Raw genomic sequence first — 144,179 nt, forward strand, 5'->3', positions numbered from 1 at the left:
GTAGAGTGACCCCAAGCACGCCAACGTGAGTGGTTTGTATCAGTGTAATAAATAAAGTATATGAAATCTGTCCATAAATAAATTATTCCAAAATAAATAAAGTACACTCCTTCCTCTCTGAAGTAGCTGAACACAACTGAGTCCTTTTCCTGTCATTTTTACCCCAGGCCGCCGTGGGACGACATCTCCCTGTGGTGACAGTGCTGTGTACTAGGTCAGTTCGACTCTGGACCTCATGGTGAACACACTGGACGGAGCTACTGCTTCAAATTGTTTAAATACAGACTGCCTGCAAAATAAAGACTTAAATCTATCCTCTCCTGCAACTGGACACAGGCTGAGTCATTTTCAAAAAAATGGCTCTGAACACTATGGGACTTAACTAATGAGGTCATCAGTCCCCTAGAACTTAAAACTACTTAAACTTAACTAACCAAAGGACATCACACACAGACATGCCTGAGGCAGGACTCGAACCTGCGACCTTAGCGGTCGCGCGGTTCAAGACTGAAGCGCCTAGAACCGCTCGGCCACTTCGGCCGGTTGAGTCATTTTCCCTCAAATTCTAAGGAAGAGGTGGTTTTCGGATGACTTAGGTCAGTAGAGGTAGCCCGAGTGATCTATTTTCCCACCGTTTCTTGAGTTAGTGGAGGTCGCAAAAAAGACCTTTTTTCTGCCAACATTTGAACTCCCCACTATTTTCTGAGGGTGGGGAGGGGGGAGGGTAAGGGGAGGGGATGGGAGGGGTGGGGAGGAGGTAGGGTTAGTGGAGGTAGCCCAATTGACGTATCTTCCAGCCAAAATTTGAACTTCCCTCCATGGGGTCATTGCCATCATGAATAAAGTTGGCAACAATGCAACCTGGGGTGGTGCTGCCCTTGTCCTGCTCCTCTCATCAATTGCACGAAGAATTAATTCCTCCCACTGCGATATTTTCGTTCTTCTAAGCTTGCCGGTCGCTGTCTCAGGCTTAAATGCCCCATGTTCCCTAAGGTGACGATCAATTTCTTCAAATGTTTTCCTGTCAGGGCACCTTCGCCCTGTAAATCTCTGCCGGTACAAACGCCGAGCGTGGGCGCCATTGTCGTCAGCTAACCCATTCATCAATTGGCCATCTGCTACCTCTGCATTGCACAAGCCAGATCTGTGATTAACACTACATTGTAGCATGTGTGCTTGCAACGATCGTACTGATCGCTGGAACAGTTGATTTTACTAGTAAACGAATTATGACGTATATAGCATGTTAACAGGTACATTAAAAAAAAAAAAACACTGGCAGTGAACAACTTAACCGTAATTCACTAACAGTGCACACTTACACGATTCTACCGTTCTGTTCTTGTGTGTTTCATATGTTTAATGAGTCGGAGAAAATGAATTATAGCATGAAATCAAAGCGTTTCCAGGCACATGTCCATGTCACATAATTTTTTCATCTATGTGTGAGGAATGTATCTTGCAATCTGTGCGTTGCTGTTTTGTTACACCCCATATATACAGCAATCCTTTAGGGCCCCCCATAATGTACTGAGTTCTATCTATTAGAATGTTTTGAACTCTTCCAGAAGTCAAGAAAAGCGGTATCAAATGGGCGCCTTTATAACATCACCGCTTGTAGTTACGTTAAATTAATTTTATATTCTGAATCTGGCAATCTAGAGTATTTAATATTTCGTGAAGTTATTTATCGGAACTTGTTTTTGGTTGTAAAGTTATAAGAAAAATGGGGCCTATTTTTATCTTTGGTTTAATCTCACTCATGATCGTGAAAATCATGAATGATAATAATACTGTTAATTTTCACTTACTTTAAAACTTCAAAATAGCTATGACGCAGAGCTTCGAAACAATCTAATTGGCATTTTACTGACCGTGAAAATAAATGAAGTTTACTTTCGTAATAATCGCACACGCACAAATTATCGGACTCTGAGAAAAATAAATGACTGCAGGTTGTAAAGAATGCAATATACAAACAATAATTACAAAAAAAAAAAATTGCTTCTGAAATAATCGCGAACCAAACGAAAAGCTTCCGCATTTAATTTCCTTACATTGTATGAATGAATTTTTTTTTATCCAAAACGAAAGAGGATCTTCAAATAACATAGTTGTAACAGGCAGTTTATTTATTTATTTTTTGCGTTAAGAGCATGTAAATATAACTCACATTTAGTAATACAGCTTAGCGACAGCGGTGAAAAAGGTCCTAATCCCCAGCAAGACCTAATCGCAAGAGAACAAAAGCGCAACAGAGAGCTAAAGAACAAGATAAGTTTTCACATTTGTACATGCACTTGTACAATGTTCCAATAGTGTTAACTTTGTGCAGTTTTTATCTCAGTACTAGTTACATGGTTCAGCATCGCTACCTTACATAGATGTTTTAAGTAATAAAATTAAATATTGTTTCACTTAAGCATACTAGAAGCTGTCATTTAGTAATTATTTCTCTTGATATGGGGGAGAGTTTGTTAAAGTATGGCTGTGACGCAAGCAACACCTTTGTCTACGGCGCTCTGGACTTCGTGGACGAACACAGGGAGATGTGTTTCGCAATGTCTCTGGTTACGGAATCCATGTTGGTTTCGAAAGAAGAAGTTTTCGTTCTCCAGACACGCCATAATACATGAGCACAGAACGTGTTCCATAATTCTACAACAGACTGGTTTTAGCGATATAGAACTAAATGTTCAACTTTTCAACGATCCCTCTTGGAAACGGGAATGATCTGTGTCTAAAAAAACCGTTGGTTCTAACAATCTTTTTCACTTCTACCATAAGACTGGTTGTTAGAATTTTAACTTAGAGGCTAACTGTAGTCGTATGCTACTGGAATCACTGTTCACTTCTAGTTAGAAGTCTACCATCGCATGTAAAAGGCATCCTACTCGGACTATTATTTTGTCAGTCAGAAGCTGTGTGCACAGGACATTTCGCTGTGCTCCATATCCATGAAAACATTGAAATTTAGGCCCTTCAGAGATAAATGCGCCGATCTGGAGAGACACAATGTACCTCGTGCCCCAGTGACAATAGTGGAATGTCATGATTTACGACTTCATTCAGGAGTTAGAAGTTGCTCAGAAACGAGCCCGTCTTGCCACGATCAGATAGCAGCCAGAAAGAACTTTAAGCCGGCCAGGGACAGAATATCTTTCGTTCCAAAGATATTCAACTTAAGAACCGTAAAATATGCATTTTCACTGACGGCCGTTTGGGAACATTGAGTTCCGCATCCCGTTAACTCTGGCAACGGCGCTGAGGCAATGCTGAACAGCCTAGAAGACTCTGAGGTCGTGTCTAAGTCAGCTACGGATCGTGAGCGATGAATAAACAGACCGCGGAGTCAGGGACGGAGAATATGGAAGACTCAGAGAGCGAGTCGTAAAAGTAAATACTCGTGTGACAAGATGACGCCACGTTGTGCACCTTCGTTGACATTGCCGTCTAAGGTTGTACTTAACATGATGCTGTGTCAGGGTTTCTAGCAAATTCTGGATAGTTCCTACAACACGCCTTCCTTCTGCATTTTTCTTCGATTGTACTCCGTCTCGGAAAATCCCAGTGTTAACTGAAAGTTATACCAACTTGCCGACCTGCCATCCTCGCATTAATCCGTAAGTACGATCTCTGAAGAATGTTTCAGTAAACAGTTTATCTCGAAATTCGATACAGGGCAAAGAATTTGTCGGAAAAAACGGACCTTCTTCGTAAACCAGTTTGAAATTCAACAGTGATTATTAGAACTTTTCGTTTTTCACGGCCCACCTTTCTTTTACGCCCAGGTACAAAGTAGGACAAGCAAGAAAAGGGGAAAAAGGGCTAGTACAGACCCTGTCCTCTGCAGTGTGAGCAATTTAAACACATCAAGAAAAGTTTTGCATCACTTGGGTTCCTAGAGTTCCGGAATCTGTACAGAAAATTGGTATAGAGATCAACATAAATATCATTTCCGTCCTTTTTATTGCTCAATGAAACCACACATTGCATGTTATACCACCACACAGCGAGACCTTAAGAGGTGGAGGTCCAGTTTGCTGTTCATACAGGTACCTCTTGCGATGATGCATGGTTGTATTCGTCGTGTCATCAAAGCACTGTTGTTCCAGATTGTCTCACTCCTCAACACCGATTTGCCGTAGATCTCTCAGCGTGGTTGGTGGGTCACGTCGTCCATAAACAGCCCTCTTTAGTCTATTCCAGGCATGTTCGATAGGGTTCGTGTCTGGAGAACATGCTGGCCACTCTAGTCGAGAGATGTCGTTACCCTGAAGAAAGTCATTGACAAGATTTGCACAATGGGAGGCGCGAATTGTCGTCTATGAAGACGAATGCCTTGCCAATATTCTGCCAATATTGTTGCACTACCGGTCGGATGATGGCATTCGCGTATCGTACAGCCGTTACGGCGCCTTCCATGACCAACAGAGGCCTACGTCTGCCTCACATAATGCCATCCCACAACAGCAGCGAAACTCCACCTTGCTGCACTCGATGGACAGTGTGCCTAATGCGTTGAGCCTGGCCGGGTTGCCTCCAAACACGTCTCCTACGATTGTCTGGTCAGAGGCATATGCAACACTCATCGGTGAAGAGAACGTGATGCCAATCCTGAGCGGTCCATTCGGCATGTTGTTGGGCCGTTCTGTACCGCGCTGCATGGTGTCGTGTTGCAAGGATGGACCTCGCCATCGACGTAGGAAGTGAAGTTTTGCATCATGCGGCCAATTGTGCACAGTTTGAGACGTAACATGACGTCCTAAGGCTGCTCAAAAAGCATTATTCAACATGATGGCGTTGTTGCCAAGGTTCCTCCGAGCCATAATCCGTAGGCAGCGGTCATCTACTGCAGAAGTAGCCCTTGGGTGGCCTGAGCGAGGCATGTAAGCGACAGTTCCTGTATCTTTGTATCTCCTCCATGTTCGAACAACATCGCTTTAGTCCACTCCAAGACGCCTGGACACTTCCCTCGTTGAGAGCCCTTCCTGGCACAAAGTAACAGTGTGGACGTGATCGAACCGCGGTATTGACCGTCTAGGCATGGCTGAACTACAGACAAAACGCGCCGTGTACCTCCTTCCTCGTGGAATGACTGTAACTGATCGGCTGTCGTACCCCCTCCGTCTAATAGGCACTGCTCATGCACTGTTGTTTACGTCTTTGGGCGGGTTTAGTGGCATCTCTGAATAAGCAAAGGGATTGTGTCTGTGACACGATATCCACAGTCAACGTCTACATTCAGGAGATCTGGGAACCGGGCTGATGCAAACTTTCTTTGATGTGTGTATATTAATAACATTTCGCAACCGCTGAGACTTAACGTGATTTTTTCTGTTAAGTCTGGTTTACATGGGACGAAAGTAAGAGAACGAGCATTAGAAAATGCACATTAAGAAGGCTTCCGTGCATAAACATTCGAAGCATATGCTTACACAAGAATGTGTTTGATTACAGGGATGTACTATGTCAGCAACTGAAACCAGTTTTGTCTTAGCAGTCATCTTTGGAACATAAACTACCGTTTGTGAAAGAGAGCAGAGATAGTGTTGTGTTTGTTCTTGTACTCTGAGTACCAGGTAAGGATATACTTAACAAAACCGGAATAATTTCGGCACGTAATCTCTCTGGTCTGTCATTTAATATCCATAGTCAACGTCAGACCTCATCACACTCCAAAGGAACCTACAACCGAAAATTAGCATAAATTTAGCTTTAAAGCACATGATGATGGCAGCATGTGTATGGAAAGAGACACTTGCCGACTGAACGCGGGCCAGGGAAGACCTGACGAGCTGCGCTCCAAGCTGTGTGTGGCAAAATCTCCACTATTCTTACACATGTTTCGCGAAGGGCTTTTTAACTTTCGTTTTTCTTAATAGCTTCTAGGCGCTACAGTCTGGTACGGCGCGTCCGCTACGGTCGCAGGTTCGAATCCTGCCTCGGGCATGGATGTGTGTGATGTCCTTAGGTTAGCTAGGTTTAAGTAGTTCTAAGTTCAAGGGGCTTATGACCTCAGAACTTAAGTCCCATAGTGCTCAGAGCCATTTGCACCATTTTTAACTACTTAAACTAACTTATGCTAGGAACAAAACACACACCGATGCCAGAGGGAGGACTCGGACCTCTGGCGGAAGGGGCCGCGCAGTCCGTTACATGACGCCTCAAACCGCGCCGTCCGATTTAGCCACCTGATCTTCAGCATTCTTCGGTAGCACCACAATTCAAAAGTTTACATCCTCGTATTGTGTGAACTGTTTACCGTCCACACTTCACTTCCTCCAAGCCTACACCCCAGAAAATACTTCCGTAGCAGACTTCTTATTATTGAAATTTATGCCGGCCGCGGCGGTCTAGCGGTTGTAGGCGCGCAGTCTGGAACCGCGCGACTGCTACGGTCGCAGGTTCGAATCCTGCCTCGGGCATGGATGTGTGTGATGTCCTTAGGTTAGTTAGGTTTAAGTAGTTCTAAGTTCTAGGGGACTGATGACCACAGTAGTTAAGTCCCATAGTGCTCAGAGCCATTTGAACCATTTTGAAATTTATATTCGATGTTATCAAATTTCTGTTCTTCAGAAAATCCGTTTTGCTATTGTCAGTCTGCATTTTAAATCCTCTCTACTCCAGCCATCGTCACCACTTTTCCTTCCAAATAGTAAAACTCATCTACTACTCTAGTGTTTCATTTCCCTAGTACTGCCTGATTTAATTCAATTACATTCTATTACTTTCGTTTTACGTTCGTTGATGTTGGTCTAATCACCTCTTCTCAAGAAGCTGTTCATATTTTTTAACTACTCTTCCCAATTGTTTTTCGTAGCCGACAGATGTATAATGCCATCGGCAGACCTCGAAGATTTAATTTCTTCTCCCTGAAATTTAATTCCCTTTACAAAATTTCTTCTTCGGTTCCTTCACACCTTGCTAGAAAACGAATAACTTGTAATAGATATACAGGGTGTTTCAAAAATGACCGGTATATTTGAAACGGCAACACAAACTAAACGAGCAGCGATAGAAATACACCGTTTGTTGCAATATGCTTGGGACAACTGTACATTTTCAGGCAGACAAACTTTCGAAATTATAGTAGTTACAATTGTCAACAACAGATGGCGCTGCGGTCTGGGAAACTCTATAGTACGATATTTTCCACATATCCACCATGCGTAGCAATAATATGGCGTAGTCTCTGAATGAAATTACCCGAAACCTTTGACAACGTGTCTGGCGGAATGGCTTCACATGCAGATGAGATGTACTGCTTCAGCTGTTTAATTGTTTTTGGATTCTGGCGGTACACCTGGTCTTTCAAGTGTCCCCACAGAAAGAAGTCACAGGGGCTCATGTCTGGCGAATAGGGAGGCCAATCCACGCCACCTCCTGTATGTTTCGGATAGCCCAAAGCAATCACACGATAATCGAAATATTCATTCAGGAAATTAAAGACGTCGGCCGTGCGATGTGGCCGGGCACCATCTTGCATAAACCACGAGGTGTTCGCAGTGTCGTCTAAGGCAGTTTGTACCGCCACAAATTCACGAAGAATGTCCAGATAGCGTGATGCAGTAATCGTTTCTGATCTGAAAAATGGGCCAGTGATTCCTTTGGAAGAAATGGCGGCCCAGACCAGTACTTTTTGAGGATGCAGGGACGATGGGACTGCAACATGGGGCTTTTCGGTTCGCCATATGCGCCAGTTCTGTTTATTGACGAAGCCGTCCAGGTAAAAATAAGCTTCGTCAGTAAACCAAATGCTGCCAACATGCATATCGCCGTCATCAATCCTGTGCACTATATCGTTAGCGAATGTCTCTCGTGCAGCCATGGTAGCGGCGCTGAGGGGTTGCCGCGTTTGAATTTTGTATGGATAGAGGTGTAAACTCTGGCGCATGAGATGATACGTGGACATTGCCGTCATTTGGACCGTAGCTGCAACACGGCGGACGGAAACCCAAGGCCGCTGTTGGATCACGTGCTGCACTAGCTGCGTGTTGCCCTGTGTGGTTGCCGTACGCGGTCGCCCTACCTTTCCAGCACGTTCATCCGTCACGTTCCCAGTCCGTTGAAATTTTTCAAACAGATCCTTTATTGTATCGCTTTTCGGTCCTTTGGTTACATTAAACGTCCGTTGAAAACTTCGTCTTGTTGCAACAACACTGTGTTCTAGGCGGTGGAATTTCAACACCAGAAAACTCCTCTGTTCTAAGGAATAAACCATGTTGTCCACAGCACACTTGCACGTTGTGAACAGCACACGCTTACAACAGAAAGACGACGTACAGAATGGCGCACCCACAGACTGCGTTGTCTTCTATATCTTTCACATCACTTGCAGCGCCATCTGTTGTTGACAATTGTAACTACTGTAATTTCGAAAGTTTGTCCGCCTGAAAATGTACTGTTGTCCCAAGCATATTGCAACAAACGGTGTATTTCTATCGCTGCTCGTTTAGTTTTTATTGCCGTTTCAAATATACCGGTCATTTTTGAAACACCCTGTATCTGAGACAATACAGCTAAATTTTAAGCCCCGTCGTGATGCATGCCTTGAGACTGGTAGCCGTCATTTTCAACAGGGGCTGGGAACTTGAGCTGCTGTTGTAAGGCGCACTTCTATGAAAAGTAACGCTAGTGTGTGACCCTTTGTTCCTCACATCTAGGCACTAGATTTCGGATACTCTTCCATTAGGGTAATTTTGATTTTAAAAATTGTGGGCATCACATCTTTCATAAGAATTTTTTGTATTACTGAAGCCTCGTAAAATCACAATACGATCTCTTCGGTAATAATTTAACATTCTGTACTTCAATAGATTTTAATTTACTTTCTAAAGAGCAGCGAACATCCTAATTACATCTTTCATAGCGCCAAAAATCGTCCTGCAGCTACACGTGAGTTTGGTAAATCGTACAAACACTCCAGGTTCAAAGTGTATTAAGGGATTTTTTTAAGGAAAAAAAGGAAACCACGAGCGGGGGCATTGTTACGTGGACGTAACAGACAACTCGACGACAGGAGAGGCAAGACGGGAGTGGTGTGGCCATACGAGGCAGCTACGAAGGGCAACATCCTGTCGAGCATCAGGTAAAATGAGTCACGCAATGGAGCGGCTACAACGAGCGTCGCATGCTGGTAGGGGGCTCTAAAAAGGAACAGGCCAAATGGGACAATACGAGTAGAGCAGAACTGGTGAAGCAACATCTGAAGACCAGATGGTACAAGCTGCCGCATCTAACAAGAAATGAGAAAGTAGCGAACAGCAAGGGAAGGAAACGAGACACGTAAGCAGCATTGAGACGTAGATCGTGTCGGAGGCGAGTCATATGTCAAAGCTAGCCACAGATTTGAATAAAAGCAGACACCAGTTTTTTTTAAGATAACGTTGCGGCCACTTAAACTTGTTCAAAAAAATGATTCAAATGACTCTGAGCACTATGGAACTTAACTTCTGAGGTCATCAGTCTCCTAGAACTTAGAGCTACTTAAACCTAACTAACCCAAGGACATCACACACTTCCATGCCCGAGGCAGGACTCGAACCTGCGGCCGTGGCGGTCGCGCGGTTCCAGACTGTAGCGCCTAGAACCGCTCGGCCACCCTGGCCGGCTCACTTGTTCAGTATGAGCTTTACGGTTTGCCTCTTGCTGTCACTTCCACATAACGTGTGCTGATGTAAGCAAAGCGTGATGTAAGAAGAGTGTGTTACGAGTGTAATCGTCAGAAATTAGGGCCGAGACAGTCTTTGGTGACAGAGCAACTGAAACAGACAACAACGAAATAACTGTCTACATGTTCCTTTTTACAGGAAACCAGCGATGTACTGCCAGTATTAACTGTTGTACTATTCCAGACATGAACGCTGTAGATATGATAATAACAGCTTTCAGAACCAGCCGAACCGGCTACAAATCTGCAAGTCAATTAGACGTGGTGCGGTCGCCTTAAACTGTAAACAGGTGAACTACCTCTAGGAGTAACTATAACTTATCGGAGAATTCTTCGGAAAAAAATAGTCTCCATGTACTATTATCACTAGTTCCTTCTTACGTGGCTAATACGGATTGGTTAAGGATTCGAGTAAAAGCTTTTCAGCTTAATCATGATAGATTCAAAACTTATCAGCCATATGAAACCTATTAACGAATTCGCAGCGAACGCTTCGGAAATGAGTCAGTTGAATAATAACTTGACTTATCCGAAGAAAACGGCAACCATACCCGATTTAACCCCAGCAACATTTTAGGTTACTGGGCAGCCTGGCATCTTCCAGTGAACGTAATGAAATATAACATCGTTAATTCAATAAGAAAGAACTGTCGCTTGGTCATCACAGATATATCTGGAAGTATCAATATAGTAGGAGGGAATTAAGCTTGAAAAAGAAATGCATCTACAACGTAAGTTGCGTGGTGGTTTCTGTAATCGTTGTCGTTGTTGTTTTAATTTGGAGATCACGACAACGCTGTCACTAGCACCTGAGCTAAAATAACAGATCATCAGAGTAAAATATCGCCGAAAAGAGCAACAAATCACACGAGCTACCACAAGGACGACCTATCTTGTTGGGATGATAGCATACTGACTGGCACGTACGCATCGCTGCACAGTCATTCCTTACGTCACGTATGGGTGGCACATGGCCGCCTAACACCAGTTCTAAACCATCTGCATCTTTTAAGCAGGTCACTAATATTTGCTCCAGTGAACTTGTATGCAATATTTTCTGACACCGAGATGACGCATTTGTAAGGAACCAAAGACTTTTTACCCGATAGACACCAATAAGCCATGGCGTAACATTTCTGTTCACGAGGATGGAAGAGCCCTGCAGATACTAAAAGGTATCAGATAGATTATATAATGGCAAGACAGAGATTTAGGAACCAGGTATTAAATTGTACAACATTTACAGGGGTAGATGTGGACTCTGACCACGATCTATTGGTTATGACCTGTGGATTAAAACTGAAGAAACTGCAAAAAGTTGGAAATTTAAGGAGATGGGATCTGGATAAACCGAAAGAACCAGAGGTTGTACAGAGTTTCAGGGAGAGCATAAGGGAAAAACTGACAGGAATTGGGGAAAGAAATACAGTAGAAGAAGAATGGATAGCTTTGAGGGATGAAGTAGTGAAGGCAGCAGAGGATCAAGTAGGTAAAAAGACGAGGGCTAGTAGAAATCCTTGGGTAAAAGACGAAATATTGAATTTAATTGATGAAAGGAGAAAATATAAAAATGCAGTAAATGAAACAGGCAACAAGGAATACAAACGTCTCAAAAATGAGATCGACAGGAAATGCAAATTGGCTAAGCAGGGATGGCTAGAGGAGAAATGTAAGGATGTAGAGGCTTATCTCACTAGGGGTAAGATAGATACTGCCTACAGGAAAATTAAAGAGACCTTTGGAGAAAAGTGAACCACTTGCATGAACATCAAGAGCTCAGATGGAAACCCACTTCTAAGCAAAGAAGGAAAAGCAGAAAGGTGAAAGGAGTATATAGAGGGTCTACACAAGGGCGATGTACTTGAGGACAATATTATGGAAATGGAAGAGGATGTAGATGAAGATGAAATGGGAGATACGATACTGCGTGAAGAATTTGACAGAGCACTGAAAGACCTGAGTCGAAACAAGGCCCCCGGTGTAGACAACATTCCATTAGAACCACTGACGGCCTTGGGAGAGCCAGTCCTGACAAAACTCTACCATCTGGTGAGCAAGATGTATGAAATAGGCGAAACACCCTCAGACTTCAAGAAGACTATAATATGTCGAATCCCAAAGGAACCAGGTGTTGACAGATGTTCAAATGGTTCAAATGGCTCTGAGCACTATGGGACTCAACTGCTGTGGTCATCAGTCCCCTAGAACTTAGAACTACTTAAACCTAACTAACCTAAGGACATCACACACATCCATGCCCGAGGCAGGATTCGAACCTGCGACTGTAGAAGTCGCACGGCTCCGGACTGCGCGCCTAGAACCGCGAGACCACCGCGGCCGGCGACAGATGTGAAAATTACCGAACAATCAGTTTAATAAGCCACAGCTGCAAAATACTAACACTAATTCTTTACAGACGAATGGAAAAAGTAGTAGAAGCCAACCTCGGGGAGGATCAGTTTCGATTCCGTAGAAATACTGGAACACGTGAGGCAATACTGACCTTACGACTTATCTTAGAAGAAAGATTAAAGAAAAGCAAACCTACGTTTCTAGCATTTGTAGACTTACAGAAAGCTTTTGACAATGTTGACTGAAGCTTTTGACTCTTTCAAATTCTAAAGGTGGCAGGGGTAAAATACAGGGAGCGAAAGGCTACTTATAATTTGTACAGAAAGCAGTTGGCAGTTATAAGAGTCGAGGGACATGAAAGGGAAGCAGTGGTTAGGAAGGGAGTGAGACAGGGTTGTAGCCTATCCCCGATGTTATTCAATCTGTATATTCAACAAGCAATAAAGGAAACAAAAGAAAAATTTGGAGTAGGTATTAAAATCCATGGAGAAGAAATAAAAACTTTGAGGTTCGCCGATGACATTGTAATACTGTCAGAGACAGCAAAGGACTTGGAAGAGCAGTTGAACGAAATGGACAGTGTCTTGAAAGGAGGATATAAGATGAACATCAACAAAAGCGAAACGAGGATAATGGAATGTAGTCGCATTAAGTCGGGTGATGCTGAGGAAATTAGATTAGGAAATGAGACACTTAAAGTAGTAAATCAGTTTTGCTATTTGGGGAGCAAAATAACTGATGATGGTCAAAGTAGAGAGGATATAAAATGTAGACTGGCAATGGCAAAGAAAGCGTTTCTGAAGAAGAGAAATTTGTTATCATCGAGTATTGATTTAAGTGTGATGAAGTCATTTCTGAAAGTATTTGTATGGAGTGTAGCCATGTATGGAACTAAAAAATAGATGATTAATAGTTTGGACAAGAAGAGAATAGAAGCTTTCGAAATGTGGTGCTACAGAAGAATGCTGAAGATCAGATGGGTAGCTCACATAACTACTGAGGAAGTATTGAACAGGATTGGGGAGAAGAGAAGTTTGTGGCACAACTTGACCAGAAGAAGGGATCGGTTGGTAGGACATGTTCTGAGGCATCAAGGGATTACCAATTTAGTATTGGACGGCAGCGTGGAGGGTGAAAATCGTAGAGGGAGACCAAGAGATGAATACACTAAGCAGATTCAGAAGTATGTAGGTTGCAGTAGGTACTGGGAGATGAAGAAGCTTGCACAGGATAGAGTAGCATGGAGAGCTGCATCAAACCAGTCTCAGGACTGAAGACCACAACAACAACAGGTTGCGAAGAATGTCTTGTGTTAAAATCTTTTCGGCCCCGTTTTTCTATTTCGTGATAATCATGCTGTGTGTCGGCACTAAGTTTCAATTTCTCTCTTTATTTACTTTCATACTCACCGTAGCAACACAGGTGCTCAGATATCCGTCACAGCTGTCCCTTTGATACAGATTCGTTTGTCGCCATAAAGAGCGAAATGTCATTTCTGTAGACAACAACACATAGGCTCGGTCTAACTAACAGTGGTAAGCAAGGAAAGGGACCCTTTCTGCAGAGATCTCAGTGTCAAAGAGGGAAGAGGGTACAGGACCCACTAGCAAGACGGACGAAGGAAGGACGTCGAAGGACTGTGGCTGTTGTTGTTGTTGTGGTCTTCAGTCCTGAGACTGGTTTGATGCAGTTCTCCACGCGACTCTATCCTGCGAAAGTTTCTTCATCTCCCAGTACCTACTGCAAACCTACATCCCTCTGAATCTGCTTAGTGTTTTCATCTCTTGTTCTCCCTCTACAGTTTTTACCCTACATGCTACCCTCCAATACTAAATTGGTGATCCCTTGATGCCTCAGAACATGTCCTACCAACCGATCCCTTCTTCTGGTCAAGTTGTGCCACAAACTTCTCTTCTCCCCAATCCTATTCAATACTTCCTCATTAGTTATGTGATCTACCCATCTAATCTTCAGCATTCTTCTGTAGCACCACATTTCGAAAGCTTCTATTCTCTTCTTGTCGAAACTATTTATCGTCCATGTTTCACTTCCATACATATCTATACTGGATACAAATACTTTCAGAAATGACTTCCCAACACTTAAATCTATACTCGATGTTAACAAATTTCTCTTCTTCAGAAACGCTTTCCTTGCCATTGCCAGTCTACATTTTATATCCTCTCTACTTCGACCATCATCAGTTATTTTGCTCCCCAAATAGCAAAATTCCTTTACTACTTTAATTGTCTCATTTCATAATCTAATTCCCTCAGCATCACCCAACTTAATTCGTCTACATTCCATTATCCTCGTTTTGCTTTTGTTGATGTTCTTCTTATATCCTCCTTTCAAGACACTGTCCATTTCGTTCAACTGCTCTTCCAAGTCCTTCGCTGTCTCTGACAGTATTACAATGTCATCGGCGAACCTCAAAGTTTTTATTTCTTCTCCATGAATTTTAATACGTACTCCGAATTTTTCTGTTGTTTCCTTTATTGCTTGCTCAATATACAGATTGAATAACATCGGTGAGAGGCTGCAACCCTGTCTTACTCCCTTCCCAACCACTGCTTCCCTTTCATGACCCTCGACTCTTATAACTGCCATCTGGCTTCTGTACAAATTGTAAATAGCCTTCCGCTCCCTGTATTTTACCCCTGTCCTCTTTAGAATTTGAAAGAGAGTATTCCAGTCAACATTTTCAAAAGCTTGGACTGTGGTTAATGAGCGTGAAATATAAGTTGTATACGGAAACCTTTGAAAAAACTTCAGCATGTCTCCACAAAAAATTACCCTAATCAGTGCAGCAGATTAATGGCAACAGCAGGAATGACAAACAAAAAAGTAAAAAGAGCACACGGTATCTAAAGAATTCAAAATAAACACAAAAGCTATATGTGGAATCTGATGAACTCTTCAGTAGAAACTGCAAAACGAAAGATGAAATCGACTTAGGACAGGGGACCTGACACTACTTTGTACTGATTTCAGCGAGCTTCAACTTATTAGAAAGGATAACTACAACTCGGCTGAAGCAGTGTAGCTTATTAGGTTTTCGTGTTAGAAATAATCGAGGTTCAACTTCATACCAGAAAAACTATTTCGAATCAAGCGAAAATGACAGAATATTTAAAAATAAATTTTACTTACGCAAGCGAGTTCCGAGAAATCTAAGCGTCCATGCTTATCATCCCCCGCCAAGAGTTTATATTGACAATCATTTTTATTGTCTCGGTCCGGTCTGTATATCATTGGGTGTGTGTTTGTATGTATGTGTGTGTGTGTGTGTGTGTGTGTGTGTGTGTGTGTGTGTGCATTCGTGTCTTTTCTTCTTCTCTTTCTGATTACAGTCCGTTGTTCTATCAGGAAATATTAAAAAAGCGATCAAAAGCTGCAGCATTAGTTCTGGTATCTGTCTCTCTCTTTCTGTTTCTCACAGATTCACTTACTCGTATTTCCTTCTTATCGTGGTTCGTTTTCACATTAGACTGAATGGTATCTATCATAGATGAGAAGAAATCCGAGAACTTCTCTTCACAGTATGAAATGAATGCCACATTACTGCAACTGTGAGTTTCTTGTACAACTTTCATTATGAAGCAAACTTAGTTGACGTTCATTAAGCCATTTCCTCCCGCAGTTAATACCGACATGTAGCACGCTAAGGATTACATTACATGAAATGCTGGAGCACACAACAGATTATACTCAGACTTATGGATAATTATGGAGATAGTTCGATGATGCAGTTCTCTCTGTGTTTCAAGAAGTGTGTGACAGTTCTGCAGCTTCTCAATAATGTTATTCATTTTTTGACAGAAAGAAATATTTCACTGTTGGCGGGGGGGGGGGGGGGGGGGGTAAACCTTGGCTGGCTGGCTGCTTTCGTCTATAAACGTGGAATCACGAATAGTTATGAATCTGGTGGTATAATATATATATTATCTCTAGGGTTCCGAGGTAAAATTTGTAAATGCCAGTTATTAATTTGCTGTGTTTTGTTCATGTAATACCCACGTTTTTACATATCTGAGGCGGCTTACTTCTTGTAACATTATTGTGAAATAAACAAAACTCATACAATCTGCTCACAGAATTCTAAGGTGATAACTGTACCAGCGGCCACTTTATTTTTTTTTGTCATCATCACTGTTCTGGCTCGTGTGATTCGGCCCGCCACCAATTCCTCCCCTGTGCCAACCTCTTCATCCCAGAGTAGCAATTGCAATATACGTCGTCAATTATTTGCTCGATGTACTCCAATCTCTGTCCTCCTTTACACTTTTTACCCTCTACATCTCCTCTACTATGGAAGTTATTCCCTGAAGTCTTAACAGGTGTCAATCATCCTGTCTCTTCTTCTTTCCGGTACTATTCCTTTCTCGCCGATTCTGCAGAAAATCACCTCATTCCTTACCTTACCAGTTCGCCTAATTTTCAATATTCTTCTGTAGCAACCACATCCCTAATGCTTCGCTTCTCTTCTGCTCCAGTTTTCCCACAGTCCACGTTTCACTTCCAAACAAAGCTGTGCTCCGGCCTATATTTGACAGTAAGAGAATTCCCTTGGTAAGGAATGCCCTTTTTGTCAGTGCTCGCTGCTTAGATAGCAGAATTCCTTGACTTCTTCTACTTCGTGGTCCCCAATTCTGATCTTAAGCTTCTCACTGTTCTCATTTCTGTTACTTCTCATTACTTTCGTTTTCCTTCGATTTATTCTCAATTTATATTCTGTACTCATTAGACCATTCCATTCAGCAGAACCTCTAATTATACTTGACCGAGCGAGGTGGCGCAGTGGTTAGCACACTGGACTCGCATTCGGGAGGACGACGGTTCAATCCCGTCTCCGGCCATCCTGATTTAGGTTTTCCGTGATTTCCCTAAATCGCTTCAGGCAAATGCCGGGATGGTTCCTTTGAAAGGGCACGGCCGATTTCCTTCCCCATCCTTCCCTCACCCGAGCTTGCGCTCCGTCTCTAATGACCTCGTTGTCGACGGGACGTTAAACACTAATCTCCTCCTCCTCTAATTATACTTCGCTTCCGACGCTTAAAGACGGTGTAATTCTCCAGACACGGTATCTTCACTGTAGAAATCACTAGTACTTAGATTTCTCGGGAACTATTTATATACGGTCTTGACTCCTATTTTTCGTTAACGAAAACGTGGTAGCCTGTATATACTCGTACGCTTACGTATAAAAGCTACCTCCGACTCCCCCCACAAGTACGTAGAAGCAAGATGAGACCAATGAGCCGCAATGTCTATTTTCCATATCCCCACCCCCTCTCCCTACCATCCCCCCTCGTAGGACATCTCCCCCTCTCCCCCACCCCTTTTGAGCAAATAGGAGCGTCACAAAGCTGGTAAGAATGCAAATGAGCTTCTACGGACGTTGTTCCGCGGAAAATACGACAAAAGAGCACGTCGTAATTGACTCGGCCGCACGAAGATACATCTGAAACCAGAACTATCCGTTAGTCTTCCATGTTAACTTTCCGGACCAACAAGAAATGACACGTCCCCAGGGCTTTATCTTGCATCAGATATGGATAGAAGCGTGACATTCGTATGTACATGCGGCACGCACAGGTAATATCTGGAACGGCTTCTGGAAACGATCACGAAATGCACCTGATAGGGGTGATGCGGAAACGTTTAATTTCCCCGGACAGTTGGTAATCACGAGCCATTAACAAATTGGACCAGTGGCTGCCGTCACAGAGTAGTGGGCACCGCTGACGCTCGACGCTTCTATGACGTCAGCGATGGCTGCGATAACAGCATCGTAGGTGTTGACACTACCATTAAGGCGTTATAAGGTGTTAGAGAAAATACGGTAAATATTTCACGATGCGAGTTCGATTTTCAGTAGCTGCAGAGCCAAAAATGTTTGAATGTGAAGCATGAAGAAAATCTCGAAATAATTATAGGCAGCACACAAATGATTTACTGAAACAGCTTATTGACCCACGTAAATACTGTAGAAGGTTTTAAATTAAATTTTCTGGGCTCGCAGCTGTATTGAGGACGTCTACTTTTTGAGGGTAATACTGTGCACAATAGAAGCGAATAATTGGTCTCCTTGTCTCTCAGAGGTTTGTGTTTCATCCATCCGCACAGAAAGGAGTCTAATGGTCCGGTGGCCTCAGTGGCAAATGAACGTACCGGTAGTAGACGATATAGTGACAAGGGAATGTTCGATTTAGATGTTGTACTAGGTGACCCCTATGCTGAAAGAGTGTGCTCTGTATTACACACTAATAGAGCTCTTCCTGTAACGACAGCTGTTTTTCGCAGGAATTGAGATGTATTGGTAAGACTGTAGGCCCAATTAGTAGATTGTCGATCAAAGTACACCACATATATACGACGTTGAAATTCGGAGTATATTGCAGTACGTAGACCGTCGTCACTCCATTGATAGAAGCTACGGATGTACATGTCGTACATGCAAATAGCTTCATTATTGAACAGTATGAATGGAATTAAGCCACGACCAACAGTTATTACCAAATGGAAAAGTTGCGATTCGTGACCTGTGTGACATTTTCTAGCTGGCGATTATGGAAACCATGCAGTCCTTGTCTGCATTATGTCCGCCATGCTCTATGTGAGAAACACTGGTACATGTTGAAATCCTAAGTTTACTTTTTGTAGAGACGAATTTAACCGAGTGTATAAAGCTTTCCACTTCGCTCGTATTTTGTTCGACGACTAGAAGAGATGTATGTACTGGGTACCGTAAAGGTATCTCGAAGATTATTGAAAAATAATGAAAACTTTTTAAAAAAAGAAATAAGAGTGGATTGCGTTAATTGATCCAGGGAAACCACGGTAAACCAAAGTCTAAGTGGCCTGACGTCGTTCTGAACCGGCGTTCTCCCGATTGCGAGTTCAGCTGAAACGTAGCGAAGCTGGACACTTGGACGCGAGGCGCCTCTCCCTATTGCATTTGTACTCATTTTTGGAGTGATTCGTTCGTGACGTTACAGACTTCCAGGGATAATGGAGAAGGATAAATGTACCAGTCTGAGGTAAGGGGCCCTTGTCTGGAAACGAACGAGTCGCAATTTATAAGCGAAAATCGTTATTATATCTCTGACAGGGGACATCTTCTACTGTATGCTCTTTGCCTTTGGTGTTTTGGGAGGAAGAAAAAGTAAATGCCCAGTAAACGTGGGCCCTATGGTGCATACCTTAAGAGATACGAGGGCTTGTCCACTGAAGAAGGGCTCATAGCTCTTAACGTACGCTTTCTAAAGCCCAAGTTTACTGGATTTTTTTCTTGTTTTGGCCCAGACTAACTTCTCACGAAATATGATGGATAAGGAACTTACAGTAGAAGAGTTCCACTACCAGAACGATTTTCGCTTATAACTTTCGACTCGATCTTTTCCGGACCAACGTCCCTTACCTCAAGGTGACACAGTTATCCTCCGTCATCATCCAGGAAAATTTATAAGATCATCACAAAATCATCCTATATATTTATTTTTCATTTTTTTCAGATAAGACACACTATTGGAATTTACGAGATGCATATAAAATGAAGCACTCCATCTACACTGATACTTGCTTTGATTGTACTCTGCCGGCCGCTGTGACCGAGCGGTTCTAGGTGCTTCAGTCTGGAACTACGCGGCTGCTACGGTCGCAGGTTCGAATCCTGCCTCGGGGATGGATGTGTGTGGTGTCCTTAGGTTAGTTAGGTTTAAGTAGTTCCAAGTCTAGGGGACTGATGACCTCAGACGTTAAGTCCCATAGTGCTTAGAGCCATTTGAACCATTTGATTGTATACTGTTTATTCTTTGTAATATTTCACCTGTTTCAAGAATATTGTGAAGATCTGTAAATGTTATAGAGAGTATTCTACGCATCGTTCTGAATCTTAAATACTACATGTACTAGAAAATATGAGTAGCAAGAGTAGTTGTACTGTAAACTGTTAACATACAGCTCCAAAGCGTGTGATTTGTTTTGTCCGCCTCAAGTATGCCAATTATTTTGTGAACAGAAATTTTTATAAAATTTAATCCATAGTCACCGTTTAGAGAAACACGGTGCTTAACAAAAGGAAAGAAAGACGAAACACAGAACGACGAACATTCGAACAATTAATGCAAAATTTGTCAATGTTCTCCGTAAGACCTTTTGTATCTCCGTGTTCGCGTGGCCGCCGATTTACACACTAACTGAAATGGGAAGTTCGATAGCTATCAAGCTTCGTAGACATTTTCGTTACATTAGGGGTGTAAAACGATTAAACTTTCATTAAAGTCGGAACCTGTCATCCGTCATCATCAGTATGAGGTGTGATCTTGATCTCCCCCCCCCCCCCCCCCAAAACCGACCACCAGTTGAAAGCCGTTACGTTTAGGAGTATGGACTGACCTCCGCGTGAATTTAGGTCAGTGGAAAGGGCAGGCTATGCTAGAGATAATCCAGACGTACGGTCACGGTCAAGAGATTCTCTTTTGTGTTCGTTGGAAGGAAACAACCGGCCAATGTCATGTGGAAGAGTTTCTTGACGTGCCTGAAGCATATGCTGTGTCAGGTCAAGAAGACTGCTGACTATCGGCCGGTACGAAGGTATACATCTCTCCATCGCATCCCAGATGCACAGGTCAGAGGACACAGAAGGCCAGTCAAGGGTCCATACATTCCGCAAGGCATGTGGTGTGAACTACAGTGCGGCGCCTAGCATTATTCTCGTGTAAGATATCGCTTGGTATTCTGACCATTATTGCCGCTCATTGTTCTTACAGCACTTTCGAAAGCTTGCTATCTGTAGTGTCCTGCGGTCGCTAGAAAAGAACTAACAATCAAGTTTGAACACACTTTATTATAATAATAAAAACGCCTCTTTGGCATACACTAATTTCCAGATGCAAGAACAGCAAGAAACGCAACAGTTCTTGTGGTAGCAAAGTCAAATGAGAAGACAAGCATACAAGACAATGAAAAGAAAATAATGGCCAAAGTACTACTCTGCCAACTACAAAGACACAACGTTCTACTGGATGCTACGGCGAGTGTCTACTATGCTAGAGCCAGCGTAACTATTGGCTAGAGCTCTCCTATCTGTAGGTACACACTTCCGATCTGAATCTCCTGGTGTGCGTATAACGCCGATTTGGCGGAGAGCTACACGTGGTCACATGAGTTCCAATTGGTGGATCACTGTCACATGGCTTTTCACGAAGTAGTTCGGTATTTATTCAGTAATCCTATTATTGTTCACTGGTGATGTATCGATCTGAGCTCTTGAAGGGAGGTCGGCAGGGTTCGTGGCCAGCAGGGAAGAGAGGCGGCGATGCAGCAGGGGCAGCTAGCTGGCGGCGGAGACAGCGGCTGAGGCGGAGCCGGAAGCGGAGGTTCCTTCACAGGGCGGCTGGCGATAGACACTGGATATTCCCCCGGTGCATCGTGGTCCACCAGGGGGGCGGAGATGGTTGAGGTGCCTGCGGGTGGTGGAACCATCGGTCCACCAGAGAGACGCCATCGCCCGGCCGCAGAGTTTGGGAATGCCTGCAAGCGCCCAGTGTGCCCGTGGAGGAGAGAAGAACCGAGCCCAGACCGCCTGTCCGACGTGGAGGGAGTGCACTGGAGTGAGCACGGCCTCCTCCAGCGGATGATGGCTCAGCAGCTTATCGAGTTGGGTCTTGAAGGTCCACACAAAACCTTCTGCCTGGCCGTTTGATGCAGGGTGAAATGGGGCAGTATGGATGAGGGAAATTCCATTGACAGTACAGAATTGCTTAAACTTGGTCTAAGTCAACTGTGCACTGTTATCCGTAACGACAGCAAAGAGGCGTTGGAGAATTTTGATAGCCTCAGCAGTAGTGGTGTTCATCCTGCAAGACACATAATGGTAGCTTGAGCCACTGGAAACCATGAAACAGCCCTGTGAAATCCATATGGAGACATAAAAGATACTGGGGTGGGGGTGCTGCCTGACGTGTTTGGTACGTGGTGCAAGCTGACACGAGGGAGGCAATGACTTTATCCAAACCGCACCAATTAAGGTGTCAGCAGGTCAACTGTTTGGCGACGACGACGCCCCAATGGCCATTGTGGAGGAGATCGAGGGCATGGCGACGCAATGCATGCGGTATGCCAACCTGGGAAACGTCTGAATCACTTTGCAAAAGGATGACGCCACTGCGGAAGAAGGGACTGTACCAATCATCCCAAAAATGCTGGACCTCTGCATCACGGATGCTACGACGACTGGTCGGCCAACCCGCGGTGATTTGGCGTTGGAGAGCTTGCAATGTCTGGTCCTGAACGGTGGCCTGCCGGATCGCATCGGCATCCAATGGAAGCGCGTGCAGAGCTGCATCCACGTCCGATTCCACATGGAAACAAACCAAGGGAGAGGCGTCACGGTCCGCCCTGGCAGTCAGCAGGGACAGAAAATCGGCGTTTGCGTGCCGTTCAGAGGTGCGACAGACAATATCATAGTCGAATGTCGCCAGGTAGAGCGCCAAACGCTGGAGGCAGTGCGCTCTCCGGGTGGGCACTATGGTACCCGGGTGAAACAAAGAAGCCAAAGGTTTGTGGTCGGTCTGCAGAGTGAAATGACGACCATACACGAAATCGTAGAATTTCGATAGGGCGAAAGCCAGAGCCAGAGCTTCCTTTTCAATTTGACTATATTTGGTTTGAGCGTTGGTCAATTTTGTCAATTTTTTGGATGCAAAAGCCGCCGAATTCTCAACACCGTCGACCACTTGCGAAAGGACCGCACCCAGATATCAGTGGCGACGATGAGGGGCAGGGAAGTACCGTAAGCGGCCAGACAAGGAGGGCGGGAGAGAGCTGACTTGAGACGTGTGAAAGCCTCACACTTTTCTTTCCCCCAACGCAGGTTAGCCATCAGAAAAAACCTGAAACAGCCTATCCAGCTTGTCCGTGAGGTCCACCATGGACATCGTCCACATAATTGCTCGCACCAGGCACCTGGATTGTGAGGCGTTGCAAATAACGTTAGAAAATGGCAGGGGTGCTGGCAATGCCAAACGGAAGGCGTTTGTACCGGAAAAGACCACATAGGGTATTGATGACTAGGATCTGCTGCGATGCCTTGTCCAATGGCAGTTGCAAATAAGCGTCGTGTTAATCAATTTTGGCCTCCGAGGAGGCCATTTCGTTTGAAAATGAAAATCCCATCCTCGTCGCCAATAACTGTAGTGTCCTGCGGTCAGCAGGAAAGAACTAACAATAAAGTTTGAACATACTTTACTATAATAAAGACGTCTTCTTGGCGTGTACTAATTCGCAAACGCAAGAACAACAACAAAAAAACACCAATTCTTGTGGTGGCAAAACCAGATAAGACTACAAGACAATGAAAAGAAAGTAATGGCCAAAATACTACTCTACTAATTACGAAGATACAACGTTCTACTGAATGCTACGGAGAGTGTCTACTATGCTACAGCCGGAACTGTCCAATCTGTAGGTACACACTGCCGGTCTGACTCTCCTGGCGTCCTTACAACGCCGATTCGGTGAAGTGCTACACGTAGTCTCATGAATTCCAATTGGTGTATCACTGTCAAATGGCTTTCCGCGAAATAGTTCCGTGTTTATACGGAAAACCTGTTATTGTTTACATCCACTGGCTATGTTTCGATGTTAGCTCTTGAATGGTGGTCGGCAGCTCACCTTGCTTGTCTATTGTGCAGGCCCTTTAGGTGATAAGGGGTCCCCACGACACTGTAAAATAAGACAGAAGGCATAGTTAAGATTCTTTTGAATTTCGAAAATAATTGTGAAAGTGATAACAAAAAGAGTATTCCAGTTGACGTGTAGAATCTAAGAAGCTTGAGTCATGCAATCAGGCCTTCGGAAAAACACACACATCTAAAAAAGTTTTGCATCACCCCAGTTCCAAGAACTGGTGACTGTGGATATTACATCACAGACATAGTCCCTTTGACTTTTCAGAGATGTCACTAAACCCATCCAAAGATTTTTTTTTTTTTTTTTTTTTTGTATCAGTCTACTGACTGGTTTGGTGCGGCCCGCCACGAATTCCTTTCCTGTGCTAACCTCTTCATCTCAGAGTAGCACTTGCAACTTACGTCCTCAATTATTTGCTTGACGTATTCCAATCTCTGTCTTCCTCTACAGTTTTTGCCCTCTACAGCTCCCTCTAGTACCATGGAAGTCATTCCCTCATGTCTTAGCAGATGCCCTACCATCCTGCCCCTTCTCCTTATCAGTGTTTTCCACATATTCCTTTATTCTCCGATTCTACGTAGAACCTACTCATTCCTTACCTTATCAGTCCACATAATTTTCAACATTCGTCTATAGCACCACATCTCAAATCCTTCGATTCTCTTCTGTTCCGGTATTCCCACAGTCCATGTTTCACTACCATACAATGCTGTACTCCAGACGTACATCCTCAGAAATTTCTTCCTCAAATTAAGGCCGGTATTTGATATTAGTAGACTTCTCTTGGCCAGAAATGCCTTTTTTGCCATAGCGAGTCTGCTTTTGATGTCCTCCTTGCTACGTCCGTCATTGGTTATTTTACTGCTTAGGTAGAAGAATTCCTTAACTTCATTGACTTCGTACCCATCAATCCTGATGTTAAGTTTCTCGCTGTTCTCATTTCTACTGCTTCTCATTACCATCGTCTTTCTCCGATTTACTCTCAAACCATACTGTGTACTCATTAGACTGTTCATTCCGTTCAGCAGATTTAATTCTTCTTCACTTTCACTCAGGATAGCAATGTTATCAGCGAATCGTATCATTGATATCCTTTCACCTTGTATTTTAATTCCACTCCTGAATCTTTCTTTTATTTCCATCATTGCTTCCTCGATGTACAGATTGAAGAGTAGGGGCGAAAGGCTACAGCCTTGTCTTACTACCTTCTTAATACAAGCACTTCGTTCTTGATCGTCCACTCTTATTATTCCCTCTTGGTTGTTGTACATATTGTATATGACCCGTCTCTCCCTATAGCTTACCCCTACTTTTTTCAGTATCTCGAACAGCTTGCACCATTTTATATTGTCGAACGCTTTTTCCAGGTCGACAAATCCTATGAACGTGTCTTGATTTTTCTTCAGCCTTGCTTCCATTATTAGCCGTAACGTCAGAATTGCCTCTCTCGTGCCTTTACTTTTCCTAAAGCCAAACTGATCGTCACCTAGCGCATTCTCAATTTTCTTTTCCATTCTTCTGTATATTATTCTTGTAAGCAGCTTCGATGCATGAGCTGTTAAGCTGATTGTGCGATAATTCTCGCACTTGTCAGCTCTTGCCGTCTTCGGAATTGTGTGGGTGATGCTTTTGCAAAAGTCACATGGTATGTCGCAAGACTCATATATTCTACACATTAACGTGAAGAGTCGTTTTGTTGCCATTTCCCCTAATGAGTTTAAAAATTCTGATGGAATGTTATCTATCCCTTCTGCCTTATTTGACCGTAAGTCCTCCAAAGCTCTTTTAAATTCCGATTCTAATACTGGATCCCCTATCTCTTCTAAATCGACTCCTGTTTCTTCTCCTATCACATCAGACAAATCTTCACCCTCATAGAGGCTTTCAATGTATTCTTTCCACCTATCTGCTCTCTCCTCTGCATTTAACAGTGGAATTCCCGTTGCACTCTTAATGTTACCACCGTTGCTTTTAATGTCACCAAAGGTTGTTTTGACTTTCCTGTATGCTGAATCTGTCCTTCCGACAATCATATCTTTTTCTATGTCTTCACATTCTTCCTGCAGCCATTTCGTCTTAGCTTCCCTGCACTTCCTATTTATTTCATTCCTCAGCGACTTGTATTTCTGTATTTCTGATTTTCGTGGAACGTGTTTGTACTTCCTCCTTTCATCAATCAACTGAAGTATTTCTTCTGTTACCCATGGTTACTTCGCAGCTACCTTCTTTGTACCTATGTTTTCCTTCCTAACTTCTGTGATGGCCCTTTTTAGAGATGTACATTCCTCTTCAACTGTACTGCCTACTGCGCTATTCCCTATTGCTGTATCTATAGAGTTAGAGAACTTCAAACGTATCTCGTCTATCCTTAGAACTTCCGTATCCCACTTCTTTGCGTACTGATTCTTCCTGACTAATGTCTTGAACTTCAACCTACTCTTCATCACTACTATATTGTGATCTGAGTCTATATCTGCTCCTGGGTACGCCTTACAATCCAGTATCTAATTTCGGAATCTCTGTCTGACCATGATGTAATCTAATTGAAGTCTTCCCGTATGTCCCGGCCTTTTCCAACTATACCTCCTCCTCTTGTGATTCTTGAACAGGGTATTCGCTATTACTAGCTGAAACTTGTTACAGAACTCAATTAGTCTTTCTCCTCTTTCATTCCTTGTCCCAAGCCCATATTCTCCTTTAACCTTTTCTTCTACTCCTTCCCCTACAACTGCATTCCAGTCGCCCATGACTATTAGATTTTCGTCCCCCTTTACATACTGCATTTCCCTTTCAATATCCTCATACACTTTCTCTATCTGTTCATCTTGAGCTTGCGACGTCGGCATGTATACCTGAACTATCGTTGTCGGTGTTGGTCTGCTGTCGATTCTGATTAGAACAATCCGGTCACTGAATTGTTCACAGTAACACACCCTCTGCCCTACCTTCCTATTCATAACGAATCCTACACCTGTTATACCATTTTCTGCTGCTGTTGATATTACCCGATACTCATCTGACCAGAAATCCTTGTCTTCCATCCACTTCACTTCACTGACCCCTACTATATCTAGATTGAGACTTTGCATTTCCCTTTTCAGATTTTCTAGTTTCCCTACCACGTTCAAGCCTCTGAAATTCCACGCCCCGACTAGTAGAACATTATTCTTTCGTTGATTGTTCAATCTTTTTCTCATTGTAACCTCCCCCCTTGGCAGTCCCCTCCTGGAGATCGGAATGGGGGACTATTCCGGAATCTTTTGCCAATGGAGAGATCATCATGACACTTCTTCAACTGCAGGCCACATGTCCTGTGGATACGCGTTACGTGTCTTTAATGCAGTGGTTTCCATTGCCTTCTGCATCCTCATGTCGTTGATCATTGCTGATTCTTCCGCCTTTAGGGGCAATTGCCCACCCCTAGGACAAGAGAGTGCCCTGAACCTCTATCCGCTCCTCCGCCCTCTTTGACAAGGCCGTTGGCAGAATGAGGCTGACTTCTTATGCCGGAAGTCTTCGGCCGCCAATGCTGACTACTTATCAAAATTTAGGCAGTGGCGGGGATCGAACCCAGGACCGAAGACGCTACCCACCCCTTTTTTTTAAAATCTCATTTTGTTCACTTTTGTTCGTTGCATCTGCTCGGGGCGGACGTCGTAAGACATCCGTTTAAGTTCTTTGTTGATTCATTAACTCAGTTTTTTATTACAGAGGGTAGCTAAACCCTCTGACCGAACACGCTGAGCTACCGTGTCGGCTACCCCTAGACCACGGGTGCATGGTGGTGGTGCCACTCAAATTTGAAATTAGTGACTTACCGGTTTCGGCTATACGCAGTAGAATACCGTGTGTAAGATCAGGTCGGTTCTGCAACAGAAACAGAACTTGCTTGACTGTAAGAGTCACACACGACTGATTTGACGGAAGGTATTTATAAGCCGTCTCACTATCTCTGCACATGCGCAACCGTTTTGTTTCTCAGCAGCTATTACAGCACCGACGCAATGCAGAGTCTAGTGTGCACAGTACGTACTCACAAATAAAGTAAATTGACTTGCAAATACGCGACTCGTATGATTCCGGCTTGGGCGGACCAGCGAGTATGTAAATAGGAAAGCGCCAGAAAAATGTGGCACGCTGCATAAAGTGGTGTGTATTTTCAGCAGGCAGGTACTGGCTTTACTCCAAGGAGCGACATATGCTCGGTGGTAGACAAGTCGTAAAGCGTCCTGCGAGATAAACGTGGTGTCGTTAATCGAACACGTAATACCCCACGAGCGGCGGAGGTCGCCGACCTCAGGAGGCGCCATCAATGAGCATAACCGTGTGTCGGTGCCTCGGCACGTCTTTCGAAGCACCCTGAGGCTACTACGAAATATAGCCACTGCGCTAGCCACACTTGTGACGTTTCCATCAGAGTCGCTGTTTCTGGTATGCGTAAACATCTTTCATATTGTTTTTCTTATTTACACTCCTGGCTGTTAAAATTGCTACACTACGAAGATAACGCGCTACAGACGCGAAATTTAACCGACAGGAGGAAGATGCTGTGATATGCAAAGATTGGCTTTTCAGAGCATTCACACAAGGTTGGCGCCGGTGGCGACACCTACAACGTGCAGACATGAGGAAAGTTTCCAACCGATTTATCGTACACAAACAGCAGTTGACCGGCGTTGCCTGGTGAAATGTTGTTGTGATGCCTCGTGTAAGGAGGAGAAATGCGTACCACCACGTTACCGACTTTGATAAAGATCGGATGGAAGCCTATCGCGATTGCGGTTTAACGTATCGCGACATTGCTGCTCGCGTTGGTCGAGATCCAATGACTGTTAGCAGAATATGGAATCGATGGGTACAGGAGGGTAATACGGAACGCCGTGCTGGATCCCAACGGCCTCGTATCACTAGCAGTCGGGATGGCAGGCATCTTATCCGCATGGCTGTAACGGATCGTGCAGCCACGTCTCGATCCCTGAGTCAACAGGTGGGGACGTTTGCAAGACAACAACCAGCTGCACGAACAGTTCGACGACGTTTGCAGCAGCATGGACTATTAGTTCGGAGACCATGGCTGCGGTTACTCTCGACACTGCATCACGGAAAGGAGCGCCTGCGACGGTGTACTCGACGACGAACCTGGGTGCACGAATGGCAAAACGTCATTTTTTGGATGAATCCAGGTTCTGTTTACAGCATCATGATGGTCGCATCCATTTTTGCCGACATCACGGTGGACGACCACTGGAAGCGTGTATTCGTCATAAAAAAAAAGGTTCAAATGGCGCTGAGCACTATGGGACTTAACGTCTGACGTCATCAGTCCCCTAGATCTTACAACTACGTAAACCTAACTAACCTATGGACATCACACACATCCATGCCCGAGGCAGGATTCGAACCTGCGACCGTAACGGTCGCGCGGTTCCAGACTGGAGCACCTAGAACCGCACGTCCATTCGGGCCGGCTATTCGTCATCGCCACACTGGCGTATTACCTGGCGTGATAGTATGGGGTGCCATTGCTTACACGTCTCGGTCAACTCTTGATCGCATTGACGGCACTTTGAACAGTGGCCGTTACATTTCAGATGTGTTACAATCCGTGGTTCTACCCTTCATTCGATTCCTCTGAAACCTTACATTTCAGCAGGATAATGCACGACCGCATGTTGCAGGTCTTTTACGGGCCTTTGTGGATACAGAAAATGTTCGACCGCTGTCCTGGCCAGCACGTTCTCCAGATTTCTCACCCATTGAAAACGTGTGGTCAATGGTGGCCGAGCTACTGGCTCGTCACAATACGCCAGTCACTACTCTTGATGAACTGTGGTATCGTGTAGAAGCTGCATGGGCAGCTGTACCTGTACAAGCCATCCAAGCTCTGTTTGACTCATTTCCCAGGTATCAAGGCCGTTATTACGGCCAGAGGTTGTTGTTCTGGGTACTGATTTCTCAGGATCTATGCACCCAAATTGCGTGAAAATCTAATCACATGTCAGTTCTCGTATAATATATTTGTCCAACGAATACCTGTTTATCATCTTCATTTCTTCTTGGTGTAGCAATTTTAATGGCCAGTAGTGTGTGTACCTCTTATTCAATTTATTAATCCACCCCGTCATTAAAGACTCTGGGAATTATTGTTCGGTGCTGGTTGGAGTAGGGATTTATGATTGGTTCGTAAGTGGGATCACAGTGGTTTTGTTTTCCTGTATTACGTTTCTTTTTCATGCACAAAATGTGTGTCGTAGTACAGTAAGAAGAGCACATCTACATCTAGAACTACATAGATTCTTCGCAAGTGACCGTAAGGTGCATGGCGGAGGCTACCCTGTACCACTACTTGTCATTTGCTCTCCTGCTGCACTCGCAAACAGAGTGAGGGAAAAACGACTGTATGTACGCCTCCGTATGAGCCCTAATTTCTCGTATTTTCCTAGGTCCTTGCGCACGATGTATGTTGGCGGGAGCAGAAACTTTCGGCAGTCAGCTTCAAGTGCCGCTTCTCTAAATTTTCTCATAGCGTTACCTGAAAAGAAACCGCCTTCCCACCACGGATTCCCATTTGAGTTCCCGGAACATTTCCGTAACACTTAAGTTTTGTTCGAACCTATCGGTAACAAATCTAGCAGCTCTTCTCTGAAGTGCTTCGATGTCTTCCTTCAATCCGACCTGGTACAGATCCCAAACTTTCGAGCAGTACTCAAGAATAGGTCGCCCAATAAACCTAAGTCGACCATTTGCCTTCACTAACGCAGTTTTCACATGCCCGTTCCACCTCATACCACTGTGCAACGTCACGCCCAGATATTTAAATGACTTGGCTTTGTCAAACGTTCAAATGTGTGTGTATGATTTCCTAAGGGACCAAACTACTGAGGTCATCGGTCCCTAGTCTTACACTACTTAAACTAACTTGTACTAAGAAAAGTGTCGTCGAAACTGCCGCCTGCTTCACGTCTGCTGTGCAGCGAGCTACCTTAATTTAAGTATTAACTGTATTTTTCTCATTTGTCACTTCTTCTTCCGCGTGTTTTTGCTTTTAGGAAGCTTTAATTGTCGAGTGCTACTAATAGTGTTCTATAGATTTCGTGTTTGTTTTGAATACAGTCAGAGAGAGTCCCTTTAGTCAACCATAGTGCCAGCAGTGCTAGTGTTTGTTCTGAAAACAGTCCAGAGACAGGTTGTGCTATTTTCATTGTTTTCTACAAGAAGTCTCTAGTAACCACAGTTCAATAAACTATCAGCCGCCTTTAGTGATTTAGCAGTCTAGTTAAAAGTTCATTAATTCTCTACAGTAAATTGATTTCTTAGGATGGATAGGATGTGTGACTGCTGTGTACGGACGCAGGAGGAGCTGGCCACTGTTCGCGAACAGCTGAACTTGATGATGGCAAGTGGTCAGCCCTCTTCAGGCTGCTACCTCTGAGTGTAGCGGCAGTGGGGAGTCTGGTGCGTTGCACGGTACACCCCAGGTGTTACATGCTTCACCCACTGTCCCTGCTGTCGAGACATCTTCGCAGGTATCGGGCGCGGTTGGGCCACCCTCTCCCCAAGAGGAGTGGCGGGTTCAGCGGCGTTCGCGGCGCACGAGGCGGAGGGTAAATGTGGAGTCTGGCCGTGTGGCATCGCCCGCTCTGCCTGTGAGTGGACATGTTGCCGCTCGTTCAGCAATGTCCGAGCAGGCACACGGGGGGAGAGGTTTATTAGTGATTGGGAGATCCAACGTTAGGCGGGTGATGGAGCCCCTTAGGGGAATAGCGGAAAGGTCGGGGAAGAAAGCCAGTGTTCACTCTGTCTGCTTGCCAGGGTGTCTCATCCGAGATGTGGAGGAGGCCCTGCCGGCGGCGATAGAGAGCACTGGGTGCACCCGACTGCAAATTGTTGCTCATGTCGGCACCAATGACTCTTGCCGTCTTGGTTCAGAGGTCATCCTCAGTTCGTACAGGCGGTTGGCGGAATTGGTGAAGGCGGAAAGCCCGCTCGCGGGTTGGAATCTGAGCTAACTATTTGTAGTATCGTTCCCAGAACCGATCGCGGTCCTCTGGTTTGGAGCCGAGTGGAAGGGTTAAACCAGAGGCTCAGACGATTCCGCGGAGATCTGGGGTGCAAATTTCTCGACCTCCGCTATCGGGTGGAGAAATGAAGGGTCACCCTGAATAGGTCAGGTGTGAACTACACGCAGGAAGCGGCTACAAGGGTAGCGGAATACGTGTGGAGTGCACATGTGGGATTTTTAGGTTAGAGAATTCCCTCCCTAGGCCCGAAAAGACGCCTCCTGCGACGCGACAAGGTAGGAGTAGGCAAAATGCAACAGGGAATAACAATATTAATGTGGTAATAGTAAACTGCAGGAGCGTCTATAGAAAGGTCCCAGGACTGCTCTCATTAATAAACGGTCACAATGCCCACGTAGTACTAGGGACAGAAAGTTGGCTGAAACCAGATGTAATCAGTAATGAAATTCTTAACTCAGTTTGGAATGTATACCGCAGAGGCAGGTTGGACAGCGAAGGGGAAGGCGTGTTTATACCGATAAGAAGTGCAATAGTATCGAAGGAAATTGACGGAGATCCGAAATGTGAAATAATTTGGGAGAAGGTCACGGTTAAAGCAGGCTCAGACATGGTAATTGGATGTCTCTATAGGCCCCCAGGCTGTTGTGGCTGAGCACCTGAAGGATAATTTGGAAAATATTTCGAGTAGATTTCCCGACCATGTTATAGTTTTGGGTGGAGATTTTAATTTGCCAGATATAGACTGGGAGACTCAAACGTTCATAACGGGTGGCAGGGACAAAGAATCCAGTGAAATTTTTTTAAGTGCTTCATCTGAAAGCTACCTTGAGCAGTTAAACAGAGAACCGATTCGTAGCGATAACATATTAGACCTTCTGGTGACAAACAGACCCGAACTATTTGAAACAGTTAACGCAGAACAGGGAATCAGCGATCATAAAGCGGTTACTGCATCGATGATTTCAGCCGTAAATAGAAATATTAAAGAAGGTAGGAAGATTTTTCTGTTTAGCAAAAGTAACAAAAAGCAGATTTCAGAGTACCTGACGGCTCAACACAAAAGTTTTGTTTCAAGTACAGATGGTGTTGAGGATCAGTGGACGAAGTTCAAAACCATCGTACAATATGCGTTCGATGAGTGTGTGCCAAGCAAGATCGTAAGAGATGAAAAAGAGCCACCTTGGTACAACAACCGAGTTAGAAAACTGCTGCGGTAGAAAAGGGAACTTCACAGCAAACATAAACATAACCAAAGCCTTGCATACAAACAAAAATTACGCGAAGCGAAATGTAGTGTGACGAGGGCTATGCAAGAGGCGTTCAATGAATTCGAAGGAAAGGTTCTATGTACTGTCTTGGCAGAAAATCCTAAGAAATTTTGGTCTTATGTCAAAGCGGTAGGTAGATTAAAAAAATGTCCAGACACTCTGTGTCCAAAATGGTACTGAAACAGAGGATGACAGACTACAGGCCGAAATACTAAATGTCTTTTTCTAAAGTTGTGTCACAGAGAAAGACTGCACTGTAGTCCCTTCTCTAGATTGTCGCACAGATGACAAAATGGTAGATATCGAAATACACGACAGAGGGATAGAGTAACATTTAAAATCGCTCAAAAGAGGAAAGTCTGCAGGACCTGATGGGATACCAGTTCGATTTTACACAGAGTCCGCGAAGGAACTCGCCCCCCTTCTTGCAGCGGTGTATCGTAAGTCTCTAGAAGAGCGTAGCGTTCCAAAGGATTGGAAAAGGGCACAGGTCATCCCCGTTTTCAAGAAGGGACGTCGAACAGATGCGCAGAACTATAGACCTATATCTCTAACGTCGATCAGTTGTAGAATTTTGGAACACGTATTATGTTCGAGTATAGTGACTTTTCTGGAGACTAGAAATCTACTCCGTATGAATCAGCATGGGTTTCGAAAAAGACGATAGTGTGAAACCCAGCACGCGCTATTCGTCCACGAGACTGAGAGGGCCATAGACACTGGTTCACAGGTAGATGCCGTGTTTCTTGAGTTACGCAAGGCGTTCGATACAGTTCCCCACAGTCGTTTAATGAACAAAGTAAGAGCATATGGACTATCAGACCAATTGTGTGATTGGATTGAAGAGTTCCTAGATAACAGAACGCAGCATGTCATTCTCAATGGATAGAAGTCTTCCCAAGTAAGAGTGATTTCAGGTGTGCTGCAGGGTAGTGACCTAGGACCGTTGCTATTCGCAATATACATAAATGACCTTGTGGATGACATCGGAAGTTCACTGAGGCTTTTTGCAGATGATGCTGTGGTGTAGAGTTTGTAACAATGGAAAACTGTACTGAAATGCAGGAGAATCTGCAGCGAATTGACGCATGCTGCAACGAATGGCAATTGAATCTCAATGTAGAAAAGTGTAATGTGGTGCGAATACATAGAAAGATAGATCCCTTATCATCTAGCTACACAATAGCAGGTCAGCAACTGGAAGCATTTAATTCCATAAATTATCTTTGAGTATGCATTACGTGTGATTTAAAATGGAATGATCATATAAAGTTGATCGTCGGTAAAGCAGATGCCAGACTGAGATTCATTGGAAGAATCCTAAGGAAATTCAATCCGAAAACAAAGGAAGTAGGTTACAGTACGCTTGTTCGCCCACTGCTTGAATACTGCTCAACAGTGTGGGATCGGTACCAGATAGGGTTGATAGAAGAGATAGAGAAGATCGAAAGGAGAGCAGCGCGCTTCGTTACAGGCTCATTTAGTAATCGCGAAAGCGTTACGGAGATGATAGATAAACTCCAGTGGAAGACTTTGCAGGAGAGACGCTCAGTAGCTCGGTACGGGCTTTTGTTGAAGTTTCGAGGACATACCTTCACCGAGGAGTCAAGCAGTATAATGCTCCCTCCTACGTATATCTCGCGAAGAGACTGTGCGGATAAAATCAGAGAGATTAGAGCCCACACAAGACATACCGACAATCCTTCTTTCCACGAACAATACGAGACTATAATAGAATGGAGGACCGATAGAGGTATTCAAAGTACCCTCCGCCACACACAGGCAGGTGGCTTGCGGAGTGTAGATGTAGACACTCACGCCCGAGGGAGGACTCGAACCTCCGGCGGGAGGGGCCGCGCAGTCTGTGGCATGGCGCCTCAAACCTCGCGGCCACTAGACTGTGTCAAGCTGGACACTACTAATACTGAATCCGAACATTGCAGGTTTGTTCGTCCTACTCATCCACCATAAGATACATTTTTACACATTTGGGGCTGGCTGCCATTCATCACACCAACTGGAAATTTTGCCTAAGTAGTCTCGTATCTTCCTACAGTCACTCATCTTCGACATCTCACCGTACACCACGGCATCATCAGCGAACAACCGCAGATTGCTGACCACCCTGTCCGCCGAATCATTTATGTACATAGAGAAGAACAACGGTCCTCTCACGCTTCCCTGAAGCACTCCAGACTGTAGCCTTGTCTGTGAAGAGCACTCACCGTCGAGGACATACTGGGTTCGATTATTTAAGAAGTCTTCGAGCCTGACATATATCTGTGAACTAGTCCACAGGTAATACAGCATGTTTGGAACAGAAAAGTGACGCAGCGAGACAAAACCATTGTGATCCCACTTGGAAACCAACTGTAAATGAATCATATAATGTCACAAGTACGTTACACAAGGAACAAATTTCTAAATATGAAAATGTGTAAATAGCCAATAGCAGCATATAAACTAATAATCATGTCACTGCTTATGACCTTACAGGTACATTTCTGTCACGGACATTCATGCACCAATATACTGTAACTCACAGTATTACACTAAGTTGGTCTAATTTTTCTTTTGTATGTTTAATAGCACTGTGCTCTACACGTATAATGTTGAGTTTCTGCAGAGATGCAGTAGTCTATATTACAGTACACTGTAAAGAGAGATGCCACGTTCGCTTTTCTCAAGCAAACTCTAGGTCTCTGGGTGGATTCATATCATCATAGAGGGCAGTTAGTGTGTGGTTTACAAAACGAGTTCCTCACATCTTCATGTTCAGATGGGCGCAGTTGTACTAATTGCAGTTCAGGTCATATGCTCAGAAGACTCTATACAGTACAAGCACAGGCGTTGGATGAAGCAAGCGACGAAGCGGAACCTGGCGTGGAGGCCGAGAGATCGGTGAGCAAAGAGTAGTGCTCCTCGAGTGGAACATATGAAGGACATTCAACAAGAAATGTAACACTTTTTTTTTCTCTCTAAATGGGGAATTTGTTAGGGGACATCATGGAATATTCCCTATAATTTCGTGAAGTTCTGGTTGGTGGCAGTGCGTCTGTAACGGAGGTTCCAAACAGAGCTGTCAACGAGTTTCTTTTGGCGGAAAACCAGGACAACGGAAATATTCATAGGCGGTTGCGAAGATTTTTGTGAGGTAAGTGATCTGTGAAACGTATAGGTTAATGATAATCAGGGCCATTCTTTCGTAGGGATTTTTGGAAGTCAGATTGCGTTGCGCTAAAGATATTGTGTGTCAGTTTAAGCACAGTCGTGTATATTTTTTCTAAGGGGACGTTTCATATGTCGACCCTTAGCCGAGGATACCTCACTGGAATCTTCTGATTTTTTCCTTGTAGTTTGTGTAATTAGTGTAGCTTTTGTTTATTGCTAGCGCGTAATCATAGAGAGAATTTCCTTTGTAGTTGCAGTCTTTCATTGTTGTACAGTAAAATAGTTGTGGAATGCATGTAGTTTTGCACGAAGTATTTCGCAGCTGCGCTTGCAATTAACTACATATTATTTTCAGTGCTATATTAATGTGTTCTCTTATTTTTGTTCTTCAAATTGTGTTTTTATGTGTTGTCGTGTGAAAAATTGTGACAATAATGGCGTGTGAAAAACGTAATACTAGGCTCCAAAGTAAACTGAGAAATGACAGTGAAGACGAAAGCAGTGTGTTAGCGCCACCATGTAATGAATTAACTAATGTTCAAAGTAGTAATTTGGTAAGTGTGTGTAGGGAAATGGAGCCGGTTGCAAATAATGGTGTAGGCAGTGAAACAAAGTGAACAGGGAAGCGTTATCGATCGATCGGTCGGCAACAGCTCGCCTCAGGATTCCGAAATGACAGGACACAATCTTGCAAATACTGTAGATTCAGATTTTGCGTCCTCACCGTTTTCTCAAATAAATCAAGACACATTTTCTGCTTTTCAAAATGCGAATATTGCCGGTTCAAATGCACTGCCGAAAAGCACTGAGGAACATGTTTCAGACACCAGTGCACTGTTATTTCAGTTAATGCAACAAATGGGACAAAGGCTACAAAAGTTAGACACAACGCTTGAACAAAATCAGAAACAAATGGAACAAAATCAGAAACAAATGGGACAAAAGCTTCAAAAGTTAGACACAATGGAACAAAATCTTCAAAAGTTAGACACAATGGAACAAAATTAGAGACAAACACAGCAAAAGTTAGACACAATGGAACAAAATCAGAGACAAACAGAGCAAAAGTTAGACGCAATGGAGCAAAAGCTTCAAAAGTTAGACTCAGTGGAACATACGCTTGAACAAACACGTGAAGATTTAACTACTGAATTACATAAAATCGAATCGAAATGTCAAAAAGTCTGTAATGACGTAAAAACACAAATTTTTGAGGATTTCCAACCTATTTTTTCGCGGCATGAAAATGCATTACAGAATCACGAAGCAGCCATAAAAGAACTGCAAACAATTGTTCATGAAAATCATGAGACCTTGCAAGCTAAAACTGACTCAGTTGCATCTACCGATTCGGTTACGCAACTTGCAAAAACTCAAGAAAACTTAAAGGACACAGTAGATACTCTGAAAATTGGTTCAGAAAGACACATGGAGGACATTAGTTCATTATCAGAGAAAGTAGTTGAACTTTCGGATCAGCTAAATAATTTATCTACGAAGGTAGATGATAATTTGAATGACACAAAACCGGTAGTCTTTAATGACACAGAAGAGTGCGAACAAATTAGGAAATTCAAACAAAGTCTGAATCAAATTAGTACGCAACACCAAAGAGAAATCCGGGAAGTACAAGATCAGCTGACACAGGTAATACAACAATTACGTATTTCAGAGGACACTCGCGCTCCAATACGGGAAGAGGGACATAAAAATACATAAGCAGCCTACTTACAAGGTGTCGGATGAAGCAAGCGACGAAGCGGAACCTGGCGTGGAGGCCGAGAGATCGGTGAGCAAAGAGGAATGTCTACGAAGACCTAAAGGCAACAAAAGTACGGTGGGTTGTTGTCTGAGATGCCTTAGCATTGCCAAAAGGTCCCAGAAACCTGTCCAACCTGTCACCTGTCGGCCCCACCGCAATGACTCCTGCAATGTGGCAACGTGCGGCCACTCTCATTCAAGGTGACCGACGGATCACAACCCAACACCTGGCTGCATAACTGGACTTCTCTGCTGGTAGTGCTGACACGCCCGTAGAACAATGGGGTATTCAAAGGTATGTGGCCGCTGGCTTTCCTTGTCCCTAACGAAAGCCCATAAAGAGCAACGAAGGACTATCTGTACGGCATTGCTTACGCGTTACGAGGCTGATCCTGACAAGTTTCTGTCTAATATCATCACAAGTTATGAAACACGGCTTCATCACTTCGAATCGGAACAATAACGACTATACGAGGATTGGAACTTAAATAGTGGCAACCGATACAAAAGGGTTACGTGCTTGCAACTGTTACTGTCCTTCAAAGTAGTCACCAGCGTCGTGTAGAACCCGTTGACAGCGATGTGGATGGCGTAGTACACCGTTAGCAGAGCCTGTTCTGTTGATGGTGCGAATGGAGCGGTCTACTGCCTGTCGAATCTCTGGAACAGTTATGAAGCGAATGCCACGAAGTGGTTCCTTCATATTCGGAATCAAATCAAAGTCACAAGGACTTAAGTCCGGAGAGAGTAGTGGATGGTACAGTACTTCCCTGTCCCATCGACAGAACAGAGCAGCCACAGCTTGCGCTGTATGCGCCCGCGCATTGTCGTGCGAAATGATGCGTGGGTTGAGCAGAAAGTGTCGACGCTTCTTTCTCAAAGCTGGTCGCGGGTGATGCTCCAAAAAATGAACAGAAATACTGTGCATTGACGGTCTGCCGTGAAGGAACGTAATGCGTTCGGATAACATCATCACAGTCGTACACGAGAACCATCATAACTTTAGCCCGCTCCATTCGCACCATCAACAGAATAGGCTATGCTAACGGTATACGAGGGCAGCTATATATATTTCTGGCCTAGGCAACACTAAGTGTTGCCAGGTGCAATCTGACATTTCCATTGGAAAGTTTGACATTTTTTAGCATAAATGTACTCAGAACTTTTTGACTTACGACAATTTTTTTTTCTTTTACAGGGACTTGAAGAAATCAATTTGGCACAAAAATGGAATTAACTCGTGAACATTTTCGTGCGATCATTTTTCACAACTTTCGACGTGGATTATCACGACAAGAGTGCATCGATGAACTTAAATCTTTGTATGGTGACGAAGCACCATCCTATAGCACTGTGAAAAACTGGTAGAACGAATTCAATCGTGGCCGACGCTCGCTCAAAGACGAATTCCGTGAAGGTCGTCCAAAAACAGCCGTTGTGCCAGAAAACATCGATGCCGTACGTGAACTGATAATGCAAGACCGTCATGTGACATACCGTGAGATAGAGGCATGCCTAGGCATTTCTCCCACCAGCATACATTCGATATTGCATGAACACCTGGCCGTAAAAAGGTTTGTTCTCGTTGGATCCCGCACAATTTGACAATCGCTCAAAAGAAAGCTCGTGTGGATTGGTGTAAAGAAATGCTGAAAAAATACGATCGCGGCGCTTCAAAAGACGTTTATAAGATCGTCACAGGTGACGAATCATGGATCTATGCGTATGAGCCCGAAACGAAACAGCAATCGACCGTGTGGGTCTTCCAAGACGAGTCAAATCCAACGAAAGTTGTTCGTGGAAGAAGCACTTCGAAGCAAATGGTCGCCTGTTTCTTCGGCAAAACTGGTCATGTGGCGACTGTTCCGCTTGAGCAACGTAGGACGGTCAATTCTGAGTGGTACACCACCATTTGTTTGCCTGAAGTCTTCGGAGAAATTCGAAAAATGAACAAGAGAAGACGAATCATTGTGCACCATGACAATGCGAGCTGTCACACATCGGCTCAAACCAGCGCCTTTTTGACCGGCCAAAACGTCGAAGTGATGGGTCATCCGCCGTACAGCTCTGACTTGGCACCCAATGACTTCTTTTTATTCCCACACATCAAGAAAAAAATGCGTGGTCAACGATTTTCGTCGCCAGAAGATGCTGTTGCAGCATTCAAAAACCATGTTTTGGAGGTGTCTCAATCGGAGTGGAGAAAGTGCTTCGAAAATTGGTTTGAGCGCATGCAAAAGTGTATAAATCTTGATGGAGAATATTTTGAAAAACAATAAACCATTTTCGTTGATAAATATTCGTATTTTCATTATTAGGCCAGAAATATATATAGCAGCCCTCGTATAACGCCTTCCACATCGCTGGCGATCGGTTCTACACAAAGCCGATGACTACTCTGAATGACAATAACAGGTGCAAAAATGTAAACCTTTTGTATCGGTTGTGAGTAAATAGTTGCCACTATTTAAGTTCCAACCCTCGTACATGGAATGACGCCACACCAAATCTCCTCCGAAGAAAAAGTTCAAAGCCGGAAAAGACGTGGAAACGGGACTGTGAGGGGGTTATTGTGTTTGATATCCTTCCTCACGGTGCAACGCTCAACTATGAAGGGTACTGTGCTACTCTCAGAAAAATGAAGAAACGACTCCACCGTCGGAAAAAAAATGAGCTCCATCTCCATGAGAGTGCTAAAGCCTTGCACAAGTTTGGCACCCTAGGGGAGCTCACGAAACTCATCCACGCTACACCTCGAACCCCACTTGTACTTCCGATTTCCACTTGTTTGGCCCAATGAATGATGGACTCCACGGGAAACAGTATCTGGTTGATCGGTAAGTTGTTGATGCAGCAAGGCGTTGGTTCCGACGTCGACCAGTAGGATGGACATACAGGCCCTGCTAGTAAGGAGGCTAAAGGCGTCGCATTGGACGGAGATTATGTTGACAAACAGGGTTTTTGTCGTCAGAAGAGTGGGGAATAATATGGTGTACTGGAATCCTGAACAAAAACCAACCTGCTTCTTGGAAAATTCGTTGCATTAGTTCGTCAACGCCTCTCATAAATCGATATGTGGCCTCAGGTATACGGTCCGTATGGGGTCTCAGAACACATGATATGACGGATATGAGCGCGATGAACACCCAGTGAGAAGGCTTGCAGTTAAGAACCTCGAACGGCCTGTAGGCAGTGACCCACCGCACCTGATATTGCCTCACCCGATCGACCCATATCGTCGCATATTCGTAACACGGAACTCCCTTGATAGCTTCATCCGTGATACATAAAAGGTACATGTGTTTTACTTTACCTGAATGACAGAAAACAATCACTTATCGAACTGCTTAGTAGTAGGTTCTCGAAATTTCAAGCTTACACGTGTGGTGTAGCACGATGAACTATTTTGGGAATTCTGATGTTGCTGATAAACATAAATAATCTTCCTTTTACATTGTTAGAAGACACAAATACAAGGGCATGCTGAAAAGTAATGCCTCCGAATTTTTTTGCGAAAACTCCTAAAGTTTTTTAAGTAAAACTTTATTAACATTCTGCATCTTTATTCTTCATGTCTATACATTTATTTCTCAACATAGTCAACCTGGCAACGAACACATTTATTTCACCGAGAGACCAGTTTGTTCATACCTCCAGTGTAGAATGTTGACACTTTTGACAGAGCCAGAACCACATCTCTGCTTGAACCACTTCAGCACTTTCAAAGTGAGGTCCTAGAAGGTGTTCTTGAAGTTTTAGAAACAGATGAAAATCGGATGGAGCGAAGTAGGGACTGTGGTTCAAGGCAAACAGATTAATTATACCTCGACAAGACTCCTCCTTACCTACTTCTCGTAGAGCTCCACAAGTTATCAAAATAGTCTATTCACTAGAACAGAAGAAGGAGACAGTGGTCTGCTTTGGGGGCTACAGATAGATCACGACCTTAACTGGAAAACCCACACCTTAGAATTAATGAAACACTTAAAATTCAGGTACAGTTGCAGGGCGCATAATTGCAGCTACACATGATTTAAAATAAAGAAATCTGTCTCTTCTATGCATTTTGATATATAGATATCTTTAAACAAGAAGAGAATAGAAGCTTTCGAAATGTTGTGCTGCAGAAGAATGCTGAAGATTAGATGGGTAGATCACGTAACTAATGAGGAGTTACTGAATAGAATTGGAGAGAAGAAGAATTTATGGCACAGCTTGACTAGAAGAAGGGATCGGTTGGTAGAGCATGTTCTGAGGCATCAAGGGTTCTCCAATTTAGTATTGGAGGGCAGCGTGGAGGGTAAAAACCGCAGCGAGAGACCAAGAGATGAATACAGTTAGCAGATTCAGAAGGATGTACGTTGCAGTACTTACTCTAAATGAAGAGGCTTGCATAGGATAAAGTACCATGGAGAGCTACATCAAACCAGTCTCAGGACTGAAGACCACAACAATATCATATTTTCATTCAGTAATGAGACAAGGAATCGTTTTTTGGGAAACTAAATTTACAAGGATTTCAGAACACATAACCGCGTCGACGGTGTGAGTTCTAGAATATCGTACTGGGACCTCTTCAAAAGGCTTGCTTATTAGTTTAAATTTTTAACAACTGTTTTCTAATATATATATGTTCCTTAATGTCCTTCGTCTTTCTCAAGACTCGTCTTTCTCAAAAGTAGTATAAAGCATGAATATAATGTTAGGACGAGAAACAACATCTACAAAGACTTCAGGAATTTAAATTAATTACAAAGAAGTGAGACACAAGGTATTCAACAAACTGCCTGAGCCAGGGGTAACGGTGATTAAAGACTGAGTTACAGAACTTCTACTAGAACTGTATCGCTATTTAACTTCATGAAATTATATTATGTCACGGTATTGCACTGAAATAAGATTCTGCATCCTTCACTTTTTTACGCATGCGAAAGACGCCATTCCTCGGGATTCACGGATCATGTAACGATTCATGTGATGTAACACGCTGCAGCAATGGGATTTAGTCTGAAACGTCTCCTTCTTAGAAACAGTAAGACGTTCGTTTATTATTCAATTTGCGATGCAGTACGACGGTCAGGTGGAAAAAATACGCTGCGGCGACAAGGCACGGCACTGAAATGGAGGTATGCAGTCAAGAACTGAAAAGAGATTTGATTATGTAATCTGAGACGCAAATTGGAGTTCTGTTTCTTGAGTTCCTTTGTAAAGCGACGACGGATACCCAGCGGTACTGCAGTACACGGAAAATTTAAACCTCAATAAATCTCTCTTACAACTGTTTTATCAGAGCACGTTCTAGATAAAAGAGTTGTAAGACAAATTTTAACAAGGCTATCACTTCAGTGATAAGTGCTAACGTGATCACACGTAACAGATGGGGAAAAAAGGAATTGCTTAAGTTCGAATAAACGGCTTGGCCCTTCAGAAACCGAAACTTTTTAACTAAGTTTTTCTTATTTAAATGTACACCTTCATCTACATCTACATCTACATCCATACTCCGCAAGCCACCTGACGCTGTGTGGCGGAGGGTACTTTGAATACCTCTATCGGTTCTCCCTTCTATTCCAGTCTCGTATTGTTCGTGGAAAGAAGGACTGTCGGTATGCTTCTATGTGGGCTCTAATCTCTCTGATTTTATCCTCTTGGTCACTTAGCGAGATATACGTAGGAGGGAGCAATATACTGCTTGACTCTTCGGTGAAGGTATGTTCTCGAAACTTTAACAGCAGTCCGTACCGAGCTACGGAGCGTCTCTCCTGCAGAGTCTTCCACTGGAGTTTATCTATCATCTCCGTAACGCTTTCGCGATTACTAAATGAACCTGTAACGAAGCGCGCTGCTCTCCTTTCGATCTTCTCTATCTCTTCTATCAACCCTATCTGGTACCGATCCCACCCTGTTGAGCAGTATTCAAGCAGTGGGCGAACAAGCGTACTGTAACCTACTTCCTTTGTTTTCGGATTGCATTTCCTTAGGATTCTTCCAATGAATCTCAGTCTGGCATCTGCTTTACCGACGATCAACTTTATATGATCATTCCATTTTAAATCACTCCTAATGCATACTACCAGATAATTTTTGGAATTAACTGCTTCCAGTTGCTGACCTGCTATTTTGTAGCTAAATGATAAGGGACCTATCTTTCTATGTATTCGCATCACATTACGCTTGTCTACATTGAGATTCAATTGCCATTCCCTTCACCACGCGTCAATTCGCTGCAGATGCTCCTGCATTTCAGTACAATTTTTCATTGTTGCAACCTCTCGATACACCACAGTATCATCTGCAAAAAGTCTCAGTGAACTTCCGATGTCATCCACCAGGTCATTTATGTGTATTGTGAATAGCAACGGTCCCATGACACTCCCCTGCGGCACACCTGAAATCACTCTTACTTCGGAAGACTTCTCTCCATTGAGAATGACATGCTGCGTTCTGTTATCTAGGAACTCTTCAATCCAATCACACAATTGGTCTGATAGTCCATATGCTCTTACTTTGTTCATTAAACGACTGTGGGGAACTGTGTCAAACGCCTTGCGGAAGTCAAGAAACACGGCATCTACCTGTGAACCCGTGTCTATGGCCCGATGGGTTGACTGTGATCCTTGTCCTATGTCTTAGATCACCAGCACTGACACATCTGAATGTATCTACCTTTCGACAAGTACGACTGTTTCACTGTGCGAACTTGGAAGCAGTAATTTCATTCCGTGCTATCCAAGTCAAGGGACGCCAGTGAGATTCGTTCTTAGAGTGCACGTGGGAATCCTCTAGCAATTAACAGAGGCTTACCGTACCACAATGTGGTGGTAGATAGGGGGTGTACTATTGTGCCTACATATAGGAAGAGGCACCGTTAACAGGTTCCGAAGAGTACAAATAGACAGAGATGATGACAACTGAAGAAGTATTTCGTACAGGGAATAATTAAGCAAAGGACTAGACAGAACTGACGCAATTCTGAGAAGATGGAAGAATATTGAAACTCGGTTGCAACTGCTCATTACAGAAGTATACAAGAATAGGCTAGAGCCGTCGTTCCCAACCTGCGGGGTAAAGAAATTACCGCCTAATTGGTAGAAAAGAAGTATACAAGAACAGGCTAGAGCCGTCGTCCCAACTTGGGGGGTAAAGAAATTACCGCCTGATTGGTAGAAAAGAAGTATACAAGAACAGGCTAGAGCCGTCGTCCCAACTTGGGGGGTAAAGAAATTACCGCCTGATTGGTAGAAAAGAAGAGTTCAGCTGTAGTTCGGCTACAAAACTAAATTACATTTAAAAAGTCATTACTATCTACCACTACTTTGTGAGAGCGTAACACTTATTACATAAGTTACGAAAACGTTTTTTTGATAACCTAACAACCTAGTGCGTCACACGACATGGCCCAAGCCACTTTGTACCATTTACCTATGATAGGAAAAGTGAGACATATACTTCATCTATACTTAAATATCTCACTCCAAGTTGTAAGGTGCTGCTCACTATTACTTCGTTATTTACTTCACAAAAATATACTAACTAAATGACAGCACGCCACAATAGTAACTGTGAAATGGCTGCAGCACTGCTGCTTGGTCTATTTCGTTGATTTGAAAGGTGTGTGTGCAGTGTGACTGTGGCAAGTCTCGCTAGGGAGAGTAATGTTGCAGAGGCGTGTCTTGAGGAAATAGTTATTCTCAGTCAGAATAATTAGTTTTCTTTTCTGAGGAATTGTACGCAGCACGCGTGATGCACTTAAAATTGATTCATCATTTTATAAAAAAAAGTTGTTAAAAATAAGTAGTACCAATCGTCCCATTGATTCATTAGTTCGTGATTTAACGAAACACCTACAGAAACTAAATGACATTCGTCTTTCGTCACTTCAAAATAGAGGTGTTCAAGGAAACTTTTTTAATTCTAAAGTTTAGTTAAACGTTACTGTTGGTGCTGATGAGTGGAAGGAAGTGGGTACTAGCTAATATCTGATTACACACAGGGATGATGGTCTCAGACGGGTTGGGATCCATTGGGTTGGACTCCACTGTACAGATGCCCGACTGAATAAAAGTAAAAGGGGCCTCCATTAAAATACAACGAAACCTTTAGGTCATTCCTCCCTTGTTTCATTCTGGATTAGTCATTCACCCTCGCCAAGCAAACTGAGAAGGTGCTCGAATTAATGAAAAAAGTCAGTGATACGGTAGTCTCTCAAATGATACAGTCGTTCCTCAGATTAAAACCGTTACGACAACGTTGTTACTACCAATCTTACAGTAACTGAAAGCGGGGACTTATACAACTGCACACTAAATGACAGTATTTGTATTTATGAAGCATTGGTCTTCTGTCAAGCAAAAACAAATGTTTTCCATGGGGCTGTAAAAGGAACGTGTTACCGTTGGGTCTACCCTAAATACAGCGGAACCTCGGTAATCCGGCAAGCTCGGGGATCTGTCAGTGCCCATTTATCAGATTTGCCGGATCAACAGCGTCATTTTTAAAAACCTGGTTTAAGAAAAACGGATATAATTAAAACCCATAGTTTTGACGTACAAAAACAACTAACTCCCATTTATGGAACACAGCAGGAGAGATTACAATATAAAAGTTTAAAAACATCTGTTACTTCTCCGTAAAAGCAAAATTTAATTACTTCGAATACTGAACTGCACTACTACATGAGTTTATCTCTCGAGGTTTTAGAAACGTTCAGTACACATAAATAATTTTTGTAGCTCAGTTGCGAAATAAATAAGGACGATTGACTTGAAAAGATCAAGAAGTAACTGATTAATAAAAACTGTTACCAAGAATCTGCTGCAGTGCGATTGGAATCACCATCTTTAGGATAGCACAGATATTTGACGTTGTCGAGGGCGTGAAATATATTCAATTCGTATCTAACACTGATGGTTTAGCTGAAATTTTGTTCTGAGCCGTCTGAAACATTGCAGAATACTAACTCGTTTCTTGATTGAGATCTTTTATGACTAAAATTATTTTTATGGCGTGCTGATTCGCAACTGTGAAGTCGTTGTATTGTTCGTTACTCCAAGCGAACTGCACAGAAGTGTATTTAGCTTCTCAAGCCTCAGCCCAAGAGATGTGAGCCGTAGGCGCTTCTGCGTTGTCACTCTCAGTTTCTGGTGCCTATTGTGGGTTGAAAACACTTTGTAAGACCTCATCATCAGTGGGCTCTTCTTTGACAGCTAAATGTCTTTCAATTTCGATCCACTCGTCAATTTCTCAAGTGTCATCAATAAAGGGGAAGCACAGGAAAAATCGACTGGAGATAATGAAGCTTCAACAAAGATTTCAGTGTCATAAAATAAGATCGTGGCTCTATTTCTGACTGCTCAGGCAGGTCTGAACATTAATTCGATAGTCAATCGCGTGAGCGAAACTAATAGTCTTCATATTATTCACGGATTCCTTTCCAGCTGATACATTAACGGAACAGGGAAATAAGTGAAACTCGAAGAACAACTCTCTATGGTAGCAGTTGGGGTCGTAAGACCGTGTTCTGTGGAAGCACGTGACTCATGAGGATGCGATCAGGATGAAAATAGGATGTTAATAGCCTGACTGGTCGTGTCGCAGCTTACATGACTTCGCCATAAACGAACCGTAAAAATACTATAAATGTAAAACCCCATGCTGTTCACTGTTAGGTCAAAATTGTAGTAAATGCGTTTAAGCAAAACCACGAAATCCGCCTTGACTGACGCCCAAAAAATTCACTTAGTAAGTTCTCCCACTTGCCAAATCACTAGACGAGATATGCCTTGCAGCGAAGAGAATCGTCCACGAAACTTGTTCCTCTAACCGATGAGAGTTCTTACCATTGAAAAGAGTCTTCATATCAAGACATTTAGAACTCAGCTACTGGCGAAACGACACAAAGACTATTCAGACTTCAATGGGAGGAACTGCTAGCAAGCGTTCCAAGTAAGCTGCCTCTGGTCTCCTCAGACCACCAGTCAAGTTCCCTTCCCTGCCAACCGCCACCGCTCACACATGGGTACAAATTCCAGTTTCGGCCTAGGATTGCCCTCGGCGAGTAAACAAAACACTTTGGAGAATTTCGACATTGCTCTGCAGAAGCTGATAGCCAAAAACACAAAATGGGTTCTTCAAGAAACGAAGGCACCAGAGATAGTTAAGACGACATGAAGACTCTCGTGATGCAAGGATTTGAACTAATTGTAGTGAAGCGAGTCTTAGTGGCACAGGTGGTGGTTTTTTAGAAGACCGTGGTGTGAAACAGTGTGAGCTTACTTCAGCTGGAAACTTGGAAATTTGTGGGAAGGTCTTATGGGACCAAACTCCTGAGGGCATCGGTCTCTAAGCTTACGTACTACTTAATCTAACTTAACTAACTTCTGCTAAGGACAACACACACACCCATGCCGGAGGGAGGACTCGAACCTCCGACGGGGGGAGCCGCCCGGACCGCTACAAGACGCCTCAGATCGCGCGGCTACCCCTCGCTCTTACTTCAGTTATTCTTGTCTCTGAGATGAGGAGGGAGTTCGTGCTTCTGCAGTCATTCTGGATTGTTGCTGTACTCGCAGACAAATTTTATTCTAATAGGAATGTAGGTTTGTACTTGGCCACTCACGTTTCATCACATCTGCGCCGTCATCGGTGGACATTTGTTTATCTCCTTTGAAAAAGGAACGGTAAAACATACGTGAGTTTGAATTCTTGGTTAATAAATTAACACTAATGTTAATTTTATTAGCACACCGGACAAACAGTTTTGTCTGTACATGGAGATGCTATCTGTTCTTTCGGACATGTCAGCATACAGCTCTCTAGAATGAAATGATAATTAAATCAAGACCCTAAGCTGTCGACAGGCGTTGATATATTCAACAGGGACAGTTGAAAATGTGTGCCCCGACCGGGACTCGAACACGGGATCTCCTGCTTACATGGCAGACGCTCTATCCATCTGAGCCACCGAAGGCCCAGAGGATAGTGCGACTGCAGGGATTTATCCCTTGCACGCTCCCCATGAGACCAACATTCCCAAAGTAATGTCCATACACTGCATCGTAGTGCCTCTCCCTGCCCACTATGCTCATTAGTCGCGGCAGACAATATGACGGAGTCCCGTAAGAGTTCGGGCAATGCGTGAGCATCCGCACAGAAGGTCAAGGCTCGGTTAGCCTTAAATATATATGGAGATGGTAAGAGCAGATACTATCTCCATATATAGTTAAGGCTGGACGACTGAACAGTGGGAAAACGTTGTGTGGAGTGACGAATGACGCTACACAATGTGGCGTTCAGATGCCAGGGTATCGGTATGACGAATGCTCGGTGAACCTCATGTGCCAGCGTGTGTAGTGCCCACAGTAAAATTCGGAGTTGGTGGTGTTATGGTGTGGTCGGGTCTTTCATGGAGGGGCTTGTACCCCTTGTTGTTTTGCGTGGCACTATCACAGCACGGGCCTACATTGATGTTTCTAGCACCTTCTTGATTCCCACTGTTGAAGAGTAAGTCAGGGATGGCAATTGCATCTTTCAATACGATTGAGCACCTGTTCATAATGCACAGCCTGTGGAGGAGTCGTTACATGACAATAACATCCCTGTAATAGAACGGCCTGCACAGAGTCCTGACCTGAATCCTATAGTACACATTTGGGATAATTTGCAACGCCGACTTCGTGCCAGGCCTCACCGAACGACATCGATATCTCTCCTCAGTGCAGCATTCCGCGAAGAATCGGTTGCCATTCCCCAAGAAACCTTCCAGCACCTGGCTGAACGTATGCCTGCGAGATTGGACCTTTCATCAAGGCTATATGGTGGGTCAACACCATATTGAATTCCAGCATTACCGATGGAGGGCGCCACGAACTTCTAAGTCATTTTCAGCCAGGTGTCCGGATACTTTTGATCACATAGTGTATAAGGGGCGTGAACCTAGTCAGATGTAGAGTGATCACTGCGAAGGACATGAAGATGTAAGACAGCATTATCAACATCTGGCAGAGTTTGAAAGGGTTCTCATTGTCGCTCTCCATATGGCCTACTGGTCGAATCGTGCAAATATCCAGATTTGTGGGACTTAAGGATGTGGAGATTACACTGGCGAAAAGGGCATGCCTGGAGAAGAGAAGCCACGAGAAAAACTAATAGAAAACCGAATGTGACAGTGGCTCTACGTAGAACTGCATGGAAACGTGAGGGCAGGCGTGCTCGTCACCAAGATACGGCCGATCGCAAGTGAGGATCGCCATATTCTGACCAATAAATGTGAATGAAATTGTATTTTAAACAGGTATTTGTCAATTATTTTTTATCACAGACTTTCTTACAATCTTTTAAAATGTAATTAAGTTAACACAGATTTATTACACCCAACAATTCGGTCTGCTAAGTAATTGATTAAAATGATTTACTTTTGTTGAAGTTACGTTATCCTGCAGATACGTTATGGTCTACCAAAGCAAAAACAACATATCACCTCATTTGGTCTCAGGGGTTGAAACTTTAGGGTTCGTATATAAGCATATTTATTAGTAGCACACTGGTTTGTTAATTTTAATTCCACGAAGTGTATTTAGTTATGGATTTCTCTGTAATGGCGCCTAAGTGAAAAATAACGTACTCGACATTTGTGGCCCAGTGTGGCAAAATTTGCATCAGAAAATGATGTTCAAATGTGTGTGAAATCTTATGGGACTTAACTGCTAAGGTCATCATTCCCTAAACTTACACACTACTTAACCTAAATTATCCTAAGGAAAAACACACACACACCCATGCCCGAGGGAGGACTTGAGCCTCCGCCGGGACCAGCCGCACAGTCCATGACTGCAGCGCCCGAGACCGCTCGGCTAATCTCGCGCGGCTCAGAAAATGAAAATAACGACTGAGGTATTTTAATAATTTCATATATGCATAAAATGAATAAATTAACTGAGCAATGTGTGGACTAGAAGAGTCATAATTACAGAAAATAGGTGTGCCGACTATGATGGCGGACAACAGACTTTTAATAACTGCAGGAAGCGACACAATTCTTCTATAAATGAAAGATAGTTTCAATAGTAACAAACAACAGTTTGTATTCTGAAAAACGAATTAGAAAAATTAACAATTATTGCACGTATTACAGGCCTCTTCATTTAGGACGTAGGGAGAGTGCGTCTTGCTAGGTCAGCTGTACTACTCGACAAGGGCACAATGTCTTCTTTTTCTGTAGACAAATGAAAAGTAATAGAGTATTTATTGTCTTCTTTATTCAGTGCCTACATAAATAATAAATCGTGCTGATTGTCTTTGTCCTTTTCACTCGAAGCACTTCACATCACGTATTACAGAAAAACATTAAGCCATTTTTCAAGACAACAGGAAAGTATACGCCAGTAAACGGCACAATCGCAACGCCTTCGCATGTGCACCTGCCATCCATGTCTCCCTGCGACATCCCGTGTCATTCCGCACTATTGTTCAGTGACTAACAGCGGCCAGGCTAAGAAATTACCGTACCATGATGCCCTTGGCACCACACCGCAAGTGACTGCGTTTGAAGCTTTGCCATGATCGAAAAACACGTACATTGTATTCGCCGATGAATCTCCATGTGTTACCTCTCATACGACACTATCGTGGTACAGTTTTTCGGCGGGGTAATGCTCGTCCACAAACCATCACTGATTGGAAATGGTTGTCAGACCATTTTGACTCTTTCATCGATTTAATGTTGCCAAACAACAACTGAATTTTTATGGACGACAATGGCCGTGTTACCGGGCACAACTGTTGGCTATTGGTTTCAAGAACATTCTGGACAGTGTGAGCGAATGATCTCCTGACATGAATCCCACCGAACATTAATGGGATATAATCGAGAAGTCAGTTCTTGCACAAAATCCTTCACCGGCAACACTTTTGCATATAAGGACGGTTATAGACGCAGTATGGCTCAATATTTCTGCAGGGAGATTTCCAACGACTTATTGAGTCCATGTCAGGTCGAGTTTTTCACTACACCGGGCAAAAGGAGGTCCGACAGGATATAAGAAGATATCCAATGACTTTTGCCACGCCTATCTTGTATCTTTAATTCTACTCGCCAATAAAAATGTATTTTCCAAAACAGACCACTTGCTCCAGTTCGACAACGCCCAGTTTGAATATAATAGTTGTACTGTCAAGGCGGAGACGTCACAGTAGTTGATAATGTATGTGAGTAAACGCCACGCTAGCAGTTCACCACAGCCCACTAAAGGTATCTAGGGACGTCTCGCCGCCACCGTGGTACCTCGCCAGCCATCATCGGCGGAGTAGAAACAGAGACCGGCCTCGCGTGAGTGCCAGCCAGTCAACAGAAAAGAGCGGGCGACAACACTGCTACTCCGTCCGGCCTGTATCCCTATTCTCGAAGAGCTGGTGGCAGCCTCCGCGTAGGCCACAGTCCTCGCCACTGCCAGACAGCTGCTGGTTCTATTCTTCTTTCGCCCCTGGCACGCTTTCAAACATTTTCAGAGACATAATGGCATATTATTACTCTTGCATGCTCGGTGGACATTCATGTCTTCTTGTTACAAAAGAAAGTGACTCTGCTACAGGAGCATATTAAATACTGTGTGACACGGAAACAGGTCTACGAGCCTAAGAAACGAGAAAAGAGAAAAACTTGAGGTTAATGTGCCAAAGTCAAATGCAGATTCTTTGGCATTGCTCATGAAAGCATACATATGATAAAAATGTATGTATGTTTGTGTGTGTGCGTGTGTGTGTTTGTGTGCGTGTGTGTACGCTTCACATCTCCTCCTAAACCACTTAATCAATTTCAACCAAAATTGCTACACTTATCTCTTACTGCCATCTAACAGTCGCTATGGGAGTAAGAACCACCTATTAATCATATTACAGGAGATATGATATCATAAACAATGAGATGTGTGAAAAACTGCCGTATCATGCATGAGCCGGCCGCTGTGACCGAGCGGTTCTAGGCGCTTCACTCCGGAACCGCGCTGCTGCTACGGTCGCAGGTTCGAATCCTGCATCGGGCACTGATGTGTGTGATGTCCTTATGTTAGTTAGGTTTAAGTAGTTCTATGTGTAGGGGATTGATGACCGCAGATGTTAAGCGCTATAGTGCTTAGAACCATTTGAACCATGCATCAGGGTGAAGTTTATTACTTCTTTTCTACTAACTCTACTCGCAACACATTTCGTGGACAGTATCCACATATGCCGCTGGATGTACCTACACAACTACATCATTGTACGACACAAATCGTGAGATATAACGTCTTAAGCACTGAGATGTTGAGACCTGGCAGCGCTGTTGACAGCAGTCAACTGCAAACGCCTGTTGGCTAAAACAATAACCGTCTATAGAGCTATGAAGAGGCGTTGCCATAGACACGTTTACAAAATCGCATTGTAGACAGGCGAAGGAGCTGTACTCAAACATTTCTACATTACGCGTACTTCTTTGTACAGCTTTTCATAATTTCATAGATGTATTCAAGAATACATGGAAATGAAATTTTTCCGACATGAATCTACGAACATATTTGATTTTTCCGTTTCTAATAGAAAATTCCCAAAATGATTACCAGGCAGTTTCGGGTTTGGCAGCTAGCAAATAGATAAAATTGAATGTACTGCATCCCGAAATCGCCTTATAATCAGTGCAAAACTAAGGAACCTTTTCGAGGGGCGATTGACATTATATCTCACTATAATTTGTAACAAATCTTCAGTCAGAAGCAATATTCTTCCAAGTGTGTCATTCGTTGACGGAGAGCGCTGGTTATGACAACTTGATAGGCACTGGAGTCCTTTAACATATACGAATACGCTGCTCAGCAGGCCGCACTGCAGACAAATTCAATCGTTGAGTGGTGGCGATGGTGAAGGAGGTAGTGGTCTATTAGTCAGCCTTAGCTGTAATGCATGTGAGACTTAATGTATCTGTCATATGTATACAGACTGTAAGTAAATTCCGTTAACAGACGTTGAGGACTTGGTTCAAAAATGGTTCAAATGGTTCTGAGCACTATGGGACTTCACTGCTGAGGTCATCAGTCCCCTAGAACTTAGAACTACTTAAACCTAACTAATCTAAGGACATCACACACATCCATGCCCGAGGCAGGATTCGAACCTGCGACCGTAGCGGTCGCGCGGTTCCAGACTGTAGCGACTAGAACCTCTTGGCCACTCCGGCCGGCGAAAATTTAGTAATTGGAGCTTATATGATGGCTTGCTAGCAATCATTCTGCCCGCGCACCATTTGCGACTGGAAAGGATAGAGGTAAGTGGCTCTTGTACCCCGGGTACCCTTCATTACACATTGTAAAGTTACCTGTATATTGAGGTGAGAGAAGTCGTGGAATACCTCCTAATATCGCGCCGAGCCTTTTTTTGCCGGCGTAGTGCATCAATTCGACGGTACATGGACGCAAAGAGTCGTTGGAAGTCCCCTGCAGAAATATTGAACCATGCTGTCTCTATAGCCGTAAACACAGCCCATATCATTACGGAGCCACCACCAGCTTGTATCGTGCCTTGTCGACAACTAGCGCCAAACTTAGTTCTGTCTGTCTTAGTTCTGTCTGCGCTATACTCAACTGAAGTCGGGACTCATCTCACCAGGCCATGGTGCTCCAGTAGTATAGGATCCAACCGATGTGATCACGAGACCAAGAGACACGCTACAGGCGATGTCGTGCTGTTAGCAAAGGCAGTCGCATCGGTCGACTGCTGCCATAGCCCATTAAAGCAAAATTTCGTCATACTGTCCTAACGAATATGTTCGTCATGCGTCCAACACTGATTTCAGAGGTTATTTCACTCCATCGGCAACGGTGTAGACCGTGGTGAGAGGTAACGCCTGAAATTCGGTATTCTCGGCACATTCTTGACACTGTGGATCGCGAAATAGTTAATTACCTAACCAAATGGAATGTCCAATTCGTCTATTTCCATCTACCATTCCGCGTTCAAATCTGTTAATTCCCGTCGTGCGACCATAATCACGCCAGAAGCCTTTCCACATGAATGACGTGGGTAGAAATGATAACTTCGCCAATGCTCTGCCCTTTTATATCTTGTGTACGCATTACTACCGCCCTCTGTGTATATGTGCATATCGCTAATCTAAGGCTTTTGTCACCTATGAGTATATGTAATGAATGCCCAGATGTCTGTAAAGCTTGATAGTAATTTTCTTTTGACGAGAACGGAGTGCATTTCAATCAACCATTACGTTACCGGAAACTGCTTTACTCGAAACTTCCTGGAAGATTAAAACTGTGTGCCGGACCGAGACTCGGACTCGGGTAAAGCTGAGAGGACGAGGTGTTAGTCGTGCTTGGGTAGCTCAGTTGGTAGAGCACTTGCCCGCGAAAGGCAAAGGTCCCGAGTTCGATTCTCGGTCCGGCTCACAGTTTTAATCTGCCAGGAAGTTTCATATCAGCGCACACTCCGCTGCAGAGTGAAAATCTCACTCTGCTGTACTCGGTTGGCCGTCCGCGCAGCAACGTAATTAGGCAGTCATCCGTGTGGTCCTCACTATTGGTGCAGACTAGTTCATCGGCCTTTCCTTCGATACGGGTCGGCAGTCCATCAGGGAGCAGCGCTGCTCTGCGTTTCCATAAAAAATAAAAAATGAATAAAAACTGCCGCATCCTGCGTCCTCGCCTTCGGCTTATTGCCGCCTCGTCGTCCTGTGAACAGAGCCGTGCCCTGACACATCGTCTTCGTTATGCTGAAATTACAGCTTATACGCGCTAACAACGTGCACATTACGTGACCTTCTGCAAAAGCATTTCGATTTTCTTGTCCCGCTTTCGTGCAAATGATGTCTGACTCTTTCGAGCTGTCCAGGGCATAATAGATTACAGCCTTGTGCGAGATGTCCTTCAGCTGGTGTCTCTTCTTCGGCTTACTCTGCGCAGAATCCGTTTGCAGCAGCTTACGTACATTGACCTTGCACGCCACTCTCAAAAAGCTCTTGTACAGCCGTCTCCTCTGCTGTTCCCTACTTTGAATATTTCTTGAATTTCTATGTTTGTTTATAATTTTCAAGAAACCGCTTGAAGGTTTTACTTTCTCTTTTGTGTTCATGTCTCAATCATGATTGTGTATTTTTATTACGAAATACTCTGATAGTTGTATCAAATCTCGGAAATCGCCGACTGACTGATAGCGGTAAAGTTTTTTAATCCGTAGGAAAGTCCCAAGACTAACCTGACGCATTTATAATGAAGAAGCTGAGAGAAAAAGCCTTTTGTTAAGACCAAATTGATACGACATCTTGATGTGTGAACCTACATTCCAAAATTTGAATGAGTGTTTGTGTTCTCCTCATCATTTCATCATCATTCATGAAAGTGGCGCGTCCGGCCATACTGATCAGGTTCTCCGTGATTTCCCTAAATCGCTTAAGGCAAATGCCGCGATGGTTCCTCCGAAGGGGCTAGACCGCCGTCATTCTCCATCCTTCCCTATCCCCTAGTTTGTGCTCCGTCTGTAATGATTTCGTAGTCAAAAAAATGGCTCTGGGCACTATGGGACTTCACATCTGAGGTCATCAGTCCCCTAGAACTTAGAACTACTTAAACCTAACTAACCTAAAGACAGCACACACATCCATGCCCGAGGCATGATTCGAACCTGCGACCGTAGCGGTCACGCGGTTTCAGACTGTAGCTCCTAGAACCTCTTGGCCACTCCGGCCGGCGTCAGCTACCTGCTTCGTGGGTGGACCGCATTGCTCAAACCTTCTTCTAATGTGTTTTATTCGGTATATGCCTTTCCTACTATTAGTTTAACGTGGTAGTTAGACTCTAATTCGTTGCGAGCTCATATTTAATGAATGTGACTATTTTATTGTATTCATACAATAATGAGTATTTCCACCTACTTTTAAGCAATGCGTTACAGTTGTACATGCCAAGAGTTAACTAAAAATTCCTGCATCAAGTGTTGATGCTCTGTAAATCTTGCTGGCATTTTCTAGCGTTATGGCTTCTCTAAGACGACAGCATCATACGTGGTCAGCTTCGTGGATCTTTCGACGCTGTCCTCTAGGTCAGTTATAGACATTGGGGAAAAAAATGTGGGAACACGACCAGAAATGTAGATTCCTGTGCAAGCCCGCAGATCGGGCAGCTGTATTTTACCTGAACGACACCTGTGAAACGTCTTCAATGCGTTGAAAGTGCCAGTAATTGAGGGACAAGAATTTTATGCAGTTTTGAGTGCATTACGTCGGAGCTAAGGGAACTCGAAAGTAGGCAAATTGTTGGTGCTCGTATGGTGGGTGATTTCTTAACCAAGTTACCTGAAGTGTTAGGGTTTTCTAGAGACAACGTATGAAGTTTTATACCGCGTACAGAGTTAGAAGAAAACCGTCCTCTGCTAAATCACAACAAGGACAAAAGGCCTATATTTAATACCAGTACACTTTTTTTCACCAATAATGCCCTTTATTCAATGTTATTATGCTTTTTGCGTTGTTCTTGCTCCGTCCGTCATGGATTATTTTGCTGCCTAGGTAGCAGAATTCCCGAACTTCCTCCGTGATTCCTAATTCTAACGTTAAGTTTCTCACTGCTCTAATTTCTGCTGCTTCTCATTACTTTCGTCTTTTTTCGATTTACTCTAAAACCGTATTCTGCTAGACTGTTCATTCAGTTACGCAGAACGTGTAATTCTGCTTCACTCTCAGTCAGGATAGCCACGTCACCAGCGAATGGTATCACTGATATCCTTTCAACTTGATTTTTAATACCACTCTTGAACCTATCTTTTATTTCCGTCATTGCTGTTTTTCTCAGGATTTCGAACGTTTTGCGCCATTTTACATTGTCGAATACTTTCTCTAGATCGACAAATCCTATGAACTTTCTTAATTGTTTTTCAGTCTTGCTTTCTTTATCCACTCAAACGTAGGAATTGCCTCTCCGGAGCCTTCATCATTCCTGAAGCCACACTGATCTACAGCGAACAGATCATCTGTTTTTCTTTCCGTTGTTCGGTACATATTTTTTTTAATCCGTAACATGGATGCATGAACATGAATCTTAACATTCATCTATCTATATTTTAAATGTTAAGTAGTCTACTTATATTTACGGCTACTAGACAGTTGCCCACAGTTGCTAACACGGGCGCCTCAGTCTGTTGCTACCTGTGGCTTTATATGATTGAGCAGCCCATATTGGCTCGCCTTCCATGTATTCTTTTTTAAATTTTTTGACTAAAGCTTTAACGCTTGATATTTAGCTTATACGTGACGTGTAAGTACTGTTTCTTTCTTGTACTATTATTTAGTACTTGCACTTCTATATAAAACATTTCCCATAATTTTGTACTTATGTTATAGGCTAATCTGAATATTTAATTTTTGATGAAGGCACAGATAGAAGTGTCAAATGGTTCAAATGGCTCTGAGCACTATGGGACTTAACACCTGAGGTCATCAGTCCCCTAGAACGTAGAACTACTTAAACCTAACTAACCTAAGGACATCACACACAACCATGCCCGAGGCAGTATTCGAACCTGCGACCATAGCGGTCGCACGGTTCCGAAATGAAGCGCCTAGAAACGCTCGGTCACACAGGTCGGCTTAGGAGTGTCGAAACCAGGTCGAAAGACATAAATTTTGTGACCGATGGCTTTAATTGCCTTAACTTTAATTTGTAAACGGCCACTGACTACGCAGCCATGTTTAAAACTTTTACGCAGCCATGTTTAAAACTTTAAGTTCTTGACAAAGGTCGTGCGGTAAAGTGTCTACACTATCGAAAGTGTCGTCCAAATATTCAAAAGATCTATTTTATATGTTCCAGAAAATATGTATATACAAATCAATCAAACAATATTTAGAAGATAGAAAATAGGGAATTTTTGGTTTATTCTTTGTATCTTGTTTTCTTTCCAAGTGTCAAATAATATCGAATACTATTTCCCTCGTTAAGCAGATCTGACCTTTTGTGTTGAAACAATTTTGATTAAAAATAATTATCCATTTGCGAAACCCCGCTCTGTAGACTTTCCCTGAACCCTCCAAAACAAATTCCCTCCGACAGAAAGTCCTGCCCAAACTAGCGCGTCCTTTCCAGCCTCCAATAACAACGTTAAACTCTTCCCTAGTACCAGCGATGAGATTTTGTGCCAAACATGTTTATGCCAACTGCACGTTCTCCTGTCAATGACCATTGCCTCGCAACAGGGTTCAAAACATTTACAGGACCGCTACGAGGCTAGAGTTTGTTCCTGTGGCCCTTGCTTTCTGAAACCACTGCCCGCCATCATTGCTGAGTGGCTCGCCGGCACGGTGGCTCACCGTATTCGGTCAGACGGCTAACTGCCTCTGTAACAAAAACACTGAGTAACTGGATCAACAATGAACTTGAACAGGTGTCACGTGACGTCCGCCTCGAACACATGCAACGACTTTCAACGATCAAAATGAGATAAAAAATAATTGTGATCAGCGCGACTAACTACCACGCAGTGGGCCCGTGTTCGATCCCCGATCTAGTCGGAGATTTTCTTAGCTCTGGTCTGAGTGCTGTGTTGTTCTCATCATCATCACCGAACGTGGCGTCAACTCAAAATACATGCACCACAGTGGCCCAACCTCCCCCGGTGGGGGCAGATGCTCACCTTCCGTTCCTTTATCTTTTTTGAGTCTTCCGACTGGTTTGGTGTGGCCCGCTACGAATTGCTCTCCTCTGCCAACCTTTTCTTCCCAGAGGCGGACAGCGACTGTTCGCGACCTTCAATACCGTAAGCCACACGTGTCCTCTGGGTGGTGGTAAAGAGCAGTCACTTCAAAGCAAATAGCTAAAGCCAAGAAGCAGAGGCAGCTAGATAATCTCAAAGATCTCCTGGCTAAAGTGAATTTGTCACAAGACACGGATTCACACGGTTCTTCTCGGGACGCTCTAGCTATAAACTCTGGATCTGTCGTCAAGATATGTCAAATCAACATTGGAGGCAAAAGTAAATCAAAATATTACATCACTGTTGTTGTTGTTCAGGAAAAGCATACTGAAAATGGATAGCAAATGAACCAGGGGAAAGATTCCTGGTCTTCTGGTCCAGACTGTATACCAATTAGGTTCCTTTCAGAGAATGCTGATGCGTTAGCTCCATACTTAACAATCATATACAACCGTTCTCTCGAAGAAAGATCCGTACATAAAGACTAGAAAGTTGCACAGGTCACACCAATATTCAAGAAAGATGCTAAGAGTAATCCACTAAATTACAGGCCCGTATCGTTAACGTCGATATGCAGCAGGATTTTAGAACATATATTGTGTTCGAACGTAACGAATTACCTCCAAGGAAACGGTCTACTGACACACAGTCAACATGGGTTCTGAAAACATCGTTCCTGTGAAACACAACTAGCTCTTTATGCACATGAAGTGCTAAGTGGTGTTGACAAGGGAGTTCAGATCGATTCCGTATTCCTGGATTTCCTGAAGGCTTTTGACACTGAACCACACAAGCGGCTCGTAGTAAAATTGCGTGCTTATGGAATATCGTCTCAGTTATGTGACTGGATTTGCGATTTCCTGTCAGAGAGGTCACAGTTCGTAGTAATTAACGGAAAGTCACCGAGTAAAACTAAAGTGATTTCAGGCGTTCCCCAAGGTAGTGTTATAGGCCCTTTGCTGTTCCTTATCTATATAAACGATTTGGGAGACAATCTGAGCAGCCGTCTTCGGTTGTTGGCAGATGACACTGTCGTTTATCGACTAAGAAAATCATCAGAAGATCAAAACAAACTGCTAAACGACATAGAAAAAATAATTGAATGGTGCGAAAAGTGGCAGTTGACCCTAAATAACTAAAAGGAACTCAAACTTCGGTTACACGATAAATCAGTCTAATCTAAAAGCCATAAATTCAACTAAATACCTAGGTTTTACAATTACGAACAACTTAAATTGGAAAGAACACACAGAAAATGTGTGGGAAGGCTAACAAAAGGCTGCGTTTTACAGGCAGGACACTTAGGAAAGGTAACAGACCTTCTAAGGAGAATGCCTACACTACGCTTGCCCGTCCTCTTTTAGAATACTGCTGCGCGGTATTGGATCCTTACCAGGTAGGACTGACGGAGTACATCGAAAAAGTTCAAATAAAGGCAGCACGTTTTGTATTATCGCGAAATACAGGAGAGAGTGTCACAGAAATGATACAGGATTTGGGCTGGACATCATTGAAAGAAAGGCGTTTTTCTTTGCTACGGAATCTTCACACGAAATTCCAATCACCAACTTTCTCCTCCGAATGCGAAAACATTTTGTTGACACCGACCTACAGAGGGAGGAACGATCACCACGATAAAATAAGGGAAATCAGAGCACGTACGGAAAGATATAGGTGTTCATTCTTCCCGCGCGCTATACGAGATTGGAATATTGGAGAATTGTAAAGGTGGTTCGATGAACGCTCTGCCAGGCACATAAATGTGATTTGCAGAGTGTCCATTTAGATGTAGATGGAGTCTAGGAGCAACGTACCACTGTGCTACAGATTGGTAACATACGTACGATCGCCAATCAACAATGAACAGCTATGCTCTGCGTCTGATCTCAGTGACGAAGTTACAATAAAAAGCAGGAGAAGTAACATTAATAAATTTATATAAACCCTTAGCTATCTCCCGGCCTCCACAGGTTATCCCGGTATCACAACAGCCCGCTATATGCCTCGAAGATTTTAACAGCCACCATACTCAGTGAAAGTATAAGGAAAGTGATGGAAATTGTGAAGCTGTGGTTAATTAGGCAGAAGACAATAACTTACATTTGGTGTTTGATGCAGAGGATAAAGGAACGTTCGTATCAGCAGGTTGAAGACAGGAGTATAATCCCTATCTATGCTTTGTAGCAACTAATGAAAATAAATAACCTGTCCGACGTTCGAGGTTCATATTACAATACTTCTCACACAGCCATAACCGTCCAAACTTAATTGAAATAGGGACAAATATCTCACTCATTTCATCCTTTCCATTACCTAGATGGAACTTCAGAAAAGCAAAGTGGGATGTATACGTCATAAATCTGGACAAATGTCTTGGCTGGATTCCTTCGAAAGGAAAAATAGTGCTGCAAAGAAGGCAATCCCTAAGCGCTGCCGGAAACAATATATTCTAGCTTGGAATGAAACTACTGATGAATTTCTAAAAAGCGGGGGCCCGGAAATACATTTCATAATAGCGATACAGCCAGACGAATTAGGTGGACAGAGACTGTTGAGTCAGTCAATTTTCAAACGTCAAATAGAAAAAGATGGTCATTACTGAGGAAGGTGAATGGAAACAAAGTTAAAGGAAGGAGAAACACTCATATATCAGCTAATAGGATTATGTCACATTTACTGTCCGCATCAAGAGCATCAAGGTATAAAACTAATACAGGATAATCAGATGAATACTTAAATTGCTAAAAAAGAACTCGAATGAACAATCTGACTTCTCAAGAACTTTTTCTATACATGGAATTTCTGTTGTTCTTAAAACTCTGAAACCCGGAAAGTGACGGAGTCCACCCAGACTTTCTTCTGCATAGTGGAAACTACGCAAAAAGATGGCTGGCAGATTTCTTTTCTGACATTGTGATGTCTGGTTCAGATCCACAAGAAATGAAGTAATCAAAAATATTAGCAATATTAAAGTCCGGCAAGGCACCAACCCAACAGTACTACTGGGCATTATTTATAAGTTCCTTGAAGAAGTAATCTTTCAGAACCTTCCTACTGGGATAGCTGGATACCAACCAGAATGTAGCTGCGCTGATCAAGTCTTATGTTTAACAACAGTTATTGAAGCACAATACCAAATGAAGCACAAAACATCAGTTTCTCTCGTTGATCTAAGCGCAGCGTGTTACACAGTCTGGAAGCATGGACTGCTTTATTAATTACTGCACCTTGTCCCATGCGAGCGGACAACAGAACCAATTGACAACATATTAACTGGAAGGACAATAACTACAAAAAAAGACACTAGCTGCCCAAAAGTAATGAATAATGGCTCACCACACGGAGCCGAACAAGCTACTCTCTTCTTTTATTTATATACAGAAAATCTGATATCCCTCCAACATAGTCCAGAAAGTTTGGCTATGCGGTCGTCTGGGCGACAGCTACCCAACAAAAAACTTTTGAAAGAACTGAAGAAATCCTAGCTTCTGATCTACAGGTAGCCACTATTGCTGCAAATGGAAGTTACAACCAAAGTAAAATAAAACAGAAATGTCATGCTTTCATCTGTATAGTAGACTGGCGCACAGAGCTTTCGATATCTATTTTGCAGGAGACAAAATTCGTCATAATATGCATCCAAAATACCTTGTGATCACATTAGATAGGACACTTTCTTTTAAGGAGTACTTGACACGAACATCTGCTAAGCTCAAAACCAGAAACAACATTCTCCGTAAACTCTGCGGCTATCATTGGGGATCATCATCAGACACTCTCCGGATATTAGCACTGTGTTTGGTACACTCAGCAGCAGAGTAGTGTGCGCCTGTCTGGCTTAACAGTCCACACGTAAAAGAGATAGATGAATAGCTTAACGAGGCCATGCGCATTGTTAGAGGCTCATTACGATCTACTCCCACATACTGCCTACCTACCTTGAGCCACAGTCCACCTTCTGGTATCAGACGGAAGAGCGCGCAACTGCTTGAATATCAGAGGATTGCTAATTACAATGACCATTCCAATAATGGTGAACGCAATACCTGCGGAGCGAAAAAGACTAGGATCAAGACATCACACTTTCATTACAGCCAGGGCTCTCATGGAAAATGAATTCAATACCACTGCTGGCCACAAAACTATTCCCCACAATGCCTGAAGTTGCCTTGAATCCAGAAGAAACCCCTGGATTCGACTAGCCTCGGGCAATATGGACTATGTTGAACCGCATCGGAATGTATCATGGACGATATACACACACTCTCTACAAGTGGGGCAAATCTTCATCACCATCGTGAGACTGTAGTGTGGAAGAACAGACAGTTGCTCATGTTGTATCGACGTGTCCCGCACGTGCCTACAAGGGCCCTTTCGAAGATTTCCTCATAACGACGAGTGATGTTATAAAATACATAAAAGACCTTGACATAGCTGTTGTTATTTGTGTTATTTTATGCTGGAGAGTTGTGCTTAAATGTTGACATGTAGCAGTTTTGTAATTGTTGTGTATGTAATGCCATCCGATAAAAAAATAAAATTCATCTCAGAGTAGCACTTGCCACCTATGTCCTCAATTATTTGCTGGATGTATTTCAATTTCTGTCTTTCTCTACAGGTTTTACCCTCTACAGCTCCCTCTAATACCGTGGACTTTATCCCGTCTCGTTTTAACAGATGTCGTATCATCCCGTCCCGTGTTGTTTTCAGTGTTTATCAGGCCACCTAATTTTCTATGTATGTCTCTAGCCCCGCATTTCAGGTTCTTCGATTCTCTTCTGTTCCGGTTTTCTCACAGTGAGAAATTTGTTAACATCGAGTATAGATTTAAGTGTCATAAAGTCGTTTCTGAAAGTATTTGTATGGGGTGTAGCAGTGTATGGAAGTGAAACGTGGAGGATAAATAGTTTAGACAAGAAGAGAATAGACGCTTTCGAAATGTGGCGCTACAGAAGAATGATGAAGATTAGATGGGTAGATCACATAACTAATGAGGAGGTATTGAACAGAACTGGGGAGAAGAGAAATTTGTGGCACAACTTGACTAGAAGAAGGTGCTATTGGTAGGTCATGTTCTGAGGCATCAAGGAATCACCAATTTAGTATTGGAGGGCAGCCTGGAGGGTAAAAATTGTAGAGGGAGGCCAGGAAATGATTACACTAAGCAGATTCAGAAGGATGTAGGTTGCAGTAGGTACTGGGAGATGAAGAAGCTTGCACAGGATAGAGTAGCATGGAGAGATGCATCAAATCAGTCTCTGGACTGAAGACCACAACAACAACATTTTCATACTAATCTTCCCTATTGTCAAAATGATAAATAGATTCTAATTTTTGATGAAACTGGCATACAAAATTCTTTCCGCACTTCACGTTTACTTTCTAACTTACGCATAGTGTAGGCTTTTCTTTGTGCAGTTCTAGTGAAACTCTCAATGCATCACGAAGTAAAGTAAAAAATTAAAAATACACAAACTCCATTACTATGTTAGCAGACAAAACCAAAATCTCTCTATTTTTGCGCAGGTTGCGCAAGAATTCAGAACGTAACATTCGACACAGTGAGATGATCATTGACATCACTGATCCACTCACACTGTGGTTGCCAGCTGATTTACGCGCAAGGAGTGAGTATCAATAGTCAATTTTTACTAGAAAGTCATTCGTATAAAATGCGCTTGATGGAGAATGGTTCAAATGGCTCTGAGCACTATGGGACTTAACTACTGAGGTCATCAGTCCCTTAGAATTTAGAACTACTTAAACCTAACTAACCTAAGAACATCACACACATCCATGTCCGAGGTAGGATTCGAACCTGCGACCGTATCGGTCACGCACTTCCAAACTCTAGCGCCTAGAACCGCGCGGCCACTACGGCCGGCGCTTGATGGAGAACTACGATGTTTGTGTTAAACAGGACTGTAAGGAATGACGCAGTAATGGAGAAGAAAAACTACTGCAAACCAATCTTCGCACTGAATTCAGGAGAAGAAACGTATTCCATTTCTAGAATCCAAGTTTTGTTAACTTAGCTGAACGTATCTCCTAGTTTTTAGCAAACAGAACACAGCATGTTGTTCTCAATGGAGAGACGGCTACAGACGTTAAAGTAACCTCTGGTGTGCCACAGGGGAGTGTTATGGAACCATTGCTTTTCACTATATATATAAATGACCTAGTAGATAGCGTCGGAAGTTCCATGTGGCTTTTCGCGGATGTTGCTCTAGTATACAGAGAAGTTGCAGCATTAGAAAATTGCAGCGAAATGCATCGGATAGCCACTTGGTGCAGAGTTTGGCAACTGGCCCTAAACATAGACAAATGGAATGTATTGCGAATACATAGAAAGAAGGATCCATTATTGTATGATTATATGATAGGGCAACAAACACTGGTAGCAGTTACTTCTGTAAAAGATCTGGGAGTATGCGTGCGGAACGATTTGAAGTGGAATGATCATATAAAATTAATTGTTGGTAAGGCGGGTGTCAGGTCTAGATTCATTGGGAGAGTCCTTAGGAAATGTAGTCCATCAACAAAGGAGGTGGCTTACAAAACACTCGTTCGACCTGTACTTGAGTATTGCTCATCAGTGTGGGAATTCGTGCCAGATCGGGTTGACGAAGAAAATAGAGAAGATCCAAAGAAGAGCGGGGCGTTTCGTCACAGAGTTATTTGGTAAGCGTGATAGCGTTACGGAGATGTTTAGCAAACTGAAGTGGCAGACTCTGCAAGAGAGGCGCTCTGCATCGTGTAGCTTGCTGTCCAGGTTTCGAGAGGGTGTGTTTCTGGATGAGGTATCGAATATATTGCTTCCCCCTCCTTATACCTCCCGAGGAGATCACGAATGTAAAATTAGAGAGACTCGAGCGTGCACGAAGGCTTTCCGGCAGTCGTTCTTCCCGCGAACCATACGCGACTGGAACAGGAAAGGGAGGTAATGACAGTGTCACGTAAAGTGCCCTCCGCCACACACCGTTGTGTGGCTTGCGGAGTATAAATGTAGATGTAGATGTAGATCGTAGCAGCGTGCCAGACTGCAAGAACTGATGTGCACGGGTTTCAGGCAGACACATCGCTCCCACGCTGGGACAGGTTCCCCTGGGAGCCGCACCCAGCTGGCCTGTCCGCCTTAACAGCACAGCCAGAGCCGCAGGCAGCCGTCCTGGGGCGCTCCTTATCGCACGGGCCCCGCCCTGCAGCCGGGCTATTCTATTAGTCCCCACCTCCAACCCCTCCCGTGAAACCCCTATATACCGTGCCTCTTCCCGAATTACACCGCCGCGGCACTTAATCCAATCAGCACGCTCCTTTGTCAGGGAGGCGCGGAGCGGAGGGAACCGACGTCAGCCCACAAAGGAAACCCGTTGCTGGACGAGGAAAGTCCCCTGCGACACCAAACCAATGCTTCGAGTTGAAAGTCAGCCTCGGGATAAGCCCAGTGGCCATGCAAACCGTCACTGTGTTTTTTACAGCAGCCTTCAGAGCAGCTACCTATTAACCTATTTGATCAGACACAACTGTGACCTTATGATGTCTCATTCCTTTCCGTGGACCCCCTCGCACTGTACTCCACGTAAAGAAATTAGCCTAGTGTCTCGTTATGAAAGCACTAGATTTATTTTCAGATGATTATCGATTGGGTTGGTCAAGTGTTTTCTGAAATAATAAAGTAGCTTGATACTTAACAATTAGTGTTTTTGTTGTTTTTGCAGTTGTAGATGTTCCTACCTTCTGTTTAAAAACTGCTTAAATGCATCACACCATGCTAATCGTTCCTGGGCAAGCCTCTGCATCACTACTGCAGTCAACATCCACTTCAAACTGCTTACTGTATTCAAGCTTTGGTCTCCCTCTAGAATTTTTAACTCCCCCCCACCTACAGAAATATTACCGTTAACTAATCGACAATTTTTTGGGGCCTCCGGATGAGTCTTATCAACTGTTTCCTTGAAACTTCCTGGCAGATTAAAACTGTTTGCAGGACCGAGACTCGAACTCGGGACCTTTGCCTTTCGCGGGCAAGTGTTCTACCAACTGAGCTACCCAAGCACGACTCCCGCCCCATTTTCATATCTGCGCACACTCCGCTGCAGAGTGAAAATCTCATTCTGGAAACATCCGCCAGGCTGTGGCTAAGCCAGGTCACCACAATATCCTTTCTTTCGGGAGTGCTAGTTCTGCAAGGTTCGCAGGAGAGCTTCTGTAAAGTTTGGAAGGTAGGAGACCAGGTGCTGGCAGATGTAAGGCTGTGAGTAAGGGGCGTGAGTCGTGCTTGGTAACTCAGTTGTTAGAGCACTTGCCAGTTCGAGTCTCGGTCCGGCAAACAGTTTTAATCTGCCAGGAGTTTCATATCTGCGCACACTCCGCTGCAGAGTGAAAAGCTCATTCTGGGAACTGTTTCCTTTTTTAACTAAAGATATGCCATCAATTTCTTTCCTTCTTAATCTAATTCAGTAATTTTACAATCCAGCTTAGCCACGAAATCTTCAGCATTCTTCTGTGGAACCATCTTACAAAAGGTATTCGGTTCTTATCCAAACAGTTTAACGCCTATGTTTCACTTCTGCCCAAGCCTGCACTCCAGACAAGTATCTTCAGAATAGACACCCTGACAAATTTATATTCAATGTCCAAAAATTTCTCTCTCGAAACACTTTTGTTGATGTTGCTAGTCTTCCTTTTGTGTCCTCTTCACTCCGACGAGTTATGTGCTGTCAAATACCGAGATGCATCTGCTACTTTTAGTATCTCATTTTCTGACCCAATTCCATCACAATCACCTTTTTTGATTAAATTGTATTCCACTCCCATTGTTTTACGTTTATTGACAATCATCTTATAACCTCTTTCCAAGACACTATTTATTTCGTTCCGCTGATCTTTGCCTCCTCTGACACAATTCCAGTGCCATCGACAAATTTCAAAGTTTTAATTTGTTCTCCCTGAACCTTAATTGCCACTCCAAATTTCTTCTTGTTTGCGTTTACTGCATGCTCGATGAATAACATGAAATATAATCTACAACTATGTCTCCTTCCCTTCTCAACTGTTGCTTCCTTTTCATGTCCTTCGACACTTCTGGCAGAAAACTGGTTCCTGTACAAGTTACACATAACCTTTCCGTCTCTGTTTTCTTTCTTTCTTGTTTTCTTTTCTTGTGATCCCTGTTTTTTTCGAAATTTCAAAGATTCTAGTCCAGCCCACTGTATCAAGAGCTTTCTTTAAAACTAGAAATGTTAAGTGTGCCTTCCTTCAGTCTATTTAATGAAGTATGGCGTAGGGTAAGTATTGTCTATTTTGTTCCTACGTTCCTCATACCAACTTTTCTTCATCTTTCCCTTCTTCTGTAAATAATTCGTATCAGTATTTTGCATCCATAACTTGTTAAACTGATGGCTCGGTACTAGTCGCACCTGTCGGCACTTTTCTGGTTTGGAGTTATAGTCACTGCATTATTCTTGAAGTCTTAAGGTATGTCGCCTGTTTTATAGCTATGATATCGGGTAGAACTGTTCTGTCACATTATGTTCCCCAAAGAATCTCAATAATTCTGAGTGAATGTCCTTTACTACAAACGCCTAATTATTATTAAATGAAACAATAAGTTTACTGTTACCAGTCACTGTTTATTTGTTTCCACGACGCGTTTCGAAGGTTTAAACCTCCATCATCAGGTGGATATACACCAGTTAATATGGCATTTGTGTGTTTGTGTTGTGTTACGATTTCTTTGGAGGAAGTTGTGACACTGTCTAGTGGAGAAAACAAAACAGTATTTCAGAACTTGGTCTGTTTTGACAAAAATTGAAATTGTATCTAGCAGTAAACATAAATTAAGTAAGATAAAGTACCTCCAGTGGTCACAGGATCCTTTCACAGTCGTAACACATCACATGAACACTATCATATTGTATAAACAAATATGGCGTCGTAATCTATTAGGTGCATGGATCGTACAGCAAAAGAGAAAACGTTCTCACAAAGTCCAGAGAATATACGTCCTAACAACATTATTACAGAAAACTTTTTGAAGGATTTGGAGGTGTTGAATACATTTGTTGGAGTAAATACTTCAGGCAGTATGTAAATACGATTTTGACAGCTTAAAATAGCATAAAGTTCATACTCATTTATACAATCAGGTGAGGTGTTAGAAACTTTAAGTACAATAATCATATTGGCTACAGTGATAAAATAAAATAAAAATAATACACAATTGACAATTCTTATAGGGGTTCATAGGTAGATATGAAAGGCTGGAGGCAGAGGGGGAAGGAATATAAAGAGAACATGAGAGGGAGGGAGAGGGTGGAGAGAGATTGTATGACAGCAAACTTTACAAGGCAAAGGATCTTAAGATTATATCTGTTGCATGTATTAACTGTCTAAAGGTTGTGGTAATACATTGGTAAATGCTTAAAAAGTGCACATGGATGTGCATTTGTATCAGCAGTTGTATACATAGTTTCAAGCTGACAAGGGGTACAAGCTGTTGGTGTGATTGTATATCTGTAAATGAAGTCAATCTCCTGTACACTCAGGGCTGTTATGGTAACATAAATAAATATTAGTGGTAAATCTTAGGGTCTGTGTGTGTGTGTGTGTGTGTGTGTGTGTGTGTGTGCCATCTTAAATGACAAAATCCATGCACCTAATAGATTACGACACCATATTTGTTTATACAATATGATAGTGTTCATGTGATGTGTTACGACTGTGAAAGGATCCTGTGACCACTGGAGGTACTTTATCTTACTTAATTTATGTTTACTGCTAGATACAATTTCAATTTTTGTCAAAACAGACCAAGTTCTGAAATACTGTTTTGTTTTCTCCACTAGACAGTGTCACAACTTCCTCCAAAGAAATCGTAACACAACACAAACACACAAATGCCATATTAACTGATGTATATCCACCTGATGATGGAGGTTTAAACCTTCGAAACGCGTCGTGGAAACAAATAAACAGTGACTGGTAACAGTGAACTTATTGTTTCATTTAATGTCAATAACAGCCACGGTAAAGCCTAACCTAAAAATGTTCGCATTTAAAGCCTAATTATTAATTAGATCTTTCTGTGCTTTAAGTTCTTCTCACAGTATAACGTCTCCCATCTTATCTTCGCCGGCTGCGGTGGTCTCGCGGTTCTAGGCGCGCAGTTCGGAACCGTGCGACTGCTACGGTCGCAGGTTCGAATCCTGCCTAGGGCATGGATGTGTGTGATGTCCTTAGGTTAGTTAGGTTTAAGTAGTTCTAAGTTCTAGGGGACTGATGACCACAGCAGTTGAGTCCCTTAGTGCTCAGAGCCATTTGAACCATTTGAACCATCTTATGTTCGTCTACCTCCTGTTCTCTTTCGTTAATATTGTCTTGAACTCCTTTTCCTTTTGATTTTGTTTCTGAACATCAAATTTTTATGCCATTCCTTCTTTTTTTCAGTATATAAAAAAACCATCAATTTAGCAATACCCTATTTCTGCCATTCCCATAATTATGCATGCCTCTACATCTTTATGCTTCAGGTATAGTCATCTTTATGCTTGCCGTTTTGAACCTCTTGCACCTTCATTTATATAGTCTACAATTCCTTTTCCCTGCTTGGTGTGTGTTTTTTTGTCCTATCCAAGAATTTCTATTGGGAGTTGTCTACTTGTTAGGTGTTTTCATCTGCTTCCTTCACTACGCGATTTCCCAAAGATACTATTATGTTTTTTCCCGACTATTTTACCTAAGGGGGTGTCAGTGCGAGGGAAAAGAGGGGTATCGCCGCACATTGTGCTTTTCGTACATTCAGAGGCAAGCATACGTACAGGGACAAACCTATTGCTCCCTTTGTTATACTAAGGGGGTTCTTTCCGAGAAACCCCCCTCCCCGCCCCTCTAGGAACACCACTTCCCAATACGCGTACACTATCGATATAAATTTCATTGATTAATTAATTAAATCGATGAATTACTTTACCTCCCTCTGGAAAACCGCCACCCTCCCCTCCCCTCCCCCACCTAGAAATTGACGGGAAAAACTCAGTTGACTGGCCATTTGGCGGGAAATCGATTGTACTGTATGGAGTGTTGTTTAAAGAGTTTCTGGTAGACAAAGCAATATGTGGAATATTGTTTATTTAAACAATTGTTTTGATAAAAGCGGTATAAGGAAGATACTTTATTTGTTTATTTATTTAAAGAATTTGGTGGAAAATCGATTGTATTGTATGGAATATTGTTTAAACAATTTCTGGTAGGCAAGACAATATTTGGTATATTGTTTATTTAGACAGTTTATGGGATTCAAGGTAGTGTTTTAAACTTAGTTTATTTATATAAAGAATTTTTCAGGAAACTGACTGCATTCCACGGAATACCGTTTATTTTAACAGTTTGTGGATAACAAGACAGTATGGTATTGTCTAATCATAGACAGGAAAATCAGAACAATTACGTATCTAACAGTTCATGATGTATTTCGAATCCCACAACAGATCGTGAAAAAGGAAAACACGAACAGAATTCGAAGCACTATCCTAGAGAAGAGAAAAATGGCTGTAATTTTTGGTGAATTTTCGATGTCCTACGAAATCCAGTCTGAAGATGCTCTAAAGCTACAGTGGCGGTTGGAGGGACAGCAGTTCACCTGTCCAAACCAGAGAAGGCTAGTCAGCTTCGACCTGTCTCTGAATTTGACTGCAGAGTACGAAATACTGATTACTTAAGCACTTTGTGAGTGACAAGGCATATGGAATATTTAAACAATTTCGAAGCTTTTATATTCTATTGTGCATGGAAATGATTAGTGGGCTTAGTTTATGTTTGCTGCTGCAGTCAAAGATGCTAAGGCTAATATTTATTTATTTTTATTTTTCCCCACCTTTCGAAGCACATTGGTGCCCAAGCAAAGACAGGAAAATCAGAAAAATTACATAGCTAAAAGTTCATGATATATTTCCGATCCCACAACAGATTGTGAGAAAAGAAAACACATACAGAATTCGAAGCACTGTCCTACAGAAGAGAAAAATGGCTGGAATTTTTGGTGAATTTTCGATGTACTACGAATTCCAGTCTGAAGATGCTCTAAAGCCACAGTGGTGGTTGGAGGGACAGCATTTCACCTGTCCAAACCAGAGGAGGCTGGTCTGCTTGGATTTGTCTCTGAACACTCGAACAAAGAAGACATCACGTGATTCTCTGATGTCACAGAACTTTCTGTAGATACATTGCTCTGTCTCCGTCTTGTTCGAACCGGTCTGTCGAGACTGCTATAACCTCCTCCTCCCCCCCCCCCCTCCCCCTCTCTCCCAACACCACCACAAAGGATATCTTGTTACTTTCTGACGTCATGGAACTTCCTGAGAATGGAGCATTCTGATTAATTCTTACTGAATTTACCCGCCAAGTTGCTGTTGCTCGTGTGGGAGCACTGTTCTCCACTTTCTGCAGGCGCACAAATTGCAAGAATTTCAGCATCGAACGATTTTGTACAGATCGAGGAACATACAGCAATCATATTCCACTGACAGTTAACCTCTGCAAAAATGGTCTGCAGGTCATGAATGGAATCAAGTGCGGCATAGTAGTCACCTTTTGTAGTCTCCGGCGTGTGTGTATCGTCAGGGCGACGCCACGAAGATCGAAACCATACAGTGTCCTAACTACAGACCATATTACTAAATACCACCGAACACGGTTTAGATATCGGCCACCTTTAATCTCGTAGCCCCGAAACAAAGCATCAAGTGGCGGCATTCTGTTGGTCAGGAAATACCAAACTCTTTCCCTGTCTCTGTCTCTCTAACGAGACAACTCCCTTTATGTCTGTGTGAACCAACGTCTCGAAATACGCAGACGGTAGTTTTCATCTGTCCTCAGAATACTGTGTTCGTGTTGGTCACAAAGGGAGAGCTGACGCAATTTAAATATTAAAAATACAATGAAATAATCTATTTGCACTACCCTACCAAATTAACTCAAACAATTTACAGGATCGCTTAAAACACTCACCTCCACCTTATGGTTTTCCTTCTTCGCAATAAAACATGTTTTCAACGTTTGAGTATCACACGCATTATCTAAATCAATTTCCGCCAAAAATAGATCGTAGCGCTAAATACATCCCACGCCTTGTATGCGTTTAGTTAGTTTCCACTAAACACATCAGGTGAAAAAATCCAGCCGATTACATAAACTCGCGAACGTGAAGAGCGCGCCATCCCCGCCGACTGCCAGGACCGCTGGTGGCGCCATCCACCGCCTGCAAGGACGTCGCACCGCCTCGCGAGCGCCCATGTGGAGAGACCCGCAAACGTATCGGCTATGCCGGCAGCCACCCGCCCACACACCCACCGTACCGAACACTGAGAGGTCAGAGGGAGACTGTCACGAAGCAGACAGTCGATCAATTTACTTGGGTGGGATAATCGACCACCGCAAACACCCATCATTTTGAATCGTCTCACGGAACATTCACGTCTGCTTCCGTCCCCTCTCACCCAGCACACTGAATACATCGCTAGCACCCGTTGCCACAGGCGAGAGCAGACAGAACGGCGCATTCTTTGTACATAACCGCCCGTCACAGGCTGAGCTAATCCACCACTTCCAGTCGCCGAATCCTCCTGATGACCCCTGCCGCCAGCCAAGATAGTAGTAGTAGTGGTAGCAGTAGTAGTAGATCTCTTTCTACAAGGATACAAGACATGTCAAAGTATATACAAATTTAGATCAATTTAAAATAAACTAACTCGTATACACATATATTTACAGACTTCTAGTTAGTGACCATCATTAGATTTACTCCTGGTATACAGTACTTTTTTTACAAATAACTTATTAAATAATGTAATGCCACATTGTTCACTCATATCTCACTATCAGTCACTGCTCACACTATACACACAGTGTTTCATAACACTTGACTCACTACACGCACACACAAACACACACACACACACACACACACACACACACACACACACACTGGTGATCTCTGTGCCATTTTCTGTACCGCAACTTCCCATTTGCTATCCTGAAAAACTGAGTCAGCATCCCTCCATAATGAGTAAGATGTTGACTCAGAAAGAGGAAGTTGTGTTAGTATTGTGCTATGCATAGCTTGGGAGTAAATATTTCTAGAAAGAAAAAAACGAAGGAAAAAAAGTAAAGTGAAGGAGTTATGTGGAATGCTCGATGTTTTATAATCATTATTATTATTATTTATTTGTATAACATTCTTTATCAAACCCCTAGTCTGTTTTAGCTAAGTAATCCTTCAATGTATAAAATGTATTGCATAACAGGTACTTTTTAGCTACTTTTTAAATAAGTGTATTTTGGCAATTTCTTTAATCTCTTTTGGTAAATTATTTTTCAATTTTTTTCCTTGGTAGAAAATTCTGTTTTGTGTTTTATGTTTATTTTTTCTTGGTAAATGTAAGTTGAGTCTATGTCTTCTTATACGGTCATGGACAGAGCTGTTTGTGCAGTAATTACCAATGTTACTTTTGATGTGTACAACTGACTGGTAAATGTATTCACATGGAGCAGTTAAAATTACAGTGTTCCGAACGGATCTTTACAGTGAGATCGACTAGTGTTTTTGGTTATTATTCTTATGGCTCTTTTCTGGAGTCTGAAAATTGTGTTCATATTTTGTGCATTTGTTCCCCAAAAAAGAGTTCCATAGCTAAGAACAGAGTGTACATATGAATAATATGTAACTAAAAGACACTGCATGTTACACACTGATGCACAGATTCTAGCCGGCCGCGGTAGCCGCGCGGTTCTGGCGCTGCAGTCCGGAACCGGGGGTCTGCTACGGTCGCAGGTTCGAATCCTGCCTCGGGCATGGAGGTGTGTGATGTCCTTAGGTTAGTTAGGTTTAAATAGTTCTAAGTTCTAGGGGACTGATGACCTAAGATGTTGAGTCCCATAGTGCTCAGAGCCATTTGAACCATTTTTTTAACAGATTCTAAGGGCATAACATGTTGATGACATTCTGTTTGCAAATACCTTTGTGTGTTCACACCACATCAACTGAGAATCAATATTCATTCATAGAAATTTTGCGTTTGTTACACAGTCCATAGAGGTGCCATCTACATTTAATTTAACATTGTCATTTTTCCTCTTCAAACTGAAATTCATGGCATTAGTTTTCTTTATGTTCAATGTCACTTTATTACTTATTGACCAATCATATACTTCCTTGAGAGTTTCATTTGCTTTCTCGGCAAGGAGTTCTCTTGTTTTCTCAGTGACTATAATACTGCTGTCATCAGCGAAGAGGATTTTTTTTACCATGCACTGCGAAACAAACAGCTGCGTCTTGAATGTATACCACAGCCCTAACCAATGTCGGTATGGGACAATGCACTGCAATAAGCATTACAGTCGATGGAGGGATCAGTTTTAGCAATTATACCAATTTTCTGTAATTTCATCGCCGACCAGAGACACGGCAGCAAGCTACGCAATTCCTGTATCATCGCTAAAGAACCCCTCCACTAATTTGTGAGTACCGCATAGCAGATTTAAAATATAAATAAATTACTGTGCAGTACGTTCATTCGTGGCTAATTCTCGAACATACATACCAAAGTATACCAGACGGCGTCCTGTATCGATCTACATATTTCTAGCACTTCGATAGTAGTACGTAATTTACCATCACGGTTGCCCATCCTTCCCTATGAATATTTCTAGCACTTCGATCATAGTGCATAATTTACCATTACGATTGCCCATCTTTCCCTATGTACAAAGTGTACAACTTTGCTTCCGCCATTTTTCCCCAACATTTGAGGCTTTAATTAAACAAATTGGTTACACATATATATGATTCAAAGTATTCTCCATCGCTGGCCACTACTTTCTCCCATCTTTCTGGCACTGTAGGAATCCCGCATCGAAAAAATTGTTCATCTTTTGAAGCGATCCACAAATCGATCTAATTTGTGACTTCTTCATGAGATCGGAAGTGTTGGTCAGCCAGGCCATGCGCTGTTGATCTAAACAGGTGATAGTCAGAGGGAGCAATGTCTGGAGAATATGGCGGGTGGGGTAGTACTTCCCATTTTAACGTTTCCAAGTACGTTTTGACCTCTTTTGCAAACGTGGAGTCGAGCGTTGACGTACTACAAAATCACTTTATCGTGCCTCTCGCTGTATTGCCGCCGTTTGTCTTTTAATGCTCTGCTCAAAAGCATTAATTTCGTTCGATAATCAGCACCTGTGTATGTTTCACTTGGTTTTAACACCTCATAGTATACAACGTCGAGCTGGTCCCACCAAATGCAGAGCATGATCTTGGAGCCGTGAATATTCGGTTTGGCCGTCGACGTGGAAGCAAGGCCGGGATGTCCCCATGAATTTTGCGTTCAGGGTTATCGTGATGAACCCATTTTTCGTCCCCGATCACAATGCGATGCAGATCTCCCTTCCGTTTTTGCCTGTGAAGCAACTGTTCACAAACACACAAACGCCATTCAGCATCTCTTGGTTTCAGCTCACACGGGACCAAAGTCCCTTCTTTCTGAATCATCCCCATAGCCTTGAGACGTTTTGAAATGGCTTGCTGTGTCACTCCCACTAATCGTGCCAATTTTTCTTGAGTTTGACGCGAGGCTTCACTCAACAAAGTCTGCATCTTCGAGCGGCCGGTGTGGCCGAGCGGTTCTAGGCGCTTTAGTTTGGAACCGAACCTCGCCACCACTACGGTCACAGGTTCGCATCCAGCCACGGGCATGGATGTGTGTCATGTCCTTACGTTAGTTAGGTTTAAGTAGTTCTAAGTTCTAGGGGACTGATGACCTCAGATGTTAGGACCCATGGTCCTCAGATCCACTGAAAAATTTTTTGCCTCTTCAAAAACAGTCCCACTTCCACCACTATGCCGGTCTACGACGTTAAAATCCTTACCATACGTACCTGATAGCATTCGATGAGACTCAGTCGCTGTTTTCTTCATATTGAAACAAAACAATAACACCTCCCGCAAATGACGAGAATTACGCTCGTTAACTGACATTTTCAATTAAGAACAACTTTATGATGCAGGCACAAATCGACTAATGTTTGAATGAGGTTACGTTGACCGAGGTCCAAGCTAACTGCCTCACGTCTGCAATCTGCTTCTTGCGACTGCTACTTACCGTTGTCGCCACCTATCGGCAATCGGCGGAAGCAAAGTTCTACACCTTTTAGATGGGAGTCATGGAGCATTCTCGCATTCTTAGCATAAAGTTAGAGATTGAAAGATCTGCCCACTTTGCATATGACCAACACTCCCTCCAACACTTCTACCGACTTACTTCGTAGCTTATCAGAAGTAGGAGGGTATTATAAACGCTACGTTGCACATCTCGTGAAGGAACAGAGCGAGCTGAGTCCTTAATTGCTGTTCAGCAAAGACTATTCCGCATCAATCTTCTCATGCCGTCCATCGAAGGGCACAAGAACTGCCGAGATGCTCGCATATCGAGGAGGTTAGTGCCCTTTATCAGTGTATACCAGGTATGAGAATGTAGTGACCATATGACAGACAGTTAAGAAGAGACGTGTGGTTTATGCGTGATGGGGTTCCAGATGCACATGCTTACTTTACGTAAGTCAACTGTGCTCTCAGTTCTGAAGTACTGTTCTGATGTTAGGTGCCCAAACCAAGAAGACATCGAAAAGAGATGAATAATCGTTGAACATGAACACATTCGAAAGGCTAAGCGGTTCTGCACTTAAACACGCTATAATGCTAGAGCGGTGCAGTTTCCGACCTGTTAGCCGTGTGTAACGCAACACCGCCAGTATTGCAATGTAAGGAATGTATTTTCAGCGCATGAAATACATTCTCCCTGCAAGTCTCTCTATGATAAACTATGGTGACAAGTATAAAGTGATACAACTACTACCTTCTCCACATCTGGTGGTCGTACTGCTCTGGAAACCTATGCAATGTTTGTGTTACAAAGAATCGATCTTTTCTTTGTTGTGCAAGGCAGTAGTTTTCTCACTTAACGTTTGTCACCATTGTTCATCACAGAGAAACTTGCAGGAAGAATATATGTCATGCACTGGAAATATATTTATTACATTGGAATATGGGCAGTGTTGTATTCCACATGAATAGTAGGTCGGAAACCACGCTGCTATAGCATTACAGAATGTTTAAGTGCAGAACCGTTTAGCCCTTGGAACGTGTTCATGTTCCACAATCATTTTTCTCTTTCCTATATCTTCTTGGTATGGACACCAAACATTGCAACAATACTTCAGAATCGGGAGCACATGTTTCAAACTACCTCTTTCTGCAGCTCCATCGTGCATAAACCACACATTTCTTCTTAACTGTCTCTTGTATCAACACAACACTCTCATACCTAGTATACACCGATAAGAGATGCTAACCTGCTCAAATGCACGCATAACGGGAAATCTTGTTCACTTGTATGGGCACTATGAGAAAGATTGCTGCGGAACAGTCTTCGCTGAGCAGCAGTTATGGACTCAGCTCGCTCTGTTCCTTCACGACATGTGCAATGTACTGTGTATAATTCCTTCCTACTTCTGATCAGCTGCAAATTAAATCGGTGACTGTGTTGCAGGGAGGGTTGGTCAAAGGCAATACTGGGAGAGATGCTAGAAATATGCACAAGGAAAGAATGGCAATCATAATGGTAAATTGTGCACTACTATTAAATTGCTAGAAATATGTAGATCAGTATAGGACGCTGTCTGCTATACTTTGGTATGTATCTTTTAGAATTAACCCTGAATGGATATACTGCACAGTCATCTATCTACATTCAAAATCTACTATATGGTACTCACTGATTAGTGGAGGGGTGGTTTAGTGAAGATTGGGAAGCATGTTGCCGTGTCACTAGTCGACATTGAAATTACAGAAAAATTGGTAAAACTGCTGAAACTGACCGCACATCGACTGTGATATTTATTACAGTACATTTTCCTGTACTGACACTGTCTTTTCCAGCCATCTAACGACTAGTAGGTCGTTGATGCCACTTGTATGAGGAGCGCTGCTGGGGATGGCCAGCACCAAAACAGGGATACATGACTGCAATATTAGGAATCAATCGAGCTGGAAGACCGAGACATCAGTTACCCTGTCGCTGTGAAAGCTGAGATTAGGTGTAGAGGACATCACCTATGGGGAGCTGTTTCGAAATGCTCCTCAATACTACAAACTTTTTTAGTTTCCATATGTTGCGAGTCTTCTGCAATTTTGTCAACAAAAACACCACCTATGCCGTTTTTTCAGTCATTTTGTGCATTATGAGTGCAACAGCAGCATAATTTGTACCTTGCAATGTCCAGCTTTGAGTCAGAGCCAGTGAACTGAAATGCATTAATGTTAGTTTAGCACCTCAAAGTCATGGTGGAAAAACAAAATGTATCGCTGTGTACAAAGCTGTAGTCATACACTGCTTGGATGTGTTACAGTAGAAAAACACTGTATCAAACAATAACAAAGGCCCCTCTCTTGCATTTGATAGTCTGTGGTATGTGGTCCTTCTGTAGTGCAGGTGGCGAAACTTTACACTGATCTGTGGAAGTGAATTCGATCGAGATATTGAGTTCTCTAACAGGTAACATTAGTGATTTTTTATAGTTTGTAGTTATTTCTGTTTTGGATGGGTAGATAACTATGAGGGAGAGAATGTTTGGGTGATGGAAATGAATGCACCCCGAGAGACACAGAACTGCAGTACTCATATATAGTTTGGAGATGCACCACAGTGCAGTAACAAAATTCTCGTCCTTCTTCCAGTTCCTGTATGATGTGGAATCTTCTAAATCCTAGTAAGAAACACCACCATAACTGCTTGTAGTGTCTTTCCTACTATGTCATGTTTCCAGAGAAAGCTTCGTTTGGTACAGGCCTTATGAATTGTACATGGTTGTGTAAGTAGGCTGTTTAGGTTTTTATACTGGTAACGCCACGTAGCGCTCTGTATGAAAATCACTGGCTGTGCTGTGTGCAATCTGTGGCTGGTTTACATTGTTGGCTGCCATTGTAGTGTTGGGCAGCTGGATGTGAACAGCGCGTAGCGTTGCGCAGTTGGAGGTGAGCCGCCAGCAGTGGTGGATGTGGGGAGAGAGATGGCGGAGTTTTGAAATTTGTAAGACGGGATGTCATGAACTGCTATATACATTATGACTTTTGAACACTATTAAGGTAAATACATTGTTTGTTCTCTATTAAAATATTTCATTTGCTAACTATCCCTACAGTAGTTAGTGCCTTCCGTAGTTTGAATCTTTTATTTAGCTGGCAGTAGTGGCGCTCGCTGTATTGCAGTAGTTCGAGTAACGAAGATCTTTGGTGAGGTAAGTGATTTGTGACAGGTATAGGTTAATGTTAGTTAGGGCGATTCTTTTGTAGGGATTATTGAAAGTGAGATTGCGTTGTGCTAAAAATATTGTGTGTCAGTTTAAGCACAGTCCTGTACAATTGTTCAAAGGGGACGTTTCGTATGTCGACCCTTAGCCGAGAATACCTCACTGGAATCTTCTGATTTTTTCTTGTAGTTTGTGTAATTAGTGTACATTTTATTTATTGCTAGCGCGTAATTATAGAGAGAATTTCCTTTGTAGTTGTAGTTTTTCATTGTTGTACAGTAAAACAGTTGTGGCATGCATGTAGATTTGCAGCAAGTATTTCGCAGCTGCGCTTGCAATTAACTAGATATTATTTTCAGTGCTATGTTAATGCGTTCTCTTATTTTTTCTCTTCAAATTGTGCTTTTCTGTGTTGTCGTGTGAAATATTGTGACAATAATAGCGTGTGAAAAACGTAATACTAGGCTCCAAAGTAAACTGAGAAATGACAGTGAAGACGAAAGCAGTGTGTTAGCGCCACCATGTAATGAATTAACTAACGTTCATAGTAGTAGTTTGGTAATTGTGCATAGGGAAATGGAGCGGGCTGCAAATAATGGCGTAGGCAGTGAAACAATTAGTGAACAGGGAAGCATTATCGATCGATCGGTCGGCAACAGCTCGCCTCAGGAATCCGACATGACAGGACACAATCTTGCAAATACTGTACATTCAGGTTTTGCGTCCTCGCCGTTTTCTCAAATAAGTCAAGACACATTTTCTGCTCGTCAAAATGTGAATGTTGCCGGTGCAAATGCACTGTCGAAAAGCATAGAAGAACAGATTCCAGACACTAATACATTATTATTGCAACTAATGCAACAAATGAAACAAAATCAGAGACAAACACAGCAAAAGTTAGACACAATGGAACAAAATCAGAGACAAACACAGCAAAAGCTTCAAAAGTTAGACACAATGGAACAAAATCGGAGACAAACACAGAAAAAGCTTCGAACGTTAGACACAATGGAATAATATCTTCGGATGTTAGACACCACACTTGAACAAACACGTGAAGATTTAACTACTGAGTTGCATAACATTGAGTTGAAATGTCAAAAAATCTGTAATGAAGTAAAAACACAAATTTGTGAGCATTTTGAACCTATTTTTTCGCGGCATGAAAATGCATTACAGAATCACGAAGCAGCCATAAAAGAACTGCAAACTATTATTCGTGAAAACCACGACACCTTGCAAGCTAAAATGGACTCAGTTGCATCCACCGATTCGGTTTCGCAACTTGCAAGAACTCAGGAAAACTTAAAGGACACAGTAGATTCGATTTCAACACAAATGGACACTCTGAAACATGGTTCAGAAAAACACACTGAGGAAATGTGTTCACTATCGGAGAAAGTAGCCGAACTTTCGGATCAGTTGACTAACTTATTTACAAAGGTAGATGATGATCTGAATGACACAAGACCTGTAGCCTTCACTGACACAGAAGAGTATGAACAAATTAGAAAATTCAAACAAAATCAAAATCAAAACAATACACAGTACAAAAGAGAAATCTGGGAAGTACAAGATCAGTTGACGCAGGTAATACAAAAATTACATATTTCAGAGGACACTCGCGCTCCAACACGGGAAGAGGGACTTAGAAATACGGAAAAGCCACAAAATAATAACACCGAGTATTTCGGAAATTATAAAAGAAATTGGCAAGGTCCACCGAATTTTGAGATGGAACCGCCGACACAACGTAACAATGACCGATATGCGACTCGCCGACTCGGTGATTTTGACTATAAGCTGTTCATTACTACACGTAAATTCAAAAAATTTAAGAATTCTGACAACGATATTCATCCACAAGCATGGATTCATCGATTCTCTCATTGTTTTCCTCCCAACTGGTCACTGGAGCACAGGTTAGAAGTTATGGAGAATGAACCAGCTGTAAGAATGCGATCGGTCATTCACGATTGCCACAGTGAAGGAGAATTTTACCTTGCCTTCCTCTCAGTATATTGGTCTCAAGCCACACAAGACCGAGTAAAACATGGCATCATAATGATGAAACATTTCGAACAGTCTGAATTTTCCAGTCTTGAGAAATATTTTGAAGTCATGTTGCACAAGAACCAGTACCTGTCAAACCCATACAGCCCCTCAGAACTCATTCGCATTTGCTTAATGAAATTACCTGAACATTTACGGCATATTATTTTGGCTGGACGTTGCAAAGACGACATTGAATCTTTTCAGGGACTGTTACAAGAACTGGAAATTGACACTGACAATCGCGGAACGCGAAAACAGGAGCACAACAATTACAGGCCACATTTGTCACAATTCCGCGATGACAGAAGTAATACACGACAAGGCTATTCCTACAACGTAAATCGTGACCAAAGCAGACACCACCCGTATGACAACCGTTGGCAGAGTAGTAATAATTACAGGGAAAGCTCGCCTCTCCACGGAAATGACTATCACAGAGACAATCAGAGAAACAGACAATATGGAAACCAAAATAGTTATTATCAAGGGAGACAGAATAACTCCAGACGCAACGGTCCAGCACGTACTTACAATTCAGGGAGAAATTCTCCACCACTTAACCGACAAGAAAGAAACTACAGGAACTACCGACATGACGACAGACGATATAATCATAACGACAGACCTGAATTTCATCAGAACTGGCGAGATTAAAACAGAGCAGGGCACTCTCGACATGGTGAATTTGTAAAAGTTAGGTCTCGTAATCCCAATAACGACGCTCGCCAACAAAGAGACAGACAATGATTCGCACCGCCGTCAGCCACGTGCGCCCGCTGGCTCCGAGAAAAATAACATAAGACGCTAGCCTTGAGAAAAATTTTAGCTTTCCTTACCGGCGTATACAACATGATAATTGACTTTTGAAGTTGAAACCTTGCGCACTAGAGAGTAAAGGATTGCACCACATTTCACATGTAAAACCGTTTATTGAAAGATAATCTGCTTTTTAACTTTGTCTTTGCTATAAAACTTTTCACTTCACATTTCTAGTATGCTTTGTCATACTTAGAATCTGTTAACAGGCAAAAATGTTTGACGCACAGTTTAGCGCTACAATTCACGTACTTGAGTGATTAATTTTGTACTTAAAACATTTATTTTTAAAGATATTTGAAGTAAAATGATACAATGGTTTTCAGTGACACATTTCATTGCATTGCTGTAATCTGTAACACCTGAGGGTATAATTACATTAATCCTCAGGGGGGGGGGGGGGGGTTACACGCTTACTTTGTGTACCATGTGTTTGGCAAACACAAGGAGCCCTAGCTAATATGGTATTTGCTTATACAACTTTACACGTCGGTACCATATTTCTCTAACACAGAATTACACAGCTATTTGATCATTTGACAGAGAAACAAACATCATTTTACTACGTCAGTGACACATGTTTACGCAATTATGCAGGTGGATAACTTCAGTCTTATGAAATTGTTTTTTGTCTGTACTTCGTGAACTGTTCATACTTTTTCGGAACCATTGTGATACTACGAGAGCTTTGAATGACGTATTTGGTATGGGATCATGATTTTTAAACTACAGTTGAGGCAGTTGACACTACTGAAATGAGCAGAGAATTTTATTTTAGGTTTTGAAATTATTGCAGAAAGCTACGACGTTTTTGAGATTTGGCTGAGTTTTTATGATATTATTACGATGACAATGTGTATTACGCTGTTGCGGTATGTTTATGATCAATAAGCTGATGCTATAACAGTTATTTGATTATGCTACATATCTGTTATGATGAAATATTGAAGAAGTGTCGACGAATAAGGTAAGGAATAATGAGTAGTGGTTAGGGACTCTGGTTTGTGAAAAAGGTTGTTGGAAACCAAGAACCGTACTTTAAAGAGTTATGAAATGTGTGTAAATGTGTGAATGTATTACAATGCTGGCGAAAATTTTTTGGACGCTGTTGTATTTACGGGATTTTGTTTCTACAAATTTGTAACGCAAATTCTTGACCTGAGAAATTTTTTATATGAGACTGCCACTGTAACGGAAACTGGTGTAAATATTTCGGTAAGAAAGTTAAGTGACCACCTGCACGTAATGCGATGTGGGCACCCAGCTGCGTGACAGCCATTAGTGTGCGCCTTTCAGAGGCATAGGTGAAAAAAAGGCCATTATCCTCGCTATTGACATTCCTTTGTAGAAAGCATCACAAGTACGACACGCTCAAACTTGAGAACATATGATTATACTGTGGAGCTCTTAATTTACGATATTTACTAAAATGCCTAATGAAATGATGAGAACATTTTACATCTATTGTCTTTCTAGTTGAGAGAATTTTTTTGCCTTTGGAGACGCCATTTGCCTCGTGAATGACGTTTCACATATTGTTTTATATATATATATATATATATATATATATATATATATATATATATATATATATATTTGCTCATTTTGTTTAATATCTAGTTTCTTGCTGCACTGCAACATTAGTTAAAATTTAATACATGTACTAATATAACTATTTCCTGTCTACAGACCCAGTAAAGAATAATTTTATGATGTACTTTTGCAAAAAGGGAGGAAAACAAATAGACATTTCCCCTCACAGGAATGGGATAATTATTTTTTTTAACGACTTGGTAACTTTCTTTTTGTGATGCATCACTCTAGTGTTATGATGTGATACAGGTATTAAACATGGCAAGTTTTAATGTAATATTTTTTCTGCTTGAGCTTAGTCATATTTAGATACAAGTTATTGCATTTGCTGCTGCTTCCTTTGACTATTTCCACTTTTGTCATTGCTGTTTGTGTTAATTGTTTTGTGCTGCTTCATATGGCGACCATGCCAGGATTTCGCATTGCGTGTCGCCCAATGTGAAATTCTGGCAGAGTCGCCATATGAAACGTCCCCTTTGAACAATTGTACAGGACTGTGCTTAAACTGACACACAATATTTTTAGCACAACGCAATCTGACTTTCAATAATCCCTACAAAAGAATGGCCCTGACTAACATTAATCTATACCTTTCACAAATCACTTACCTCACCAAAAATCTTCATTACTCGAACTACTGCAATACAGCGAGTGCCGCTACTGCCAGCTAAATAAAAGATTCAAACTACGGAAGGCACTAACTACTGATAGGGATAGTTAGCAAATGAAAGATTTTAATAGAGAACAGACAATGTATTTACCTTAACAGTGTTCAAAAGTCATAATGAATATAGCAGTTCACAGTGCGTAGCGTTGCGCAGTTGGAGGTGAGCTGCCTGCAGTGGTGGATGTGGGGAGAGAGATTGCTGCGTTTTGAAATTTGTAAAACGGGATGTCATGAACTGCTATATACATTATGACTTTTGAACACTATTAAGGTAAATGCATTGTTTGTTCTCTATTAAAATATTTCATTTGTTAACTATCCCTATCAGTAGTTTGAATCTTTTATTTAGCTGGCAGTAGTGGCGCTCGCTGTATTGCAGTAGTTCGAGTAACAAAGATTTTTGGTGAGGTAAGTGATTTGTGAAAGGTATAGGTTAATGTTAGTCAGGGCCATTCTTTTGTAGGGATTATTGAAAGTCAGATTGCGTTGCGCTAAAAATATTGTGTGTCAGTTTAAGCACAGTCCTGTACAATTGTTCAAAGAGGACGTTTCAGTTGGTAGAGCTATAACAACGTGTTCGAATTTCCACCAAGTGGTCAAGACATGGTTTGTCACATTAACTCAGCTCACCCGGTTACTCCGCAGGATGCAAAAGGTCTTAGATACAGTGCTCTCAACTTCTGTTCATTTCCAACTTAAATTGGAAAGATCACATCGACAAAGCAGCAGGAAGGGTGGTGCGGAGATTGAGGAACAGTTACAAGATGCTGAGGGACTGTCTAAAAAACCACACTGGATTTATGCTGTATGGGATCCATAGCAGACAGGTTTGGAAAAGGTGACACATTTAGAGATATGAGACTGGCACAAATGTGATTCACGTCACTGTAATCATTAAAAGATGTCTCCATATAATCCATTGCAAGTATGTGGTTAAATGGATAGACTTGATTCCATATGGCAAACAGCATTTCTGCCAGAAAACGTGACACTATTAGCGACTCTTCTGTATGCCTGCAGATCCAAGACAACTTTTATACAGGGTGACAGTAACATAGTCATTGTGATCGTGTTTTTAACAACACAAGTGTTCCAGGTGGTTGTAACTAAACTATCCCTATTATCACGTTAGAACATGGAAAGTAATTACCATACAAGTAGCAAACTTGGTAGCATTAATCTCCAAAGTGTGGGTGTGCATGATTTCCGTGTGTCACAGGGCCCCTGTCAATTTCCAACTATCGCCACCAAGTGCCATTATCAGTAATTGTGGTTTATAGTCTCACACACCTGACCAGTGGCATAGCACTTGTTCACATATCAACATGAGCTTGGACAAAAGGAGCAGGTCATTATTTGTGAAGCTCCGTTATCAAAACAACAGTAATGCTGTCACTGCACTTCGAAAATATAGCTGGCTGAGTGCTTGTGGAAGGATCCTCTCTCTCCACCTGCTGTACAGATCACAGATCATGATGAAGAAGTTTAAATCAACTGGAGAACTGGGGGACACTCTGGGAAGAGGCCAACGACTGGTTGAACCACAGGTGGTTGATAAAATAGCTGTTGCTATGGAAGACAACGCTGCATGTAATTCCCAATCGACATGCCGTGCACATGCCGTGTTACTACAGTTGAACATTCTATGGTCCACCATACAAAACGTGCCGTGAGCAAATCTTAAATGCTTTCCATACAAGAACCATATCTTACAGCAGCTTGCACCACAGAATGCACAATGACGTGCTAACTTCACTTCTCACATTGTCACAAGGATTGATGTTGACCGTCGTACGGACAGACGAAGCTCATTTTTCTCTGATGGTGAGGTGAACACCCAGAATTGCCAACTATGGGGATCGTCACCTCCAATGACTGTGTGTTACGTTCCTCTGTATCGTGAATATGTCACTGTTGGTGTGGCTTCAAGGCTACATTCATCATTGGCTCGTTGTTTTTTGATCAGGTTGGCGCCCATGGACAAAAGATGTACAGTGTGACTGGTTAGCGTTACTGTGATATTCTTCGTCAGCATGTCAGTACCTGTTTCTCCAAAATACAATTGGAAACGATCGAGTTATCAGCCACCCATTTCCAAATGCTTGGCTGGCACGATCACCTTATCTCCCATCCTGGTTGAGTCGCTACATGAAGGACAGTGTTTACTAGAGGCACATTCACACATGTGCTGATCTGAAGCGTAGCATATCAAGAAGATACCTATGGACATGCTCGTTCTGCTATGCAGAGTGCAATCCTGCGCTTTCATACTCTTCTGGACACTGATGGGCGTCATATTGAGCTCCCCCCCTTATTTTTAGCGAAAATGATATCAGTATATAATGTATGATGTACTGTAGCAGCACAGTAAAAGTGTTTCAATTGAACTGATTCAGCATTATTTCTCCTCGCTATGTCCTTTACATTAATGCTACCAAGTTTGGTACTCATACAGTAATTAGTTTCTGTGTTCTAACATGTTAAATAAGGAAAGTTTAATTGTAACCACCCGGTATGCTACCAGTGGTAGAATCCTTTCGCAGTCAGCTTCATATGTCGTTTCTCCATACTGTTCCTCGAAAAGAACATCGTCTCATTTGAGCTACGTGGTGAGTGTAATCCAACCGCTAGAAAAAAAAATATATTATCCATGTAATGTGGCCCTCATGATCAGTACAATAAAGTAGCCTTCCAGCTTGGCGATGGAAGTGGTGGCTAGGCTACCATGGATATGATTCTTGAGTTGGAGCGGAAATCAGAAATTTTCTTCATTGTGGCTATATCATTTAGCAAAATTTGAACTCCCATCTGCACAGTTAGAGATGACCATGGTAATAAAATCATATGTATTACCGAATTTATGAAGTGATATGTAGTGTAAACCTGATATTTACAACTTCTATGAGCTGTTACCTTAAGAATCTTCGCACATGGCGAGACATTTGGTTACTTTAAGGGAATTCGAAAGTAAGGAGGCATTCTGTCACAGGGGAACATCTTAGCACTCCATTATGAGCGCAAAATGAATTTCATATTCTAGTCCTGTGATGCATGACATAAACTAAGTTGATTAGAACAGATTTTTTTCTACTTGATGAGAAAATACTTAGAGAAAATGTAGCCTATGCCACACTGTTACAGGGTTTTCACAACAAGTAACGATACTTTAGCAATGAGAAAACACGTGTACGCCAGGATTTCTTCAGTCTTCGAAAATAACTTGTATAAAAGGGAGAAATCTGCATTTCACGTGAGAAATTTGAGGTGTATGGTCAACAACATCGCTCCCTCGGATTTGGTAAAGTGGGTTTTTTAAACTGGGGGGCTTTATGTTGGGATGGTACTGATTAGAACTACTATATAGATCCAAGCCAAAGCTATTTGTTTCACAGTGCACTGCAGCTGGCAGCAGCGGTGGTGAGGATTCGGCGACTGAAAGTAATGGTTTAGCTCAGCCTGTGATAGGTGATTAGGTACAAAGAATGCCCCAATCTGTCTGCTGTTGCTTTTTTTTCCTTTATTGTTATTTTGAAATCTTTACAATAAAGGTAGGCTGGCAGCGGCCTATCTATGCCGCTCTTCGGCCATAGCGAAAACATACAGTAAACGGAAAGACAGAAAAACTAACAAATATGCAGAATAAAAACGGGAGACAGATGTAAAATAAATGAAGCCATTCACGGGCGCACTGTCTGAATAAAAACGTTCACCACTGTAGACAATGGAGAAGACAGAGTTTACACACGTGAACAGAGGAGCACAAATTGAAAGACTCAGAAGCACCGACCTGAAGGCAAACACGAGCACTGGCGACTGTCTCTGGCACACGAAGATGCACCGTTCACATGAAAAAGCTGGGGTCCTGCCAGAGGGAAGAGGTGAGTGTAGGAGGGAGAGAAGAAGGTAGGGAAGGGCAAAAAGTAGTGGGGGGGTGTGGAAGCCCATGGAGGGGGGAGGGCGGCGAGGAGGGGGGAGGAAGAGAGGATGGAGAGAAGGGAAAGAGGGTGCCCTGGAGGAAAAACACAGGAGGAGGAAGGGGTGGATCAAAGTTGGTATTAGGGGTAGATGGAGGGGATGAGGGCATCATCAGGCAGAGGGAGTTGGCAGAAGCCACCTTGGACAGGGGTATGGAGGGTGGAGAGACAGAGAGCAGGTGGGATGTGTGAGTACAGGTGTGGCAGCAGACGGGTGTGGGAAAGGGTGGGAGAGACAATAGGGTGAGGGGGATCAAGTTTGAGGGAGGTGTAAAGGATCCGTATCTGTTCAAGGAAAAGGAGGAGCTGTGGGAAAGGAATTAAGTCATAGAGGATCTGGGTGGGGAAGGGGATGCAGATGCAATAGGTGAGGTGGAGCGCATGGTGTTCCAGAATTTGAAGGGATTTGTAGAAGGTAGAAGGGGCGGCGATCCAGATGGGATGGGCATAACAGGGGATAGGGCAGATGAGGGATTTATAGGTGTGGAGGGCGGTGGAGGGGTCCAGACCCCATGTGCAGCCAGGTCTGCTGTTGCCTGCTGGGTGAGAGAAAATAGAAACAGACATGTGAGTGGTGTGAGAAGAATCAAAATGATGGATGTTTACGCTAGACGATTATTCCACCTATGCATATTGATCGGTTGACTGCTTCATGACAGTCTTCCTCTCACCTCTGAGCATTTGGCACAGAGGGTGTGTGGGTGCTGGTGATGGGATTGCAGCTGCCATCATACCCAATACGTGTGCAGCTCTCTCCTCACCGGCGCTCGCGAGATGCTGTGATGTACCTGCTGGTGGCAGATGAAACGATTGCGGTTCCTGGCAGTCACCGGACGGTGATCTCTATACGATCGCAACTTTATGCGATCGGTTGGATTTTTTCATCTGATATGTTTAGTGGAAACATTGTGGTAGAGGAGGGTGTTTGTGCTCTCAAATGTCGGTGCATAGAAGACATCAAACATATTTAGCGCTTCGATATATTTTTGGCGGAAACTGATTTATATAATGTTTTCGTGTGATACTTAAACGTTGAAAATATGTTTTATTATTAAGAAAGAGGTAACACTGAGATGAGTGTTGTAAGCAATCTTTTTGAGTCTTGTAAATAGTTTGAATTAATTTGATAGGATAGTGCAAATAGATTATTTCACTGTATTTTTTATGTTTAAATTGCGCCAGCTCTCCATTTGTCTCCAGCATAGCCAATCGGAACACAGAGACGAAAACCTCCGTCTGCGTGTTTCGAGACTTTGTTTCACACAGGCACTCAGAGGAGTGTCCTCTTTAGACAGGAACCGAGTTTGGTGAATTTCCTGATTAACAGAATGCCGCCGAAAGATGCTTTGTTTGGAGGCTACGAGATCAAAGGTGGCTGATATCTAGCTCCATCCTCAGGGGGTACCACGACGTCAGAGAGTCACAAGATATCCTCTGTGGTGGTGGTGATGGTGGTAGTGGTGGGGGGTGGGGGGAGGGCGGGGGTTATAGGATTCTTTACAGACCGATTCGAACAAGACAGAGACAGAACAATGTATCTACAATAAGTTCCATGGCATCTGAAAATAACATAATGTCTTCTTTGTTCCAGTGTTCAGAGACAAGTCCAAGCAGAGCAGCCTGCTCTGGTTCGGACAGGTGAAATGCTGTCCCTCCAACCACCACTGTGACTTTAGAGCATCTTCACACCGGCATTCGTGGGAAATCGAAAATTCACCAAAAATTTCAGCTATTTTTCTTTTCTGTAGGAGAGTGTTTCGAATTCTGTTTGTGTTTTCTGTCTTCACAGTCTGTTGCTGGATTCTAAATATATCATCAACGTATAGATATGTAATTTTTCTGATTTTCCTGTCTGTGTTTGGACACCAATGTGCTTCGAAATGTGGGCCTTACCATCCGTGACTGCAGCAGTAAATATAAAATAAGCCCACTCAGCGTTCCATGTGCGATCACAGCAGAAAGGCACGCCGCAGTTGTTTTAATATTCCAAACGCTACCTTCTATCCCATAAACTATTTAAATGAGCAATATTCTACACATTGCTTTGTGTACCAGAAATTGTTTAAACAGTATTCCATACAATGCAATCGATTTCCCGCCAAATTCTGTAAATAAATAAATAAACTATATTCCATAAATTGCCTTGTATCAAATAAATTGTTTAAATAAACAACATTCCACGTATTTCTTTGTCTACTAGGGACTGTTTAAACAATATTCCATACAATGTAGTCAGTTTCCCGCCAAGTAGCCAATCAACTGAGACTTTTCGCGCCAATTTATGGGGGGGGGGGGGGGGGGGAGGGCTGGGGATTTTCGAGAGGCGAAGTATTTAATTAACCGATCAGTTTAATTAACTTGTCAAACATATTGATATCAAAAGTGCATTAGTATGAGCGAGGGGAGTTCCCAGAGGGGTGGGGAAAATGGGGGATGAGAAGGAGAGGGAGGGGGATTTCTCAGAAGGACAGGTTATTCCCAGGGGTCATAATCCACTTAGTAAAACAACAGGCTAAGCACTTACCAATCAAAGGAGAACAATAAGTTCGCCCCTGAATTTATGCTTGCCCCTTAATGTATGCAACCCGCAATGTGGGATGATACCCCACTTTCCCTACTACTGGTACCATCACTCAACTATGTGAGCAGAGCTTCATTTCGAGAAATATAACAACTGTTGTTCCCCTTACTTGCAGGTATTTGGAGTACCAACATAGCAAGGCCTTGTTGACTAGTTAGAAGACTAATTCAGAGAAATATCCATTATTTTGTACCTGAAGTTTGCTGCCAATCTTTAGAACTGTATGTTAATCTGATTTATGTAGAGATACCCATATGATGTGGCTGCACCTATGGTACGACTGTCTGTATAATTGTGGCACACAAGCCTTCCCACTGAGGCATGGTCCATGTTTCAGAGAATGAGGCGTTGGTCAGAATCTGTTACTCTGTGGTACGTATCTTGCCCAAATCAGAAAGCAATGATGGTGTAATACCATTCCTCCTTTACAACAAGTTGTACAGTGATAGGTACTCGAATAGATGGCAATGAACTTACAAAGGTACAGGACTGTTACATGGGTAATGTAAAGTCTAGGTTAAAAATGTATGAAGATTTTCAGAGTTTAACTTAAGTTTACTACATGCTTGCGATTTTAGATTTACCTGATGTACGAATTACATCAGATTTGAAAGAAAATAGTGTCCATAGGGATTGTGAATCCTGTGGGGACCAGTACAGGCGAGAGTAATGATGTTAGTTTACATCTCGAACTAGCAACACAAAAGAGGCGCTACAGTCTGGAACCGCGCCACCGCTACGGTCACAGGTTCGAATCCTACCTCGGGCAACGATGTGTGTGATATTCTTAGGTTAGTTAGGTTTAAGTAGTTCTAAGTTTTAAGGGACTGATGACCTCTGAAGTTAATTCGCATAGTGCTCAGAGCCATTTGAACCGTTTTTGAACCAAAAGAGATTAAACAACTTCTCGTAGAACTATGAAAAGACTGGAATGAAATAAACTTGGAAAAAAGTCTGAACAGGGTACATGAAAAGTACGAGTAGCAATATCCCCTAAGAAGTAGGCTGAAAATGACAGCAGCAAACAGTTTCTCGCTGAAGAACACATGTTACTTTCATGAAGAACGTTATGAGCGACAGTAGCCATATTACGCAAATGCAGATTTATGTCTGAATGAGTCATGATCTACAACAAAACAAAACAAATTTCTACCAAACCACTTACGAACATTTCAGAAACGATGTGTACTGATGACCACAAGTTACACACTTCAAGAAATTTTAGAGAATGTAGTGATTCACCTGCAGAACCGATTAATTGCTATAACAGGCCTTTCGAATTGTAGAAAAATATTGCAGTCTCATGGACTACAGTGCACTAATAAACCTACTACAGCGTGAGTCCACTGCAGCTCTTCGCATTAATATAACGTCGTCTACAGAAGACGACGATCAAGGGATAACCTTACAACGCCGATTTATCTGTATGCTGCCGTGAGTCTGCCAATTGCATATTAATGGAGTCGAATTGACAAATGCCGCATGATAGCTACAGCGAATCGAACGTTTTACTGATTAAAGCATTACTGCCGTTACGTAACTCAATACACTGCGACGTAACGTGTAAACGGACTAATGGCTACAGCCAGTGAAATTGTAATGTCTCCTTTTTTTGACGCCAACTAGCGACGTTAATTATTATCGACCATTACCGACATTTTGTCTCGTTCTCCAGGTAATGCTCACACACATGTGTAATCTGCACGTGCGGTGCTCAGCAGTACCTGCCTATAGGGTATGCTCGACATCGCTCACAAAAAAATGGTCCTTATTGTCACCCCACTCAACGACCTGGGTACATGTACGCGGATTCCTTTTCGGAACTTTTTAATTATTATTTTTTGGTTGCATTTGTCATGTCAAAAATTATTTAGTCCTATAACATAGTTATTAAAGTACAGCTTGGTATATACACTTCTAACTTAACACAGACGCTTATCTCACTGGGGGTCAGATAGATACTGCCTACAGGAAAATTAAAGAGAACTTTGGAGAAAAGAGAACCACTTGTATAAATATCAAGAGCTCAGATGGAAACCCAGTTCTAAGCAAAGAAGGGAAAGCAGACAAATGGTTGAAATGGCTCTGAGCACTATGGGACTTAACATCTGTGGTCATCAGTCCCCTAGAATTTACAACTACTTAAACCTAACTGACCTAAGGACATCACACTCATCCATGCCCGAGGCAGAATTCGAACCTGCGACCGTAGCAGTCGCGCGGTTCCGGACTGAGTGCCTACAACCGCTAGACCATCGCGGACGGCGGAAAGCAGATAGGTGGGAGGAGTATATACAAGGGTGATGCACTTGAGAACAATATTATGGAAATGTAAGAGAATGGAGATGAAGATGAAATGGGAGATACGATACTGCGTGAAGAGTTTGACAGAGCACTGAAAGACCTGAGTCCATTAGAACCACTGAAAGATTAAGAAAAGGCAAATCTACGATTCTAGCATTTCTACACTTAGTGAAAGCTTTTGACAATGTTGATTGGAATACTCTCTTTCAAATTCTAAAGGTGGCAGGGGTAAAATACAGGGAGCGAAAGGCTATTTACAATTTGTACAGAAATCAGATGACAATTATAAGAGTCGAGGGGCATGAAAGGGAAGCAGTGGTTGCAAAGGGAGTGAGATAGCGTTGTAGCCTCTCCCCGATGTTATTCAATCTGTATATTGAGCAAGCAGTAAAGGAAACAAAAGAAAATTCGGAGTAGGTATTAAAATCCACGGAGAAGAAATGAAAACTTTGAGGTTCACAGATGACATTGTAGTTCTGTCAGAGACAGCAAACGACTTGGAAGAGCAGTTGAACGGAATGGATAGTGTCTTGAAAGGAGGATATAAGATGAACACCAACAAAAGCAAATCGAGGATAATGGAATGTAGTCGAATTATGTCGGGTGATGCTGAGGGAATTATATTGGGAAATGAGACACTTAAAGTAGTAAAGGAGTTTTGCTGTTTGGAGAGCGAAATAACTGATGATGGTCGAAGCAGAGAGGATATAAAATGTAGACTGGCAATGACAAGGAAAGTGTTTCTGTAGAAGAGAAATTTGTTAACATCGAGTAAAGATTTAAGTGTCAGGAAGTTGATTCTGAAAGTATTTTTATGGAGTGTAGCCATGTATGGAAGTGAAACATGGACGATAAATAGTTTGGACTAGAAGAGAATAGAAACTTTTGAAATGTGGTGCTACAGAAGAATGCTGAAGATTAGATGGGTAGATCACATAACTAATGAGGAGGTATTGAGTAGAATTGGGGAGAAGAGGAGTTCGTGGCACAACTTGACTAGAAGAAGGGATCGATTGGTAGGACATACTCTGAGGTATCAAGGGATCACCAATTTAGTGTTGGAGGGCAGCATGGAGGGTAAAAATCGTAGAGGGGGACCAAGAGATGAATACACTAAGCAGATTCAGAAGGATGTAGGTTGCAGTAAGTACTGGGAGATGAAGAAGCTTGCACAGGATAGGGTAGCATGGAGAGCTGCATCAAACCAGACTCAGGACTGAAGACCACAACAACAACAAAACGTGTTTATTAAGTCCAGAATCTACAGGGTGTCGAAGAACGTACGAGCGGGTGAACTGCAGCTAAGAGCAGGTAAGATTACAGGTCGAGGAGTTGCGGAGGCTGACTAGGCTGCCACCGTGTAGGTGAGTCACGTAGAGGACCTGCCAGGCATCCTTGTAAATCTACTGCTTACCGTACCAGACAGTCCAAGGTGTCCAGTACGTTGTAAGTCAGGATATTTCATTCGATAGAGTGGACGTTACAAAGTAGTACATCGGCCTCTGGAATGTTGGAAGCAGACCTGCCAGTATCGTTGTTTGGTAGTTCATGTACTTGATTTCCAGGTGAACAAAATTATAACTATAGACGTACAAAGTGTACTATTATAGCCAATTATCGGTTCTGATTACCTGTATTGCATGAAAATTTTCTTAAGTCGACAGTGTTTAGTTTAATTCTCCAGAAGTTGGTGGTTTTGACACCATGTTAGTCTGCCTTAGTATTCATAAACGTGTGCCTTAGCATGACAAAATGATCAGAATGACCACAAAGAGCAAATGCTTGTTTACTAATGATGATTATTCGTACTAGTAGCAAAAAACTTTACCTCAGGTAAAGGTCATTATGACAATACTCCCAGTCACGCGATCTTCACGTCACACCTTCTAAATGTGGTTGTACTTGCAATCCAGTTACACTATCTTTTGTGTGTGCTGCAAGTACATGCACCAGGGTAATGTGGGTGGGGGGAGGGGGGGGGAGGGGGGCACGAGTTCAGCAAAGACAAGAAACATTCACTCAAGATGTCGAGATGTCAGCTCTTTTGGTCATACCCTTTGAGTGTGGATGTGATTACACTGTCTTACATGTGTGCTGCGACATAGATATCCTAATGCCAGGGTTAGGGTGGCTGTGACTTTCTGCTGTATGTATGGCATTTCCCAAAATGCTAACTAATTGAGGAAATTCACTTTAATGATACCCAGGCCACTTAACAGCGAGAAGGTAATTGCTTATTTAAATAATAATGTATGACTGTAAAATGTTAAACACAGGATGGAGACAGGAGGTCGTAGGCTGGCAGGTAGGAGTATCGACGACCCTGGGCGGTTCAGCTGCGTGAGAGAGGTAACCTACGACAACGTGCCTATCAGATGTGGAAATCTGCGCTTACTGACTCTTCGACCGTCTCTCTCTCACCAAGAAGCATTCACTCTCCTGCAAAACACTCAGTTTTATATGGGTCGAAAGCAGTAAATTCCCCACAACTGGTACTACCAGAGAGAACAACCGAAAAACGGTGATATGTTAGATTATTGGTTTAAAAAATTAAACGAACGACGACGAGTAGTATTAGATCATGTAGATAAAAGTTCTGCTATCCGTATTGTAGACAGAGACTCTGCTATCTTCTATCAACAAACATCCGAGATTTCATCTCTGGTAACGTCAATACGAGATCCACGTGTATAGCGCTGCATTTCATCCAAATATTTTTACTATTCCAAACACATGTAACTTCCAATCCACACATATTTTGGGGAGAATACCACAAAATTCGGAATAAAATAACATTACTATATTACTATTTCCTCATGGACAAAGAATTAACGGGAGTATGACAATGTCGTCTTGAACCGCCATGTCCCCTCTACCTCCTCTCTCTCTCTCTCTCTCTCTCTCTCTCTCTCTCTCTCTATATATATATATATATATATATATATATATATATATATATATATCTCCGCCGAACGCATCGTCTTTCCCCTGTTCAAACATATGGGGTGTCATACCCTCTCTCCTAGCTACTCACTACATCCCATCTATACCGATTAACTCATCTGTATAACGTTTTTTTTTTATTTCTAAGTGTATGTGTAATGTCATGTCTTTCCGTCCCTCTGTGCAAACAGCAAAATCCATGAATTTGTTTCCAAGGTATCTGCGAGTGAGCACTCAACCTTTAGCGCAGATCTCTCAGTCAGTTTGACAACAGATGCTGCTATGACTCTAATGGTTCTCTCTTCTGTGTAGTTTTCTAGGAAAATCTCCAAGACATCTCCATATACTTTGATCTAGCACTTATATTATAACAAATTTGCACCTCTTACTACGTATAAATACAAATATCCTGTATGACCATGCCGTATTCGAATTTTACCGACTTTTTGAATTTTTTACCTTTTTCCCATGTTTTTCGCTATTTTTCAATATTTTCCATATTGTTCCAAATGCCCTATGTAGGAGTAAATGCTCAGGAGTATATATGCTCTTATTACTTACGTCACCATGTGTGGCTCGCTACTTTTTTACCATCCCACTGTAATAGAGAGTTCCAACCCAACTATGGTATCTACAAATCATACTTCTTTTTCAAAATCTTAACACTAAGTGCCAAAGGAAATGATAAAACATACACACAAATACATGGATTGCTGTGGGGTTAGAGTGTTGACAATGTTCTGTTGTAAACACACACACAGGTCCTCTCGAATTCCTCCCCTCCGCCCCCCCCCCCCCCCCCCCCCCCCTCTGACAAAGCCAGAGGCAGAAATGAGGGCATGGGTAGAGGTGGGCCTGTCGGTTAGAGGTGCGTGGCAGTGGTGGAAACGTCCGATATGGGTTCGGAGTTACAACCAAAGGTTGATCCCACTGTGTTAGGTGTGGTGTATTGCTAATGGTGGATAGACAATTCACAACGTTCAGGAATATTATTAGGTGTGGACTACAGCAGCTGCATCATTCCTGTCCACATTTGAAGGAAACTCTAGGCTAATCTTACTATTGGGACTGTCACAGAATACTAGTGGCCCTCCTATTCGCATTTCTTCTGCGTCTTCTAGCAATGTCACAAACTCTCTAATAATTATGAAATATTTGTGTTAGATGTGTTAGATGTCCCACCTGAGAGCTCTGGCCGACTGGGACCAACATCATTCATCCATAATCGCTAGTGTCATACTGATTGATCCACAGAGAAAGAGGGAGAGGAGATGGGTGCTTGGCACATAACTGTTAGCAAAGCTTATAACTAAAGGCGTCCACAGATTGCCACTGGTGAACATGTGGACGGCAATGGCCAACTGCTTTGCTGTGGTGGGATCCACCCTCACTGAATGTTAGATTTCGTAGTAACGCATTTTGTGCCACCGCCAGTTTGGTCACATCAGAGACACATAAAAGTTGTTGGAATATCTCTACCATTCCTTGGAGATGGTCTGGCATAGTGTTCAGCAGACATGTGGAGTTCCCATGGACGACTAGGGATTCAGCGGCAGTTTGTGTCACTTGAGAATTTCCATACTCTACCGACGTTGCACTTGTCTTGCTCGACCTGCGTTATCTGGCGAATCTAGAGGGGAGTGTCTCGTAATATAGGTGTGTATTTGTAGCAGTCTTTGATATTTCCACCTATATGTTGGGATCTGTTTGTCATTATTACCATGGGCTGGTGGTTTCTCGCCCAGAAAAAAATTTATCAGTAGTGCCTTTTGTGCCAGCAACCACATTGCACAGATTGCACCTATAATAATGCAACTTTCTCGGCCATTGCTGAGTAGGAGCAGTGTCTATCCCAATACGGAACATACTTTTCGTTGGGATGGATGTAGATCCAGCACAGTTCTAACTCTACATCCGTATTTTGTAGCATTGTGCTCAAAATACAGAATCTTTGGTTGGAAATCGGTAACCGTCAGAATTTTGCTATGACATCATACAACCTAGTAACGTGGCAGTGATTTAACAGGTGGTTTGTCTGTCAAAGCGTGGTTCTTATATATGCAGTACCTTTGGTTGGAAATTGATAAAACAGCAGCTCTTATGGAATTTGCTGTGACATTATTAAGGATGTGATGCTGTTATTTCTTTCAACGTGTTCATTTGAAATATATACAATATGATGTCGCACATGCTAGTAATGAAGTGGTGACTTAGCAATGATAAATAATTCGGACCTATTTTTTTAATAAAATTGCAGCCAAATAGCCATATATGGTTAGTTTACTTAACATGTTACATTTACATTTTTGCACATTCATTTATCGATTTCACTCTTTTGCTGCACAGTTCTATGTGATATCGTTCACAGGCTTCGTTACACAGTTCACATACACATGTTATGGTTGGGTCGTGATAAGTTTTCTTTTTGCAGATTAGATGGTGAAAGGCGTGAATAGAAAGTCTAGTTACGACATGTCGCTGTTCGAAGTTTGGTGGTGTCCCTGAGCGGTTCGTCATTGCATCGGTGCCATAGAACTCCAGCCATATTTTTTCTCGTTTGTCGTCCATGGTCTTCAGTTGCTTTCTGGAAGCCCTGGTATATGGCATCATAAATCGAAGTCTGATGTCTTCAATTAGGAGTGTCTCTCTCGCTAGCAGGTACACTAGTCTAGATCTTGTTGTCTTTGAGAGACCTAGTGCTCCTTTTAGATAAGTCGATTTTACCTTTTCTAGTGTTTCTACATTTTTTTCTGCCAGGTGGTCCCATATAACCTCCATCCCATAAACCAGGATGGCAAGATTTTTGTGTTGAATAATTTAATGGCTGTTTCTAGACTGAGTTTTTAGTGTCCTGTATTGTTGTTATTGCTTGGGCTGCACGTTCTGTTGTATGTTTTGTGAAGCATTTGGCTGTTGGTAGCAATGTCACTCCTAGGTATTTAAAGTCTGATGAGATTTTTATTTTTTGTCCTCTGATGCGGATTTCCGCATTCTTGGGTGTCTTGCCTCCTTCTCTGAAAATTACCAATTCTGTCTTTGTTATGTTTATGTGTAGTTTGTGTTCACTGCACCTTTTGTCTATTTTGTCAATGATCTCTGCAACTTCTGTATATCTGGTGAACCTACGGCTATGTGGTCAGCGTATGCATATACATATACATCTTCTTCATTTTGTCCAATTCGAAGTACTTCTTCAGTGGCAAGAATGTACAGCAAAGGGCTATTGGGTCACCCTTTAAGACTCCGTTCGATTGCAGAACGGGAATCGACAAAGAGAGGTTGTCTGATATTGTGATTAAGTTGTATTCGAGGATTGACTTGATTATTCTTGCCCATTTGCTATCTTCTCCCATTGTGTTTTCCAGTTTTCGGACTATGAGATATCTTTCCAGTAGGGCAAACGCTTTCGTAAAGTCTATGAACACTGTGTAGAACATTTGTTTCTTTTGTAGCGCTTCGTCGATGTTGTTTAGAAGAAGCCTGACTGCCGTAAGTGTTGATCTTCCAGATCTGAAACCCATTTGTCGTTCTGGGAGATGACTATCCACAGAGGCTTGTATCTTTTGTGTAATTATCTTTGAAAACATCTTGAATTGAGTATTTTCCAGGGATATGCCTCTGTACTTGTTTGGGTCCGTTGGGTCTCCTCTACCTTTGTAGAGAACTTTTATTGTCGAGTGTCTCCATTGTATCGGAATTCTTCCACGTTCCAGGCATTTGTTAAATAGTTTCGTCCATACGTGTTGGAGGGCCTATTTTGCATCTTTTAGATGTTCATTATATATATTATCGGGTCCTGCTGCTTTCTTGTTCTTCAGTGCTTTTATTACTTCTTTCACATCTTTATTTAGAGGTTCCCATATTTTGTCTTTTTCCTTAGTTTGATGTTGTTTCTCTTTCTTTGGGGGTGTTTTGATTCCTCGTTTGTTCAGTATCTTACTGAAGTGGTCTTCCCATTCCTTCATGTCTATATTTGGTGTATGAGCCATTTTTATTGGTCTTGCTGCTATGTATGGGTCTTTCTCTGCTTCATCCGCTTCTATTTTTCCCTCTCTTTTTATGTATTCTTTTTTCTTCTCTGCTGTTAGTTTTTTGTAGATTCTCCTCTCTTATGCGTACAGTTTGTATGTTTCCTCGTCGTGTTGGATTCTTAATCTGTGGAGCGTTCTTAGAACAGTGCTCCCTTTTGCTGTAGCATTCAGCATCGAACCATCTTTTTGCCTTCCTTGTTTTTGGGCTTGTTTGTATCACTGAATTTTTTAGGAGGTCTTCTATTTGGTCTGTTGCTTTTTGAAGGTCTCCTTCCTCTATTAAAGTTTCTATTTGTGTTAATTGTTCTTGCTGGTTTGTTAATTTCTCTATATCAATTTTTCTTTGTATGATTTGGTGGGTCTTTCTTGATGGCGGTGACGTGACGATATTTATTTCTATCTTCAATGGAATGTGCTTTCGTATAGGAGTAATGGAGTCATGCCATATTGGTTGAATACTTCCTTCTATTTCTCCTCTTGTTAATGCGATATCAATGGTGCTTTTCCCATTGTGGCATATGTATGTAGGTATCTGTCTATCGTTAAGTAGGGTGAAACCATCTTCTTCTAGGGTTTCAATGACTAGTTTTGTTTTATAGTTTTCTGTGTCTATTCTGCAGTTGAGATCGCCTGCAATAATGGTTTGCTGGCGCATTGTTCGATAAGTGTGACTATTTCGTAAATTATTTCTACAGCATTTGTGTGCGGTTTAAAATAGGCTGCAATTATATTTATGTTTGCTGCTTCTGCTAGCATACTATTTTCCTGTTTTATGATTTTTTTGGTAGGCTTCATCCAGGGTTTCAGTAGGATAGATTTTCCTCCCACGGGTCGTCCTCTTTCTCCCTTCTTTGCCATTAGGTGATAATTGTAGAATTCTTTATGTTGCCAGCTGTCTATCAGGAAGGTTTCTGTTAGAACTGCAAGACCCGAGTTTTGCAGAATGTCTGTTGGTGTTAGGTTAAGAGCACTTTTTACTCCCTCTGTATTCCACAAGACTGCTTTTATTTCTTGCTCCTCTGGTTTCCTTCTTAGTTTACATGAGCTCTGTTCCCTCTTCCATTGATCGTCTTGGGAAACGAAGTCGACGTACTTTTATGTTTCCTGGCCAGAATTCTGGTTCTTGTGTGATTTGTAGCTTTTCAAACGGAATGCCTACGTAATTCGGACCTACGCATCATTGTCGTTGGCTGAGAGCACCATTGTGTCGAAACAATGTTGATATGACGTCAGGTGTGGTGGGGCGAAGCTCGTGTCATACAGTAAAGTACGTAAAATTTTGGAAAGATAAGACAACTGTGGAGAAATATGTACAATTGTGGAAAATGCAGAAAAATGTGGACAAATACAAAAGAAGTTTGAAACATTTACCCCATCATGGAAGAATTAGTTAATATCTGCCTAGGGGTTGCCAGTACCGGTGCCTCAAATAATTTAATATTCTATTGTTATTAACAAACAGTCATAGCTTAGAACTCAAGTGACATGACGTAATGTAATAACATTAACGAACAAACATATCATCATACTCTATCTATGCTGTATAGTTCCAGAAGTTATGACTTTTTGTTCCCTTTAGTGTAGTAGGATTGTCAGATGAAATGTGTAGCCGGACGTACTCAGTTATTTTGAATGGGCCTTAGTGCAACCCGTGGTCTAGTGCGCCAAGATCCCTTAAATCATCTGGTTCTATCCTGCACAGTAGGAATCCGTTGTCCACGGTGTTCGTAATGACTGGAATCTAGTTTTGTGTGTGAAAGGCTACTTCGTTACTCTCTATGAGGACAAAATCTCCATGTGCTTGTTTGGAGCCTACGAGCACTCAACGCCGAGGTTATAAACGCAAAATCTCTATGACACTGTAGGAACCTATGCTCTGCAGCAAGAAATTTCTGGTCTACAGCAGAGAAATATTTACGGATGAACAGATTTTGGGAAGTGTTGTAATATTTTGAACATCTCTCACAAAATTAGCAATGTTAAGCTTACGATCAAATGAAATGTTTGTTGATGTGGTCCTCAGTCCTGAGAGTGGTTTGACGCAGCTCTCCATGCTACCCTATCCTGTGCATGCTTCTTCATCTCCCAATACTTACTGCAATCTACATCCTTCTGAATCTGCTTCGTGTATTCATCTCTTTGTCTCCCTCTTCGATTTTTACCCTCCACGCGGCCCTCCAATACTAAATTGGTGATCTCTTGATGCCTCAGAATATGCCCTACCAACCGGCCCCTTCTACTTCTCCCCAATTCTATTCAATACCTTCTCATAAGTTATGCGATATACCCATCTAATCTTCAGCATTCTTCTGTAGCACCACATTTCGAAAGCTTCTATTCTCTTCTTGTCTAAACTATTTATCGTCCATGTTTCACTTCCATACATGGCTACACTCCATACAAATATTTTCAGAAAAGGCTTCCTGACACTTAAATCTATACTCGATTTTAAAAATTTCTCTTCTACAGAAACGCTTTCCTTGCCATTGCCAGTCTACATTTCATATCCTCTACTTCGACCATCATCAGTAATTTTGCTCCCCAAATAGCAAAACTCATTTGCTACTTTAAGTGTCTCATTTCCTAATCTAATTCCCTCAGCATCACCCGACTTAATCCGACTACATTCCATTATCCTCGGTTTGCTTTTGTTGATGTTCATCTTATATCCTACTTTCAAGACACTGTCTATTCCGTTCAACTGTTCTTCCAAGTCCTTTGCTAGAAACGTAGGTTTGCCTTTCCTTAATCTTTCTTCTAAGGTAAGTCGTAAGGTCAGTATTGCCTCACGTATTCCAATGTTTCTACGGAATCCAAACTGATGTACCCCGATGGCGGCTTCTACCAGTTTTTCCATTCGTCTGTAAAGAATTAGTGTAAGTATTTTCCAGTTATGACTTATTGCACTGATAGTTCGCTAATTTTCATATCTGTCAACACTCGCTTTCTTTGGGATTGGAATTATTATATTCTTCTTGAAGTCTGAGGGTATTTCGCCTGTCTCGTACATCTTACTCACCAGCTGGTAGAGTTTTGTTATGACTGGCTCTCCCAAGGCCGTCAGTAGTTCTAATGGAATGTGGTCTACTCCAGGGGCCTTGTTTCGACTCATGTCTTTCTGTGCTCTGTCAAACACTTCACGCAGTATCGTATTTCCCATTTCATATTGAGCTACATCCCCTTACATTTCCATAATATTGTCCTGAAGTAAATCACCCTTGTATAGGCCCTATATATACTCCTTCCACCTGTCTGCTTTCCCTTCTTTGCTTAGAACTGGGTTTCCAATCTGAGCCCTTGATATTCATACAAGTGGTTCTCTTTTCTCCAAAGGTCTCTTTATTTTCCTGTAGGCAGTATCTATCTTACCCCTAGTGTGAAAAACCTCTACATCCTTACATTTGTTCTCTAGCCATCGCTGCTTAGCCATTTTGCACTTCTTGTCGATCTCATTTTTGAGACGTTCGTATTCCTTTTTGCCTGCTTCATTTACTGCATTTTTATATTTTCTCCTTTGATCAATTAAATTCAATATTTCTTCTGTTACTCAGGGATTTCTACTAGTCCTCGTCTTTTTACCTACTTGATCCTCTGCTGTCTTCACTACTTCATCCCTTGGAGCTACCCATTCTTCTTCTACTGTATTTCTTTCCCCCATTCCTGTCAATTGTTCCCTTATGCTCTCCCCGAAACTCTGTACAACCTCTGGTTCTTTCAGTTTATTCAGATAACATCTCCTTAAATTCCCACCTTTATGCAGTTTCTTCAGTTTTAATCTACAGGTCATAACCAATAGATTGTGGTCTGCCCCTGGGAATGTCCTACATTTTAAAACCTGGTTCCTAAATCTCTGTCTTACCATTGTATAATCTATCTGATACCTTTTAGTATCTCCAGGATTCGTCCATGTATACAACCTTCTTTTATGATCCTTGAACCACGTGTTAGCTATGATTAAGTTTTGCTCTGTGTAAAATTCTACCAGACTGCTTCGTCTTTCATTTCGTACGCTCAAAGAATATTCACCTACTTCGTTTCCTTCTCTCCCTTTTCTTACTCTCGAATTCCAGTCACCCATGACTATTAAATTTTCGTCTCCGTTCACTATCTGAATAATTTCTTTTATCTCATCATGCATTTCATCAATCTCTTTGTCATCTGCGGAGCTAGTTGGCATATAAACTTGTACTACTGTAGTAGGTGTGGGCATCGTGTCTATCCTGGCCACAATAATGTGTTCACTATGCTGTTTGTAGTAACTTACCCACGCTCCTACTTTTTATTCATTATTAAACCGACTCCTGCATTACCCCTATTTAATTTTGTATTTATAACCCTGTATTCGCCTGACCAAAAGTCTTGTTCCTCCTGCTAGCGAACTTCACTAATTCCTACGATATCTAACTTAAACCTATCCATTTCCCTTTTTAAATTTTCTAACCTACATCGCTCGATTAAGAGATCTGACATTCCACCCTCCGATCCGTAAAACGTCAATTTTCTTTCTCCTGATAACGACATCCTCCTGAGTAGTCCCCGCCCAGAGATCCGAATGGGAGACTATTTTATCTCCGGAATATTTTACTCAAGAGCATGCCGTCATCATTTAACCATACAGTAAAGCTGCATGCCTCCGGGAAAGATTACGGCTGCAGTTTCCCCTTGCTTTCAGCCGTTCGCAGTACCAGCACAGCAAGGCCGTTTTGGTTAGTGTTACAAGCCCAGACCAGTCAATCATCCAGACTGTTGCCCCTGCAACTACTGAAAAGGCTGCTGCCCCTCTTCAGGAACCGCACGTTTGTCTGACCTCTCAACAGATACCCCTCCGTTGCGGTCTGCGCCACGTCCGTTTGTCGCTACGAGTGGCACATAGAATGGCCGTGTGGCGGTGGCGTACAATTGGCGCGCTGCTACTTTCATTACTTTTCAGTGTCAAAATTCTAGATGAGTTAGAGTTGAACGTAAAGCTTTGTGACATAATAGAAAAGTATCCTCAGCCATACCATCGTAATCGTGCTGACTATTGCAATCGCAGAACATCGCTGGAGAACCAAACTAAAGAAGTGAGCCACGAAATGTCAGGATTAATAGTATTGTACATAATGACACATCGTTGAATAGTTCACCCAAACAACGTTACGCCGTTTACCTATTTCGGCTCTCTTGATGCAAACGATGTAAATGAGGTAAAACGTTATTCTGCATCTTTTTGTAACAGTTATTACACATCTGCCTGTATTATCTTTGAAGAAACAGCAGTATTTTGTTTTATTTTTTTGGCCGAACAACTTTGTCCTGCTCAAACACGTTGATTTTTCTGTGTTACAACACGGATCAAAACACATAATGTTTACTGCAGTACAAATCTGCGCAAGCTGCAGTAGATGATGAGGATAAATTTAACACTATTCATGTTGCAATTATGCTAAGAATGTACATTCAGCATCATATTTGCAGTATTCAGACAATGGGATTTGCCAGACAGACGTGTATATCCTCCGTTCACGTGGTAGTTGCTCATAGAAATTTCGATATTCAGCTGGGATGTCCTGCAACATGTCACACTGTGCAACTTGTTATTGGCAGAAGTTTATCAAACAAGATAGGGAAAATTGACATGTTATCTGGCGACAGATTTCTTTTCCCAGTGCAACATTTTGACAACCCCACAGCTGCAGGTTATTATGACATTTTTCTTCTCCATTAGTGTTTTACGATCATCAGATGAAATTTGTAGCCCTACGTGTTCTGTTTAGATTGGTCTAGTATGCTAAGACACCTGAAATGCCTTAGTTCCATTTTGCAGACAAGAAATCCGCTGTCATTGGAGTTGGGAATTACTGGAATCCAGTCGTGTGGGTGACGTAGCTTTTGTGGAGGAATCTTTTGTCCCTCTCTGTAAGGGCCAAATCTCCTTGATATGATAGGAAAGTATGCCCTCTAGCGAAGAATTTCGGGCCTATAGTAGTGAAATATTTGACAGTAAGATTTTAGAAAAGTGTCCCAATAATTTCAACATCTTACCATTAAATGAAATAGGCTTACCATTAAATGAAATATGAAAAGTAGGATTTACGATCAAAACATTCCAATTTCGACCATGTGGTACACGAATACATTAGAACTCTGCAAATAGTTAACATATAGCCTTTTTGGCTACGCGAATTATGAGGAATATATTTATTTCATTACGAGTTGCAGTTACGATCTTATTCCACTCACACCATCAGGTAGCAATTTTCCAAGAAAGGACCATTTTTCCTCGATGTATAGGACATCCACTGTTCCTCAGTGGCTTGCGTTTTGTGTCTATTCCCTAGTAAGTAGAAACAGCGTGTTATTTTCTCCCATTTGCTGCAGAAGGTGTAGACATGTATTCAGGTATTAGGTTATGCCATAAAACCTGTGATGTTTCATGTACAGTTGACTGAACTGTGGAATGGCCTTTCAGAAAGTAGAATGAAAGGGCTTTGAATGAGCATCCAGTATCATAGAACCTTCTAAAAACAAAGCTGCGTTCTTTTTATTTTGTGTGTCTCATGTAGAGAGACGGATAATGATTATTCTTTCATGCTTTTTATAAAACATTTTTAACAAATGCTTGCTTATCAAGCAAAGACTGATCTCTAATCAGTTTAACTGAAAGTTATTAATAACCTTACCTCCAGACAAACAGTTCGTTGCTTTCCTTTGAATGCTGTCCTTGAGCTTGTCGAACGCAATGTAAAATCACATTCTGTTAGAATTCTGGAAAAGGTCGCGAGACGTATTCAGTCCTTTCATCACGACAAATACGCCACATTTCCTCCTCTTTTCAGCCATAAGAGACATACCCAATACTTTTTCGCTGCTCAATATTTATGAATTGCAAATGATCTAGAGCATCAGTATCTATTTTGGTACAGTCGTAGGACGACTATCTCGCATCTCTTTGTAGCACGACTGTCCCTCGTCTCCCGGGCGCCACTTGAGTGTGGACCGTTCACGTGCTGCCCTCGCCACGTTCCTGCCTCGCATCCACCAAGCCTACGCGCCTCGCCGCGCCAGTTCTGCGAGAACGGAGCTTTAGACGCCCTACTCTCTCGCTGGTGCCCATCCGAGAGTCTGCTTGGAGGCGTCGTTTGGCTTGTAAGCCGTACGGCTGTCACAGCTCCCACCCTGCCCGGCCCACAGAGAACCCAGCGCAGAGAAATCAAGTTCATAGTATTTTTTGACTTGGGTGTAATAGCTGCACAGGATTCTTGTATCGTTACAAGCTGGAAAATGCGTACACAGTAGCACACTGAATAGGGTACAGATGTCACCAATTTGTTTTTCGTTTCATTCCTGTAAGCCTGGATACACGAGGAAGAGTGAAATTGTTCCCCTCTTCCCGTTCACACGAGCGGCAGTCACTCGGCTGCCTTATCAATCGTTGGGGCTGGAAAGAAGACTATGTAGCCGCTCGTGGCAAGCAGAGAGCAGTTTACCGGTCCTTGGCCTCGCGAAACGGCCAGTCGTAGAAATGTGAAAGAGTAGTTTGTCAACGGGAATTCTACTGTTAAATGCAGAGGAGAGAGCAGATAGGTGGAAAGAATACATTGAAAGCCTCTATGAGGGTGAAGTTTTATCTGATGTGATAGAAGAAGAAAAAGGTGTCGATTTAGAAGAGATAGGGGATCCAGAGCTTTGGAGGACTTACTGTCAAATAAGGCAGAAGGGATAGATAACATTCCATCAGGATTTCTAAAATCATTAGGGGAAGTGGCAACAAAACAACTATTCACGTTGGTGTGTAGAATATATGAGTCTGGCGACATACCATCTGACTTTCGGAAAAGTATCATCCACACAATTCCGAAGACGGCAAGAGCTGACAAGTGCGAGAATTATCGCACCATCAGCTTAACAGCTAATGCATCGAAGGTGCTTACAAGAATAATATACAGAAGAATGGAAAAGAAAATTGAGAATGCGCTAGGTGACGATCAATTTGGCTTTAGGAAAAGTAAAGGCACGAGAGAGGCAATTCTGACGTTACGGCTAATAATGGAAGCAAGGCTAAAGAAAAATCAAGACACGTTCATAGGATTTGTCGACCTGGAAAAAGCGCTCGACAATATAAAATGGTGCAAGCTGTTCAAGATTCTGAAAAAGTAGGGGTAAGCTGTAGAGAGAGACGAGTCATATACAATATGTACAACAACCAAGAGGGAATAATAAGAGTGGACGATCAAGAACGAAGTGCTCGTGTTAGGAAGGGAGTAAGACAAGGCTGTAGCCTTTCGCCCCTACTCTTCAATCTGTACATCGAGGAAGCAATGATGGAAATAAAAGAAAGGTACAGGAGAGGAATTAAAATACAAGGTGAAAGGATATCGATGATACGATTCGCGGATGACATGGCTATCCTGAGTGAAAGTGAAGAAGAATTAAATGATCTGCTGATCGGAATGAACAGTCTAATGAGTACACAGTATGGTTTGAGAGTAAATCGGAGAAAGACGAAGGTAATGAGAAGTAGTAGAAATGAGAACAGCGAGAAACTTAACATCAGGATTGATGGTCACGAAGTCAATGAAGTTAAGGAATTCTGCTACCTAGGCGGTAAAATAACCAATGACGGACGGAGCAAGGACATCAAAAGCAGACTCGCTATGGCAAAAAAAGGCATTTCTGGCCAAGAGAAGTCTACTAATATCAAATACCGGCCTTAATTTGAGGAAGAAATTTCCGAGAATGTACGTCTGGAGTACAGCATTGTATGGTAGTGAAACATGGACTGTGGGAAAACCGGAACAGAAGAGAATCGAAGCATTTGAGATGTGGTGCTATAGACGAATGTTGAAAATTAGGTGGACTGATAAGGTAAGGAAGGAGGAGGTTCTACGCAGAATCGGAGAGGAAAGGAATATGTGGAAAACACTGATAAGGAGAAGGGACAGGATGATAGGACATCTGCTAAGACATGAGGGAATGACTTCCATGGTACTAGAGGGAGCTGTAGAGGGCAAAAACTGTAGAGGAAGACAGAGATTGGAATACGTCAAGCAAATAATTGAGGACGTAGGTTGCAAGAGATGAAGAGGTTAGCACAGGAAAGCAATTCGTGGCGGGCCGCATCAAACCAGTCAGTAGACTGATGACAAAAAAAAAAAAAAAAAAAAAAAAAAAAGTTTGTCAAACAGCCAGAGCGGATGCAAACAGAGAGGCGAATTGAAAGAATATTAGAAGTTAACATCCTGCCGTGGACAGAGTCATGACAAATGAAGCACTAACTCGTACTGTGGAAGAATGGGAAGCGAAATCGTCCGTATCCGTTTCAAAGGAACCATCCTGGCATTTGCCTTACTGAGGTTTAGGGAAATCAACCTAAATCTGAATAAAATATTCTCCGGCTACCAACCACGTCAGAGGATTCACATGCCATGAGAATTCGACTAAGAACTCCATGGCCATCATCAAGTGGATTGGCTGATAATGGGCTGCTGGTACACCATTACAGAGGCCGCGACGTCACTAATGCACGTGGAATCACCAGATATGGCCGGCTATACGTTGACTCCGTTTCCGATGCACCAGCTTCAACTTCGTGATGGCTGGATCCCTTGCCGCACTTAGATGCAGACTGCTGTCTCAATTAAGGACTTTCTAACTGGTGTTTATCGAAACGGCTACTTTACCTAGACTGTCCCAGAACCCATTAGTGATAACCATGATAGAGGTTTCGTCAATTTTGATCAAACGACCGTTTTCAAGTGCATACTCACCTGTAGTAAATTTATCCGTGTCGTATAGGTCATAACGCCTCTCATGCACATCCCTGCGCTGTTCTACAGTGCTCACTGTTTGTCCAGTATTAAATGAGCTCCACTCGTGAGGCAGCCATAGGTGTTCTGAGACCCACCGCATCTTTAACTAATCTCAGTAACTGCCAGATTCGTGAAGGAGGCCTGAGGATCGATTTAATTTTGTCTCTTCGGCAGGTGCCTTATTGTACCCAACAAGGAGTCACAGAAGGACAAAAAAGCAGACTTCTTTTGCTGCTTCTCGTCGGTAGCTCTCCTGTGGTTCTTACTTGAGACCACTTCATTTACTTGATCATTCTAGCCGCTGCTCCTGAAGACCTTACCTAGGTGGCTCTGCTCATGGTGCAGTTTATCGATGTGCGCTTCTCTATGGGGGAGTGTTGACTGACGTCGTGCAAGTAGAGTAGCATTCATTGTTAGCAGCACCTTCAAATGAGTCCATTGTTTTCCATTCACCCAAAAAGTTTGGCGCCCAGTAGGAAGGCAGCAGGGAGCGCGCACTAGATCACAGAAAGTGGTTGCTGTGGCCGGCCGCGGTGGTCTCGCGGTTCTAGGCGCTCCAGTCCGGAGCCGCGCTGCTGCTACGGTCGCAGGTTCGAATCCTGCCTCGGGCATGGGTATGTGTGATGTCCTTAGGTTAGTTAGGTTTAAGTAGTTCTAAGTTCTAGGGGACTGATGACCACAGCAGGTGAGTCCCATAGTGCTCAGAGCCCGAGAGCCCAAGTGGTTGCTGTACTGGGGTGGCGTGCTTGCACACAGCAACCGTCTGATCACAGGACACTGTTAGCCCAATAAAAACTTAATATTGCATGGTGTGTTGCTAGCAGGTCTCAAGGCTGGGGGGAGTGAAAGGACCAAGACCATAAGGAATTCTCAACAGTAAACTTTATTTACCAAGCATCGAAAGAACCAACATAACTTATTATTTGTTCAAATAATACACAAAGGCAAAAATGCACAAGACTCTTGCAAAGCAACAAGCGTAACGTTTAAGAATATGTATATTTTAATTTAAGACAAAGACAATGTCTTTATTTAAAAACTTGGAACTTATGCTTTTGCTTGTGACAAAACTTAGTTGCAAAATATAGCTCTCTCTCTCTCTCTCTCTCTCTCTCTCTCTCTCTCTCTCTCTCTCTCTCTCTCTCTCTCTCTCTCTCTCTCTTAAAAAAGGAAGTTTTAAGAAAAGACTTTACAGATATTCTACTTGTTCAATGCAAAAACTTTAGACAAAATTATTTGACAGAAGGCTAAAAAGTCTGGCGGCACAAAAAACGGTTTGAAACCTTTTGAATAGTTTAGAACATTAAAAAGATTATTTACAAGCTACAGTTTTAAATCATAAAAAAGTTCTTAAAGGTAGAATACAAGCATCAATTACAGTACTGCAGCCTTCTGCCGTCGTATAGCCACTTAATTGTGTTGGCCACGTGCCGACGCGTGAGGCGCAGCCCAGCCGGTTGCGAAAACAACAATTTCCTTCTATTACACACCAAACAAACTATTCGAACACGGCCCGTTTTGCTCCAGCTGAGAAGCCAGCCAATTTTTTGCATGCAAGATGTTGAATCAGATAAGGCCGAAGGTCTTAAAGCAAACTGCAATACTTTAAAGCACGCAATACATTTTCTTAGCAAGCGTAGCTTAGCAGCGCGCAAGTCAGTAAGAGTATAGCTCATTACAAAGTTAAGATAAAATTACACCTTTAAAACTACAACTAAAACGGCACTGCATAATTTGAGCTGCTAGCGCATACTGTTGAGCAGTCACCCAGTAGGTAATCAAGTACTGCAAGCACCACCGCCACCTGTAATTTGACTGACTCACAGTTAAGAGTACACATGCGGCTGTCCTGTACAACATACTTCAAACAACATAACATACTTTATCACAGTCGCGCTTATAGAACATGCCATGCATTGGGCTTTAAGTAAACAGATAATACTCCAACAAAATTTCCCAGACGCAAGCTCTGTAAAGTTTGAACGATTTGCACAGTTTTCGTAAGTTAGACCCAGTAAACAACGCAACAGACACAGGGCGAGGAACTCTCACACACAAAAAGCGACAGCTCAACGCCCAAGTCATACAGGGCCACGTAAGAGTTAACCGTACAAGAATTTTCCTGGATGAAAAGACAGCTTATCCAGCAGAATTAAGACAGCTGAAGATGGCAGCGGCAGACATAAGTCTTGGCACGGCCATAGGATGCAGACGGTTGTATTCAGGCCTGTGCACTGCTGCACTGCCCTCCACACGCTGCATGGCACCAGTTCTGTTATTGGGGTTAAGTCTCAAGCCAAGCTGTCTACTCGCGACCGCTGCTTCTGCACTCCTACCTTGCACGACCCACTACCTACCACAATACGACCGGTACTGCAAAGACGTCGACTGACAGGGTCATTGCCCTCTCTCTGTAACCATCGTAACTTCATCTACATCTGCATCTGCATTATTACTCTGCAATTCACACTTAAGTGCCTGGCAGAGGGTTCATCGAACCCTTTTCATACTACTGCTCTACCATTTCAGTCTCAAATGGCGCGGGCGAAAAAGGAACACCTAAATCTTTCCGTTCGAGCTCTGATTTCTCTTATTTTATTATGATGATCATTTCTCCCTTCGTAGGCGGGTGTCAACAAAATATTTACGCATTCGGAACAGTAAGTTGGTGATTGATATTTCGTAAATGGATCTCGTTGCAAAGAAAACCGCCTTTGTTTCAGTGACTGCTTCTTGCTTTGTGGCCGAGCGGTTCTAGGTGCTTCAGTCTGGAACCGCGCCACCGCTACGGTCGCAGGTTCGAATCCTGCCTCGGGCATGGATGTGTGTGATGTCATTAGGTTAGTTAGGTTTAAGTAGTTCTAAGTTCTAGGGGACTGATGACCTCAGATGTTAAGTCCCATAGTGCTCAGACCCATTTGAACCATTCAGTGAATGTCACCCCAACTTGCGTATCATATCAGTGACACTCTCGCACCTGTTGCGCCACAACACGAAACGAGCTGCCCTTCTTTGCACTTTTTCGATGTCCTCCGTCAATCCTACCTGGTAAGGATCCCATACTGCGCAGCAATATTCCAGCAGAGGACGGACAAGTGTAATGTAGGCTATCTCTTTAGTGGGTTTGTCGCATCTTGTAAGTGTTCTGCCAACAAAGCGCACTGTTTGTTTCGCCTTCCCCACAATATTATCTATTTGGTCTTTCCAATTTAAGTTGTTCTTAATTATAATTCCTTGATAATTAGTCGAATTGACAGCCCCTAAATTTGTGCTATATATCGTATACCCAATATTTATCGGGTTTCTTTTAGTAACCATGTGAATGACCTCGTACTTTTCTTTGTTTAGTGCTAATTGACACTTTTCGCACCATACAGAAATTCTCTCTAGATCATTTTGTAAATGGAATTGATCGTCTGATGATTTTACTAGAGCGTCATCTGCAAACAATCTAAGGGGGCTGCTCGGATTATCACCTAGATCATTTACATAAATCAGGAACAGCAGAGGGCCTATGACACTACTTTGCGGAACGCCAGATATCACTTCTGTTCAACTCGATGATTTACCATCTACCACTACGAACTACGACCTCTCTGAGAGGAAATCACGAATCCAGTCGCACAATTGAGACGATGCTCAGTATGCATGCAATTTGATTGATAGTCGCTTGTGAGGAACGGTATCAAAAGCCTTCTGGAAATCTAAGAATGTGGAATCAATCTGAGATCCCTTGTCGACAGCACTCATTACTTCCACGACGTCTCACTACTGCACAGATCCCTTCTAATTGTTCCGTGCGCGCCTAAATAGGCAATTGCGACCACCCGCACCATGGCTAAGCGTTCGATCAAGAAAGAGCCGATACACTAACCGCTCCAGAGATAAATTCAGGCTCAACAATAAATAACAAATAACTGTTATTTATTAAAAGAATCTGTGCATAAAAATTCTGATGTTTAATGTGATGAGAAAGAGTGGCTGTGATGTAAAAGTTCCGAAAAACGCGAAATCCCGAAGACTGGCTAAAATTTACAGACGCGCGAAATTTGGCACGGACTTCGATGCGAGATGCCTTTAATAGTTTCCACAACGAAACATTGTCTCGAAATTTGGTAGAAAATCCGAAGAAATTCTGGTCGTATGTAAAGTACACAAGCGGCAAGACGCAGTCAATACCTTCGCTGCGCAGTGCCGATGGTACTGTTACCGACGACTCTACCGCTAAAGCGGAGTTATTGAACGCACTTTTCCGAAATTCCTTCACCAGGGAAGACGAATGGAATATTCCAGAATTTGAAACACGAACAGCTGCTAGCATGAGTTTCTTAGAAGTAGATACCTTAGAGGTTGTGAAGCAACTCAAATCGCTTGATACGGGCAAGTCTTCAAGTCCAGATTGTATACCGATTAGGTTCCTTTCAGATTACACTGATACAATAGCTCCCTATTTAGCAATAATATACAACCGCTCGCTCACCGATAGATCTGTACCTACAGATTGGAAAATTGCGCAGGTCTCACCAGTGTTTAAGAAGGGTAGTAGGAGTAATCCATCGAATTACAGACCTAAATCATTAACGTCGGTTTGCAGTAGGGGTTTGGAGCATATACTGTATTTAAACATTATGAATCACCACGATGGGAACGATCTATTGACACGTAATCAGCATGTCTTCAGAAAACATCGCTCTTGTGCAACGCAGCTAGCTCTTTATTCGCACGAAGTAATGGCCGCTATCGACGGGGGATCTCAAGTTGATTCCCTATTTCTAGATTTCCGGAAAGCTTTTGACACCGTTCCTCACAAGCGACTTCTAATCAAGCTGCGGACCTATGGGGTATCGTCTCAGTTGTGCGACTGGATTCGTGATTTCCTTCCAGGAAGGTCACAGTTCGTAGTAATAGACGGCAAATCATCGTGTAAAACTGAAGTGATATCAGGTGTTCCCCAGGGAAGCGTCCTGGGACCTCTACTGTTCCTGATCTATATAAATGACCTGGGTGGCAATCTGAGCAGTTCTCTTAGGTTGTTCGCAGATGATGCTGTAATTTACCGTCTAGTAAGGTCATCCGAAGACCAGTATCAGCTGCAAAGCGATTTAGAAAAGATTGCTGTATGGTGTGTCAGGTGGCAGTTGACGCTAAATAACGAAAAGTGTGAGATGATCCACATGAGTTCCAAAAGAAATCCGTTGGAATTCGATTACTCGATAAATAGTACAATTCTCAAGGCAGTCAATTCAACTAAGTACCTTGGTGTTAAAATTACGAACAACTTCAGTTGGAAAGACCATATAGATAATATTGTGGGGAAGGAGAGTCAAAGGTTGCGTTTCATTTGGCAGGACACTTAGAAGATGCAACATGTCCACTAAAGAGGGAGCTTACACTACACTCGTTCGTCCTCTGTTCGAATATTGCTGCGCGGTGTGGGATCCTTACTAGGTGGGATTGACGAAGGACATCGAAAGGGTGCAAAAATGGGCAGCTCGTTTTGTATTATCACGTAATAGGGGAGAGAGTGTGGCAGATATGATACGCGAGTTGGGATGGAAGTCATTACAGCATAGACGTTTTTCGTCGTGGCGAGACCTTTTTACGAAATTTCAGTCACCAACTTTCTCTTCCGAATGCGAAAATATTTTGTTGGGCCCAACCTACATAGGTAGGAATGATCATCAAAATAAAATAAGAGAAATCAGAGCGCGAACAGAAAGGGTTAGGTGTTGGTTTTTCCCGCGCGCTGTTCGGGAGTGGAATGGTAGAGAGATAGTATGATTGTGGTTCGATGAACCCTCTGCGAAGCACTTAAATGTGAATTGCAGAGTAAGCATGCAGATGTAGATGTAGAACACTGATCTAACCTAACTCAGTGTATGATGATTAATCAAATTATACTTGAGGCTGTTAATAAATATACATTGCGACATCCGGCTTTTGCTGTCCGATGAGTGATGGTGGCAACTGGTTGACAAATGGGCCGTAACTCTGCAGCAACTGTTCCGCAACTGTGCGACTGGACGAGTGGAGCGATACGGCCACTTAATTCTGACGTCGGAGGAAGAATGTTCATCTACGGTCTATTTGACGGGTGAAGGAAGAAGTCCCTGGTATCACTACCCTCTGTGGCTTCAGAGATAACTGTCGGCAGTTGGATCAGATTATTTATAAATCGTGTGGCGGAAGCATAAAGTAGGTCCTATTATGTACGCTATCTTTGTGGAGACAGATCATACCTACATGGTACCATGCTGTAGTGTCATTCGTGTGCCACCCTGTGTACCATACCAGGGACCAGAAACAGCACACTGCATTCTTCTCTGGTTTCCCGGTGGTCCGCGTTTCACTTTCGCAAAATGCTGTACTCTAGATGTACCCATCTTCCTCAGTTCCAACCTTTCTTCGTGTGTGGCAGTCTCTTTCTAATATCTTTCTTGTTTCGGCCATTATATTTGATCTTGTAATTCTTCATGCTTTCCCGGCGATCTGTTGACATCTTGGATATTCGGGAATCCAGCCGGATGTTCGCGTCGTTGTCGCACGCTATTTCAACAGCGTGCCTCGCTGTCTTCTTCAGGTGCTACCTGAGACTGGTCCTTGGGTTGATCGAGTCCAGTATTTATGCATGGGAGGAGCTGGGCGTTCCCTCGGTCCGCGCCGAGTCGAATGTTCCGGTGGACCGGTGACCGGCGACCAGAGGCGGACAATGTAGCCGCGTCTGGCGGGCGCGGACCACAGATGGAACACTCGAATCGGCGCGGACCGATTAGGGAACGCCCAGCTCATCCCAGGCATAAATACTGGACTCGATCGACCCAAGGACTAGTCTCAGGTAGCACCTGAAGAAGACAGCGAGGCACGCTGTTGAAATATCGTGCGAGAACGAGGCGAACATCCGACTGGATTCCCGAATATCCAAGATGTCATATTTGATCTTGCTTCCTAGAAAGGTGAATTCTTCTTCTTCTTCCACTGTTGTTCCGTTCTCAGCGTTGATTTAAACTTTGGTAATACGACGGTAGTGCGTTTTTTCTGAAAAATGAAGAAGGCGTACAAGGCGCAAACTCTGACCCAATACCTACCCCCCGCCGCGCCGCGCCAACCCTCTTTCCGCCAATCAGTCGTACAACACGCTGGCATCTACAGTCAGTTGGAGGGGATCACCGGCCCATTAGCAAGAATACAGGGAAATCTGCAGTATATCGACACTTCTCCAAAAGAGACAGATGTGGCACTAATCGGATCGTCAGGTATCTCAACAGTGCCACCAAGTTAGAAAACTGAGCGTTTCCGTCAGAAGCATACACAAGGAGAATCTACATTCACAGATCTGATCAGTCAACCATGTCATCGATTTTTGATACCTACTCAGATAACTTAGTTCGCAAATCTTCTTTGGAGTGCAGTAACTCCAGCGGTATGTCATGTACTTCTGCTGACAAAAAATGGTTCAAATGGCTCTGAGCACTATGGAACTGAACATCTGAGGTCATCAGTCCCCTATAACTTAGAACTACTTAAACCTAACTAACCTAAGGACAGCACACACATTCAAGCCCGAGGCAGGATTCGAACCTGCGACCGTAGCGGTCACGCAGTTCCAGACTGAAGCGCCCAGAACCGCTCGGCCACACCGGCCGGCTTCTGCTGACACATTGGGGTTCAGATCACTCACAAGGAACCCCTCGAGAACGAGGTCGCAAAAGCCAATGATATTTATGGCATTCGACGTCCCATAATTTGTGTACAATACGACTATAATGTTGGCTGCTAATAGCAAAAGTGGGCGGAACTGTAGGTATCCAGTGGTGAGCACAGTATGAGGCTACGAAGTGTAGTTGAACTGCTTAGTCGACGAGTAACTCACAACGGTGCTACATTGCTAGCGGGTTGAGACAAAGCAGAGCAATGGAAACGCTCATCAAAAAAAGCATTTCCCTATATCTACAGCAATAGTTGCAGAAGATGACATTTCTTCAGAAAGGAACCCAAGGAATTTCGAAGAGTAGGAAAGAAGTGGCAGACGAACAGTAGCGTTTTGCAAGATGAATCAGGAGGATGTGAGGTGTCGTATACGCTTAACTTTATGGACATAGTGATGAAGATACGTGCATAAGAAGTGAGAGTGATACTGAAACAGATGTCGAGCCATGTAGGTCATCATCATTGTCGGACAGGGAGCCACAAATTCCACCTCCAGTGAAACGCAGTAAAGGACATTCCTTGTCCAAGGCGCGGTTACTAAAGATAATTGCATACCTGGAAGATCATCTGCAGAATACTAAAAAAAGAGGAGATTTCGAATAAATCCGCAGTGATATGACAGTGTAATACATAAGAAAAACTACGGATATCCAAGGGGGGAAAGCGCCACTTTCTGCAAAAAATGATGTTTGCGGTTTTGAAGGATTCTCTACACAGTTTACAGTATGTGCTTGATAGTGACCTACTACGCTATGCGCACCAAATTTCCCGTCATAGATTACAGTGACTTGAAGGGAAGCAATGAATGGTTGCATGTCTTTAAAGAGTGCTACAGAATTGGAAGTCGTAAGATAACGAAATTTCTGCTTATAGGTAGCAGTCATGGGAGGGGTGTGGGTCAACAGCTTCAGGAGAAATTAGAGACAGAGTACCATGTCACAAGTTTTGTGAAACCAAGTGCTAGCCTTAGCCAGATGACAGCTATGTAAGGACTTTGAGAAGGAAGATAAGGTAATTATAGTTGGGGGAGCAGGAAATAGCCTGGCTGTCAATCCAAGATATGGTATTAGGAGTGACCTGGGTAAAATAGGAGCAGAGACTGGGCATACGAATGACATGGCCTGCACCTTAATAGGAAGGGGAAAGATAAGTTAGCTTCTCTATTAGCAGGTACTGTAAGGGGGGCCACAGTCACACAAGCGGTTATCCCTGTGGTTATTGGGACCAGGCAGACAGGTTTTTTAGGTTACAGCCAAATTCCAGACAGACATCAACAAAGGAAAATAGAAGAAAAGAAACTACATGCACAGCAAATGGGGATAAAGCTAAGGGTGGTATCAACTTACTACACCAAAATATCAGGGGAATAAAAAATAAAGTAGATGAGCTGATAATGTGTTTAAATGATCTCAAAAATAAGAATAAGGTTGATATAAATTATTTGTCTGAGCACCGTATTACTGTGGGGATGGAAAACGTCAGTATAAATGGGTAAAATTTAGCATCTTACACTTGTAGATCTGGTATGGATAAAGGAGGAGTTGCCACTTTCATAAAACAAGGGTATAGATACAGAACTGTTAAAGTAAGCAAATTTTGTGTTGATCAGCACTTTGAGGTTTGTGCACGTGAACTTCAGCTAGATAATGTTGTGTTGATATTAGAAACAGTGTACAGGTCTCCACTAGGAGACTGGGAGCTACTCATAAAAAAGTTTGACTCCCTGTTACGCTGTCTGTCAGACAAAAAGAAGAAGCTATTAATCTGTGGTGATTTCAATGTTAACTTTCTAAGCAATTCTGATAGGAAAAGTGAACTAGAAGTGTTGTTAACAACATATAACCTAGAATGAGTGATCAATTTCCCTACATGTATAGTTCAGGACAGTAGTACTTTAATAGATAAAGTGTTTGTACAGCAAGAGGATATAGAACAAACACATGCTTTCCCTGTGGTAAGTGGATTATCTGACCATGATGCACAACTGATTAACTTACAAAACCTAACAGAGCGTACACTTCAGAATCCATTAAGTAAAAGTGTGAAGGTGCTCAACCAGGTATCTTCAGAGAAAGTTTAGGAAATGTAAACTGGGAAGATGTATTTAATGAGCCAAATGGTAATGATAAGTGCAACATATTTCTTGATAAATTTATATCCCTTTTTGAACATTGTTTTCCAAAGAAAATTACTAAATGTAACACCACAAACTTTTAAAAGAAACCTTAGATTACTACAGGTATTAAAGTGTCTTCAGAAAGAAAAAGAAAACTGAATGAGACAGCAAGAACTAGTAAAGGTCCAGAAGTAGTTTTACACTATAAAAATTATTGTAACATACTGAGAAAAGGTGTAAGGAAATCAGGAAATATGTATGCTAGAGAAGAAATTAACAACTCCTACAATCAATATGGAATGTTGTTAGAAGGGAGACAGGAAAAGTAACCACTGACGTAGGTAGTATTACTGTTAAAGAGAATGAGACCATCTTAACCAACAGTACACAGGTAGCCAATGTATTTAAAAATCACTTCTTAAATGTAGGAGAAAAAATTGGTGAGAATAGTTCAAAAGCCAGGCTGTACATGGAAGAGTCAGTTTTGAAAAATTTTAGTCAGATTAAGTTTCATCTAACACCCTCTTGTGAAATAAGGAAAATTATTAAATCTTTGAAAAATAAATGTTCTGTTGGAGTAAACGACATCTCTAACAAGTTATTAAAACAATCTTGAGCAATTACAGCTGATGTTTTGTGTCACATGTGTAATTCATCACTGAGTCAGGGTATTTTTCCAGACAGGTTAAAATATGCCATTGTCAGACCTCCCTACAAAAAGGGGGAAACAACAGATGTCAATAATTACCGGCCAGTATCCTTGCTTACAGCATTTTCAAAAATCTTTGAGAAAGTAATGTACTCAAGAGTGGTTAACTATATCAATAGTACTGGGATACTTAGTAAATCACAGTTCGGATTTCAGAAATGCTGTTCCACTGAGACAGCAATATACAATTTCACTGTCCACATAACAGAGTCTTTAAACACTAAAATGTCACCAGTAAGAATATTATGTGGCTTATCCACAGCATTTGGTTGTGTGAACCATGACATTATGTTAGAAAAAAATACAACTATATGGTATAAATGAGTGGTTTTAGTCATATCTATAGAACAGGAAGCAGAAAGTCTCTTTATATGCTTCAAGTGATTCAAAGAAGTTTGCCACTTCATCTAACTGGCGTGAAATTACATTATTTGTTCCACAAGATTCGAACACGGGTCCCTTCATGTTCTTGATATCTGTGAATGATCCCCCTTCTTATGTGAAACAAGATGCTGAACTGACACTGTTTGCTGATGATACAAGCATAATTATTAATCCAGTAAAAGAAAGTCCGATAGAAAACGATACAAATAAGGTCTTTGGAAAAGAAATTGATTTTCTGAGAATAGGCTTGCTCTGAACTTTGAAAAAACACAGTACATCCAATTTTCTGCTGTAAAAAGTATAATTCCTTCAAAAAAAAAAAACATAACACATCAAAAGAAGTCATAGCCAGGGTAGAGCATACTAAATTTTTGGGTGACATATAGCTAAGAATCTCAATTGGAGAAGTCGTATTTTGAATCTTCTAAAGCGATTAGGTACAGCAACTTTTGCAATCAGAATAATTGCCAATTATGAGGATGTAGAAATTAGTAAGCTAACATACTTTGCATACTTCCACTCTCTGATGTCATACGGTATAATATTCTGGGACTGCTCAAAAGAAAGTAGTTAGAATAATATGTGGAGTTCATAGTCGCACATCTTGTAGGCATCTGTTTAAAAGGTTAGAAATTCTTACAACTGCTTCACAGTACATTTACTCAGAAATGAAATTTTGCTCAACAACATGGACCAGTTTAAAACCAACAGCGACATTCATGATTACAATACCAGAAAAAAGAAAGACCTACAGTATGCTTTACTTAACCTATCTTTGTCACAGAAAGGGGTAAAATACACTGCTATAAAACTTTTCGATAAATTACTAGATGAAATAAAATGTCTGACAGACAGCAGTAATAGTTTCAAAAACAAATTGAAATCATACCTCCTTGACAACTCCTTCTATATCATGGATGAATTCTTGAATACGAGTAAATAAATCTGGATATATAATATATGCATTTTGTGCCATTTAAGGGAATGCGATAAATAATATAAATATTTAGGTATAACACTAAAGTATAAAAAAATCTTGTTTCCTGTACACATTTTTTGTGCATTTGACACGTTCCTAAGGGTTTTTCCGTGCTATTGATCAATGGAACATGGAACTAACTAACTTCAAACGGTGCATCAACTAGAGGATGCGTAGCAAACTGAAATATCGGGCCGAAAATTTTTAGATGAGATAAACAAACTTGTCCCATAGTTCAGTAACGAATTTGTTTTCAACTCCGACCAACTTGGATTTGAAGAGGAAACGCATATGAAAGGAACCCTGGAAATTAAAGGTATCAAGACAGTTGTCTCAAGATCAACTAACGTCAGTGCCTTAATGCATTGTATATAATTATTCCGACTGATAATCTGGATGGCAAATTAGCTGGAAAATTATTTATTGCGCTGCGAGAAGTTGGAGGTAAACTCCCCTACGGTTCTTTCTCGTGTGCCTGACCTTGCAACAGCAGTAGGGAATATTTACGTCACAGTAAGCAAGAGTGCGAAAATGAACGTAAAGGAACTACAACTATGGTATGAGTCCTGTTTCTGGCGAATAGTTGGTCAAAATAACTTGCTTTTGCTTCATTCCTGGTCTGCCTATAAAAATCATATTCCTTTAGAGCAAACTATTCTCCCTGAAAAGTGTGTGACGTTGCAGTTCATACCGGACGGATCCAGGGGACAAATTCAGCTTCTGGGTGTTTGTTTTTTCCGTGCCTATGAATCATATTTAATTGATGAAATGAGGAAATTTAAAAGAGGCAGCAAATGAAACAGGCGGAAGGGAATACAAACATTTAAAAATGAGGTTGACAGGAAGGGCAGAATTGCTAAGGAGGAATAGCTAGAGAAGAAATGTGGGGATTTAGAAGCATATTTCACTAGGGGAAAGATAGGTATAGCCTGCAGGAAAATTAAAGAGGCCTTTGTGGACAGGAGAAGCAGCCGTATGAACATCAACAGCTCAGATGGTAAAGCAGTCCTAAGCAAAGAAGGGACAGCTGAAAGATGGAAGAAGTATATAGAACGCCTATACAAGGGAAATGAACTTGAAAGCAATGTTATAGAAAGTGAAAGGGACGTCGATGATGATGAGATGGGTGATATGATACTGCGAGAAGAATTTGACGAAGCTCTGAAAGATCCAAGTCGAAGCAAGGCCCCGGGGATAGACGAACTGATAGCCTTTGTGAGAGCCAGCCATGGCAAAACTCTTCCAACTGGCGTTCAAGATGTATCAGGCGAAATAACCTCAGACTTCAAGATGAATATAGAAATTCCTATGATAAAAAAGTCAGTTGCTGACTATCAATTTTACAAGTCACGGTTTCAAAATACCGACACGAATTCTTTACAGAAGAATGGAAAAACTGGCAGAGGCAGACATCCGGGAAGATCAGTTTGGATTCCTGAGAAATGTATGAACATGCGAGGAAATTCTGACCCTACAGCTTATCTTAGAAGACAGATTAAGCAAAAGCAAAACTACATTTGTAGCATTTGTAGACTTAGAGAAAGCTTTTGACAATGTTGACTGGAAGACTCTCTTTGAAATTCTGAAGGTAGCAGGGGTAAAATACAGGGAGCGAAAGACTATATACAAATGGTACAGAAACCAGATGGCAGTAACAAGAGTCGAGGGGCATGAAAGGGATGCAGTGATTGCGAAGGGAGCGAGACGAGGTTGCAGCCTATCCGCGATGTTATTCATGCGTACTCTGAAAAATTAGTAAAGGAAACCAAAGAAAAATTTGGAATAGGAATGAAAGTTCCGGGAGAAGCAACAAAAACTTTGAGGTTTGCCGATGACATGTAATTCTGTCAGACACAGCAAAGGACTTGGAAGAGCAGTTGGACGGAATGGAGAGCGTTATGAAGGGAGGATATAAGCATCAACAAGAGCAATGCAAGGATAATGGAATGTACTCGAATTAAATCAGATGATGCGAAGGGAATCAGATTAGGGACAGTAACACCGAAAACGCAGATAAAATACTTTCTGCACCATCGAAAATTTTTCGGTGTTTAATATCCGTTTATAACTTGCACAGTACTTCCAATTCTGAATCTGTAAGCTTTGTTACAGAAACTATATTTAATAGGTAACGGCTGAATTAGTGTATTTATTTCTGAATGTATACAGTTTATTGTAATTATAATGTAAGCATTGTAAATTTCTGGGCAATAGCCAAGGAAACTTTATTTTTAATGTATCGATAGCAACGACGGAATGGCAGTAGCTCTGCCGTTGTTTAACTTTGCTTATGGGGAGCCTTTGTCGCGCTGCGAGCAGGGAGGAAGCAGAACAGCTTGAGTCATGAAATACTGCGGAAGTGTTTGTTGGGCGCTCTCGTAAACGCGGTGTGCAGCTATGGTCGCAACAGTGTAGGCGCACCTAATTGGTTAACCCCCGTATATTGAGAGAACGCTAGAAGTGGACAGGCGGATGAAGCTGCAACTCTAACTACTACCTGTCCCATAATTATCCGCGGCTCTGGAGACGACTCGTGGTTCTCAAACAGCAGCAGCTAAAAGCTGCAGCTTAACGTTGTCGTCGGCGAGAATCTTCGCACGGCTGTAACATCGAAACCTGTTAAGTGACAAAATAAAACTAAAATTGTAGAGGTACAACTCAGTAGTGTTTCTTTCACAAAGTATGACTAACTTGAATAATAACATTTAATAGTTAATACTTACAGGGCACCTGTGTTGTCATCGTCCTTGGATATTATTACCAAGCAGAGTCCCTTTCCTTTCCATGCAACCACCGAGTCTCCTAAACAGATGAAAAGTGATTATTTACTTTACTGCCAGTTTGTTTATTTGCCAATGACCAGTTTCAGGCAGTGAGTATTAATTTCATTCACTGTCCGCCTCAATAGGTGAATGATAGCCGGCACGGTAGCTCAGCGTGTTCGGTGAGAGGGCTAGCGGCCCTCTGTAAATAAATAATAATAAAAAAAAAGTTTAATGGATCAACAACGAACTGAAACGGGTGTCTTTCGACGTCCGCCCAGAGCAGATACAACAAACGAAAACGAACAAAATTACATTTAAAAAAAAGTGGTCAGCGCGACAGTCTGTCATGCCAAGGGGCCTGGGTTCGATTCCCGGCTGGGTCCTATATTTTCTCCGCTCAGCGACTGGGTGTTGTGTCGTCTTTATCATCATCATCTCATCCATATCGACATATAAGTCGCCGAAGCGGCGTCAACTAAAACGACTTGCAAGCACCAAGTGACTGGTCTACCCGACGGAAGCACTCGCCACACATTTCCATTTCCAATTTCATTCACTTAAAGTGACGAAAAATTTCAATGGAAAAATCAATAACTTAATATACAGCACAAATGAAGAGTGCACAATTTCATTTATTCTGTATGTAGCTTAGCGAGTGACTTTCTGCTGGCTTGGTATGTATTTTATTGTTGTTACATTAAAAGTAAAAGTAGCTCATTTGCGTAAAGTGAACTGAGTTCAATCTTTCAATAAACAGAAATATGCTACTTGCCTTTTTATAAATTTTGCATTACGTTGCACTGAGGTACTGAAAGTCATTTTTTACATAACAAAGTTGTAGTTACATTTACTTCACCAGTAACTCAATTTAACTTTCGTTTCAAAACTAAATATTTCAGAATTATCAACTGCAAAATCAGTGCTCTCTGATTCATTTGTTTTCTCTGAACTTCGTGTTGTGGGAAAGCGTGACAATCTACTGTTGCGACGCCAATGATTATCTGTTTAAATTTCTTTGCCATTACCTTTCTTAAGACTCTGTAGATTCCTTGCCTTAGTGGTCTGACGACCGTTAAAGTTTCCTGTTTAGCTAATCAGTATTTTTTTGTGTTATCAGTGTTTTTTTATATTAAATATTACTTGGTGCTTTTTTCCCTCCTGTGTGGTTCTTGAGCGGTTGCACTCTATTCGACCCACTTCAAAATTATCTTCAATATTTAAATAAGGCTTAAAATAGATTCGTTCTTCATAAGAGTCTGTTGTACACTTTCCTCCAACTGATCGGTATTATCTTCCTTCGATAACGATAGCCTTACTGACTGTAAAATTTTATTACGCATACGCAATCTCGGTCAATTATATCGCACTCCAGCAGGCCATTAGGAAGGGGGAGGTTACAAAACGAGACACTTAAAGCAGTGGATAAGTTTTGCTATTTGGGCAGCAAAGTAGCTGACGGTGACCGAAGTAGCGACAATATAAAACGTAAACTGCCAATGGCAAGAAAAGCATTTCCGAAGAAGGGAAATTTGTTGACATAAAATATAGATTTAAGTGTTGGAAAGTCTTTTCTGAGGTTATTTATCTGGAGTGTAGCCATATATGGAGGTGAAACATGGATGACACACAGTTTAGATAACAAGAGAATAGAAGCTTTCGAAATGTGGTGCTACAGAAGAATGCCGAAGATTAGATGGGTACATCACGTAACTAATGAGGGAGGATTTGCGATAAAAGAAATTTGTGGCATAAGTTCACCAAAAGAAGGAATCGTCTGGTAGGACACATTGTGGGACATCAAGGTATCGCCAATTCAGTGTTCTATATGCATTCTTTAAGAGTGGATACCTACCTGAACATCCTGCGCGGTATGTAACTCACAGGGAGTTCGTCTTCGATCTTGATGTGCGAAGCTTTGTGACTACTGTAGCGTGCTATTTTTCTTCAGGTGTTGATGGTGTAAGTTAATTGTTTCTTCTGAAAATTCCTTGAATGTTGACGACATCCATTTTGTGTAGTACATCAAATAGAATGTTGATCTCTGCACCTCTTGGACATTCATTTTCCGTCGCCCTCCTGATTCACTGATGAGTCATTAGTAACTAATACTTTTCGTGTCATAATTTTTAACACAAAACTTTCAGATGAGCCATACGAAAGGTTGAACTTGCGATCTCGCACTCTCAGGATTCCTTGTCAAAGCCGTGCCAAATTATGACCGCCTTTCTGAATCACCTATGTCTTTCACATCTACTTCTCCTATCTACAAGTCTTCAGGACAGAACCTCCCCGTGGTACAGACTTCGACGTATTCCTGACTCCTGCTTGCCTTTTGTACAGTATAGCTTGGAATCTCGCAGATTCGCAGATTACCACTTCCAGATTTTACTTCTCCGAAGGTACGTTTAATTTTTCTGTAAGACTTGTCGGCTTTTTCTATAAGCATATCTTCATTAATACAGAGGGTGATTCTGCGATGATGTTGAAAACTTTCAGAGTTGATGGAGAAGAGTAAATGTGTCAATTTGAGATAAGCGACTCTGGTCCGGAAACGACCAAGTTGAAAGTTATAAGCTGTGAGTACCGGCCGTGAGTCGTGCTTCGGAACCTCAGATGGTAGAGCACTTGCCCGCGAAAGACAAAGGTCCCGAGTTCGAGTCTCGGTCGGGCACACAGGGTTTAATCTGCCAGGAAGTTTCATATCAGCGCACACTCCGCTGCAGAGTGAAAATCTCATTCTGGTTTAAAAACATTGCCCCACCACGAAAAGTATAACTTTTCTCATTGGATAGACAGAATTTTTGTAGGCAGAGCTTAAGGTTAACATTGAGACCCTGATTGGTCAGATGAAAACACAGCCAGATAGTTTTTTTAAAAAAACAACTTCGGTAAATTGTAGTAAGGAGAAATTAGGAGAGAGTTGCTTGCGAGACGGCGAGGTGAGCGGAGCTGTGCTGCCCGCCGCCCCCTGACGAAGGTAATGAACGCACGCGATGCCGTATAACAGCGCATAAAGCTTCACTCAGAACTGCAGAAGTCTCATCTGTTACACCCCCTTTTTGCGTAATACTAGTGTCGATCGTCAATTAAAGCTCAAGGTGTTCACATTTGCCACTTGAAATAAAAATCTGAAACGCAATGATTTTTCTGTTATATAGTTATTGAGAAGCCACATCAGCCATTGTAATTTACGACAAGTTAGATAAGTAATTAAAGATAATTGAGGGTCACTGTAGACCATTTTGATACTTTTCTCTCTTATGAAACTTAATTTAAACCTAGATTATAGATGTGATATGGCATAGGTCATCCTTCGATCCATTGAAGAACTTGGAACTCAGGGAATATTCGTTCACATATTTGTTGAATGCAGTTGGTTTTTACCATCCTGTATTAAAACATTTCCTTTTATCAATAGTGCAATTTATAAACAATGTTTTGTGAGTAGAATAAAATTTCCAGTGGTAAACTTAACTGCTTTTTCGACGTTATTTTACCAGCTAACTAAAAATAGGAAAGCCTTGAACCCCTTCCCCTAAATTTAGTTAGTATTAAGATTCTTTTACAGGAAGTGCAGTGGAGCTGACGCTGAAATCATTATGTATTTGGTTATATCATCGCTAGTCTCACTGAACTCTTCTGAATTTTACATGTCATGTGTGGTCTGGCGTCTCCTTACCAGCAACAGGTCCCAGGTTCAAACTAGTCAATTCCATAAAAAACACGCTCAGAGCGTCGTTGCGCGAAAGTGGTAGGGAGCACGATATAGAACATAAAGACACCACGCAGTATGTTTAGTGCTCAGAGCCATTTGAACCATTTGTTTCATCATCGGTACTGTGAAAAGCATCTGTTCCACTGAATGCTCTTTGGTTTCCATAGTTTTTACCATTCTGCTTTATACTCAAAAGTATGTAAACATCATCATCGAATTGCCCTGTATCTATAAGTTTGTCCCATCCATTTTGATTTAGCCTGTTTGCCCTTCCTGATAATTTCATTCCTAAGCAACCTACTCCTGCTTTCCTACTTCATTCGTAAGATACTTGCAATTTCTTTGCCCATTCATAAGCTCTAGTGTTTAGTGTTGTTTATGGCTTCTTCGCCTTTATTTTCACCCATGGCATCCAGTTATGCCTTAATTAATTCCTTCCTTATTATATTCCACTTCTTTTCTACTGAACTAATCTTAGAGGTTTTACTTACATTATTAGTCACTGCTTGAGAGACTTTAAACTTCGTCACATTCTGTTTTTTTTCATTTATTATTCCATTTCATCCTATACTTCTTTATCTCCATCCTTTAGATTTAAAATTTTTTGTTCACTGCTTCTGGCTTAATATCTGACTCTATGACCGCACCTGATCATGCTAGAATCCCAGAATTTGATATCTAAGCCTTTGTTTCCACAATTTCAGTTGATATCCTCTTCTGCTCTTGATATTTTCCGAATATATCTTATTCACTTGCGTTTTTGAAGAAAATGGTGTTGGTTGCAGCTAGTTGAGTCCTATGGCAGGATTCTAGAAACCCTCTCGCTGTTCTCATTCCTTTGTCCCAGCCCACATTCTTCGATTCCTTACCTCCTTTCCTACAATGGCGCCGCATACGCACATGACTACCATATTTTCATTTCTCCTTCAAATATTTTATCCTTTCCTCTATTTCTTTATATATTCCGATTATTTCCTCAACACCAGTGGGCATATATGGCTCTGAGCACTATGCGACTTAACTTCTAAGGTCATTAGTCGCCTAGAACTTAGAACTAATTAAACCTAACTAACCTAAGGACATCACACACATCCATGCCCGAGGCAGGATTCGAACCTGCGACCGTAGCGGTCGCTCGGCTCCAGACTAGCGCTAGAACCACACGGCCATTCCGGCCGGCCCAGTAGGCATATAAAGCAGAACAGTGCAGTGAGGGTTGGTGCAGGCTTCGTTTCAGTCTACATATACGACAACATGCTTACTCTGCAGTTTATAGTTAAGTGCCTGGCAGAGGGTTCATCGGGCCACCCACAGGTTGTTTCTCTATTGATCCACTCACGAACACCGACCGGGAAAATGAAATCTTAACTCTTTCCGCTCTTTCGTGAGAGCCCTGATTTCTCTTATTTTATTACAATGATCATTTCTCCCTACGTACATGTGACAAAACAAAACATTTTCCCATTCGAAAGAGACAGTTAGTGTTTGAAATTTCATGACGAGATCTTGCTACAATGAAACTGGCCTTTGTTTAAACGATTGCTACCCCAATTCGCGTATCATAAGCGTGGCTGCCTCTCCCCTACCTCGCGGCAGTACAAAATGAGCAGTTCTTCTTTGAATTATTTCGATGTTCTCCGTCAATCCTATTTCAAGAAGATGCCACAACGCACAGTAACGTTCCAGAAGAGGACGGACAAGGATAGTGTTGGCAGTCTGTTTAGTAGATTTTTCTCATTTTCTAAGTGTTCTCCCAATATACCGCAGTCTATCTATGTGATCGTTCCATTTCAAGTAATTCGTAATTGTAATCCCTAAGCAACCCACATGAAGCACGGACCTTGCCGACGGTGGGGAGGCTTGCGTGCCTCAGCGATACAGATGGCCGTACCGTAGGTGCAACCACAACGGAGGGGTATCTGTTGAGAGGCCAGACAAACGTGTGGTACCTGAAGAGGGGCAGGAGCCTTTTCAGCAGTTGCAGGGCAACAGTGAGGATGATTGACTGATCTGGCCTTGCAACACTAACCAAAAACGGCCTTGCTGTGCTGGTACTGCGAAAGGCTGAAAGCAAGGGGAAACTACAGCCGTAATCTTCCCGAGGGCATGCAGCTTTACTATACGCTTAAATGATGATGGCGTCCTCTTGGGTAAAATATTCCGGGGGTAAAATAGTCCCCCATTCGGATCTCCAGGCGGGGAAAACTCAAGAGGACGTCGTTATCACGAGAAAAGAAACTGGCGTTCTACGGATCGGAGCGTGGAATCTCAGATCCCTTAATCGGGCAAGTAGGTTAGAAAACGTAAAATGGGAAACGGATAGGTTAAAGTTAAATATAGTGGCAATTAGTGAAGTTCGGTGGCAGAAGGAACAAGACTTTTGGTCAGGTGAATATAGGGTTATATACACAAAATCAAATAGGCGTCATGCAGGAGTATGTTTAATAATGAAGGAAAAAAATAGGAGTGCGAGTAAGCTACAACAAACAGCATAGTGAACGCATTATTGTGGCCAAGATAGACACGAAGCCTACACCTACTACAGTAGTACAAGTTTATATGCCAACTAGCTCTGCAGATGATGAAGAAATTGATGAAATGTATGATGAGATAAAAGAAATTAATCAGGTAGTGAAGAGAGACGAAAATTTAATAGTCATGAGTGACTGGAATTCGAGAGTAGGGAAAGGGAGAAAAGGAAACGTAGTAGGTGAAAATGGATTGGGGGTAAGAAATGAAAGAGGAAGACGTCTGGTAGAATTTTGCACACAGCATAACTTAAACATAGCTAACACGTGGTTCAAGAATCATGAAAGAAGGTTGTATACATGGAAGAATCCAGGAGATACTAGGAGGTATCAGATAGATTATATAATGGTAAGACAGAGATTTAGGAACCAGGTTTTAAATTGTAAGACATTTCCAGGGGCAGATGTGGATTCTGACCACAATCTATTGGTTATGAACTGTAGATTAAAACTGAAGAAACTGCAAAAAGATGGGAACTTATGGAAATGGGACCTGGATAAACAGAAAGAACCAGAGGTTGTACAGAGTTTCAAGGAGAGCATAAGGGAACAATTGACAACAATGGGGGAAAGAAATACAGTAGAAGAAGAATGGGTAGCTCTGGGGGATGAAGTAGTGAAGGCAGCAGAGGACCAAGTAGGTAAAAAGACGAGGGCTGCTAGAAATCCTTGGGTAACAGAAGAAATATTGAATTTAATTGACGAAAGGAGAAAATATAAAAATGCAGTAAATGAAGCAGGCAAAAAGGAATACAAACATCTCAAAAATGAGATAGACAGGAAGTGCAAAATGGCTAAGCAGGGATGGCCAGAGGACAAATGTAAGGATGTAGAGGCTTATCTCACTATAGGATAAGATAGACACTGCCTACAGGAAAATTAAAGAGTCCTTTGGAGAAAACAGAACCACTTGTATAAATATCAAGAGCTCAGATGGAAGCCCAGTTCTAAGCAAAGAAAAGAAAGCAGAAAGGTGGAAGGAGTATATAGAGGGTCCATACAAGGGCGATTTACTTGAGGAAAATATTATGGAAATGGAAATGGAAATGAAGATGAAATGGGAGATACGATACTGAGTGAAGAGTTTGACAGACCACTGAAACACCTGAGTCGAAACAAGGCCCCCGGAGTAGACAACATTCCATTGGAACCACTGACGGCCTTGGGAGAGCCAGTCATGACAAAACTCTACCATCTGGTGAGCAAGATGTATGAGACAGGCGAAATATCCCCACATTTCAATAAGAATATAGTAATTCCAATCCCAAAGAAAGCAAGTGTTGAAATATGTGAAAATTACCGAACTATCAGTTTAATAAGTCAGGGGTGCAATATACTAATGCGAATTCTTTACAGATGAATGGCAAAACTGGTAGATACCGACCTCGGGGAAGATCAGCTTGGATTCCGTAGAAATGTTGGAACACGTGAGGCGATACTGACCTTACGACTTATCTTAGAAGAAAGATTAATGAAAGGCAAACCTACGTTTCTAGCATTTGTAGACTCAGAGAAAGCTTTTGACAATGTTGACTGGAGTACTCTCTTTCAAATTCTGAAGGTGACAGCGGTAAAATACAGGGAGCGTAGGGCTATTTACAATTTGTACAGAAAGCAGGTGGCACTTTTAAGAGTCGAGGGGCATGAAAGGGAAGCAGTCGTTGGGAAGGGAGTGAGACAGGTTTGTAGCCTCTCCCCGATGTTATTCAATCTGTATATTGAGCAAGCAGTAAAGGAAACAAAAGAAAAATATGAAGTTGGTATTAAAATCCATGGAGAAGAAATAAAAATTTTGAGGTTCGCCGATGAAATTGTAAGTCTGTCAGAGACAAAGGACTTGGAAGAGCAGTTGAACGGAATGGACAGTGTCTTGAGAGGAGGATATAAGATGAACATCAACAAAAGCAAGACGAGGATAATGAAATGTAGTCGAATTAAGTCGAGTGATTGTGAGGGAATTAGATTAGGAAATGAGACACCTAAAGTAGTAAATGAGTTTTGCTATTTGGGGAGCAAAATAACTGATGATGGTCGAAGTAGAGAGGATATAAAATGTAGACTGGCAATGGCAAGGAAAGCGTTTTTGAAGAAGAGTAATTAGTTAACATCTAGTGTCAGGAAATCGTTTCTGAAAGTATTTGTATGGAGTGTAGCCACGTATGGAAGTGAAACATGGACGATAAATAGTTTGGACAAGAAGAGAATAGACGCTTTCGAAATGTGGTGCTATAGAAGAATGCTGAAGATTAGATGGGTAGATCACATATTGAATAAAATTGGGGAGAAGAGGAGTTTGTGGCACAACTTGACAAGAAGAATGGACCGTTTGGTAGGCCATGTTCTGAGACATCAAGGGATCACAAATTTAGCATTGGGGGGCAGGGTGTAGGGTAAAAATCGCAGAGAGAGACCAAGAGATGAATACACTAAGCAGATTCATGAGGATGTAGGTTGCTGTAGGTACTGGGAGATGAAGAAGTTTGCTCAAGATAGAGTAGCATGGAGAGCTGCATCAAACCAGTCTCAGGACTGAAGACCACAGCAACAACAAGCATTTAGTTGAATTTACAGCCCTTAGATTTGTGTGATTTATCGTGTAACTGAAATGTAGCTGATTCATTGAGTACTCAATGTGGATGACTTCACACAATTATCATTATTTAGACATCTTCCAATTTTCGCACCATGTAGATATCTTATATAAATGATTTTGCATTTGGTTTTGCTCGTCTTTACAAGACGGTAGATGACGATATCATCCGCAAATAATCCAAGAGAGCTGCTCATATTGTCTCCTAAAGAGATCACATATGGAACAGCAGATGGCCTATAACACTTCCTTGGTGAACACCAGATATTACCTTGTTGTACTCAATAACTTTCTGACAGTTATAGTGAACTGCGACCTTTCTGATAGGATTTCGGCGGCAGTAACCTTGGTCACAAGTAGTGTAATTCTCGTATGCTTACATGGTCAATAGAACGATCAATATCATAGCAATACTCCAAAAAAAGTAACTAGGTTTTGACAGTCGAAGCAGTTCGTCACACCTGTAAAATATTTGCTGTTCCTCTAATAAACACTTACCAGAACGAAGACACACAGTAAATTATACAGCGTATAACACTCGTATTGTAAATGTAATCTTGTCAAAGGTTGATTAGGTTAATTACACTCAATGACACGCTTAATCACTACCTATTAGGATGGTGGAAAGTCTAACAACCAATATTACCATTACACTGTGGGTACTTATTCGTTTCGCTTTTCCACATACATCAGTTCATGTATAAAATTAATAGTTAAAATATAACCTATCCACTGACTACGAGAACAAGCATGAGAGCGGGAAATAAATTTATTCTGAACACAAGGCCTCTAAAGTGATTAGGATGTAACTACAGCTGGACGAATTTCTCCATTTTTAATATAAATTATAATATAAATTTCTAATCAAACTGACGTTCGTCGTGTAGATGCCGTAATCTGCTCGTAAGTAGCACAGGAGGGTTCTGTTCATATGGCTTCATTTCCACTCAGGACTACTACTTGAAAGTTTGATGATTCTGTCCTGTGTCTTGTGCGTGGTTGATCGGGCGGTTAACGTGTGATGCCCTCCATCAGTGGTACACTTTGTATTTTCTTGCCTTACATCTTTGGACTCTGCAACCGAGAAGCTAGCCACATACAACTGTTGCGCCTCCTGGGCTCATTATCGAGTTCAAATACTAGATCGTCTTTTCCGCAATCAGGGCAACTGCACGGATGCCGCTCGGTGAAGAACCTCTTCTTAAACTGAATTAACGGCTCTTAGCAGTATGGGACTTAACATCTGAGGTCATCAGTCCCCTAGAACTTAGAACTACTTAAACCTAACTAACCTAAGGACATCACACACATCCATGCCCGAGGCAGGATTCGAACCTGCGACCGTAGCGACCGCGCGGTTCCGGACTGAAGCGCCTTGAACCGCTTGGATTCTGAATTAATGAACTGTTAGGAACATTTCTTACATTTTCGGCCCCTCCCCTAAGGGAAAATGTTGTAATCTTGGACCCCCAAGGATATAAAAATTTCATTCCCTCGCGCTTGACAATGGACAGTAGCATCGCTTTTTTGCCAAACACATAACTACATATTACGGGCGCGTTAGTACAGATCCATCATAAAATCGTTTTCACATTATAAAACTTTTCCGTTTTGCTCAATTGATATGAACAACATAGAATCATAATTTTCAGTAGTAGGTGACTTACACTGAAGAGCCAAAGAAAGTGGTACACCTCCCTAATATCGTGTAGGACCCCTGCGAGCACGCAGAAGTGCCGCAACACGACGTGGCATGGTCTCGACTAATGTCTGAAGTAGTGCTGGAGGGAACTGACACCATGAATCCTGCTGGGCTGTCCATAAATCCATAAGAGTGCGAGGAGATGTAGGTCTCTTCTGAACAGCACGTTGCAAGGCATCCCAGATATGCTCAATAATGTTCATGTGTGGGGAGTTTGGTGGCCAACGGTAGTGTTTAACCTAAGAAGAGTGTTCCTGGAGCCACTCTGTAGTAATTCTGGACGTGTCGGGTGGCTTATTGTCCTTCTGGAGTTGCCCTAGTCGGTCGGAATGCACAATGGACATGAATGGATGCAGGTGATCAGACAGGATGCTTACTTACCTGTCACGTGTCAGAGTTGTATCTAGACGTGTCAGGGATCCCGTATGACTCCAACTGCACACGCCCCACACCATTTTAGAGCCGCCACCAGCTTGAACAGTCCCCTGTTGACATGCAGGGTCCATCGATTCATGAGGTTGTATCCATACCCATACAAGTGCATCCACTCGATACTGTTTGAAACGAGACTCGTCCGACCAGGTAACATGTTTACCGTCATCAACAGTACAATATCGGTGTTGACGGGCCCAGGCGAGGGTAAAGCCTTGTGTCGTGCAGTCATCAAGGGGACAGGAGTGGGCCTTCGGCTCCGAAACCCCATATAGATGAACGCTTCTCTTCAGTCGTCGTTGTTCCCGTTCTTGCAGGGTCTTTTCCCAGTCGCAACGATGTCGGAGATTTGATGTTTTACCGGATGCATGATATTCACGGTACTCTCGTGAAATGGTCGTACGGGAAAATCCGCACGTTATCACTACCTCGAAGATGCTGTATCGCATCGCTCGAGTGCCGACTATAGCACAATCACTTAAAATTTGATAACCTGCCATTGTAGCAGCAGTAACCGAGCTAACAACTGCGCCAGACACTTGTTGTCCTATACTGGCGTTTTCGACTGCAGCGGCATATCCTTCCTGTTTACGTATCTCTGTATCTGAATACGCCTGCCTATACCAATTTCTTTGGCGCTTCGGTGTATAAGTTATGTTTTCTCACTACATAGTCTCATACAACAACATAATTACTATTTTGCTCATGAGCGTATACCATATACTAGATCACTACACATCATTCGTGGGTATGCGCTACATTTTTCACATAATACAAAATTCATATCGTTGGAATGATTGATATCATAGTGAAGATACACCTTTTACAACTAATACATCAGAACACAATATCTTTGGATATAGCTTACATATTTACATGAATGAGGCTCAGTTTAGTAGACTCAGTAGGGATACCTTTCATAATTTCACGCCACATAACACGTGCTTTATCTTTTGTCAGCCGGCAACTTGGGTGACTCTACCATCGTCATTTCGACTTCTGCTCTTCTGGGAGGTCGGAACATATGGCTTTGTTCCTTCCACAATACTCGGTCATGCAGGGCAGTACGCTGCCTCTAGCGTCGCAGTCGACTGTCCTCTCCACTAAAGCGTGCCGCTTGGGGAGAATGTGTTTACCTTACTACGTCCTTAGGAGTGTTACTGGTCACTACTGTATTAGTTACACACACCTTAGTACAACATCTTCCTCCAAAGCTACAAAACTGTCGTCCACTCACCGCCAGCTCTTACAACAGGTACACAGGCAATAAGTCATAACTAAGAAACAGAGTAATATCAATGCAGCGTACCCTCACATCGAGTACTCGCTTATCGACCAACCTTTGGATGTCATGCGATGTTGGTCGTCGATTTCATTTTTTAGATCTAAATGCTTAACTACCTGCTCTAATGGTAATATTATAGGAATCTGGGAAACAAGCTGTATCTATATTTAACATCATCTGTGCATCATAACCCTTATATGTTCTTAGAAAGCTTATATGCCGGCCGCTGTGGCCAAGCAGTTCTAGGCGGTCAGTCTGGAACCACGCGACCGTTACGGTCGCAGGTTCGAATCCTGCCCCGGGCGTGAATGTGTGGGATGACCTTAGGTTTGTTAGGTTTAAGTAATTCTAAGTTCCTAGACCTCAGATATTGAGTCCCATAGTGCTCAGAGTCATTTGAACCATTTGAAAGCCTATGTCCGCCCATGCCTCGCACGACGAAGTCAGTAGGAAATAGGTCGTTACACAGTATAGTCAAACCTCTGTCCTTTGAGACGACATACAACCATTCGTTGTCCTGTATCTGCCTCTAGATACTGTCGCTTAATACCGTTTATTTAAGACTGCAATTTTTTGGCATTTATCATACGGGCTGAAGCATACAAGCTTAGCACCGTTCGTGATCGTACGAGGACATCAGCACGAAATGCTACTTACATATTTGACGTTTTAGGGTGACTGTTTTGCTTAGGAGTTGGCTCACTGGACAGCTGCGCATGTTGTTGTTTGACTTAGTCTGTGACCAGGAATTCTTTTTTGGGTGCGTTGTTGTTGTTCTTGTTGTTGTTGTGGTGGTCTTCAGTCCTGAGACTGGTTTGATGCAGTTCTCCAAGCTACTCTATCCTGTGCAAGCTTCTTCATCTCCCAGTACCTACTGCAACCTACATCCTTCTGAATCCGCTTAGTGTATTTCATCTTCATCTACATCCTCTTCCATTTCCATAATATTGTCCTCAAGTACATCGCCCTTATATAGACCCTCTATATACTCCTCCCACCTTTCTGCTTTCCCTTCTTTGCTTAGAACTGGGTTTCCATCTGAGCTCTTGGTATTTATGCAAGTGGTTCTGTTTTCTCCAAAGGTCTCTTTAATTTTCCTGTAGGCACTGTCTATCTTATCCCTAGTGAGATATGCCTCTACATCCTTACATTTGTCCTCTAGCCATTCCTGCTTAGCCATTTTGCACTTCTGTCGATCTCATTTTTGAGATGTTCGTATTCTTTTTTGCCTGCTTCATTAACTGCATTTTTGTATTTTCTTCTTTCATCATTTAAATTCAATATTTCTTCTGTTACCCAAGGGTTTCTACTAACTCTCGTCTTTTTACCTACTTGATCCTCTGCTTTCACTATTTCATCCCTCAAAGCTACCCATTCTTCTTCTACTGTATTTCTTTCCCCCATTCCTGTCAATTGTTCCCTTATCCTCTCCCTGAAACTGTCTATAACCTCTGGTTCTTTAAGTTTATCCAGGTCCCATCTCCTTAAATTCCGACCTTTTTGCAGTTTCTTCAGTTTTAATCTACAGTTCATAAGCAATAGAGTGTGGTCAGAGTCCACATCTGCGCCCGGAAATGTCTTAGAATTTAAAACTGGTTTCTGAATCACTGTCTTACCATTATATGATCTATCTGATACCTTCTAGTATCTCCAGGCTTCTTCCATGTATACGACCTTCTTTCATGACTCTTGAACCAAGCGTTAGCTATGTTTAAGTTATGCTGTGCGCAAAATTCTACCAGGCGGCTTCCTCTTTCATTTCTTACCCTCAATCCATATTCACCTACTATGTTTCCTTCTCTCCCTTTTCCAACTCTCAAATTCCAGTCACCCATGACTATTAAATTTTCGTCTCAATTCACTACCTGAATAATTTCTTTTATTTCATCATACATTTCATCAATTTCTTCATCATCTGCAGAGCTAGTTGGCATTTAAACTTGTACTGCTGTAGTAGGGGTGGGCTTTGTGTATGTCTTGGCCATAATAATGAGTACACGTAACGGTCCTACGATGTCAATATTGCACCATTAAAACACGAATTCTGGCTTAGGTGCCAATTCTTATGGTTGCTAAGTCTTTGCCATCGTTATTTTACTTCATTTTGTTTTATGTTATGTTATTTTTTTAAGGCTGTCACAAGTCTTAATCAATTTCCCTATTTCAACCTTCATCCCGGGCTAAGTACAATACCGTTTTATCCGCTCATAAGTTTCCCCCATCCATTGACGTCCGCGTGTGGGGAGGGGATACGTGCACCTGAGCTAATGTAGCCAGCTTGTCCCCTGGACTCATTGCGGTCTCTACGCTTAGCGACGGTGTCTCAGCCTGCTCGTCGCCAGCTGACTGCTCTGCTGGCTCAGCGATTGTTGCTATCGTTTCGCCAGCCGCCTCCGCACGTGTCTCCGAGGTCCCGGCCTCGACCGGCTTGTCATCACAAACACTCACGCTCTCGACTGGCTCATTCACAATGTGTTCGAGCCCTGTACCTGCACAGTGTATGCTTCTAATACGCGACAACGCTTCGTCCTCGTGATTTTGGTTGCCTCCCTTGTAAAGTATTTGACGATAGTATTCTTCCAGTTTTAATCGGAACACAGATCAGAAATGCTACCTATCCACGCCAGGGGTTTTTGTCCACGATAATCTTAAACTTTCTGCCGAACGCGTACATCTACATCTACATTTATACTCCGCAAGCCACCCAACGGTGTGTGGCGGAGGGCACTTTACGTGCCACTGTCATTACCTCCCTTTCCTGTTCCAGTCGCGTATGGTTCGCGGGAAGAACGACCGTCTGAAAGCCTCCGTGCGCTCTCGAATCTCTCTAATTTTACATTCGTGATCTCCTCGGGAGGTATAAGTCGGGGAAAGCAGTATATTCGATACCTCATCCAGAAACGCACCCACTCGAAACCTGGCGAGCAAACTACACCGCGGTGCAGAGCGCCTCTCTTGCAGAGTCTGCCACTTGAGTTTGTTAAACATCTCCGTAACGGTATCACGGTTACCAAATAACCCTGTGACGAAGCGCGCCGCTCTTCTTTGGATCTTCTCTATCTCCTCCGTCAACCCGACCTGGTACGGACCCCACCCTGACGAGCAATACTCAAGTATAGGTCGAACGAGTGTTTTGTAAGTCACCTCCTTTGCTGATGGACTTCATTTTCTAAGGACTCTCCCAATGAATCTCAACCTGGTACTCGCCTTACCAACAATTAATTTTATATGATCATTCCACTTCAAATCATTCCGCACGCATACTCCCAGATATTTTACAGAAGTAACTGCTACCAGTGTTTGTTCCGCTATCATCTAATCATACAATAAAGGATCCTTCTTTCTATGTATTCGCAATACATTACATTTGTCTACGTTAAGGGTCAGTTGCCCTCCCTACACCAAGTGCCTATCCGCTGCTGATCTTCCTGCATTTCGCTACAATTTTCTAATGCTGCAACTTCTCTGTATACTACAGCATCATCCGCGAAAAGCCGCATGGAACTTCCGACACTATCTACTAGGTCATTTATATATATTGTGAAAAGCAATGGTCCCATAACACTCCCCTATGGCACGCCAGAGGTTACTTTAACGTCTGTAGGCGTCTCTCCATTGATAACAACTTGCTGTATTCTGTTAGCTAAAAACTCTTCAATCCAGCCACACAGCTGGTCTGATATTCCATAGGCTCTTACTTTGTTTATCAAGCGACAGTGCGTAACTGTATCGAACGCCTTCCGGAATTCAAGGAAAATAGCATCTACCTGGGAGCCTGTATCTAATATTTTCTGGGTCTCATGAACAAATAAAGCGAGTTGGGTCTCACACGATGGCTGTTTCCGGAATCCATGTTGATTCCTACAGAGTAGATTCTGGGTTTCCAAAAACGACATGATACTGGAGCAAAAAACATGTTCTAAAATTCTACAACAGATCGATGTCAGAGATATAGGTCTATAGTTTTGCGCATCTGCTCGACGACCCTTCTTGAAGACTGGGAGTACCTGTGCTCTTTTCCAATCATTTGGAACCTTCCGTTCCTCTAGAGACTTGCGGTACACGGCTGTTAGAAGGGGGGCAAGTTCTTTGGCGTACTCTGTGTAGAATCGAATTGGTATCCCGTCAGGTCAAGTGGACTTTCCTCTGTTGAGTGATTCCAGTTGCTTTGCTATTCCTTGGACACTTATTTCGATGTCAGCCATTTTTTCGTTTGTGCGAGGATTTAGAGAAGAAACTGCAGTGCGATCTTCCTCTGTGAAACAGCTTTGGAAAAAGGTGTTTAGTATTTCAGCTTTACGCGTGTCATCCTCTCTTTCAATGCCATCGTAATCCCGGAGTGTCTGGATATGCTGTTTCGAGCCAATTACTGATTTAACGTAAGACCAGAACTTCCTAGGATTTTCTGTCAAGTCGGTACATAGAATTTTACTTTCGAATTCACTGAACGCTTCACGCACAGCCCTCCTTACACTAACTTTGACATCGTTTAGCTTCTGTTTGTTTGAGAGGTTTTGGCTGCGTTTAAACTTGGAGTGAAGCTTTCTTTGCTTTCGCAGTAGTTTCCTAACTTTGTTGTTGTACCACGGTGGGTTTTTCCCGTCCCTCACAGTTTTACTTGGCACGTACCCGTCTAAAACGCATTTTACGATTGCCTTGAACTTTTTCCATAAATACTCAACATTGTCAGTGTCGGAATAGTAATTTTCGTTTTGATCTGATAGGTAGTCTGAAATCTGCCTTCTGTTACTCGTGCTAAACAGATAAACCTTCCTCCTTTTTTTTATATTCCTATTAACTTCCATATTCAGGGATGCTACAACGGCCTTATGATCACTAATTCCGGAATTATTTCACAGCCCATGCTATGGCTAAGATTTCATGTTCTACCGTATTGTAGTTCTGTTTGCCTGTGTTAAGGGTCATCGAAATGAATGCGATCGGCAGGTCTTTTCCCATTTGCACTTGCCTTTAGCATGCCCCGATCGCATGATTGTTCGGATCTAAAAATTCCTTAGTGATATCCGGATACTGTAATATGGGTGGACTGATCAGTTGGTTCTTCAGCTGCTGAAAGGTCTCCTCCTGCGACGCGCCCACTCATAGGGAACCTACTTTTTCAGCAAGCCAGACAGCGGGTTTACAATTTTACTGAAATTACTCAATAATCACCGATAGTATCCAATAAAACACAGAAACGATTTAATGCTGCGGTAGTCCTTGGCTGTGTGCATTTCTCTGTGGCTTCGATCCCAGAACGGTTGGGTTTTAATCCCAAAGTGGTCAGTATGTGTAAGAGAAAAGTAACCTCCTTTTCTAAAACCCGCATTTATCTACTCACAACTTCAAGTTCCCTCGACGCAGCCGATCGAATACTTCTTCTAGACGTGCATTCTGCTCATCCATCGAGGCACCTGCTACAACGATATTGTCCAAAGATTTTGTCCCACTGTATCCAGGTTAGCACAGTTTTCATTAAATGCTGGAAAGTG

Source organism: Schistocerca gregaria, chromosome 4 (assembly GCF_023897955.1).
Source record: "Schistocerca gregaria isolate iqSchGreg1 chromosome 4, iqSchGreg1.2, whole genome shotgun sequence".
Lineage (NCBI taxonomy): Eukaryota > Metazoa > Arthropoda > Insecta > Orthoptera > Acrididae > Schistocerca > Schistocerca gregaria.